General features: G+C 41.2%; 3 protein-coding genes across 4 annotated transcripts; all 3 read left to right on the top strand.

Moving 5' to 3' along the window:
• The first annotated feature begins 36,631 nt into the window (after window positions 1-36,631).
• LOC124716895 lies at window positions 36,632-41,293 on the top strand. The gene is made up of 2 exons (XM_047243451.1): window positions 36,632-36,736; window positions 40,895-41,293. Exons 1-2 carry the CDS (start codon window positions 36,644-36,646, stop codon window positions 41,267-41,269), a joined length of 468 nt encoding a protein of 155 aa, XP_047099407.1. The 5' UTR covers window positions 36,632-36,643; the 3' UTR covers window positions 41,270-41,293.
• Window positions 41,294-62,256: 20,963 nt separating this feature from the next.
• Window positions 62,257-86,585, top strand: LOC124717148. Of its 2 annotated transcripts, none has more exons than XM_047243902.1 (8): window positions 62,257-62,375; window positions 64,687-64,808; window positions 68,357-68,479; window positions 74,913-74,985; window positions 75,068-75,144; window positions 75,811-75,961; window positions 80,206-80,364; window positions 85,494-86,585. In XM_047243902.1, the coding sequence occupies exons 1-7, from the start codon at window positions 62,357-62,359 to the stop codon at window positions 80,277-80,279; spliced, it is 639 nt and encodes a 212-aa protein (XP_047099858.1). In that variant the 5' UTR covers window positions 62,257-62,356; the 3' UTR covers window positions 80,280-80,364; window positions 85,494-86,585. The 2 variants fall into 2 exon arrangements, with proteins under 2 accessions (XP_047099858.1, XP_047099859.1); XM_047243903.1 differs by lacking the exon at window positions 62,257-62,375 and adding an exon at window positions 63,291-63,526.
• A 17,807-nt stretch (window positions 86,586-104,392) lies between these two features.
• Window positions 104,393-135,739, top strand: LOC124716830. The gene is made up of 6 exons (XM_047243384.1): window positions 104,393-104,562; window positions 113,134-113,230; window positions 114,837-114,993; window positions 123,938-124,023; window positions 126,528-126,681; window positions 134,236-135,739. The coding sequence occupies exons 1-6, from the start codon at window positions 104,393-104,395 to the stop codon at window positions 134,322-134,324; spliced, it is 753 nt and encodes a 250-aa protein (XP_047099340.1). The 3' UTR covers window positions 134,325-135,739.
• Window positions 135,740-144,179: the final 8,440 nt, after the last annotated feature.

The raw sequence follows: 144,179 nt of genomic DNA, 5'->3' as shown, positions 1-144,179 counted from the left end.
CCTTTGTAGACTTCGAGAAAACTGTTGACAATATTGATTGATATTCTCTTTGAAATTCTGAGGGTAACAAGTATAAAATACAGGAAGCGTAAGGCTATTTACAATTTGTACAGAAACTAGACGGCCATTGTAAGAGCGGCGTGGAAGGGAACAATGGGTGAGAAGGGAGTGAGCAGGGTAGTAACCTATCCACAACGTTATTAAATCTGTAAACTGAGCAAGCAGTGAAAGAAAGAAAGGCAAAATTTCGAGTAGCAATTAAGGTTTGGAGAGGTGAAACAAGAATTTTAGGTTTGCCAGTAACAATGTAATTCTGCCAGAGAAGGCAAACAATTTGGAAGCACAGTTGAACAGAATTGACAGTGTCTTTAAAGGAGGATGTAAGACGAACATCAACAAAAGCAAAACAAGGATAATGGAATGGAGTTGGATTAAATCAGGTGATGCTGAGGGAATTAGTCTAGAAAATGAGACAATGAAAGTAGAAGATGAATTTTGCTGATTGGACAGTAAAATAACTAATGACTCGGTCACGATTTTTCTTTATTCTACTTTTCGCATGACGCATTTCGGGAAATGATTCCCATTTTCAAGTGCGTTTTTGTGTGTATTAAGGCATTTCTATTGATGTTGTCAGTCTGTGAGAGTCCACTTGACCTATAATGTTACCTCTGTGAACTACCTGTAAGAAGATCTATGTAACTGTTTTCTTTACATATTTTCGATGTGTAAAGTATACAACAAGTTGTGTGTGATGTTTAGTGTGTGTGAGAGACTCTACACAAATGGACCGTTAGAAAACTGCAAGTACAAATTCTTCTAAATTTCGCCACTACCTTCACCAAAAGAATCGATATCCAACTAACAAATCGAGTGCTTCCTATATATTGCAATAAAAGTCAACGAAATGAAGCAGACTCTCACACACTTACAACATCAATAGAAATGGCTTAATACACGCAAAAAACGCACTTGGAAATGGGAATGACTTCCCGAAACGCGTCGTGCGAAAAGTAAAATAAAGAAAAATCGTGACTGGTAGCAGAAGATTTATTTATAAACTAACCTATTGTTGAAACTTCCTGGCAGATTAAAACTGTGTGCCCGACCGAGACTCGACTCGGGACCTTTGCCTTTCGCGGGGAAGTACTCTACCAACTGAGCTACCGAAGCACGACTGATGCCCGGTCCTCACAGCTTTACTTCTGCCAGTGTCTCGTCTCCTATCTTCCAAACTTTACAAAAGCTCTCCTGCGAACCTTGCAGAGTCTCGGTCGGGCACACAGTTTTAATCTGTCAGGAAGTTTCATATCAGCGCACACTCCGCTACAGAGTGAAAATCTCATTCTGGAAACATCCTCCAGGCTGTGGCTAAGCCATGTCTCCGTAGTATTCTTTCTTTCAGGAGTGCTAGTTCTGCAAGGTTCGCAGGAGAGCTTCTGTTAAGTTTGGAAGGTAAGAGACGAGGTACTAGAAGAAGTAAAGCTGTGAGTACGGCGCGTGAGTCGTGCTTCGGTAGCTCAGTTGGTAGAGCACCTGCCCGCGAAAGGCAAAGGTCCCGAGTTCGAGTCTCGGTCGGGCACACAGTTTTAATCTGCCAGGAAGTTTCATATCAGCGCACACTCCGCTGCAGAGTGAACATCTCATTCTGGAAACCTATTGTTTTCACAGTCGCAGACTTTCAAAAACCATTTATAATGGATCAAATCAGATTAACTGATGACTGCCGAAGTAGAGAGGATGTAAAATGTAGACTGGCAATGGCAAGAAAAGCGCTTGTAAATATGAGAAATTTGTTAACATCGAATATAGACTTAGAAGTTAGGAAGCCTTTTCTGCATTGTAGCCAAGTATGGAAGTAAACAAATGTCTGCATTGTAGCCAAGTATGGAAGTAAACAAATGGTTCAAATGGCTCTGAACACTATGGGACTAAACTTCTGAGGTCATCAGTCCCCTAGAACTTAGACTTACTTAAACCTAACTAACCTAAGGACATCACACGCATCCATGCCCGAGGAGGGATTCGAACCTGCGACCGTAGCGGTCACGCGGTTCCAGACTGAAGCGCCTAGAACCGCACGGCCACACAGGCCGGCGTGTTACCAATTGTTTCTTTCATAATTTACGACGCACATTAGATATCCCGCTCGGATCTCTACAGCAGTACCTGCAGAGCTTGGAAACACAAATGAGTTACGAAATGACGTGTAATTCACGATACTGCCGCTACGAGACTAGTAAGCAGCAATGGCTGACAATGCAAGACTGGCGACAGAGCAACGATCGGCAATTGTGTTACTTTTTCATGAAACGAAAAGCCTTGTTGTGACTCAGAGGCGTTTTCGATAACAGTTTAACACACGAAGGGTCCCTTGCAAGAAGACCATCCACAGGTTGTACGATAAATTTGTACAGGAAGGAACAGTATTGGAAGCGAAGCGACCTCGGCCTAAGCCTGTTTGTTCGCCGGAGAATAAGCGTTACGAGTTGCTGTACAGAGAAGTCTCGGGAAATCGTGTAGAAAGGCAGCAGTGCAACTGGGAATATCCAGACGCTCCGTTCAACGCATTGTTAAAGGTGACCTCCATATGTACCTATATAAGATGACCTGTGCACAGAAGCTCACTGAGGAACGTAAAGCAGCAGAGACTACTGTTTGTTCAGTGGGCGGAGGATAGGGAAAAACTCACAACAACGTTTGGTTTTAGGACAAGGGGCATTTTCATTTAGACGGTGTGGTTAACAAACAAAACCACACAAGTGCTTCATGAACGACAACATTATGCTCCGAGGATTACAGCGTGGGCAGCAATTTCAAGTCACGGACTTCTTTGAACAAACTGTGAGCAGCGAGCGTTATTTGAGCATGCTTCGCAATAGCTTCATTCCGCAGCTTCTTGCTACTGCCTTGCCTTTCAACACTCAGTGGTTCATGCAAGATGGAGCAAGGCCACATACTGCAAACACTGTGTTGGAGTTTTTACACGAGCATTTCGACACGCGGATCATTTCACTCAGGTTTCCAGATCGCTTCAATGACGGACAAAATTGCCCCCCCCCCACCCCCAATAGTCCAGACCTCAATCCATGTGACTGTTTTCTTTGGTGGTACCGAAAGGAAAAAATTTTCCCGAAACGTCCACGTGATTTAATGGAGCTCGGAAGACTTATTCTTCAAGCTTGCAGTGAAATTACGAAAGACATGTGCCGTAGGGTAATAACTAACTACAGTGTTCGTTTGAAGGAAATTAGGAAACGAAATGATGGACATATTGAGCACGGCCGGCCGATGTGACCGAGCCATTCTAGGCGCTACAGTCCGGAACCGCGCGACGCTACGGTCGCAGGTTCGAATTCTGCCTCGGGCATGGATGTGTGTGATGTCCTTAGGTTAGTTAGGTTTAAGTAGTTCTTAAGTACTAGGGGACCGATGACCTCAGATGTTAAGTCCCATAGTGCTCAGAGCCATTTGAACCAATATTGAGCATGTGCTGAGTTAGAAAAAATCTCCATGGACGGCTCTTCATTGTAGTATATGTACCTTTCAGATTGTATTGACAATAAAGTTTATATTGAAAAACAAAATGGTAACACATTTCGTGCGCCACCCTGTACCAGCAGGACAATGCGACGTGCCCCACAGCACAGACTGCACGTCGGTCGTTAGAAGAGCAGCAGCACGATTTTACCGTACCCTCCTGGCCACTGAACTCCCTATATTTGAACCCAAGTGAGAATCTGTGGCGCCACCTGGACCGGGTTGTTCGCGCCACCGATCCGCAACCGAGAAACCTAGCACATCTGGCACGACACTGGGGGGTCGTCATGGCTGTTAATCCCTGTCGGTACCTTACGCAACCTCACTGACGCTCTTCCTGCACGTTTCGCAGCGGTAAGCGCTGCAAAATGTTCCTATTCAGGCTTCTGATACGTGGTCATATTACTGTGACTGCACTGTGTGTGAAACAACGTAATGTATCTCACAATACTAGTAAAACACAACGGAAAGTATATAATAGTATATTATATGATAGCACGATACTTTGTCTGCTCATTTTATAATATTACCAGTAACCAAACCCACAATTCTTTAAAAAATCGAACTCCCTTGTATACAACAGAGTGACTCTGTTCAAAGAAAAACCGGTTTTTTCACCCATCTCAAAGTTTATGACGTCTTATCTCCTGAACTATATGGCGTGTTGCTGTTGTGGTCTTCAGTCCAGAGACTGATTAGATGCAGCTCTCCATGCTACTCTATCTTGTGCAAGCTTCTTCATCTCCCAGTACCTACTGCAACCTACATCCTTCTGAATCTGCTTAATGTATTAATCTCTTGGTCACCCTCTACGATTTTTACCCTCCACCCTACCCTCCAAATGGTGATCCCTTGATGCCCCAGAGTATGTCCTACCAAGCAATCCCTTCTCTACCCATCTAATCTTCAGCATTCTTCTGTAGCACCACATTTCGAAAGCTTCTATTCTCTTCTTGTCCAAACTAGTTATCGTCCACTTTCACTTCCATACATGGCTACACTCCATACAAATACTTTCTGAAACGACTTCCTGACACTTAAATCTATACTCGATGTTAACAAATTTCTCTTCTTCAGAAACGCTTTCCTTCCCATTGCCAGTCTGCATTTTATGTCCTCTCTACTTCGACCATCATCAGTTATTTTGCTCCCCAAACAGTAAAACTCATTTACTACTTGAAGCGTCTCATTTCCTAATCTAATTTCCGCAGTATCACCCGATTTAATTCGACTACATTCTATTATCCTCGTTTTGCTTTTGTTGATGTTCATCTTATATCCTCCTTTCAAGACACTGTCCATTCCGTTCAACTGCTCTTCCAAGTCCTTTGCTGTCTCTGACAGAATTACAGTGTCATCGGCGAACCTCAAAATTTTTATTTCTTCTCCATGGATTTTAGTTTCAACTCCGAATCTTTCGTTTCCTTTACTGTTTGCTCAATATATACCAGGTGATCAAAAAGTCAGTATATATTTGAAAACTTAATAAAACACGGAATAATGTAGACAGAGAGGTAAAAATTGACACACATGCTTGGAATGACATGGGATTTTATTAGAACAAAAAAAAGTATTGCTAGGCGCGTGAAAGATCTCTTGCGCGCGTCGTTTGGTGATGATCGTGTGCTCAGTCGCCACTTTCGCCGTGCTTAGCCTCCCAGGTCCCCAGACCTCAGTCCGTGCGATTATTGGCTTTGGGGTTAACTGAAGTCGCAAGTGTATCGGGATCGACCGACATCTCTAGGGATGCTGAAAGACAACATCCGACGCCAATGCCTCACCATAACTCCGGACATGCTTTACAGTGCTTCTCACAACATTATTCCTCGACTACAGTTGCTGTTGAGGAATGATGGTGGACCTATTGAGCATTTCCTGTGAAGAACATCATCTTTGCTTTGTCTTACTTTGTTATGCTAATTATTGCTATTCTGATCAGATGAAGCGCCATCTGTCGGACATTTTTTGAACTTTTGTATTTTTTTTATTTTGGTTCTAATAAAACCCCATGTCATTCCAAACATGTGTGTCAATTTGTACCTCTCTATCTATATTATTCCGTGATCTATTCTGTTTTCAAATTTATACTGACTTTTTGATCACCCGGTAGATTGAATAACATCGGGGATAGGCTACAACCCTGTCTCACTCCGTTCCCAACCACTGCTTCCCTTTCATGCCCCTTGACTCTTATAACTGCCATCTGGTTTCTGTACAAATTGTAAATAGCCTTTTACTCCCTGTATTTGACCCCCGCCACCTTCAGAATTTGAAAGAGAGTATTCCAGTCAACATTGTCAAAAGCTTTCTCTAAGTCTGCAAAATCTATTTTCTAAGATAAGTCGTAGGGTCAGTATTGCCTGACGTGTTCCAACATTTCTACGGAATCCAAACTGATCTTCCCTGAGGTCAGCTTCTACCAGTTTTTCCATTCGTCTGTAAAGAATTCGTATTAGTATTTTGCAGTCGTGGCTTATTAAACTGATAGTTCGGCACTTTTCACATCTGTCAACACCTGCTTTCTTTGAGATTGGAATTATTATGTTTTTCTCGAAGTCTGAGGGTATTTCACCTGTCTCATACATCTTGCTCACTAGATGGTATAGTTAGTCCTGGCTCTCCCAAGGCTGTCAGTAGTTCCAATGTAATGTTGTCTACTCCTGGGGCGTACAGTAGTATAATTTTGCAGGTATTAGGGTCATTCAAAAAGAAATGAGCTGGAGGCTGTAGGATGAAAATCTCTGAGGGCATCCTAATGCCATTGCCTATGCAAGAAGGGCGCTGAGACCCCAGGCTCGATGACAGAGGGACGTGGCCGCCCAATCACGTGACGACAGAGCGAGCATTTTCTTGCATCAACCATCCACTGCACTCAGTAGAGCTGAAAGCAGAGGACTGCAGGTTCCAAAAGAAAAGCAAAAGGGGTAGTGTATTTTCTGACAGCAGGAGTAGTGTAGGGTACAGAAATTCACCAAAGAATGACACAAGCGAACAGAGAGCGCTGAAGATCTGTTGCAGTTCCAGCACTCGCTCTACTCCTGGGGCATTGGTTGCCACCATAACTCGCCGGTCATCAATAACGAGGGCACCTACCTGCTGCACGATGGAGTAGTAATGTGGTGTGGCATTCCAGCTCGTATGTCATCAACCAATGACATCCGTGCTTCCCTGAAGTGTTTGTGCCGTACCTTGGCCCTTGTAAAGGGCAAGCAGTGCTCCTCGTACAAAAACACACTACAACACTTTGATCTTCTTTTTGAGACCCCATGTGTCTGTTTTTAGCACAAATGTCAGTAGATAGTCGACACATGTACGTGCACCCTTTGTTTTCATGTTTGTGTTTACCCATGTCCCTGTAGCAGCAAATTTGGAGCTTCAATGCTCTTATAGAGATCATAAATTCTTCCACAGACAGTGACATTACAGTCGCTTCATTAGTTTTTCATTTTACAGCCTCCAGCTTGTTTCTTTTTGAATTGCCCTAATACATTCAGTGTTATATGTGCATACTGTCTTAAAAACGTATTGGGAATAGATTTAGTAACAAAGAAGCAAAAAAAGTGAAGCTTCATGCAAGGTACTGAAGTGACTGCATCTTTTTTCGTTTCATTATTTTATTGGGGGGGGGGGGGGGCAGAGAAAACGAGTTTTGAAATTACGAGTTAAGTTTGTTGGAAGTGTCTAAGCGCTCTTGTTCTCAAGTACTGGGTGAATACAGTCGGGGTAACTTGCGCGCCTTGAGCTGCGTTGTCGGAACTTATATACACAGTGTTACTAGTCTTGTTCTGTTAAACTTTTAACGTAGGCTTGTACCTCATATCGGTGGATTAAGACAGCATTTAGAATTGTTAAATTGGGTCAATAATTGTATGAATTACTGAAAATCAAATGTATCGTTCCCCTGGAAGCTGTTACATAGGCAGCTGGGTCGGTACACCGTCCTTGTCGTTTAGAATATAGAGTATTCATTTCTTAGCCTTGCTTAATTTGGCTCACCTTGCTTATCGATCGTAAGCTGACTTTGGGTTACGTTCTAAATCGATCACTGTATGAATGAAAATCCTGTGCTTGTCATCTGGATGAATTAAAGAAAAACCAAGCAACCACATCAAAACTCATAAACGTAAACACGGCCCGCAGCAAGCTATAATGCGATGTTTATTTAATTGTGCGATTAACTAATTTGGGCTAAGCGTCATTGTCAAACACATTTGTGACATCTGCATTTCATGCCATTTTCAAATCACTCTTAATTACAAGTAAAAAGTAGCCATATTCCGTCATCTTACGAAATAATCCACACTACGACAACCTTTTAAGATCGTATTCTGAACTTCGCGCTATGTACGACAAATGCTACCGTGTTGTTGTACATAGAGCAAAGTTCAGATTACGGTCTTAAAAGGTTGTCGTAGTGTGGGTCCTTTCGTAAAATGACGGTAAATGGCTACCTTTCTCCTGTAATTAAGAGCGATTTGAAAATGACATGAAATACGGTTGTTATAAATGTGCTTGACAATGACGCTTAGTCGAGATTAGCTAATCGTACAATGAAGTAAACATCGCACTGCAGCCTACCTCGGACCATGTTTACGTTTATTAGGCATCTAGTGGCTGTAGATCCCCACAAATACAAACTTTTACATCAAAACTTCTTCGCAGATTAAATATGAGTGTTGGACCGGACTTATAACACGGAACACCGCCTTTCGCTCAATGACTCTTACCTACTAAGCAGTCCAAGCCCGCCATCACAGCTTACCTTCCGCCAGAATCTCTACCTCCTACCTTCCAAGCTTCAGAGAAACTATCCCTACTTTGCCGAACCGATGGACTCTAGCGTTCCTGGAAAATGAAGAAAGAGGCTGTGAAGACGGGGCGCGGTGCGTGCCTCAGTAGCTAAGTCGGTATGAGTACTGTCCAGGAGGTTCCGGGTTCGAGTCTCGGTCCAGCACACCGTTTCTAGCCGTCAGGTCTTTCCAAAGTAGCGGACACTCCATTGCAGAGCGAAGTAGAAATAATCGTAACGGTGTCGAACCGATGGACTCTAGCGTTCCTGGAAAATGAAGAAAGAGGCTGTGAAGACGGGGCGCGGTGCGTGCCTCAGTAGCTAAGTCGGTATGAGTACTGTCCAGGAGGTTCCGGGTTCGAGTCTCGGTCCAGCACACCGTTTCTAGCCGTCAGGTCTTTCCAAAGTAGCGGACACTCCATTGCAGAGCGAAGTAGAAATAATCGTAACGGTGTCTGTTCCGAAACAACATATCTTTCATATTTTACAGAACATCGTACTCACCCGGTAGAATCGAAACTGGAAAGCTCAGCTGCAGCTCACTTACCTGTAAATAAAAGAAAAGAATGGTTAGCGTGGAACACACAAAGACCAAAGTGTTACATTCATCGAAAGTGCTATTTTGTCAATAGTGGAGCAAGAAAAGGTATGTTTAGTGAGTGCTGTGGTCCAGCTCAGAGAACTCTTTTTCCTTAAGGGTAGATCCCACGAAAATTACCCAGTTGCGGTATCAATTTACAATTAATTAAAAATTACATAATTGACAACGATGCACTCTTTTCTCCTGCCTCGTGCGCGCCGATACGAAACACTGGCAGAATAAAACTGCTCGCCAGCGAGAGACTTGGATCGGCTCTCCATCGCGCAGAGAGAGAGAGAGAGAGAGAGAGAGAGAGAGAGAGCATCTACATGATTACTCTGCAATTCGCATATGATTATTTGGCATTGTGTTCACAGAATTCCACACTCTAAGAGCATGTGGGAAAAATTGACATATGTACCCTACCTTTCCATGCGAGCTTTGATTTCTCTTATTTTATTACAATGATCATTGTTCCGTATGTAGGTGGGAGTCAACAAAGTAATTTCACATTCGGAGGAGAAAGCTGGTGATCAAAATTTCTTGAAAAGATCTCGCCACAATGAAAGACTCTGTTTGAATGACAGCCAACCCGATTCACCGAGCGAGGTGCTACAGTGGTTTCCACACTGGGCTCGTATTCGGGATGACAGCGGTTCAAACCCGTGTCCGGCCATCCTTATTTGGATTTTCCGTTATTTCCCTAAATCGCTTCAGGTAAATGCTGCTATGGTTCCATAGAAAAGGGCACGGACGACTTCCTTCCCCACACTTTCCTAATCCAATTGGACTGATGATCTAGCAGTTTGGTCCCCTCCCGCCAAAACAACCAGCCAACCAACCAACTCGCTTACCATGTCCGTGACACTCGATCCATTTTTTTTGCGATAGTAAAGTGTTGTCTACTTGGTGAATGATTATCTTTAACATTGTATCACGAGCAATCTGGCACTTTGGAGCCATTTTCAGTTACTTTCGCCGCGTGAACTACATTCTTTCGAGGCGTGTCCTACCTTCATACCAACGGAATTACAAGGAAGATCGAAAGAAACTGGTACACGTGCGTAATATCATGTAGGGCCCCCGCGAGCACGCAGAAGTACAGCAACACGACGTGGCATGGACTCGACTAGTGTCTGAAGTAGTGCTGGAGGGAATTGAAACCATGAATCCTGCAGAGCTGTCCATAAATCCGTAGAAGTACAAGAGGGGGGGGGGGTGGAGATCTCTTCTGAACAGCACATTGGAAAGTATCCCAGATGTGCTCAATAATGTTCATTTCTGGGAAGTTTGGTGTCCAGCGGAAGTGTTTAAACTCAGAAGAATGTTCCTGGAGTCACTCTGTAGCACTTCCGGGCGTGTGGGGTGTCGTATTGTCCTGCTGAAATTGCTAAAGTCCCTCGAAAAGCAGAATGGACAGGATGCTTACGTACGTGTTATCTGTTACAGTCGTATCTAAGCGCATCAGGGGTCCAATATTACTAAAATTGCAACGCCCTCACACCATTACAGAGCATCCACCAGCTTGAACAGTCCCCTGCTGACAGGGTCCATGGATTCATGAGGTTGTCTCCATACCGGTACACGTCCGTCCGCACGATACAATTTGAAATGAGGCTCTTTCGACCAGGAAGCATGTTTCCAGTCATCAACAGTCCAATATCGGTGTTGACGAGCCCTGGCGAGGCGTAAAACTTTGAGTCGTGCGGCATCAAGGATACACGAGTAGGTCTTCGGCTCCGAAAGCCCATATCAATGATGTTTCGTTGAATGGTTAGCACGCTGACAATTGTTGATAGCCCAGCACTGAAATCTGCAGCAGTCTGTGCAAGGGTTGCAGTTCTGTCATATTGAACGATTCTCTTCAGTCGCCGTTCGTCCTGTTCTCGCAGGATCTTTTCGGTCGCAACGATGTCGGAGATTTGATGTTTTACCGGATTCCTGATATTCACGGTACACTCGTGAAACGGTCGCACGGGAAAATCCCCACTTCATCGCTACCTCGGAGATGCTGTGTCCAATCACCCGTGCGCTGACTGTAACACCACCTTCAAACTCACTTACATCTTGATAACCTGCCATTGTAGCAGCAGCAACCGATCTAACAACTGCGCCAGACCCTTGTCTTATACAGGTGTTTGCCGACCGCAGTGCAGTATCCTGCCTGTTTACATATCTCAGTTTTTGAATACGCATGCCTATACCAGTTTCTTTGGCGCTTCAGTGTACAACTGAACGTAACTGTAAACAACGTACCTCTACACAGTCGTACCGTCTAATGGTGCCACCTATCGTGTTCAGTGGAACTGCTTGGACGGATGAAGTCAGTTTGTATAAAACTGAGCAATACCAATATGTACCAGTATGAATGTATATGTAAAATAATTATCTGTACAATACTATAAGTGTCATTTGGCTATTAATTGTTATTTGTGCATACTATTCTGTATTCTAACCAATAATTCACTAAGATACCACTCAACTCGCTCCGTTGTAATACGCAGCATGTTGATTGGTTGGTTTGTTGTTTTTGCCGGGGAGGGGGTGGGGGCAATGGGGAGGGGGGGGGGGGAACAAGCAGCGAGGTCATCCGTTCCGGGTTCCGTAGGATTAGGGAAGGATAGGGAATGAAGTCAGACGTGGCCTTGTAAAGGATTCATCCAGGCAGTTGCCTGAAGCGATTTATAGAAATCACGGAAAACCTAAGTCAAGATGGCCGGACACGGGTTTGAACCGTCGTCCTCCAGAATGCCAGTCCAGTGCGCTAACATCTGCGCCATCTCGCTTGGTGCGCAGCATGCGTTTTTTAACTTATGGAGAGCAGTGTGTGTACTACAATTAGTACTGAAAGCGAAACTGAATAAAAGTCTGAGCTTTAAAAGTTGAATCTGGAAGTCAATACAGCTGTAAAAATCAAAGGAGCAGTTTCTAGTAGTTTGCAAGTTCAGTGAGTACACGATGTTGTTGTTGTGGTCTCAGTCCATGGACTGGTTTGATGAGGTCGCCATGCTACTCTATCGTGTGCGAGGCTCTTCATCTCCGAGTAGCTACTGCAACCTACACCCCTCTGACTTTCCTTACTGTATTCATCCCTTGGTCTCCGCCCACAATTTTTGCCCCCCCCCCCCCCCTCCACTCCCAACTTCCCTCAACAACTAAACTGGTGATCCCTTGATGTCTCAGAATGCGTCCTACCAAACGATCCCATCTTCTAGTCAATTTGTGCCACAAAATTCTCTTCTACCCAATTCTATTCAGTACATCCTCATTAGTCGCATGTTGTGCCCATCTAATCTTCAGCAATCTTCTGTAATACCATATTTCGAAAGCTTCTATTCTCTTCTTGTCTAAGCTATTTGTCGTCTATGTTTCACTTCCATACATGACTACAATCCATACAAATACTTTCAGAAACTACTTCCTGACATTTAAATCTATACTCGATGTTAACAAATTTCTCTTCTTCAGAAACGCCTTCCTTCTCATCGCCAGTCTACTTTTTATATCCTTTCTACTTCGACCATCGTAAGTTATTTTTCTGCCCAAATAGCAAAACTCGTCTACTACTTTAAATGTCTCATTTCCTAATCTAATTCCCTCAGCAACACCTGATTTAACTCTATTGCATTCCATTATCCTCGTTTTGCTTTTGTTGATGTTCATCTTAAATCCTCCTTTCAAGACACTGTCCATTTCGTTCAAGTGCTCTTCTGTCCTTTGCTGTCTCTGACAGGGTTACAGTGTCTTCGGGAAACCTCAAAGACACGATACCAGCTGTGTAAATGAATTAGGTGTAAATTCTGGCGGTTCGCAATTTGGAAACGGGCCATCAGCGTCCATTACGGATACCGATTCATCAGCAACAGATTGTTCAAAATGGCTCTGAGCACTATGCGACTCAACTGCTTAGGTCATCAGTCGCCTAGAACTTATAACTAATTAAACCTAACTAACCTAAGGACATCACACACATCCATGCCCGAAGCAGGATTCGAACCTGCGAGCGTAGCGGTCGCTCGGTTCCAGACTGTAGCGCCTTTAACCGCACGGCCACTCCGGCCGGTAACAGATTGTTCCTCTCAAATTTAAGATAATTAGCAAAATCCACCTTTCAGCAATTATAGAGGACTAATCCACGGTTGAGTGACTGGAAAGGCCAAACTTAAGACTAAGACTAGAAGATCGTTTAGCTGCGACTATTATTATGTTGATACTAAAATGATTCAACGATTTTGGCAATGCTGCTCTCCCACTTTAAATGCAGTGTGTTGTGTAGCGTGCCGGTTCTTCAGGGTCAGAGAAAATGCACGACGTGATAGACAAATTAATGAAACCGTCAACAGAAGATTTTATTTTACATTTAAACTGAATTATGGTGTGTGATTATCTTTTATTTTCATATTTGTTTTTAGAAGTTTTATGAGCGTACAAAAGACCGCCAAAATTTATTTTCAGGGCCCCCGAAAATCTTAGTTACCCCACCGGCATGTACCTGCAGTAACTGACGTAATGTACGGATTTCCCAATGACATGCGAGAAACGCGTGAGTTGTATTTCGCGTTACCGCTGTTTTCGTAATCTACGCTGGCTGGCATGGAACAGGTCATTCAGTTCGAGATAACTCATTATGGTTACGTTCAGAATTTTCTCGCTCAGAAACAGACTTTTCCACAGATCTTATCTAATACGAAATAAACAATTGTTTCAAAATCTTCTGAAAGCAGCTCCCAGCGGCCATATAACGAGTTATAGAATTTTTATGTTATTTCCTAGTAAGAGTTTCCGAGAACGGCACGTTCTCCGCAAGTTTCTTTTCTTTTGGTTACACATAAAAGTTTTAGTGGGGCATAGAATTTACAATGAATAGGTTACTCCCAATATTTCAGTATCAAAATAATGTCATGTCACACGTTTGATGTCCGAGGTATTCAACTGCACGGCCGTTAATGACAGTATTGCTTACCTATGGCGATAACAGCTAAATGAACAACGGTGAGAATAATCTCAAGCAGCTAGTTATGTTTCTTTTCAATTGCTGCTGATATGGCACCCACATGAAAGACTCGAATCTCGAAATCCACGCCTAACGAGAGACCTTAAGTTGTTAAAGCGCAGTACAACTCGCGCATAAACCGACCAACCATCGCCAAGTTCCTTCCTTTGCCTGCTACCTTATTCACCAGCTTCAAAATGCACCCACAGGTGATACAACGGAGTTGATATGGCTCCGAAAATACTAAATAGGCGAACATCTTAGAAGTCAGGATGCAACAAGAAATTATCAAACCGACAATTTTTTTCTTGAGCAGATACATCAAACAAAATACTGAAATAAATTGACTGAACAGGTTTACTATGACACGCAGTGTCTCCACGAGATTTAGGTATAGATTTGATAACAAAATTGCTTTAGACATAAAAGTTAATCTTTCTTTCCTACAATATGCATATATGTTATCGCCTCCTGTACCCCGCAACTGAGACTGTTCGCGGATGACACTGTTGTATACAGAGAAGTCACAGCGCTAGAAAACTGTAGCGAAATGCTGGTACCGACAGGGGTGGCGCAGTGGTTAGCACACTGGACTCGCATTCGTGAGGGCGACGGTTCAATCCCGCGTCCGGCCATCCTGATTTAGGTTTGCCGTGATTTCCCTAAATCGTTTCAAGCAAACGCCGGGATGGTTCCTTTGAAAGGGCACGGCCGATTTCCCTCCCCATCCTTCCCTAATCCGAGCTTGTGCTCCGTCTCTAATAAACACTAATCTGCTCATCAAAACTGGTTCAAATGGCTCTGACCACTATGAGACTTAACTTCTGAGGTCATCAGTCCGCTAGAACTTAAAGAACTACTTAAACCTAACTAACCTAAGGGCATCACACACTTCCATGCCCGAGGCAGGATGCGAACCTGCGACCGTAGCGGTCGCGCGGTTCCAGACTGTAGCGCCAAGAACCGCTAGACCACTCCGGCCGGCAATAACCTCCTCGGAAATGCGGGAATGGTGTAGAAGGTCGATGCTCGGTGCAGTTAGTGGTAAGTGATACTCAGCACATACAAATGTAACTTGCTCATAAATCTACGAGAAGGCGGTTGACTACGAGGGGCAATGCTTTTTTTTTTTTTTTTCACGGCCTATTTCCGTTGAATAAATACGGAATTTGTGGCGGAACATCGTGGAATATTCCTGCGTCAACTATTATAGTTTCATGAAGTTCCGATGGGCAGCGGCGATATATTATACACTATGTGGTCAGAAGTATCCGGACACCCCCCAAAACATACGTTTTTCATATTAGGTGCATTGTGATGCCGCCTAATGCCAGGTACTCCATATCAGCGACCTCAGTAGACATTAGACATCGTGACAGAGCAGAATGGGGCGCTCCGCGGAACTCACGGACTTCGGACGAGGTCAGGTGATTGGATGTCACTTGTGTCATACGTCTGTACGCGAGATTTCCACACTCCTAAACATCCCTAGGTCCACTGTTTCCGATGTGATGGCGAAGTGCAAACGTGAAGGGACACGTACAGCACAAAAGCGTACAGGCCGACTTCGTCTGTTGACTGACAGAGAGCGCCTACAGTTGAAGAGGGTCGTAATGTATAATAGGGAGACATCTATCCAGACCATCACACAGGAATTCCAAACTGCACCAGTATCCACTGCAAGTACTAAGACAGTTAGGTGGGAGGTGAGAAAACTTGGATTTCGTGGTTGAGCGGCTGCTCATAAGACAAACATCACGCCGCTAAATGCCAAACGACAAATGGTTCAAGTGGCTCTGAGCACTATGGGACTTCTTTACATCGGAGGCCATCAGTCCCCTAGAATTTAGAACTACTTAAATCTAACTAAACTAAGGACAAGCCGGCCTGTGTGGCCGAGCGGTTCTAGGCGCTTGAGTGGAACCGCGCGAAAGCTACGATCGCAGGTTCGAATCCTGCGGCGGGCATGGAGTTGTGTGATGTCCTTAGGTTAGTTAGGTTTAAGTAGGTCTAAGTTCCAGGGGACTGATGACCTCAGATGTTAAGTCCGATAATGCTCAGAGCTTTTTTTTTTTTTTTTTGTAACCTAAGGACATCACAGAAATCCATGCCCGAGGCAGGATTCGAACCTGCGACCGTAGCGGTCGCGCAGTTCCGGACTGAAGCGCCTAGAACAGCTCGGCCACTGCGGCCGGGCGCCAAACGAAACCTCGCTTGGTGTAAGGAGCATAAACATTGGTCGACTGAACAGAGGAAAAAAGTTTTGTGGGGTGACCAATCACGGTACACAATGTGGCGATCCGATGGCAGGGTGTGGGTATGGCGAATGCCGTGGTCGTGTTTTTCGTGGAAGGGGCTTGCACCTCTTGTTGTTTTGCGCGGCACTATCACAGCAGAGGTCTACATTGCTGTTTTAAGCACCTTCTTGCTTTCGACTGTTGAAGAGCCATTCGGGGATGGTGATTGCATCTTTCAACACGATCGAGCACCTGTTCATAATGCACGAGTTGTGACGGAGTGGTTACACGACAATAACATCCCTGTAATGGACTGGCCTGCACCGACCGACATCGATACCGCTCCTCTGTGGGGCACTCCTCGAAGAACGGGCTGCCATTCCCCAAGAAACCATCCAGCACCTGATTGAACGTATGCCTGCGAGAGTGGAAGCTGCCATCATCGCTAAAGGCGGGTCAACACCATATTGAATTCCAGCATTACCGATGGAGGGCGCCAAGAACAAGTAATTTTTAGCCAGGTCTCCGGATACTTTTGATCACATAGCGTACGTAGCCTTCAAAATGGCGTCTGTAGCGGAGCTGCGTTCCAAGCAGAGAGCTGTCATTGAGTTTCTTTTGGAGGAGAACCGTAGCATCGCACATATTCCTAGGCGTTTGCAGAATGTCTACAAAAGACAGGCAGTGAACAAAACCACGGTGAGTCGTTGAGAGAGGTCTCTGTCATCATCACGACAAGGTCGCGGAAACTAGTCCGATGCCCCACGTGCCGCCCGGCCGCACACAGCTGTGACTGCTGATGTGTTGAAACGTGCGGACACTCTCATTCGACATAATCGATGGATCTCAAACACCTCGCCGCACAGCTGAACGTCTCTGCTGGTAGTGCTGACATACTCGTCCACCAGTTGGGGTACTCAGATGTGTGTGCCTGCTGGCTTTCTCGCCACGTAACAGAAGACCATAAAGAGCAACGAAGGATCACCTGTGCGGCAGTGTTCGCGCGTTACGACGCTGACCGTGACCATTTTTTGTCGAACGTTGTCACAGGCGATGAATAAAGGGTTCATCACTTCAAACCAGAAACAAAATGCCAGTCCATGGAGTGGTTCCACGCCATCTCTCGTCTGAAGAAAGAGTTCAAAGCCGCACCCTCCGTCGGTAGAGTCATGGCAACGACCTCTGGCATTCTGAAGTGGTTATTCTGTTTGATGTCCTGTCTCACGGTGCAACTGTCACCTCTGAAGTGTACTATGATACCCTCAGGAAACTGAAAAAACGACTTTCATCTGCGATGGTGAAACATGGCGGGGGTTCGGTAACGATTTGGGCAGCCATAATTCCAATCCCAAAGAAAGCAGGTGTTAACAGATGTGCGAATTACAGAACAATCAGTATAATAAGTCACAACTGCAAAATACTGACGCAATACTGACGCGAATTCTTTACAGACGAATGGAAAAACTGGTAGAAGTCGACCTCGGGGAAGATCAGTTTGGATTCCGTAGAAATGTTGGAACACGTGAGGCAATACTGACCCTACGACTTATCTTGGAAGAAAGATTAAGGAAAGGCAAACCTACGTTTCTAGCATTTGTAGACTCAGAGAAAGCTTTTGACTATGTTGACTGGAACACTCTCTTTCAAATTCTCAAGGTGGCAGGGGTAAAATACAGGGAGCAAATGGCAGTTATAAGAGTCGAGGGACATGAAAGGGAAGCAGTGGTTGGGAAGGGAGTGAGACAGGGTTGTAGCCTATCACCGATATCATTCAATCTGTATATTGATCAAGCAGTAAAGGAAACAAAAGAAAAATTCGGAGCAGGAACTAAAATCCATGGAGAAGAAATAAAAACTTTGAGGTTTGCCGATGACATTGTAATTCTGTCAGAGACAGCAAATGACTTGGAAGAGCAGTTGGACGGAATGGACAGTGTCTTGAAAGGAGGGTATAAGATGAACATCAACAAAAGCAAAACGAGTATAATGGAATGTAGTCTAATTAAGTCGGGTGATGTTCAGGGAATTAGATTAGGAAATGAGACACTTAAAGTAGTAAAGGAGTTTTGCTATTTGGGGAGCAAAATAACTGATGATGGTCGAAGTAGAGAAGATATAAAATGTAGACTGGCAATGGCAAGGAAAGCGTTTCTAAAGAAGAGAAATTTGTTAACATCGAGTATTGATTTAAGTGTCAGGAAGCCGTTTCTGAAAGTATTTGTATGGAGTGTAGCCATGTATGGAAGTGAAGCATGGACGATAAATAGTTTGGACAAGAAGAGAATAGAAGCTTTCGAAATGTGGTGCTACAGAAGAATGCTGAAGATTAGATGGGTAGATCGCATAACTAATGAGGAGGTATCGAACAGAATTGGGGAGAAGAGGAGGTTGTGGCACAAATTGACTAGAAGAAGGGATCGGTTGGTAGGACATATTCTGAGGCATCAAGGAATCACCAATTTAGTACTGGAGGGCAGCGCGGAGGGTAAAAATCGTAGAGGGAGACCAAGAGATGAGTACACTAAGCAGATTCAGAAGGATGTAGGCTGCAGTAGGTACTGGGAGATGAAGAAGCTTGCACAGGATAGAGTAGCATGGAGAGCTGCATCACACCAGTCTCAGGACTGAAGACCACAACAACAACAACAACAACAACTGTGACGTTCCATCGGTCCCTTGATTACTCTGCAAGGCACATTACTACCAACGATTATGTGATCATTTTGGCTGATTAGGTTCATCCCACTGTGCAAAGTTGGTTCCCCAGTGGTGAAGCTGTGTTCCAAGTCGACAGGGCTGCTGTTCACACACATTGCATCGTCCAGGATTGGTTTTGCGAACACGAGGATGAATTGTCGCGTCTCCCCTGGTCATCAGTCACCAGATCTCCATATTATTTAGCCTTTGTGGTCTACTACAGGGAGACAGGGGTGCGTGGTCACTATCCACCTCTTCTTCGCCTTAACTTGTCACTATTTTGCAGGAAGAATGGTACAAGATTCCAATGAAAGCCTTCTTGTTGTTGTTGTGGTCTTCAGTCCTGAGACTGGTTTGATGCAGCTCTCCATGCTACTCTATCCTGTGCGAGCTTCTTCATCTCCCAGTACCTACTGCAACCTACATCCTTCTGAATCTGCTTAGTGTATTCATCTCTTGGTCTCCCTCTACGATTTTTACCCTCCACGTTGCCCTCCAATACCAAACTGGTGATCCCTTGATGCCTCAGAACATGTCCTAACAACCGATCCCTTCTTCTAGTCAAGTTGTGCCACAAACTCCTCCCAAATTCTATTCAATACCTCCTCATTAGTTATGTGATCTACCCATCTAATCTTCAGCATTCTTCTGTAGCACCACATTTCGAAAGCTTCTATTCTCTTCTTGTCCAAACTATTTATCGTCCATTTTTCTCTTGCATACATGGCTACACTCCATACAAATACTTTCAGAAACTATTTCCTGACACTTAAATCTATACTCGATGTTAACAAATTTCTCGTCTTCGGAAACGCTTTTCTTGCCATTGCCAGTCTACATTTTATATCCTCTCTACTTCGATCATCATCAGTTATTTTGCTCTCCAAATAGCAAAACTCCTTTACTACTTTAAGTGTCTCATTTCCTAATCTAATTCCCTCAGCATCACCCGACTTAATTAGACTACATTCCATTATCCTCGTTTTGCTTTCGTTGATGTTCATCTTATATCCTCCTTTCAGGACACTGTCCATTCCATTCAACTGCTCTTCCAAGTCCTTTGCTGTCTGTGACAGAATTACAATGTCATCGGCGAACCTCAAAGTTTTTATTTCTTCTCCATGGATTTTCATACCTACTCCGAATTTTTCTTTTGTTTCCTTTACTGCTTGCTCAATATACAGATTGAATAACATCGCAGAGAGGCTACACCCCTGTCTCACTCCCTTACCAACCACTGCTTCCCTTTCATGCCCCTCGACTTTATAATAAAGAAATAAATATAAATGTCAGCATATGATGGTCTAACAAACCCTAAATGCTCAGAAAAACACTTTGTAATAAATACTGAAGAAATAAGTAAAATATGCACTCCCCGTCACATGCCAGTCTAAAATCCAGACGTAGTGATTAATTGGTGGTTACAAGTGGAAAGATATATATAGCATCCCCCCCCCCCCCCCAGCCAATACTCCCACTCCGTTGCATCTGCCATAAAATCCTTCTGCATCGCTCTTCTAGCCACTGTTCTCTGCATTAATTATTTCTGCTTTGTCCGTAACGTCTTTTAAGTTTTCCCTCAATCCCTTTTTCTGCTCGGTGTCGAAGGCATGATCAATAGATATTAAGATATTGCGGATCTGAAACAACTACAATTCATTGCAAGCACAAAGTATCCAGTTTCGTCGTATTTTACACTGTTTGCGCTCCAGCAAATAACTGTTACTTTTCGCTGCAATAAATTGAAGTGCTTTAGAATTGCTTGTTTTGACCCTTAAATCACGGTCGTGGCATGACGGAAAGCACGTCTCCTCAGTATTGGACCACAGCTGTTTTCCTTTGTGTACTACGGACACACGAAATAGTTAACCGTACTGGCGATTTATACAATTTTTTTCAACAAAACATTTATACGTAGATCACTCGTTGTCCTATGACAACAGAAGCGAAGATGATTCCGTCGACGATGGAGTACTCAGCTGTGCCAGTTGTTCAGTCTCACATCGCACGCTCAAGGAACGAGAAAAGTGATTGTAGTTACCGGTAGGGTGGGTAACTTAATTTTTTAGCCATAATTCAAACCGTATTACAAGCTTAAACGTTTCACTTCTGTTCCACTTACTGGTGTCTCAGGTCTTAAAGACGTACCTATGTCAAAAAGACGCATGAGTAAATGTAATACGTGATATCATGGCAGAATGACATTGTGAAAAAGATTGACAATGTCCGAAAGTCAGTGTCAGGAAGTCTTTTCTGAAAGTGTTTGTACGGAGTGTAGCCATGTATGGAAGTAAAACATGGACGATAAATAGTTTAGACAAGAAGACAATAGAAAATTTCGAAATGTGGTGCAACAGAAGAATGTTGAAGATTAGAGGGGTAGATCACGTAACTAATCAGGAGGTACTGAATAGAATTGGGGAGGAAAGGAATTTGTGACAAAACTTGATCAGATGAAGAGATCGATTCTGAGGCATCAAGGGATCACCAGTTCAGTATTGGAGGAACGCGTGGAGGGTAAAAATCGCAGAGGGACACCAAGAGATGAATACACTAACCATATTCAAAAGGTCGTGGTTTGCAGTAGTTACTCGGAGATGAAGAAGCTTGCACTGGATAGAGTACCATGGAGAGCTGCATACAACCAGTCTCTGGACTGAAGACAACAACATCAACAACAACAACAACAACAACAACAAGTCCGAAAATGCAGGGGCAAGCAAAGGGTGGGGGGAGACCTTAAGAATCTCTGGCTTTCTTGGGTTTGTATATTTTTGTCCAACCCCAGTATGACTACCACACTAAATTTGTGAGTAGACTTCTTGATAGGTAGGATGGATCATGTTATCTTGGACACACATCGACATAAGTAGAAGTAATTGCAGGCTAAAACTTAGTGTTGGGACCCTTACTGTTTATATTTTATGTTGATGTGTCATAGATGACATTAACATAAATTGAGCGTTTTTGTAGAGGAAGCTGTTATCTATACTGCGAAGTGTCTGGATAAACCTGCACAAATATTGGTAAAATTTCAAAATGGTGTGAAGATTGGTATTTTCTTCAAGTGTTCAAAAATGTAAAATTGTGCCCGTCACAAAATACAGAAACACTGTACCCTGTACCAGAGAATCACAACTGGAATCGATTAGCTTTAGCATATCCATGGCTTTAAGGCTTTTTGGGAAATTGAAATAGAATGATTTTTTAGTCGTATGTACAGAAAACATAATGCGTGGTAATGGCAAGTACTCTCAGCCATGCACTTCACTGTTGTTTGCGGAATATGTATGTAGATGTGAATGGTCATGAAAGACTTTCTGCCTGTCTCTGGCATATATCGATACAAGTCGACAGGGAAAGTTCTGGCACAAAGCGCCGTCGGAATTTGTCAGTCTCGGCCGTATATCGATAAATGTCGCTAGAACAATGTTCTGTACAGCGAGCCAATGAGAATGCAGCTAGTTCGAGAACGCTACAAGCTTGGTAGGTGTGGTCCCCCCACCAGCTCCATTCAGAACTCTATAAAAGGGCGCCCTTCCGCTGTTCCCATCAATCCCTTCGGCAGATCTTCAGGGGTACCGGAGGACGTCTCTTTAGCTCGCAGTCGGATATCTGGTAAGTTAGCTGCACTGCACGCTGCAACCATTTAACCTGTTTCATTTTTCTCAGTGGGTAAAAAAGAAGATCAATTTTAACTTCCTACAGTTCATGACGTCTTATGCCAGTTGCAAGCTTATCCACTTACATTTGTTAGTAGGTATCGTAGCTGATATCCGTGCTTGTAAAGAATGTAATACAGAAATCCAGCGTATGAAAATTGCTGTTAATGTATTTTTCCTTTATCCATTCGTATTTCAGCGTCTGCAATGAAATAATAATTCATTTTACTGTCATACATAAAAAAAGGTAATTATCTTCGTGCCACAGGATGTACACCTCACAGCTTACCATGTCTTTCAACATTCTCTTTAAGGTTGTGAATGCAATTACTTAATTACGTAACGAATTAGATTTAAAAAATATATACTGTCTGCTTCCTTTCACGAATCATTACTGTGACAGAAATAACATATGAGGTGACTTATAAAGTGTTTGAGGGTCGTATTGAAAAACATTACTCGGATCGTAGAAACCTAACAATGTTTGACACCGTATTTAACTCCTTTCTGTGTTTTGCAGCTTGGTAAACAGTGCCGAAAAAAGAAGCAGTCTCGAGAGACACAGAAGCCACAGTGCGGTGGTACGGTAAGTTATGTTTATGTAAAGCATTTACTGAAAGCACAGAAATGTGTACATATGGCCGTCTAAAAAATTAAGCACTAGCGTCTAGCAGAGTACAGAATTTTCGTATCAGTTTGCGATTGTCTTCCGCAAAGGATCTTCCTAGTTCAGTGGGCTTGGTCGCTAGAGTGACGCGTAAGACCAAGTTGCAACAATGAAGCGAGGCGAATATAAACACAGAAAGCGAAATGCCGGTCAGTTTGTGTTGTGAGGTGTCTCAAGATAAAGTGCATAACAAATTTCGCTACGTGTAAATCGAGGTCTAGCACATATAACGGTTCTGCTTCTATCACAGTAGGCCTGCAAAAGTACCTTTCCAGTTTTGTATTTTACTTGTGATTCATTCGAGGAAAAAACGGCTTCTCTGCGCAACAGCGATCACTGTGTTCGAAGTTTTACGATAGGTGACAGTTTTTGCGCTCCATTCGAGTAACATTAACAGCCGTCAGCAATATGAGCGCAGTAAGCGAGACAGTCAAGGATGAGAATGTCAAGCACATTTATTTATTTCGTACTCTGGCGATCAGTGTTGTGAATATATCATACAGGATTTGGAACGAGTTAGTATTTAAAGTTGGGTGTGGTTACATTCGATGTTATTATGTAAGTAGAACCAATATCTAATTTTCTTCATGTATCACAACTGTGATACGCAATTGGATTTTAAAATGGGACTCTCTTCCATATGAAGAATATACATTGTACAGTAGATGTGAGGATTTTAAATGTCTTAAAAATATTTCTGGATGTGGTTGTAGGTTGGACTCTGCACATTATTCGATAATAGTTATGTATTGATGCCCTCCCCCCCCCCCCCCCCCCCCCTCAGATTTTTCAATTTGTTACCAAAACTAGCTTTTCTGCTTTCATATTCATTGGGTTTGGCAATTCACAACCAAATTGTCCCATTCCTACTTAGCATAGATCTTGGGCTGCACTAGAAATAAGTCTATCATAACAATGGGGGGGGGGGGGGGGGGGGGAGTCGGGCACCACACCTTAACCCACGGGCCGTATGACTTATTTCTATGTACAGATGTACAAAACTCTTCTCGCCAGTGGCTGATTTCTCGAAAAGATGATTTGTTATACAATAATGGAAAGAAACATTGTGAAACTTCCTTTATCAGAATAGCAGCAAAGAGACCTTCCAGAAATGGTCAGGTCGTGCAAAATCCTCGCAAACAACACACCTTTTTCCTTTTTACTAAATTTTGTCGTTCTGAACCTGAAAATGAATGGAAAGAGTTACACTGTTTGTTAGTTATTTGTCTGTTACAGGTCTCACCATTTCTATCTCTCACTATAATGTAACATGAGTCACTTAATTTTCAATAATAACATAGTTTCCCAGTGAGAAAGAATCTAATGTCTCTCCAGGTAAGCCTGGAATAAGCAGTTATAAGGGTTGCATTGTTTGGGTCAGGAGACCAGACAGCGAGGTCATCGGTCTCATTGGATTAGGGAAGGAAGTCGGCCATGCCCTTTCGAAGGAACCATCCCAGCATTTGCCTGGAACGATCTAGGGAAATCACAGAAAACTTAAATCAGGATGGCCGGACGTGGAATTGAACCGCCAACCTCCTAAATGAGAGTTCAGTGTGCTAGCCACTGCACCACCTTGCTCGGTAGCAGTTATAAGAATGAATATGAGAAGTAGTTGTTGGGCAACTATTTGCTCTGTCAACGGCAGCCTATTCTGTATTTACCTTCGAACACAGTGTATGATCAGACAGTGTGAATATTGTTGGTACCTAGTCATTGTAATTAGTGTCAAATATGAGCCTATTTGTAAGAGAAATATGAGGGACAATGTTTTTTGGACACTTCTTGTTTCTCCAAGACAGCAGTATTGGCCTTTGTCACTGAAACACATCTTGTGTTTGCTTTGTTGTTATAGTTCTGATGAATGAGTCTTGCTTTAAACTTCTTTTACTGCACTCCCACATTATATAGTGTACATACATTTCTACTTTGTACTTTCCATTATTTTTAATTCTCAGCCAAGTGGTCATTGCATGAATGTAACTGAGTCTATATTATGCAATGATACTCCAACCATAGACTTTCTGGTAAAGGCTTCATAATATTTTGGAAAAGCAAATTGTGCTGATATACCTTACAGAACACTAATGCAAAGCACAAAAGTAATATTTCGTTCCTTCTGTTGCAGATTCTACAATGGCATCATTTGGAACTTGGGCACCACCCAATTTTCCAGAAGTAAGGCTCAATCGATCAATCAATCTCTTTATTCATCTGTTAACAATATACACTGTATGAATGTAGTCAACTTCTTTTTCATTCTGTGCAACTAAAAATACATTTCAAACTGCTACTACTGTTACCAGGGTTGGTTATTCATCTAATGGAAAAAATGGGGGTCAAATCTCAAGTTCCTGTGTTCAGAAAAGTTGATCTGACATAAGTTCTCATTTGTGTGTATGCTGGTTCTTTTCCAGTGATGTTTTCTCACCAAGTAGTAGATTCATATGGTGCCAGGCCACATTAGGATTTGCAAGACTCAAATGTATTATTATTATTATTATTTTTATTATTATTATTATTACTAATTTGTTATCCATTATTATTAATATAACACTATCAGTGGCTGCATGTGTCACTGTCATAGTATTTCATTATTCTGGTGTTTTTCTTTTATATTTTTGTTTGGTCACTCCTGCAGTGTTTGGTTAATAATTTGTGACTTTTTTATCAGACCTTCCTCTTGACATTATAGCCTTAAAATTAATGCGAATATTACTCTTAACCTAGAAGAATCTATTCATTTTCATTAGCTGAGATGATAAACATATCATTTAGTGGAAAAATACTTTCTACCGTGGGAGTCCAGTTGAGATTTTCAGCATGTGTAAATACATCTGGGAGCTTGGGAATCCAAACAGAAAAGGCTGGAACAGTAATAAGTGAAAAGTTTGTAGGTGAAATGCGTTTCTTTTTGTGCAACCAGTAACACACAATTCTGCATATCCTACTCACTAAATCTTAAGTGAGACAAACTGCTTACACTCCCAGTAAAGCTACAAAAACATTTTTGTCTGGGTTTAAGAATTCATATTATTTTTGGGTTGTTCACAGGGATGATGTGGAGTGCGAATATGTTAATGATAAATGCCAGATCTGGAACAGACATGATGATAGGGGAGATGCCTTTAGCACCTCATATACAACAGACAATTCTGCTTCACTAGCTCCATAACTGATTGTTTTAATTGCATTTAGTAAAAGACTTACATGAATGCAAACAGAAACTATATGGGTGTATGATCAGCTGGAATTATCACAATATTTCAGCTTTCCTTTGGTCTTGTTCTGGTAAACAGCTTAACAATCTGAAAGATAACAAATAAGAATGTTTTCTTGTATCCCGTTTTGTTACAATGCTTGGTGGATCAGCAGATAAATGTCAAGACTGTAGATCCACAGTTTTCTGGTTTGATCATTGGTAGCTCCTAAGATTTTTAGCAACCACTTAACATGACTTTCATGTCTGGTAATACTTCATATTAACAAGAAAGACACGTAGCACCTCAGTTTGGATTTAGCCTGATTGAGAGCTCTTTCTATGTTACTAAAATTTATTCCTGGAATTTAACTCAACTGTAATAGGTATAGATGTACTACCTATAGTGACATAGCCCACCCAACTAGCTGCGTGGTTTAACGTGCTGCTTCCCGAGCGGGAAGGTGTGCCGGTCCGCGGCACGAATCCGCTTGGCAGACTTCTGTCGAGGTCCAGTGTGCTGGCCAGCCTGTGGATGATTTTTAAGATGGTTTTCCATCTACCTCGGTGAATGCTGCTTGGTTTCCTTTATTCCACCTCAGTTACACTAAGTTGGTAATTGCTGCGCAAATACTGTCTCCACGTATGCATACACCACAATTTTTCTACCATGCAAACATTTGAGGTTACACACATCTAGTATGAGATGGTCCCGGGGGGGTCCACTGGGGGCTGAAACGCACAGTAAACCTGGGTTCAGTGTGGAGAGGTCGGGAGGAGGGCGGGTGAGAGGGGGGGGGGTGTTTGGACTGCTGTGGCCTGTTGTGGGGTTGGCTGTTAGCATTATGGGACTTAACATCCCCTAGAACTTAGAACTACTTAAACCTAACTAATCCAAGGACATCACTCACTTCCATGCCCGAGGCAGGATTCGAACCTGCGACCGTAGGGGTCGCGCAGTTCCAGACTGAATCACCTAGAACTGCTAGGCCACACCGGCCAGCAAAACATAGTGTACCACATTCAGCTAAACCTGGGCAGGATGGACAATAATTTGTATTCTGAGATTTCTGAAGGATTATGTTGTTATTTTATACAGTAACTGTATTTCAAAAATTATTCAGATTTTTAACATATTAGAATGGCTACATTTCATTTTGCCATAGACGATAAGAAACCAACATTGACAAAATTCTCAAATATGCATTTATACAAGCAGAATAATATTGAGGTACTCCTCGTATCGTTTCATATTTCAGTTTATCTTTTCTTTTTTATGTACTAGGGAGAGAGTTTTGTTTACGCTCGGCCGCATACACCAACAGAACCACCGCCACCAACAGTAGAGTACTTTGCAAGTCCAAAATCTGCTTCATGTCAGCACAAAAAGCATCGCACTGGGTCTGCAAAAAACACTGTGGTTGTTGAGAGTGTTGATATACCAGTCAACGCTGTACAGCCACCTGGCAGCGCACTCTGCTTGAGTGCACTCTGTGCAGTAAGTACATTATTTTCATTGTGATCATCACAATATTTCCTACCATTTTTTGTGTATGGTATGCTTTGCAGGCATGGTGCAGGTTGACTTGTTGAATTGTAGTTTATTAGTCTCATAACATACATAATCAAAATCATTTGATTCAGGTACAAGAGGCATGTCAAAAGTTTGGTAAAATTTACCGTAAACATAGAACTGACTTTTTCAATCTTCATTATTGTCTGTTGGTTTTTGGTCTCTAGGTCCATTTCCCATCGCACAGTTATGAGTAAGAGAGACTAACGTGCATGTGAGAATCTGCCATTCAGCTGTGAATTTGTCATTAACAGGAAAGAAACAGTGTCTTTTTTATTGCTTAAAAATAGTTTGGGAGCACATGTTTTATAGATTTACAGAATATTTAGCCTTTGGTTCTGTTTTATTAATTTCAATGCAAAGTATAGTAATTTGCCGTGTGCAAAATGCAACCAGCTTGAAACATGAAGTGTCATTACTATCGAAGTCTTTTAATATTGCATTCCAGTGACAACAGTTCCAAGATGTTCCTGCAAGTACTTCTTATGTACTTTAGGTTACAGCATGACGACATAGAGTAGTGACTGCCAATGGGTGACAAAGGAATTGCGAGACCTTACAATCCACAGAATTGTTAATGAATTCATAAATCTAGAATCCCCACTAATAAGTGACATGGCAGCTCAAAAAAATTCATTTCCAACTATGACAGGTGTCAAGTACAACACACTCTTACATATAAGAAAAACTGTTTCAGGGAAATTTTGAATTTCAATGTGGTAAAACCTGGAATTCTCAGAAAAATTGTGTGAAGGTACTATGCTGGCATCCTGAAACAGTAGTATAATGAAACATAATTATTAATGCACTTTCCAACAACTGCTTCTCCTTCTTAATATATACCTCAGCTCAGTCCACACACCTGATCGTTCTCCTACATTACCATATTTACAGAAAGGAAGTAAGTATATGGTTTAATGGCTCATGATAAGATTATTGTCAACTGATCACAGACTCTGACTGGACAAGCATAAGCAAGAAATTCAGTTACGTACTTTTTGAAGGAATCATACTGACATTTTACGTGAAGCAGTTTTGGGAGATGTGGAAAACATAGATCAGAACAGCTGCAAGTGGATTTGAAATCACCACTACCCTGAATACAAAGCCAGTGCCTTAAGCCACTTCATTTGGTAAGATTGTGTGAAATGAACAAATGGAGTAAGACACTGGGATCTTCGCACAAGCCAATCTAAAACACTGAAGTTATGACAACGGAATAATTGTAAGTATGGTGCTATGCTAATTAATCTCAGATTCCTAAATAAGTTGCAATAACACACTTTGTGTTGGTTTACTTTTACTTCAATGCATTAGGCAATGTAAATATGTACCATACTAAAAATTATGTCAAGTATTGTCATTCATTGCCTTATCGTCTGATTCTGGTGTTTGTCTTCTTTTCAGATTGCTTTCACTTGTGCACTGGTTTTCCACGGATTCATGTTCTATTATGCACTTGACACTCCCATGTGTAAGTACAAGCATTAAATTATTCTGCCTCTTTATATGTAAATTAATTCAGCAGATTTTGAGTCCAATATCCATATAATGCTCAAAACAGTATTGCAATAAATCAACCTACAATAAAAGTGAATTCTTTTATATGAGATCAATTTTTTGTATTGTTAGATGCAAAAAATTCAGATGCCACTTCACTGAAATCAGGTATGCTTTGAATCTTCTCATTTTCTATGGAGAACATCACTAATGTGCTCAATGTAGTCTTCATCACTTTGCTTCTTAAAAATGTCTTTATGCTCATCAGAGCTGGAAAGTGTTTTAGAATCTCAGTTGTAGCCATAAGTACTGTGTATAAAATATTTCAAAGTATGTATCTTTTTGAAATTGTTATTTGCATGCTATTTTAAAATTGTAGACTTAACAAAGCTGTTAGCATCACTGTGATTCCAAAGTATTGCCATCTGTAGATAACTTCTGGTTGAGTTTGTAGACATTCCATCTCTAAAAATGGATATGCTTCTATTTTCTGTGCAATAAATTGAACAGACAAATGTTCTTTAAATTTTGCAAATCATAAAGGGATACTACAAAACTTGCATTTATGTATGAATATATTTCCTTTATTTGACGTTATTAGGTCATATTCTTCTTTTGCTACAATATTTGTATGTACATAAATGTTTTTCAAAAACACTTGAGTGCCAAAGATATGTATACTAATAACACAACACTTACTTTTTTAACACATCTCACTCACTTGTCAGAGCACAACCGAGATGTGTGACTAGGTCTCGTTACTGCGAGGTTCCACCAACATTTTTTCCAGAACCCGGTCTGTGGAAGTGCATAAGCTTCCAGACCATACATGTGCAGCTAGGCAAGATGTCACCAAGAAGAAAAGAGAAAATAATCAATTTTTTGCTTGCTGCCTGATTTTGTTTTGGCTCTTCTTGCAGCAAGCTACAGTACTGTGGCACAGAAATATCAATGTACCTGTAGACACGTACTTGCAAACAAACAAAATTAATTACAGAACTTTATTTGTTGAGTTGATAATTAAAAGTTTATGACTACCCCTTGTGAATAGTTTTTTAAGTGTTACATTGAATAATATACTTGCAAATTATGGCATGCTAGGATATTAAAATCATTTTATAGAAACTATACTGCTCAAAAATTTGGCACTATGAGAAGAATCAAGTGCAAAAGCACTTTTAAGATAAACTGACCACAAGTGCAAATCAACCAACTCTAACAGTAATTGCTTGAGGACCATGAAGAACAAGTTGACAACCAATGTTCTATAGATACCACGTTATGTGAACATGGAGGCCAGGAAAGCAGTTGTACCCATCATTCTCTAAAGAAGGCTTCATGTACTGAAAGTTCTAAGCTGCCTGCAGTGGGCTGTGCTGGTGTCATTCTTGTCACTGATTCAGTATCTGTTTTTACTGAAGTGGGCACATGAGCACATAGCTTGAGCATGATTTTGCTGCCAACTGGGCAGTGCATAAAGCCTTCAACAACTACAACTTTTCCATGGTAACTTGATGATTTCCTTGCCACATAGTGCTAGGCATTGTCAAGCTGAAATACAAAATGTGGAATTGCCTGATGGTGGACAGTACTTTGGGCTCCAATTGTGTGCTTTACCTACATCCTGCCACTAGTTACATGTAAGCATTAGTGTAAATTAATGTGCAATGACTGACAAATTTTTGTGCCAGACATAGAATAAAACCTAGAGGAGCAATGGGCTTAATTATTATGCTACCTGAGCATGTACCTAGTAGTACACTTCATGATGGGAATGGCCCTTCATGGTAAACAGTCATTGTAAATAAACTTTGAAAGGAACAGAGATTTCTGCATAAATCTTTGTTGTAAAACCATAGGGCTATAAATAGAGAGATGTTAAATGAAAAACATTTGGCTGCCAACTGGACTGTGCATAAAGCCTTCAACAACTACAACTTGTCCATGGTAACTTGATGATTTACTGGTGCTGCGAGAAGTGAAGAGAGTCGGCACTAGTTGAAAGATATTCATTTGTGTGCGAGTGCTGCCAATATTAAGCTGCCCCTAGATGCTATGTCCTACTGTATGCATTATTAAGGGTAATGGAGCCAGAATTGCAGGAAGCAGCTCATTCTGTCTTCCCGTCCCCCACCCCCGCCCCCCACCACCACCACCACTCCTCTCCCATCAGCACTCATAATTTTTGGGTGGGGGGAAGGGGGAGGGAGGGCAAGTTACACCTTCTGCTGTTCCCGACAGCCACCATGCAGACCGACAACTATGTCCAGACACTCATGTACGAGATGGGAATTGAAACTAAGAGCAGCAGTGAAAAGGCAAAAATGCTGACTCTGTTTTCAAATGTTCTTTTACATAGGAAAATCCAAGAGTATTGCACTAATCAAATTCTCATAGTACTTTGAAGAAGATTGAATTTGATATTAGTATCAGTGGTGTTGAGAAACAACTGAAATCATTAAAATTAAACAATACTCCAGAGCCTGTCAGATTTTACACTGAATCATTGGCTGAGTTAGTCCTTCTTTTAATTGTACTATACCATAGATCTCTCAAACAAAAAACTGCACTCATAGGTTGGAAAAAAGTGTAGGTCATAGAATGACCTCCATGGCAACCAGCACAGATCCCAAAAACACTGATCGTATGAAATCCAACTCTTACTTTTCTCATGTGACATCTTGAAAAGCCTTGGATCAAGGCAATGATGTAGATGCAGTATATCTTGACTTCTGCAAAGCATTTGACTCAGTTGCACATGTATGCATATTGTCAAAAGTATGATCATGTAAGGTATACAGATAAGTTTATAAATGGATTGAGGATTTTGGGGCAGTGATGATGCAGCATGTTGTCTTCCAAGGAAAATCACTGGCAAATAAAAAAGCTAGCCTATTACCTAAAGGCTTATGGTTTTCTCCTGCTTGTATACACACTTAAGTTGATATAGCTATCATTGTCATAAGTGTAAGATAATTAACCTTGTCTTCCATGTTCCCAATTTGTTCATCTTCATAAATTTAATTTGGCGTTAGAAGAACAAGAGTGGGTGCTGCTGACACTATGTGGATGCCTTTGGGAATCATTTATATTGTTCAACTCATCCTTTAAGTTTGCACACATTTGGAACATTCTGTCTAGTGTTAATGTGTCCATACACATAGCGCATAGATTAGGATGGCAATCCAAGAACTGATCTCTAGTTTCATTCTTTCCAAGAATCCTAGGAGAGACGTTTACTTACTCATTCAGCTAATCAGTTGAGAATATTGTCTGATACATCTTATATCTAAATTTGTTCTAGAATGTAAGGAACGTATACAGGGCAAAAAGTATTTGAACCGACAAACTCTGGGAGGTTGTAGGGGACATCAAAACAAATATTTTTCCCTAGTGTCTTTTTTTCTTAGAAGGATTATTTAAACCAGTGGAGGCCGTATTACGCTCTTCAGTTGTTAGAGGGCGTATTACGCTCTTCAGTTGTAGGCAACTGCTGTCCACCAGTGTAGTAGTGCATTGTCTCTGTTTACTAATGGAGCGATACACCTGGAGTGAGTACACTGATATGGTTGGTGCGTACTACGTAGCACACCACAATGGACGAGCTGTACAGTGGGTTTATCAACAACAATATCCTAATCACCGTATCCTGCATCATACGACCTTTGCTGCTGTGTACCAACGTCTGCAAGAGACCGGGTCATTAAGCAGATTACCTGGACAGGGATGCTGTCACACGGTAAGAACGCTGCAATTTGAGGAAGCTGTCTTGCAGCATGTGGAGCGGTATCCTTCAATCAGCACTCGTGCAATTGCACGTAACATAGGAACGAATCAGAAGAATGTAAGAACAGTCCTTCCAGAGCAGTTGTTACGTCTATTTCACTTACAGCGTGACGACAACCTGGAACCAGTTTATTATCCACCCAGAGCACAGTTTTTGCAGTAGTACCTGGAACAGTGTGAAATGCATCTTACATTTCCATTCTCTGTGTTGTTTACCGATGAAGCAACGTTCGGCAGTGATGGAGTCTTCAACATGCACAATTTGCATGTTTGGAGTGAGGATAAACCACATGCCACAGTTACTAGCGCTCATCAAGTGCGGTTCTTCGTTAATGTGTGACACGGTGTTGTTGGGGACTGTTTAATGGGGCCGTATCTGTTACCTAGGCCATTAAATGGCAGGCGCTATTACATTTTTCTCACCAGAGCATTACCAGAATTGCTGGAAGACATCCCACTCCCTAAAAGTCAACGCATGTGGTTCCAACATGATGGGGTGCCAGCCCATTTCAGTCGTCATGTGCGTCGATTCCTGGACCGACGGTTGCGAGAAACGTGGATTGGCAGAGGTGGTCCTGTACCATGGCCTGCTCGATCCCCAGGTATGTCCCCTCTGGACTTTCTTGTGTGGGGAGAGATGAGCAACCTTGCTTAGGCAACTCCTGTTGCATCAGAAGAGGATCTGGTTGCCTGGATAGTAGTAGCAGCAGCAGAAACAATTCAGGCTACTCCTGGGGTTTTTGCCCGTGTCAGACAGAACATGATCCGACGGTGCAACCTTTGTTTATGTGTCAATGGAGGCATTTTTGAAAATCTACTGTAATTTAAATTGTGTTGCATTAATGTGTTGTCTTTTGGTCATAAAAAAATGGAAAAGTGTTTGTTGGTTTAATTAGTTTGCCGCCAGAGAAATCTTCCTCTACCGGTTTAAATACTCCTCATAGGAAAAAATGACATTAGGGAAAAATATATGTTTTGATGTCCCCTACAACCTCCCAGAGTTTGTTGGTTTAAATACTTTTCACCCTGTATATGGCGACTTCAATTAATAAACTTTTAATAATGTTTATAGTTCTTTATACATATTTCTTTCTTATCAGTTTTGTTTGTATTAATTGCATGAGATTATTTTCAGGGTTTATGATGAGCTGGCCATTTGTCTTGATCCCACCAATTATTTGCAGCAGTATTTACCTCACAGTCATATCAAGAAGAGTGAGTAATAATCCAGTGTACTTTACTAATTTAAAAAAAAAAAATAACATTAATTTTTGCTTGATAATTAATATATTGTTACTGTCCTACTAGGTATCTGCATTACCAAATATCACCATGGTGTACCTGTATGTAATATTCACAATAACATATATGACATGGGCATCATATATCATTTCTGCAGTAAACAAGGAAGGCAGATGCATTGAGGCATCCCATTATTCACTCGTCGTCTCTGTTTTGGCAAGTGAGTACTATCACTTATGACATCAGCAACAGTGTGTAATACACTAGTTCTCTTAACTCACTTTTTACACACCCTTGTCCATGTGTACATCTAAGACTGTACCAGATGCAGCCATCAGCTGAATACTGTAACATCATTGATAAATGTAAGGCAAAACACTAACTGATCTAAGCACCAAAGACATTATTTTCCAGGAGGTAGGAAACACTGTGTGGTGGTAAGAATTTAAACAATTTTTTTCTTTTTAACTGCTGAGAATGGTGAACATTTTCAGGTACAGGGACAATGTGGAGAAAAACAAACTGCCGCTTTAGATATTATCAAAATCAGCAATGATCTGCGTCCATGTTGCGTCATCCAATGTGATCCAGGTCCAATCGTTAGATAAGCTGTTAGGCACTTAGAATGCTGTTAAAAAATTTCTTGCCTTCTTTATTGAAAAATCAAGCTAAGTCGAATGACCTTCTTTGCTTCATTCATGAGCACAAACAGAAAGCAATGACAAAAATTCTGCTGGTCATTTATGGTGAATGGCAATTCCTCACTTCAAAATAAATTGCTTCTCCCACTGAAGAAAGTCACAATGAATTATCTTCTAATAAACACCACCATGGCATTATTTCATCATGAAGCCTGGCTAATAGCATGCCTGTAAGCTTCTAAGTATGACGTGCTACCTAAAATATCTGAGAATTTCATTGGACTAGTGAAACCAGTAGCACTATGATGTTCCGCCACCAGATATCTCGAGGTGCACACCTTAGATACTGTGGCACAAAATTGCAACTGTGAATTGTAGTATTGTGTGTCAGGATGTGATTGAACACTTCTGCGAATTGTGAAAAGGATAACACGAAGGAGCAATGGATTTGCATTAAATTCTGTTTCAAGCTGAAGAAAACTATAGCTGAAACCTACTGCATTTTGTGACAGTGTACCAAGTCAAGCACGAACATTTGAGTGGTTCAAGTGCTTAGAGGGAGACTGAGAAACAATAGAAGACAACAAACATTCAACTGTTAAAATGATCAACACTACAAATGATCGTGAAAGTGCTTGATGTGATCCATGAGGGAAAAAAAAAAAAAAAAAAAAAAAAAAAAAAAAAAAAAAAAAAAAAAAAAAAAAAAAAAGAGAGAGCTGAATTTATGCCTCTGAACACCCAAAATTTAATGGATTTTGTAAGAATTTCATTGTTACAAATCTCTGCCTGTGAGGATGTAGATAGTGAAAACAAACAGTAATGCCTATGAACTAAGATTTTAGTAGCTAATTGAAGTAGATATATTGCACAAAGTGTGTTCATTGTCATGCACATCCAGGCAGTGAAATTCATTGATTAATTATTAGAGTATGTAGGACCAAATTAAGAACATGAGAACTGCCATCTGGAAAGGAAGTGAATGAAAAACAGATAGAAAAAAAATTACACATTTATTTATTGAAAGTGGATTGGAAGGTAGTGAGACAAAACACAGTAATTTTTGGAAGGGTAATTTTTTACTTAAATAGTACTTTTGGGTGTGTGTAATGTAGTGGGCTTTCACGTACGTTGTGTTCCAGGATTTGTAAATTTGTTAAATAGCAGTTTCTGGTGGGAACGTGTGTTCTGGATTATGTATGCTTTTCACTTATCATTGCAGTAACTTGGATAATCAGGAGCTTGTTGTAATGTGATTCAACGAGTAAGATGATGTAGTGAATCGTTGGCACATTTCTGCTTTTGATACTCCCATGAAAATTTAATATGAGCTGCATCAGCATATTAATTCGAAGAAATGATTTTTCAGTTGAACGTATCACACATATTACATCATATCCGCCAGAAGAAACGATACTGTGTAGCTTTTTGAAATTTTTATTTTTTTTTTTCAGTGACTGTTGTTGCCTGTGCCCTCGAATGGTGGATGACTGGTTGCAAGAGTATGCAGCATGCTGCAACTGACCTGAACTTCACTATGGCTGTATATGAGAAATCTCCAATGAAGAGGAAATTGATCGTCACGCTGAGAAATAATGGGAAGATTGTCAAGCAATCTGCATTTAACTTGGTATGCTATACACAGTTCTTCCAAGTGTTAATTTGTGTTACTGTATCTGGAATGAAATACATAGTTTTATCAAAATTTTTGCACTGGCAATGGCTGTTGGCAGATGGCACTTAGTTTTTGTCTGTGCCCTATTGAGGAATCTCGATTTACTGGATGATCCAAAGCATTCAGTGGGATTCTTTCATCAAACTAAAATTTGAAAAGAGTTAAAAATGTGGCAGTTGAGTGAAACAACTACAGTAACCTGTTTCTATGTAGTATATTAACTGCTGGTGGAATGTCCCCTAAGCCATGCACTTCACAGTGGTTCACAGAGTATAGATCCCATACATAATGATCCTTCTCCTGTTACACCAGTTCTGCTGCTGTTGATAATTCCCTTACCCTTACCAAGAACATATCTGTAGTAAAGACAGACTGACTGACTGACAAGGGATGGGTTGATTTTAATAAAATTCGCCACTGCATGAGGACATTGTTCAAAGTTGGACAATATCACTACTAGCATCAAGTGGCAAATACTTCCACAGTCAGGACATACTGCCACACACAAACACAGTGACTGTCATGTATTTGTTATAACAGCATATTTCGCCATGTGATCACACAAGTGGTAATATTACTCGTTTTACTGATTAGCAGATCATCACCAGGTTCTGTGTTTAAAAACAAAAAAGTGTGTCGTAAAATACTAGGAAATGGAATAAAATTAACTTAATGCCTGTACAGGACCATACGTACTTGAAAATGTTAAATGGTAACCTGTCAACTGAGGAGACACAGAGAGGCACTCACAGTGTAAACCCATCTGATCACTGACACTCAAGCTACAGTTGACTATGTAATAGTATAAAGTTAGTATCCCTCAAATCGCAAATGATTAAGAATATTCACAACATAAAAGTGATTAAGAGAGAAGGCCATCCAAAGCTAAACCAGTAAAAATTACTTGTGTATTAGTTAATGCCTGCTCAAAATGAAACCTGTAAAAAAAAAAAAAAGTTACTTGGCTATTGATTAAGAAGACTTTCTACTTTCTCTCACAATCAGTTGTACATTGAGAGTCTCCTAGGCAGACAAGTTACTGAGTAACAAAAATATTATGAAAAGGATAGACTGCATTCTTCACACATGAATACTATTTCTGATTGAAGCAGCTGGAAATAGAGGTCATGTATGTGTGCTTGCTTGCTTGCTTGCTTGCTTGCTTGCTTGCTTGTGTGTGTGTGTGTGTGTGTGTGTGTGTGTGTGTGTGTGTGTGTGTGTGTGTGTGTGTGTGTGTGTTCTTTTCTGTAGAAGGCTTTGACTGAAAGCTCAGTGTGTAATAGTCTTTCCATTGTGTCTGTCAGCAATTCACTGTGTCATCTACATCATGAGTAGCAATCTGCCCCTTTCATAATATTGTTGATTTTGCAACTTGGACTCTCCATTGTTTGAAGTTACTAAATAATGTATTCAAATACGTATAGTTGTATATAGAAGTTAAGTTGATGTGCAATTTAGTTTCCTAGTATTTTGCCATTCCCTTTTGTTTCTTTTCAAACATATCATCTGATGATGAGTTGCTAACAAATCAAAACTGCTAGTGATACCACTCGTGTCTCCTGAAACTGAAATACACTGCCTGAAAAAAAGTGGCACTCTGAAAGAAAGGAGGAAACAAAATGGAACTTCAAAGGTCGAGAGAGTATACAATTGAAAATTGAGCCAATTAGTGAATAACATGGCAGTATGAGTCTACTGCAACCCTTGTGGCCTGGGTTGCTTGTACTGATTTGGTTTGAAAAGGTGTCATGAAGCCATTGTATCATCTCCTTAGGCAAGCTAGCCCATAACTGTTGCATAACTGTTGCAACTGTGCCTTAATATTCTTTATACTGACACTGGGACAGAATTGACATCTGGGCTGGTCCCATACGTGTTGAATCGGGTCCAGAACTGCAGATTTTGCTGGCCGGAGGAGAACCTCAGTTTCACACAGACAGTTCATACAGGAATGTGCTGTGTGTGGATGAGCATCGTGCTGTTAAAAAATGGCTCCATGATACTGTCACATGAGAGGTAACACGTGAGAACACATGATGTCCATGATGTACAATTCTGCCATCAATCACTGCCACCTGTGACCTGTCCGCAGCTCGTGGTCTCGTGGTTGCGTTCGCACTTCCCTACCATGGGGTCCCGGGTTCGATTTCCGGCAGAGGTCAGGGATGTTCACCTGCCTCGAGATGACTGGGTGTTTTTGTTGTCCTCATCATTTCATCATCATTCATGAAAGCGGCGAGTTTGGACTGAGCAAAGGTTGGGAATTTGTATGGGCAATGATAACCACACAGTTGAGGACTCCACAAACCAAACATCATCTTCAACTATGACCTGAAGTTATAACCGATGACTCACCACACCATGCTGCCAGCTGTAACACCATGGTGCCGCTACAAGACATTGGACTTCTCCCCAGGCTGCTCCCCTATTCACCAACGACTGTCATCTGGGGTAGTGCTGTATCACAATTAACTCCTGAACACAATGTGACACCATTCATCAGCAGTTGATGTTTACCAGTCACGGTACCATTCCTAACACAACCATTTGTGTTGTGGCGTTGATGGCAGCCTACATGTGGAACAGGAATTCTGTGAGCCACTTGCAGGGTCTCCGTTGTCCTTTGCCAATTCCACATCGGCTATACTTAGCTGACTCATGGTCACCCCTTGTCATGAGGACACACTTCAGTGTCACTGTGGTTCCCACTTGACAGTGGTCCACATCTTGTTGTACTGCACAATTTTAGCCACCCTGAGGTGGACTTATAATCTTCCCACCACACTACCTATAGTGTTAAGAGATAATGCCTCAATGACTGATCTAGTGTACACTTTCTTCGGGGGGAGGGGGGGGGGGATTACACTCAATCTAAGGGTGGGTGTCCGTCCTCCTCTCCCAGGCCTTCACCCTTCCCCCATTTTAAAACTTCCTTGCTCTTTCTTTGCTGTTTGTTTGACTTGGTGATTGTCTTTTCACTATCAGTGTTCCTGTGGCCTTATCTTTTTAGGCTGGAGATATTAGTGTGGCTAGCTGATCCTTTTTATTCTTACAGTCAGTCAGCCCAGGACATCTGCTGTATTATTTTAATACCTTCTACTGCTGTTTTTTCCTTTTAGTGGACATTTTCCCCTTTCAGCTTGCTTCTTCCATTTTCTCTTTCAGTGTGGTACCCAGTTAGTTTTCCACCATTTTTACTTTTCCAGACTCTTTTGGGAAATGACTTTAATCAGAGAACAGTTCAATGAGGAAAAAGGGACTGATGACCCTGTGGTTTAGTCCGTTTCTCTCCAAACCAACCAGTCTGTAATGCAGCTGCTGCTAGACTTTGACCAGTGGTGCAGAATGACACAGAATATTGCCAGAAGTCCATTACTTAGTTATGGACTGTAGGTGCAGACAGATGTGAAGGGGTTACAATGTGCTCAGCACACAATACACTGAGTCTCCGTTGTACCAGACAGACGTGGTCGATTGGAACCTTGACGGTGAGTATGCATGCTCTCGTGTTCCCGTGGAGGCCAATATCAGACCACTGTCATATCCGAACGCCACAAAAATCTGTATATTGCACAATTCGAGCACTGGGCCAGTGGAAACCTTTTGAGCTCTGTCAGATGCTGACAATGCTGTCTCAGATGAGTACGCAGCATCTCCGTGCTCTCTGCAGTGGCCACTTAACATCTGACATTGATCATGCCCCTTGAATACCCTACCAGGTCTGGTAACAATATTAAATGTAAACACTAATCCACTCTGGTGGCTGTGTACTTGGCACAGAAAACTACAACACTATTCATTTACAAAGGTACCAATTGTATGTATGTGTATGAAGTTATGTTGACTTCTGACCATGTAGAGAATTGTGGGTGCTTCACTTTTTTGTGACACACAGTGTATATAATATAAAAATAGAAAAGTAGTTTATTAGTGATACAAACACACCTACTTAGTTATGATGAGGTAGCAAATCAGTTCCTCAATTACTTAATACAATTTTGGCATGGGAAAAAACTTTTTTTTCGCGGTGATACCATTAATAAATGTCATGATCCTTGACTTCACTGAATTCTAACAAATTTATGTTAATCTATGCCTCTCACCTTTTTACAGGAGAAATTTATCAAGAATTATGACATGAACTACAGTAGGCAATGCATGCCGGATAACGTACTGCTCTACAACAACCCAGTCCGCTGCTGGAATGAGAAACACAAGCATTGTCCCATGAGATACCCTGGAGAGTGCTCAGCAGGTGGCTCAGAATTCAACAACACTTCTTGCCATTATGAGAACGAGAAGTTCAAACAAGATCGCCCCAAGCAGTACATCGTGCAGTACGTGGCAGATGTACCACTGAGAGATGATGATGATGATGACGATGACCAGTATGAAAACAAGAAAATTCGAGATTACAGTATCGGAGAATGTGAGACTGACGACTCATCATTCAACAACAATATAGGCAAAAATAATACCACTGCCTAAATGGCAAGATGAACAGAAAGCAGTCTGCACCCCGAGGATAACACTGATGAGTCATTGCATTAAGGAACATTTATTATGCAAAAGACAGGAATTTATTACCAAATGTGTTAAAAATGGGTAATTAAGTCATGTAAAATCAAAAGTGGTGACTCATATATCTTGCAGAAAGGGCTTCCTGCCGACGATGTGTGTTCGAAGAGAATATTGCTTCCAGTAAGTTTTGTGCTGTACGTCTTTATGGCTGAGACATTTATTACTGTTATAAATGTGAGTGCAACATCAATGTTGCATAATGAAAGTTTCTACATAACCAATATTCCATATTACTGACATTACCTACAAGCCTGCAGTGTTTTAACAAGATCTGTGAGGAGATATGTGAGAAGTGGAACACTGCTTTCGATAAGTCGTGCACTGCATTTCTTTATAACTGGAAACATTTATTATTGTGATAAGTGTGAGTGCGTCAGTGTTGCATAATAAAAGTTTCAGTCTAATGAATATTCAATATTACTTATATCTAAAAGTGTGGAAATGTGGCAAAAGGTTTGCAAGGAGTCATTTGTGGAGAGGAGTAGTGCTTTGATAAGTTGTGTGCTGCACTTCTTGACAACTGAAAACATTTATTACAGTCATAAGTGTGAGTGTAACATCAATCTTGTGAAATGAAAGTTTCTGTAAAGTGAATATGCTGTATTAGTGGTATTGTTTACAATCCTGGAAATATGGTGAAATAAATGTATACACCATTTGAGTGTAATTCCATATTACTATGGTTACGTAGTACTAAGCATGTAAGATTAGATTCTTTTTGAAATAAAGATTTTTTTCATCTTGCAGTATTACTGAGTCATTATAACAAAATTCTGGATACCAGTGATCAGTTTCCACATTCCATTAACTACATAAGGTTCATACACCATGTTTCTAGTTGTTTTTCTTTCCCGTAACCTAATTATTTTTTCAGCATACATGGATTCCAAATAAAGTTCTAAACAGGAATGAAAGCTTTCTATTAAGGTGTTTATTGACAAAAATGAGCATAAATTACCTGTAAACTATGTAAAAAGTACTTCTGTTATCACATTAGCAGCATGTGTTTATGGCGTGTAGATCAACAGTAGGAGACGGACTGAAGAAGAAAAAATTCTCAGCAATTTAAAATCATGTGCCACAGTGAGACTCGAACCCAGACTGCTGCCATTTGCAATACCCAGTATGTGTCAAAACTGTAACCTCGATATCGATGTACTCTGCAGTAATGTAAAAAAAGACAACGATTAAAATTAGTGGTACCAAAAGCCTTTAAGGAAGAAAGGGAGTTTTCATGTGCAAGGTATTTTTCTTAATAAAAGGCACACTTAAAAATAAAAATGAGAAAATGGTATTGGAATAGACCCGATGAGAAGCTGTTATCTGTCCACATGCCATATTTCTTTCCCAACATCGAATTAAACAAAAAGTACCTAAATGAGTCTGCACAATATGTAGAAGCAGTAGTACTTTTAATTACACTGCAATTTTTCATTACTTGAAATGAATGACAACATAAGAAAAGATTTCAGCAGTAGTATAAAAGCACTCTTTCTGGTTTATGTGCAAAGAAGGTCCAAATGGGATCATCTCCCCTGCATCATAACTGAACAGCTTTCTGATGTTTAATAGAAATTCAAAGCTCATACATAAATGTTGATGTAGTTAACACTCTCAGTGCCAGGCCTATTTTATAGATGTCCATAGAAAGCAGGCTATTTTTCCAGTAGTTACAAAATCACTGCATCAAATCTGCTGACTAGATTGTGGCAAATGTAGCACCATTTTAAGGTTGCACTTGCCTGCTTTAGTAAAGAAACTTCATTGGACTCCATGGCTTTGAGTTACACTTGTAGAAATAAGTTAGGTATTTTTAAGAATTTAGAAAAGTTGTACAAAGAAGAAAACTCAAACTTCGATTTATTTTTAACTAATTTTATGGCATTACATTGTATCTTACTGTCTGTCTAGTCGCAACATATAAATTTCACACAGGATCATACTGTCTTTTAGTGTGGAAAATTTTGGAACTATGTTCTGAGTATAGTAAAAAACCACACTGGTAGTGTGTGTCTTTATGAGAAGACTTGTCACCCCCTTTCTTGCTTCTGAAACTGCACGAGACACAAATGTGTTTACTGGACAGTTACAAGTAGTGATACACTGTCACAAATTAGTGAACACACACCTTCAAACACGCCACTGCATTCAGAATCATCTGCATCATTCTCTACATTATCCAGAATGTTGTTGTTGTTGTGGTCTTCAGTCCTGAGACTGGTTTGATGCAGCTCTCTATGCTACTCTATCCTGTGTAAGCTTCTTCATCTCCCAGTACTTACTGCAACCTACATCCTTCTGAATTTGTTTAGTGTATTCATCTCTTGGTCTCCCTCTACGATTTTTACCCTCCATGCTGCCCTCCAGTACTAAATTGGTGATCCCTTGATGCCTCAACACATGTCCTACCAATCGATCCCTTCTTTTAGTCAAGCTGTGCCACAAACTTCTCTTCTCCCCAATCCTATTCAATACTTCCTCGTTAGTTATGAGATCTACCCATTATCCAAAATATCACAATCTTTAATCAAATCTGCAATTTCTGCATCTGATTACCTTGACAAAGTGTGATTACATATGAAGCAGTGATTTAAGGAATACTCAAGATGCAAAGGTAAGCTTTGGTATAAGTTATTACACAGTAAACAATACTGCCTTGCTATCTATGAATGCATTTTGATACTAAACATCTGTAAAATGTTTAACACTGATAAAACCTGTTAAAGTAATGTTGCAGTGTTCTGCACTAAATTAAACATAGCGGCCCATAAAATTTGTGGGACTGATGATTTTTGTGTGACCCCAAGCTCATAAATCTTACAGAATTGGTGCTTAGAGGGTTTTTAATGTCAAAAATTTTTTCTCCAATACATTTCTGCTACAGAGTAGCAAAATATTATGTCAGACCCCTAGGAAACTTGAAAGAATGGACCAGATTTAGTGACATGTGGAAGTTTAGAGTGAGTCCAGGTTCATAATGCCTTGTTAGACATAGATTTAATCAGTCATAAATGTTACAATGTTTTACTTATTAAGACAGTAATATTTATTAAATGAACTTTCAAAAATGTAATGCTATTGTACATTCCTGCATAGAATCAACCTTTGTGTACTCTGTATCAGTGTGTCTGTTTTGTAGCAGTTGTTTATTTACAAGAATACATGGATAGTTTGCAGAGTACGCAATGTACTTAAAAAAAGAAAAAAATCATAACTGCTAGTTTTCGTTTCAACTTGTTACTAGCAGAATCAGTGGTAGGTGTTTGGTCCCACAATCAATAATATTCTTTTAGAGAAAAAGTTTACTTCATTGACTGCATCTAACACTAGTTGTGGCATTCAGTGCCAGAAGGAAGTCAGTTACATTGCATGAGATGGCGTAGTGTGTCTATCCTCTTCTTGTTGCACATAAATGACCTGTCATCTCATATTGGTAAGGCAGAAGAAGTTATTTTTGCTTTAGAGGTAAACCTAGTAATTGAGGCTGCCAGAGATGCATCAAGAATTTGCATAGTCAAAGAAATATTCCCTGAAACGTTGACTGATTTTCTCAAAATTGACTGCTGCGTAACATAAAAAAGCGAGGACGAAATACTTACAATGCCATTTTTGTCAAAGATGTAATTTCATTAACAATTGTAGAGAATTGAAGAAAGGCAGAATGAAAAAAAGTGTAACCTTCTGTGTGTGCATACTGATAGGGTAAATTTTTCTAATCTTAGATGCTTAGTTCACCTCATGTAGTATGTACAGGACACTGGTTTCACCAGTGAAGAGGTTAGAAAACTGATTACTTTACGTATTTCCATTCTGTATTGTGTAATTACTGAATAACTTTAAACTTGTATGAAACTGAATGAAATACAAATGTAAGTCACCCATGTAGATGGTCAGCATATTCAGTAAGAAAACATTTTTGTAAACTTGATGATGTATTTCTCACTGTTGACAAGATATGCAATCGTGATCAATTTGCAAAAACAGCTAACTAGCTAGAGTTACAGAATGCATAGCAGTCATAATTTATACATTACATTTTTTGTAATTTATGTTTTTGCTTTAATTATGTAACTTTATTTTTCATGATAATTAAAACTTAATGGCCCATCATACAAGCAATAAACTGTACCTCACACACTTTCAACTGCAATTTCTAACGTATTCTTTTTCAGTGTTTTAATAAATGCCAATCTTTTGTTTACCTTCCTTTGTTAATCAGGATTGAACATTTTTCTAAGGGCACCAAATAGCTGAGATTGTAAGCACCCACAGATCATGACTGAAAATGTATGTTTTGTAGGGAAAGCACTCCATGGTTCTTGAGGTTAGTCAACCTAACAGAGTTGAAGTGACATTAGTAGGTGGGTAAAACTAATATGAAAGATGACAGTGATTCTGCAGAGAGCAATAAAAGGCAACCAACAAGGCAGAAAGGTAAAATAAACATTTAAACTGATTGTACTACTTTAAGAAGCCATTCAGTAATAGCTCCTAGGACAACCAATGTCCACAGTTGTAAAGTAAATCATCTTCAGCATGTTACTATGGCAAAAAAAGAATCAAGCATGTTCTACAGCCTATGCTGTATCTGCAAAAACATTGTAAACTCCATGTCAGCCAGTACGGATTGTAGAATGAAATTTTCACTCTGCAGCGGAATGTGCACTGATATGAAACTTCCTGGCAGAGTCCCGAGTTCGAGTCTCAGTCCAGCACACAGTTTCAATGCATATTTTCATAAAATTACCAGAAGGAGAAGCTTTCAGAAGATGAGAAATATAATTAAAATATATGTAGTGGTGGACACAGAAAAAGAAATGACGCAAAGGTAAAGTCAATTAACAACAACACAATTCCATATACGCAGATCATTTCATAATAATGCAGTTGCACTAATATTCTTTTTCCATTGCAAGTGAAAAGACAATTACCAATCAATTTCCTTCATTCTTTCCTTTATTTTTTGTGTTATAATACAGCAGCCCAACTTCACAGCCGTAGCAGTAAGTGTCAGTTAATTACTGATGGTGATGGCACCCTCCTCCAGGTACTGTTGTTGGGTTCTGTGCAGGCCTTCCAACTTTGTGCCCACATCTCTGTACATTCCAGCCCTACACTCTGGTACCTGTCTGGCACATTGTTGTGTGCCCACCATCAGCACTGCCTTCTGCCACTCCAGATCCAATGGATGTGTGTCTCGTCACGGTGCCAGTGCACCCTCTTCACGTAAGTGAGAAGTGTGCTGCATCCTCTTACTAGTGTGTGTGAGTGTGCCGAGTGCACTGTTGCCAGTTGTGTATTCTCGAATCAACTGCCAGCTGTGTCAGTGCAAGCTGGCCACTAGAGGCCGCCTGCAGGAAGTATACACAATGCGCGGTCTCTGCCATGCCATCTACCGGCAACTGGCACCTATATACAGGGTGTTGCAAAAAGGTACAGCCAAACTTTCAGGAAACATTCCTCACACACAAATAAAGAAAAGATGTTATGTGGACATGTGTCTGGAAATGTTTAATTTCCATGTTAGAGCTCATTTTAGCTTCATCAGTATGTACTGTACTTCCTCGATTCACCACCAGTTGGCCCAATTGGAGGAAGGTAATGTTGACTTCGGTGCTTGTGTTGACCTTCGACTCCTTGCTCTACAGTAGGCATTGTTGATGATGTCTTGATTGGGCCCCATGTTCTTCCACCTACACTCAATGGAGCACGTTATCATTATTTCATACGGGATACTCTACCTGTGCTGCTAGAACATGTGCCTTTACAAGTACGACACAACATGTCGTTCATGCACGATGGAGTTCCCGCACATTTCAATCGAAGTGTTCGTACACTTCTCAACAACAGATTCGGTGACCGACAGATTGGTAGAGGCGGACCAATTCCATGGCCTCCATGCTCTCCTGACCTCAACCCTCTTGACTTTCATTTATGGGGGCATTTGAAAGCTCTTATCTATGCAACCCCGGTACCAAATGTAGAGACTCTTTGTGCTCGTATTGTGGACAGCTGTGATACAATACGCCATTCTCCAGTGCTGCATCAGCACATCAGGGATTCCATGCGATGGAGGGTGGATGCGTGTATCCTCGCTAACGGAGGAACATTTCCTGTAACAAAGTGTTTGAAGTCACGCTGGTACATTCTGTTGCTGTGTGTTTCCATTTCATGATTAATGTGATTTGAAGAGAAATGATAAAATGAGCTCTAACATGGAAAGTAAGTGTTTCTGGACACATGTCCACATAACATATTTTCTTTCTTTGTGTGTGAGGAATGTTTCCTGAAAGTTTGGCCGAACCTTTTTGTAACACTCTGTATAAGCAGGGCAGCACTGACTTACGTTCACTATGTTCTTTTTAATTTGTATGGTTCATATCATTGTTCTGTGTAATCCTAAGATCCACCTTCTGTATGATTCTTTTGTCTTGTTATGTGTGGAATCATGAGAAGCTTATTTCCATTATTGCTCACAGGTTTATAAATAAAGCCATATGTATGTTACTTGTATCAATTTCTTGTAGTACTTGGTTACTACACGTGTAATTGTGCTTGTTACCTGCCACACCAAGAAAGTGTATATATAATGCTTTCACATAGCTTTCTCAGGTTACCAGTATCAATGTTCTGAGGAACTGCACCTTGGCTGACTAAATTTTTCATTCTACAGAAGTCTGTAATAATAATTTGTGTAAAGTTGACACCCTGAACATCTAGCAAAAGTCTGTTCACAGACCTACAGATTTTTACATTTATACATATATTCCTTCATGTTATTTGTAGTTATTTAGGGTGATCTCAGCAACTCACAAACACAATAACAGAAGCAGAAATTGTCTACATGTAGACCACGTATCTCTTTCTCGAGGGGTCAGACTGGAATTTTATACTCTGGTTCAAAAGTCCATAATAGGGTGCCACTGAACATCAGGCAGGAAGTTGAAATTTTTTTTTAAGGTAGGAATACGTCACTAGCTATTACTTTTAAATTTATCACAATACTTGTGTTCAAGAATTTAAATGATGTGTTACTCTAACATTTTTACTAGACACATCATGATTTTGTCAGTATGTAGACAGCTGCTAGTGGTCTGTGTAAAGTTTCAGAAAAGCTTTATTTGCAGTATTAGAACAAAAAGTTTAATTTCTGGTAAGTATCAAAATGAAACCTAAAAACTGAAATACAAATCGATGATGTACTTTTATTGATAAAAGAGGATAAGCCTAAGAGTTAGTTGAGACTGAAGGAACATTGGAAATGCTAAATGGAGGCTGTAGTTGCACCTCTTGAGATTTATGTTCAATAATACTTCACAAATTTATGGAAATTAACAAATGTGAAAGAAAGAAAAGTGGATGTGATGATGTACTGATCTGTAGCATAGGCCAAGGTCTATGTTAGGTTGGAATGTTACAGTCCGGTTGTGAATTGGCATAACCAATGATCATGAATGGAAGAAAACTGTTTGTAGTGCTGGGCTGATCTGTAGTGTAGCCTGAGATCTAGGTCGGTTAGAACGTGACAATTTGGTCATTCACTCACATAGTATTTTCATAATAGGGCTGCAACCTTTGTCTTACCAAAAGTTGAGACACTGGTACCTTTTGCAAGTTGGACATTGGGGCTCTATAAACAAAAGGTAGCATTTCATATATTGTACTGAATGTGCAATTCTTACATTTGACAGTTTTTATCCTCACACCAAAACTAACCTAAAAAAATCAAACATGAAACTTAAAATATTTCAGCGTCAGCAATGTTTACCAGTACCTTATACATGGTTGAAAATTAATTGTGCTGGGGCTGGAACGTGTAGATGTTCCAGCATTTGTTGTTGATTTAATGACATTTAGAAGTTTCTTCTCAAGTAGAACATGCTAGTATAACTCTGAGCAGCTTATAGCACACTAGTAGTTTATTTTATCGAGACCTTCACTTTCCACAGATTAAAATTTTAATTTGTTTTGCTCATCAGTCCACAATTTTTTGTCGGGCAAAACACGTGTTTTGCTTACAGGAATATTGCTCTCTTTTTTTTATAAGTCTGGAGCTGCAGTTTTACAAAAGAAATGAAACCTTTTTGGTTTGTTGGTAAATCTGAGTTTTAAAGGTTTCTGTGACACAGCTTAAAGCTGTGAATCTGTAGTATAATTCATCTCCATTTACTTTTATAATATGTTCATTTATAATATTTATAAGGGTATCAAGGGTCATTTCATGTTACATGATCAAGACAGTAAATTTCCTAAAAGGTGAGGCCTTGAAATAAATTAGATGACTTATTTATAAAAACAAAGATGAGGTGACTTACCGAACGAAAGTGCTGGCAGGTCGATAGACACACAAACAAACACAAACATACACACAAAATTCAAGCTTTCGCAACAAACTGTTGCCTCATCAGGAAAGAGGGAAGGAGAGGGGAAGACGAAAGGAAGTGGGTTTTAAGGGAGAGGGTAAGGAGTCATTCCAATCCCGGGAGCGGAAAGACTTACCTTAGGGGGAAAAAAGGACAGGTATACACTCGCACACACACACATATCCATCCACACATACAGACACAAGCAGACATATGTAAACTGTAAAATGAAAAATAACTGTATGTTGTGATTTCTGATTTTAAAGGTGTAAAATTGTTGATGTACTATATAATATGTAGAAAAATGTATGTGCTCCACATAAAAAAGGGAAGTAACAACTCATAATTTTTGTCAACTCCTTTTGTGAAAGTCCATATTGAAGAGATGGCCTCATCTTCCCCTTTGAGAGAGAAAGTACTTTTGAACAGCTCTCCACTATCTTAGTGAACGCACAAGAGCTGGCAGCAAGGAGAACCACCACACAGAATTTAACCATTTTGCATGCATTTTTGGCCATATTTTGTATAACATGTCAGTTACATTTAGCTTCAATCACATTACTATGTAAAGATTTAAAAATTTGAAAAACTGAGTGTTGTTTTTCCATAGTTGACTGCTGCATTGTCTGCATCAAAAAATGATATACTGCATCACATCACAAAATTGTGAACTGTGTTCTGAAAATAGCATCAGCTGTTTCATTACTATCATCATTTTTTATTAGCTTTCAAGGAGACACCTGCTGAAACAGAGAAAACTATGCTATCTTTCATTTTCAACAAATTCTACTGAAAGTGGTGCCCACACATTCCATATCAGCATCTCACATTTTGTACACCCACAATAAAGCTTTGAATTTAACTTTAAGTCTTATAAAATTGTATCAATAATTCCAAGTTTAATACCAAAATCAGTAGAAACGTAACTATGGTCATGCATAAATGCATTTGTGAAGCATTTCTAATGACAGTCAGTATGATATTTTGTGGTTTTACTATTATGGAGATGAATTTGATAATTATTTGTGCCTCGCAGCTGCATATTTAACACACCTCCTATCATGTAACCACTGTTAGTCATTGACCCTTCTGAAGAGATGTTTTTAACAATGCCGAAACCTAGGTCAAGGAGTTTTCAACAAACCTTGTATTATTTCGACTGATTTGCCTGTTTTTCACCTTTTCCTATACAAAGAGTTTCTCCATAAACTCTTTGCCATGTTAATCATATTTGAACACCATTTGCAAAACAAGAGGGAACACAATCATCAAAACAGGCTCTACCGTCCACATGATCAGTAATATTTCCAGGATCAACATCTACGGCAGTGTAAACATCAACAGCAGATCTTCTGGCAGGTGCTGGAGCAGCACTTGGACCCATGAAAAGAGGCACAGGGAACAGGAAGCCCACACAAAAGAAGAAAAATTTTTGGTACACAGAGGATTGTTGGTGGGAAGCAGTTAACACAGTGACCCAAGAATCAGAAGAGGGGGTATGTGACTATCAGAACACATACTGTCACAGTGCACTAGAATTAAAGACATTAACTGAGCCCACAGCTTCAAGTATATACACAAATAGCTAGCAGAGGAATACAGATAGAGGCAAACTATTCACTTTTCTACAGATTAACATATTTTTGGATTAGAACTAAGCTTTTAGAATTAGAACATTTGTGTAACATCCACTGGTTAATCCAAAATCAAGCAAATATTAAATATATTTCCAGAATGAGATTTTCACTCTGCAGTGGAATGTGCGTTGATATTAAACTGGAAGAAAGGAGTGCTAGTTCTGCAAGGTTTGCAGGAGAGCTTCTGTGAAGTTTGGAAAGTAGGAGACGAGGTACTGGTGGAAGTAAAGCTGTGAGGATGGGGCATGAGTCGTGCTTGGGTAGCTCAGTTGGTAGAGCACTCCCCCATGAAAGGCAAAGGTCCCGAGTTCGAGTCTCGGTCTGGCACACTGTTTTGATCTGCCAGGAAGTTTCACAAAATATATTTATTCCCAAGGGTATGTTGTTGCAGACATAATTCATAGAAAACAGAGAAAGAATGGTGGGGCTGGAATTTTTGTCAAAGAAGAAGAAAAATTTATCAGAATTGATTCATCTACACAGTGTTCAGAACTGGATGGGGAGTTTGGTTGTGCAAAACTAGAGAATGGAAATATAGTTGTAGTTAGTCCATATATGTATCCAGATGGAGATGTAAATCTGTTTATCAAAAAATGTGAGGTAATAGTTTAAAAAATCTTGAAGAATAAACCAAGAATTGCTATATGTGGTGATTTTAACACAGAAATGGCAAACACAGAGGGTCAAGTCACAAGGACACTTCTGAATATGCTAAGATCATTGGACTTATATTGTAGAAATAACTGTACTACATATAAGAATGGCTGCATAGACAATATTTTAGTGAATTTTAATAAGTCAGATGATACAGTCTTGCAGAAGGAGGTCTGGTTGATCATGAGCCTTTACTTCTCACACTTCATAAGAGGCAACCAATTAAAATTGAAGAACCTAAAGAAGTACTGGTAACTGGACGAAAGGAAGAGTACATCAGAATGTTTATTGAGAGACCAGGTAGTTCAAACTGGGACTTTGTATATGATTGCCAATCAGGAAAAAGAGGAACTGTAACGGCCTTTGCTAATTTTTAAAAGAAACATGCAGATTTATGGTACTCTTGTGCTCCAGAAAAAAATTAGGTCTCCAAGTGGACAAAAAGATAAAAGGCTGAACTGGCTTTCTGAAGAGCTTGCAGAAATCAGAGAAAACATGTTCATACTGTACCAGATGTATAAGCATGCCGGCACCCAAAGGACAGAACAGACAGGGAACATTTTACAGGTTATGTCTTAAATGCAAAAAAAAGTCTACAGCGATAAGCACCTCATGGCAAAATACTAGCACTGGGAAACTATATAGAAAAGGGTCCCAATACATGCAAGGCAGCATAACAAATAATAAAACTAGGGGACACATCAAAATGCACACAAGCAGTTCCACTAGATATTGAGGAATTTAATCACTACCTTTTAAACTTGGTTAAAGAAATATGAGACAATATCAAAGCAACAAGTTCATCAACAATGGACCTGAGTTTCCAGGTGACACATATTTCAATGCAGTACTATCACATCTGATGATAGTATAAAAACTGTTTCTAAATTTTCAAATTCTGAAAGTATGGGTTGCTATTGGTTGCTGAATCCCGACATTAAAAGGACAATACACTCAGTCTTTACACTATAATCTTTTATTTTTAATAAATATGTAGAATTTGGAGTATTTCTAGGATAGCTCAAGGTGTCAAACGTTATCCCAGTTTTAGGGGTCAAACAACTTCCCCAAAGCTACAGAGCTGTCTCAATTGTGCCAATATTTTCAAAGATACACTCCTGGAAATTGAAATAAGAACACCGTGAATTCATCGTCCCAGGAAGGGGAAACTTTATTGACACATTCCTGGGGTCAGATACATCACATGATCACACTGACAGAACCACAGGCACATAGACACAGGCAACAGAGCATGCACAATGTCGGCACTAGTACAGTGTATATCCACCTTTCGCAGCAATGCAGGCTGCTATTCTCCCATGGAGACGATCGTAGAGATGCTGGATGTAGTCCTGTGGAACGGCTTGCCATGCCATTTCCACCTGGCGCCTCAGTTGGACCAGCGTTCGTGCTGGACGTGCAGACCGCGTGAGACGACGCTTCATCCAGTCCCAAACATGCTCAATGGGGGACAGATCCGGAGATCTTGCTGGCCAGGGTAGTTGACTTACACCTTCTAGAGCACGTTGGGTGGCACGGGATACATGCGGACGTGCATTGTCCTGTTGGAACAGCAAGTTCCTTTGCCGGTCTAGGAATGGTAGAACGATGGGTTCGATGACGGTTTGGATGTACCGTGCACTATTCAGTGTCCCCTCGACGATCACCAGTGGTGTACGGCCAGTGTAGGAGATCACTCCCCACACCATGATGCCGGGTGTTGGCCCTATGTGCCTCGGTCGTATGCAGTCCTGATTGTGGCGCTCACCTGCACGGCGCCAAACACGCATACGACCATCATTGGCACCAAGGCAGAAGCGACTCTCATCGCTGAAGACGACACATCTCCATTCGTCCCTCCATTCACGCCTGTCGTGACACCACTGGAGGCGGGCTGCACGATGTTGGGGCGTGAGCGGAAGACGGCCTAACGGTGTGCGGGACCGTAGCCCAGCTTCATGGAGACGGTTGCGAATGGTCCTCGCCGATACCCCAGGAGCAACAGTGTCCCTAATTTGCTGGAAAGTGGTGGTGCGGTCCCCTACGGCACTGCGTAGGATCCTACGGTCTTGGCGTGCATCCGTGCGTCGCTGCGGTCCGGTCCCAGGTCGACGGGCACATGCACCTTCCGCCGACCACTGGCGACAACATCGATGTACTGTGGAGACCTCATGCCCCACGTGTTGAGCAATTCGGCGGTACGTCCACCTGGCCTCCCGCATGCCCACTATACGCCCTCGCTCAAAGTCCGTCAACTGCACATACGGTTCACGTCCACGCTGTCGCGGCATGCTACCAGTGTTAAAGACTGCGATGGAGCTCCGTATGCCACGGCAGACTGGCTGACACTGACGGCGGCGGTGCACAAATGCTGCACAGCTAGCGCCATTCGACGGCCAACACCGCGGTTCCTGGTGTGTCCGCTGTGCCGTGCGTGTGATCATTGCTTGTACAGCCCTCTCGCAGTGTCCGGAGCAAGTATGGTGGGTCTGACACACCGGTGTCAATGTGTTCTTTTTTCCATTTCCAGGAGTGTATTTGAGGAACTGGAACACACACAAATAAGCAGCTACATTGAAAAACACAATCCCCTATGTAACAATCAGTTTGGCTTTCACAAGGGGAGGAACACATCAGTAGCCATTTTGGAAATGGTGGATCAAACTTTAACAGCTCTTTAAGACAGCTATTATGTGACCTAAGCAAAGCATTTGACTGCATTTATGTTGTTATACTAATAAGGCAATGCATCATGGTCTAGGGGTAGTGTCTGATTAGCAATCAAAACGTCCTCAGTCCCAGGTTCGAATCCCACCACTGCTTAAATTTTGATTAATAATCAGCATCGGCTGATTCCGGCACAATAAGTCACCCCCACTCTGCCAATGGCCTTGTCAAAAAGGGTGGAGGAGCGGACAGAGGTTCAGGGCACACTCTTGTCCTTGGGGTGGGAAACTACCCCCAAAGGCGGTAGAATCAGCAGTGATCAACAGCATGGGGATACAGAAGGCAATGGAAACCACTGCATTAAAACCACGTAACTTGTATCCACAGGACGTGTTGCCTGTAATTGAAAAGTGTCATGATGATCTCAGCCTTGGTGAAAGATTCCGAAATAGTCCCCCATTCGGATCTCCAGGAGGAGACTGCCAAGGGGGAGGTTACCATGAGAAAAAGACTGAATACTCAACAAAAGGATAATGTTCTATGAATCGGGGCATGGAATTTCAGAAGCTTGTATGCAGCAGGGAAACTAGAAAATCTGAAAAGGGAAATGCAAAGGCTCAATCTAGATATAGTAGGGGTCAGTGAAGTGAAGTGGAAGGAAGACAAGGATTTCTGGTCAGATGAGTATAGGGTAATATCAACAACAGCAGAAAATGGTGTAACGGAAGTAGGATTCTTCATGAATAGAAAAGTACAGCAGAGGGAGTATTACTGTGAACATTTCAGACATAGTGTTGTTCTTGTCAGAATCAACAGCAAACCAACTCCGACAATGACAGTTCAGGTATATATGCCAATGTCGCAAGCTGAAGATGAAGAGATAGAGAAAGTATATGAGGATATTGAAAGGGTAATACAGTACATAAAGGGAGACAAAAATCTAATAGTCATGGGAGACTGGAATACAGTTGTCGGGGAAGGAGTCACAGAAAGGGTTACAGGAGAATATGGGCTTGGGATAAGGAATGAGAGAGGAGAAAGACCAACTGAGTTCTGTAAAATTTCAGCTAGTAATAGCCAACACTCTGTTTATGAATCGTAGGAGGAGGAGATACATTTGGGAAAGGCCGGGTGATGTGGGAAGATTTCAGTTAGAGTACATCACAGTCAGACAAAGATTCCAAAATCAGATACTGGATTGTAAGGAGTACCCAGGAGCAGATATAGACTCAGATAACAATATAGTGATGAAGAGTAGGCTGAAGTTTAAGACATTAGGAAAAATCAATACACAAAGAAATGGGATACAGAAGTACTATGGAATGACGAGATACAATTGAAGTTCTCTAAGGCTATAGATACAGCAATAAGGAATAGCTCAATAAGCAGTACAGTTGAAGAGGAATGGACATATCTAAAAAGGGCCATCACAGAAGTTGGGAAGGAAAACATAGGTACAAAGAAGGTAAATGCAGAGAAACCTTGGGTAATAGAAGAAATACTTCATTTGATCAATGAAAGGAGGAAGTGCAAAAATGTTCTGGGAAACTCAGGAATACAGAAATACAAGTCATTGAGGAATGAACTGAATAGGAAGTGCCGGGAAGCTAAGATGAAATGGCTGCATGAAAAATGTGAGGAAGTCAAAAAAGAAATGATTGTTACAAGGACAGACACAGCATACACAAAATTCAAAACAATATGTGGTGATATTAAAAGCATGTGTGCTAACATTGAGAGGGCAATGGGAATTCCACTGCTAAATGCACAGGAGAGAGTGGAAGATTTGTGTGATGTGATAGAAAACAGGAGTCGATTTAGAAAAAAGAGGGGACCCAGTATCAGAACCATAATGTAAATGAGCTTTGCAAGACTTGAGATCAAATGAGGCAGAAGGGATAGACAACATTCCATTAGAATTTCTAAAATCATTGGGGGAAGAGGCAACAAAATGACTATTCACGTTGGTGTGTACAAGGCAATATACAGTACGTACAAGAGCCAAGAGGGAATAATAAGAGTGGATGACCAAAAACGAAGTGCTCAGATTAAAAAGGGTATAAACGTAGTCTAGCCCCGATTACTGTTCACTCCGTACATCGAAGAAGCAATGATGGAAATTGGAAGGAAAATCAGCATTTGCTGTATTTTGTTGTTTTATTGTCAGCAAAATCGATTTTCGGTCACTTAGTAACCATCCTCAGTGCTGTAATATACAATTAAAATTGGTAGGCACTGGTATCAAGCTATAACCACAAGCTTAGAGTGATCACATAAACTCTTAAACTATGTGATCGCTCTAAACTTGTGGTTATAGCTTGATACCAGTGCCTACCAATTTTAATTGTATATTACAGCACTCAGGATGGTTACTAAGTGACCGAAAATCGATTTTGCTGACAATAAAACAACAAAATACGGCCAATGCTGAGTTTTCTTTCAATTGTATCCACTATTTGGTCGTGGTGCACACAACACGCCATGGAGTCGCCAATCAATGATGGAAATATAAGAAAGGTCCAGGAGTCGAATTAAAAGTCAAGGTGAAAGAATATCAATGATACGATTTGCTGATGACGTTGCTATCCTGAGTGAAGGTGAAGAACAATAACATGATCTTCTGAGCACAATGAACAATCTAATGAGTACAGAATATGGATTGAGAGTAAATCGAAGAAAGAGGAAAGTAATAAGAAGTAGCAGAAATGAGAACAGCGAGAAACTTATCAGGACCGAAGGTCACAAAGTAGATGAAATCAGGGAATTTTAGTACCTAGGCAGCAAAATAACCAATGACGGACAGAGCAAGGAGGACATCAAAAGCAGACTAGCAATGGCAAAAAGAGCATTCCTGGCCAAGAGAAGTCTACTAGTATCAAACATAGAACTTAATTTGAGGAAGAAATTTCTGAGGATGTACGTCTGGAGTACAGCACTGTACAGTAGTGAAACATGGACTGGGAAAACTGGAACAGAAGAGAACCGAAGCATCTGAGATGTGGTGGTACAGACGAATGTTGAAAATTGGGTGGACTGATAAGGTAAGGAATGAGGAGGTTCTACGCAGAATCGGAGAGGAAAGGAAAATGTGGAAAACACTGATAAGGAGAAGGGACAGGAAGATAGGACATCTGTTAAGACACAGAATGGAATATATACCGCAAGGATAGGATAAACGCCAATGGTGGAGGAGTATTTATAGCAGTAAAGAATTCAATAATATCCAGTGAAGTTATTAGCGAATGCGAATGTGAAATAATCTGGGTTAAGTTAAGTATCAAAGGTGGGTCAGATATGATAGTCGGATGCTTCTATAGACCACCTGCATCAGCAACCGAAGTAGTTGAGCGCCTCAGAGAGAACCTGCAGAACGTCGTGAAGAAGTTTCATGATCATACTATTGTAATAGGGGGAGACTTCAATCTACCAGGTATAGAATGGGATAGTCACACAATCAGAACTGGAGCCAGGGACAGAGACTCTTGTGACATTATCCTGACTGCCTTGTCCGAGAATTACTTCGAGCAGATAGTTAGAGAACCAACTCGTGAAGCTAACGTTTTAGACCTCATAGCAACAAATAGACCGGAACTTTTCGACTCCGTGAATGCAGAAGAGGGTATCAGTGATCATAAGTCAGTGGTTGCATCAATGACTACAAGTGTAATAAGAAATGCCAAGAAAGGAAGGAAAATATATTTGCTTAACAAGAGTGATAGGGCACAAATCGCAGAATATCTGAGTGACCACCATCAAACGTTCATTTCTGAGGAAGAGGATGTGGAACAAAAATGGAAAAAATTCAGAAACATCGTCCAGTACGCATTAGATAAGTTCGTACCGACTAAGGTCCAAAGCGAGGGGAAAGATCCACCGTGGTATAACAATCATGTACGAAAGGTACTACGGAAACAAAGAAAGCTTCATCATAGGTTTAAGAGTAGTCGAATCATAGCTGATAAGGAAAAACTGAACGAAGCGAAAAAGAGCGTAAAGAGAGCAATGAGAGAAGCATTCAACGAATTCGAACATAAAACATTGGCAAACAATCTAAACAAGAACCCTAAAAAGTTTTGGTCATATGTAAAATCGGTAAGCGGATCTAAATCCCCTATTCAGTCACTCGTTGACCACGATGGCACCGAAACAGAGGACGACCGAAGAAAGGCAGAAATACTGAATTCAGTGTTCCGAAACTGTTTCACTGCGGAAAATCGTAACACGGTCCCTGGCTTCAGCCGTCGCACGGACGCCAAAATGGAAAATATTGAAATAAACGATATCGGAATTGAAAAACAACTGCTATCACTTAGTAGCGGAAAAGCATCCGGACCAGACGAGATACCCTTAAGATTCTACAGTGATTATGCTAAAGAACTTGCCCCCTTTCTATCAGCAATTTATCGTAGATCGCTGGAAGAACGTAAAGTACCTAGCGACTGGAAGAAAGCGCAGGTCGTTCCCATTTTCAAGAAGGGTCATAAGTCAGATGCGAATAATTATAGGCCTATTTCGCTTACGTCAGTCTGTTGTAGAATAATGGAACATGTTTTGTGTTCTCGTATTATGACGTTCTTAGATAATACAAATCTCCTTCATCATAACCAACATGGATTCCGCAAACAGAGATCATGTGAAACTCAGCTCGCCCTATTTGCCCAAGAAATTCACAGTGCCGTAGACACTGGCGAGCAGATTGATGCCGTATTCCTGGACTTCAGGAAGGCATTTGATACGGTTCCGCACTTACGTTTAGTGAAAAAAATACGAGCTTACGGAATATCGGATCAGGTTTGTGATTGGATTCAGGATTTCCTAGAAGAAAGAACACAACATGTCATTCTTAACGGTTCAAAATCTGCAGATGTAGAGGTAATTTCGGGAGTACCGCAGGGAAGCGTGATAGGACCTTTATTGTTTACAATATACATAAATGACTTAGTTGACAACATCGGTAGCTCCGTGAGGCTATTTGCAGATGACACGGTTGTCTACAAGAAAGTAGCAACATCAGAAGACTCGTACGTACTCCAGGAGGACCTGCAGAGGATTAATGCATGGTGCGACAGCTGGCAGCTTTCCCTAAACGTAGATAAATGTAATATAATGCGCATACATAGGGGCAGAAATCCATTCCAGTACGATTATGCCATAGGTGGTAAATCATTGGAAGCGGTAACGACCGTAAAATACTTAGGAGTTACTATCCGGAGCGATCTGAAGTGGAATGATCACATAAAACAAATAGTGGGAAAAGCAGGCGCCAGGTTGAGATTCATAGGAAGAATTCTAAGAAAATGTGACTCATCGACGAAAGAAGTAGCTTACAAAACGCTTGTTCGTCCGATTCTTGAGTATTGCTCATCAGTATGGGACCCTTACCAGGTTGGATTAATAGAAGAGATAGACATGATCCAGCGAAAAGCAGCGCGATTCGTCATGGGGACATTTAGTCAGCGCGAGAGCGTTACGGAGATGCTGAACAAGCTCCTGTGGCGGACACTTCAAGAAAGGCGTTACGCAATACGGAGAGGTTTATTATCAAAATTACGAGAGAGCACATTCCGGGAAGAGATGGGCAACATATTACTACCGCCCACATATATCTCGCGTAATGATCACAACGAAAAGATCCGAGAAATTAGAGCAAATACGGAGACTTACAAGCAGTCGTTCTTCCCACGCACAATTCGTGAATGGAACAGGAAAGGGGGGATCAGATAGTGGTACAATAAGTACCCTCCGCCACACACCGTAAGGTGGCTCGCGGAGTATAGATGTAGATGTAGATCAGGGAATGACTTCCATGGTACTAGAGGGAACTGTAGAGGGCAGAAACTGTAGAGGAAGACAGAGATTGGAATACAACCAGCAAATAATTGAGGATGTGGGTTGCAAGCACTTCTCTGAAATGAAGAGGTTGGTACAGAAGTGAATACAAATCGTACCAAACCAGTCAGAAGACTATTGGGGAAAAAAAATTTAAAAAAAGGAAGCTGGAGTTTTATGGCGTGCATGGGAGCATGTTAGCTGTGATGCATTCTTATTTAGGCAACAGAAAACAGTTTGTCTCAGTCACAAACAAATTTCTCCTTAATAGAAATGCAAATGGGTGTTCCACAAAGATCTATTCTCGGGCCCTTATTCTACGATGTACCAGCCAATGATCTGCCCAAATGACATAGCTCACTCTGCCGTATATTATGCAAGTGACGTAATGCTACTTATCACACATTTGAGCATCTCAGATCTGAATAAGATAACAAAAGAAGCTCTTGATACAGCCTTGGACTGGTTTGCAACTAATAAACTCTGGTGTAATCATGTAAAACCCAACAGCTCCTATTGGGAATGTCCAATGAAATAAAAAATAAGTCAACAAAACTTTTAGCTATTTACATTGACTCCAAATTCCGCTGAGAGGTACAGATCAATTGCGTACGTGAAAAAATATTTCAGATGTCATATCTCATTTTGAAGCTAAGAGATTTAGTGAGCTTGGATTAACCCACGGTGACATATAGTTTGGGCTTTTCCAGTCATATATGTGAGATTGCATGGGGGCATTCTCCTCACGTCAAAAATATTTTAAAAACACAAAAAAATTCCTACGTAAAATGTTGAAAACATGACTTGTGGAGCACTTCGTCCTCTTTTTTTTCTATGTTCAAAATACAAACATAAATTTATTCTGATGAGTGTGTTCTCTATGTTAAAAGTAATATTTTAGAAATTCTATGCGATATATCAGTTTCTGTGAATCTGTTTATATGTTTTAATAATAAAAGCAACATAATTTCTTAAAACGGTAGATTTACAACTTTAAAGGCAAGAACAAAGTTCTACAAAGAATATCCGCCCACACTATTTTTCGTTGCGTCACGTTGGGGGCATTTGTTAAAATGTAAACCACTTGATATTATCTTTAGTTTTTAGAAAAATGCGTGTACCTCTGCAGCGAATTGGTCTGCGGTTGATTTTTTTTTCAGCATTTTCTTTACAGGTATATTACGAAATATAGCGAAATAGGGTAGAAAATTGATCCTACAAAACAGAATTAAACTAGCTATCGGATTACACTTAAGGCCAACGAGAATGTAAACGTTGGTTTACTCAGTTTTAAGCAAGTAGAAAAGCATTTTATTTATCCTTTTCACAATGAGAACGCTAAAGTGTAGTGATATATATTTCGAAAAGTGGTTCGACGCCAATATTAAAGTGGTTCAAAGGTCGAAGAAAGGTGAGAGCTTACGAAACACAACAGGACCACGCCCAGTTCAACACGTTTTTCAAATCAAGCTTTGGGTTGAAGTTAGCTTTACTAATTGTTATATTTTTCGTTTGTTCATTTACAATAAATTAATCCGAAAGCTTTTTTAAATATAAAATACTGAGTATTTTGATATAATCCGCGCACCAAGCTCATTTTCTGACACTATCAGATTGTCATCGATATAAGTTTCTCATTGGCTGGCAAGTAACAAAGCGCTTTTGATAGCCAATGGGATTATAGCCACATCGAAACTCCACCCAAGGTGCTTTGCGGCGCATTCGGTTCACTCCGCATTCGTGACGGACACGTAGTGGGTGACTAGGTCGCTTGAGGTGTAGAAGGTATTATCTCAGCTGCAGAGTACTCGTCTCTGTGTCTAAGAAGAGGAAAATTAAGTCGTATGTCTTCCGCAGCACCAGGTAAGTAAAGCAAAGACATGATAATGTCTTTTTAAACGCAGTTAAAGAAAAGGCTGTACCGCTACTGTTAGAAATTTCAGAATCTGTTTTAGTTAAGGATTCACGTTACTGTTAGAAATTTCAGAATCTGTTTTAATTAAGGATTCACGTTACCGGGCGGAGATCGGATTGCTACTGATAAGAAATATTCTAAGTTTTAGCCGCCGTACTAGAAACATGAGCGGTAGTTATGCATCGTACATTACCTACCGCGAACCGCAGTTTCAAACAGCTTTTGGCATTTTGTAATCACTGACTACCAATTCTTTTTTGTCTCTGCTTTTCCGATTATTTTTCGTCCGAATCACAGTGCACAAAGTTCTTAAAAAGTTGCGCTGGACATTACAAGTAAAATTACTGTGCCTTAGCACTCGTTAAGAGCGCGTACATCTGTGTTTGTTTCTCTGCGTTTCTTAACCTTTCTCTGATACTGAAACCTGCGCGGATGTCTTCAAACCGCAAGGTTGTAAATTTTATTGTTGAATAATCAGTGGTATCTGCAATCGAGCTTATTGCACCGTTTGCGCGCTTCCCATTAACCCAACCATTTTGTTCTTGCGCGCATTGCATCACTGGGAAGACCGAGAGTGAATGGCATTACATTAAAGAAAGTGCCTTATTGCCCATTCGGGTATAGCAGCCACATTCCTTGGAATGTTCGTTGTAATAAGTCAATACTCCAAATACACCGTCAGCTACTAGACGCAAGTGAATTTTTTTTTTTTTTAAGGGATCCGCCTTGTTCGCCGGATGAATTTTTGAATTTTTATTCCAGTAAAAACGAGAGAGACTATTTATTTGCTGCCAGACCAACAGAAACTGTGCTGTTTTCCAGATTTACTCACTGGAAACGTCACGTAGCGGTTATAAATCAGTTTCATTGCCCCTCTATCATTCTGCCCAAGACACATTCCACACAGCAGTTATCAATTTTTGGTTCGTGTTTTAAATCAAAGCTTGAAGAATTTACGTCTTATCATTCTCCAGAGGAAAATTTCATTTTTCAGTACCAACAGGGGACATGAAGTGAAGTTTTACCTTGCTCCTGTACACGACCATTTCATTGGCCGTGTGTGCCAACAAAGACTTGGAAGGAAACTGTTTACAATATGGTGTGTTCTTCAGCAGATGTAACACTTAAAATGTTTGTGTAGCTAACTGATAGCCAGTTATAGGGCTGTATTTTATGTATATGTATTTAGTATTCTGGAAACTAATTGAATTATCACTAGGCCCTTTTCGCTTGCAGACTGAAAGTTCCTTTCCTTCAGTACTGAAACAGTTAATATATTTCAATGTAAGAATTGTGGCTAATCAAAGAACATTTTACCCATAAAGTACATTGAGAAAAGAAAGGTGGTTGTATCCTTAACTGATGAGACCCAAGATAATTTCGTTACTTGAAAGTGAAAATATGAATGACTTCAGTCATACTTTTGTTCGTGCATGCAATGCAATTGAAGAAAAATTGTGAACTGAGTAAGTCATCACATTAACTAATGAAGAGCATTGCAACTACTATGAAACTTATGGTAGAGCTCAGTCATCTAATCATAATATGGGGTTGTATCTGCATCTACACTTTGCAAACCACTGTGAAGATAATGGCAGAGGATATGTTCTATTGGACCAATTATTAGGATATCTTCCTGCTCCATTCATATATGGATTGCAGGAAGAACGATTACGTAAACGATTCTGTACATGCTGTCTGCTCTCGTCTTCGCAATTCCTATGGGAGCGATACGTGGAGGTTGTAATACAAGGGGCGATCAAAAAATTCCCATTTGAATGTCACACAGTTCAGAACTGGTATGCGAATAAGGCAAAATCATCATTAGTATTGAGACAGTGATCCCGCTGATACATCATGTTGACGATATCCATTTGGTGAAGCACCGTGTGCTGCTGCATGAAGATGTCCATAGCTACCTGCTGCACATTCTCATCTGACGGGAATCTTCAACTCTTCGAGGCTTTTTTTACGGGACCAAAGAGGTGATAGTCACATGGGGAAATCAGGACCATTTTAATTACCAATATCAACAGCATTACTCAGGCCAAAAGTTGCTGAACAAAGACAGCTGGAAAGATCCTCAATGATTCCATCTGAAATGCAGATCTGTTCCCCAAAGTTTTGTTACAGCTTACGTTCAGTTTATGGACAGTAATTCTGTTTTCTACAAAGTAGTTACTAAATTTTGTATGAGTGTTAAATAATTTGTGGTAGTAACACTAACTTAATTTAGTGATGCCATCTGTTTCCTTCTAGTTCCAGTGCACGGTATGAACCTCCAGGGGAATAATGATATGAACTTGGATCCATCTAAGGAGTATATTTGCGAGGATACTGCACCACTTAAAGACAATATTTGTATAGACGTGGAAGCACAGGTATTTATATATATTACACAATGTTTTACAGTATATACTGCAGTCAAAACTTCATGCCTCTTTATCTACCCAAGTATATGCAGCCAGCTGTCTTTCCTGCATTGCTTCTGCTGTTTACACATTCCAGTCCTTTGTATGCCTACCTCTTTTCCACTTCCTGAGTCTCCATGCCCACACTTTCTGAACTATTCTGTCACCATTAATACATCTCATACAGTCATACTACTCTAATTGCTTCCTTTCCATCCATTATGGATGGGAATTATCAATGAAACAATCAGTTTTTGATTATATCAGTTTTCTTCCATACCAGTTTAGCCTGACTGTTAAAACTGCTCAAAACAACCAGTTTCTAAAATAAACCAGCTTTCAGTATTTTTTATTTCTTTTACTTTCTGTAACAAAACATAGAAATGGAACAAATATCAAAAACTTTTGACTCAGTTTTAAGATACATAGACTCAAAATATTAAATGAAATACACAAATAAAAGAAAATTTAGTCTGTCCACTGTTTGCCACTTTTTTGAAAAGTGGCAAGCAGTTGAATACTACAGAAAATCACCATTGTTTTCCTACTGATGCAAATTTTTTGTAACTGTGTTCATAAACCATGTTGTAATTGGGGATCATACGACTATTTGGGCATTATGATCAGTCATTGCAAAATGATGAAAACTGGCGCTGAACTATTTCTTGAGTTATCTTGTCTGTTTTCAGGGGCTACAAGTGGATAAAGGTATATAAGTGGATACAGGCAGCAGATTAGTTACTTTATATTTTTATTGTTTACTATGAATGAACTGTTGTCAAGTTTTTATTTATTACTGTTACCATATTTCCTTCCTCTTATTATTTCATAGAAGTGGCAGACAAATCGCCATTCAATCTTTTAAAGGAAGTTAAGGATTGTACTTCATTGCTACGTCACTTCATAAATTTCCAGACTAGGGTTGGTGCCAATCTGCAATACAGCAGATGTCCTGTGACCACAGCGAGAAACTGCTGTATAGACCAGGCAGGCGCAACTCTTGCACACTGCATGTACGTGTGTAACTTAAGCCACGACACATGGCAACAGCAACATTATTGTCTCAGTAATGCTCTAACAGTTTTTATGCCATATGTCTGTTGCTTGTTTCTGTCAGCATTGTTATTAAAATAGCACTGATCACTTTTCCCATTTTCTATAACAACACAATGTTTCAAACCAATGCAAATTCCATGAATAAAAATTAATCCTTAAAAAACAGTTTTTTTAAATAAAAAGTTTTAACACTGCTGCTGTGGCTAATTGATTTTTTTTTCTTTGCTCTTATAACCAGGACCAACCAAATACAAAAAAACTGTTGTGAATAACTAAAATGCTGATATCTGTTGTAAATAGTCAGTTTTTCCCATTCCTATTATCCATTGAATTTATTTTCCTCATTAATTTTCTGGCTTCATTCCTTACCCTGTTTGAGACCTTTTTTTTTTTTTTTTTTTGTATAACACTTCATTTACATTGCAGGGCATCTGTGGTATCTACAGTGAGCAAAATATGATGCAATTGTGATCAAATGTGGATAACTTATCACTGGAGTCAGACGAGAACTTTTAATGTGACCACAGGGGCTCAACACAGACCTTTCATTGTCTTAGCCATTGCTCCTAGTGACAGAGCCAACAATGCATATCTCCTGTCCAACATGAAAGCTTCTTCCTCCCTGCATTTACCACTAGATTCTGTAATAAGTTGTGATTAAGACAAAATGTTAGCCATGAATCACTTAATTATATTATTCTACTTATACAGGATGGTTATAATTAAACTTTCATTACTTGAAATGTCTCCATGACAAACAAGTGGTCGCAGGGCAGTGAAACTTACTGGAAACATTTTTAAGGACATGGAGAAGAGAAATAATGAATAAACCATGGAAAGAAACACATTTTAGTTTCCACACGAGAGGGGTAAAATCTGTTAACTGCGTACCATGTTTACATTCCAGGTTGCAATTGTTGTTTAGTGTGATGACCACCAGCATCCACAACAGCCTGGAACTGCACTTGAGACACTGTTTCACAATTGTTCACAGCACTTTTTGAATGGTGGACCATAGAATGTTCAGCTATTGCCATGCAGCTCATGCACTGTCTGAAGATCACACGTTGTGTCCAGATTCTTAGCCATGGCAACAGTAACTTCCTTAACAATGTGTGGCGCAGTTGCCCAGAGGCCTCTCCCAAGAGGAGCAATTCCCAAACTGCCAGTTAATTTGAACTTCTGTATCATTCTTGAACCCTGGTGTGGAAAGAGGACCTCTGCACATTCCTTTAATGCATCATTATTCATGAAGACCAGCAGCACTATTGCTGTTGTTTTAATAAAACAGCTTTATGGGCAAAGCACTACTATTCGTGTCCAGACAAAAGTTTACAGTCTTCAACTGTAATGCACACTGATGTTTGTGTGTGAGGCCTGCATCATCATACCATTACCAGCACCTAACATCAAATCATGACATGAACACTACTAACATTGCAAATCCTGCAACACACAGTCTGAACACCATTCCTTTAAGGTTGCCTGCCCATACAGTAAATAGTTCTCAGTCTAAACTGAATCAAGCAGTGAAAGTTTAATTATAGCCACCCTGTAGCATAACAATTTGCTACTTATTTCCCTGTCTTTCATTTACATCTCTTTGTCCTGTCAGAATCATCACACATTACACAAAATGAAAGTACATATGTGAAAGATCTGTTGATAAATTCAAAGTTCATAAAAATAGTGAATCCAAAATGCTGGAAAATTTGTGATGTGACTGCACATGCAGCTTTCAGAATTTGTTTTTAATCAGGACGAATCGCTGGCAACTACAGAGAATTTTCCTATCTTGACTCTGGAGTTTTTTTTGCTCATAGGATGATAGTTTGTAAACAACAGCTGTGACACAGTTACTGTCCACAGCACCTTCTGCGTGGGTAATATTTTCCAAACAGATTCCTTTAACATATGTATTATTTTTCATCTACCTCAGAGCAAAGCTTTTTCTAGAATCATTCTTAGAAATAATTGACAATCTATGCAGACAGTCTGAAAGCATAGTGAAAACAACTGTGTATCTTTAAATACTGTAATGAAGTTCTCAAGTCATGAATGACAACAATGTTTGGATTTTGAATACAAGAAAACTTTTCTTTCTTTCCCAAATTTGTTAACTATTTGTACTATGAATGTAGAAGAGAAGAGCTGGCTGAGCTCATCGACAGAGACAATAAAATCAGCTTTTGGACGAATCCTTTAATGAGCTGAAGTGTGTGTGTGTGTGTGTGTGTGTGTGTGTGTGTGTGTGTGTGTGTGTGTGTGTTTCCATATGTATTCAAAATCTAGCTCATTGGCAGGATTTGCCCAAAGCAAAAGTAAGTTGTCTCCTTTATTCATAAATTAACAATATTTTGTCAGAACGGTACTTGCCATATTTAATGAAGAGATAAGCATACATTAATTACCTGTTCTTTGCTGTACTGCTGGTAGATGTAAAGGTGTTTCTTTTTTTACAGTCATACAACAGAACTTTGAAGAAGAAAATGGAAGATCCTGCTGCTCTTATGCGACAAAGAATATGGGAATTAATACATTGCTTCACTGATGCTTCACCGTGGGCATATGCATTAAGCTTTGCTGTAAGTAACTTATCTTTTATTCTTGGTTCAACAACCAAAACACATGTTCATTCTATCAAATGTGCTAATTCTTTCAAAAAATGAAATAACAGCAAGTAGGCCCTGTTAATATGTAAAGTGAAGAAAAAAATGCCACAGTTAGCAGTTGACATGTGATTCCTCGCCAAAATTCAAGACAAAATATGTCTTGTAAGACCTAATCCCACCAATAAGTTTAGTAGAAAGACAATTTAAAAAAAAATGAGGCTCTGGCAATGCAGTAACTGCGAGCAGCATGGCCAACAACAGGTAGCATGAACTCTGCTTTCTACCAGAGATGTCTCATGAGCTGAATGAGATGAGGCAGTGCTGTGGGGAACAGGTATGCAGACTTGTCAATCCTAAGAATTGCGTTTGCACCATTTTTTTCCTCCTTCTTCGGTTAAAGCATCAAATTGTATCTCATTTACACCGTCACAATGTGGCATATTGTATATTTCCTTCTGTTATTGTTACCTTTATTTAAACATTAAGACATAAAATGAACTTCTTACAGGCATAAACAAGCACTTTGTTTTCATCTGTAACAAAAATAAAACCAATAGAAAATAATAGTGGATACAGTAACATCTTTAGTATCCCGTGAAGTACAAAAAACACAATAGGTAGACTATAATGGAGTGCACATTACACTACTTGCAATAATTCCTTTCACTATGTTTGACATCCAGGCTTATCTACACAGAGCTGGTACATACATGTACAAACAACGTTAACTTTAGAGAACATGTTCAAAATGGTCACCTTCTATTTAAAAACACTGTCACTTGCTGGATCATACTTTGCCAGATCCTACACAACACACACGCATCCACCACTGTTGAAGTGGCATGCACTCGAGCTATTAGGTCGTGTACATCAATGGGTGGAGCACTATACATTTGTTCCTTGAAGTGTCCCCGTGAATAAAAACCTAGTGGATTAAGATCAGGGGAACATGGAGACCAGAACCTTGGACCTCTGTGACCAATAAATTTCCCTGGAAACCCATAATTTAAATAGTTATGCATATTAATTCCAAAGTGTGGTGATACATTATCATGCTTAAACCATTGGTGTCACCAAACAATAAGTGGAATGTCTGCTAATGCATCAGGCAAAGAAGTGCACAATACAGGGGTGCATTCAACTTGTCTGACAATAAATATTGGCCCAAGAGCACTTCTCCCATGATTCCAGCCCAAAGGTTTTTGCCAAAGCATGCCTAAAAGCCATGTTCATGTGCAAAATGTGGATTGTTTTCTGACCAATAATGGCTGTTGTGGAGGTTGAAAATACCTTTGCAAGTGAAGCTAGATTTGCCAGTCCGTATCATGTTATTTGTAAAATGTTTATCTCCCTTTCGGTGCAAAAGCCATTCACAAAACTGTACTCATCAAAGGCAATCGTCTCGCTGTTGGTGTTGAGTTTATGTGTGATGATATGGATGCAGTCCTTCATTGTGCAACACTTTAACGAACAGTCAGTGAGATATTTGGAATTGCCTTCCAATATCATGGGTACTTCAGGAAGGTGATAAGTGACTGGTTTCAAGAATCATGTACTCTCTTTGTGGAGTATGTCTGGTTCTTGGACAACCTCTGTCCATTACTAGTGTACAAAGATTACCGGTTTCCCAAAGGAAGACATTGCTCCAAGTGATGAAAAGGATTCTTATTGGGATGGCATCTTTAAGGATACTGTGCAGTATACACATGAGCAGCAGCAACAGCTTGGTTATTGACTGCACTCATTGTCAAAAATGTATCAAGATATTCATTGTCTGTGGACTCCATTGGGAAGCCACCCTACATGACCATGACAGGACCCCCAGTTGTATAAGAGTCAATAAATTTAAATACCATGGTTAGGTAATACAAAAGAATGGGCATGACAGTGAGGTTACTAAATTCAGGCCAAGAAAGATGGAAATGGCCTTTTAATTCACTAAAGATGTGAACAGTAAGAGATCTATCTCCTCCCAAGCAAAGTTGCGTCACTATATTACTTTAATAAAACCACAATGCTTATACACAATCAAATATCTTGATATCTGTAAGGCAGGAGAAATGTGGAAAAAAAGAGAGAAAAATCCTATGAAAACTTACTGAAGCCAGTGAAACAAATTGGTGAACACAGGTACAGTACAATAAAGACCTGTATAAGAAAATTGAACAAAGAAATGCAATGATAAGAAAATGCAGAACGATGTTTTACAGCCATCTGGTTCATCTGAATGAAAACAGGATATGCAAGAGAATTTATGAACATGTCAACAGGAAAAAGTCTCCCTGGTGCAAGAGGTGCCAATAAATCAAAGGTGAAACTCCTTGGCAGATTAAAAGATGTGAATGAAGAATGCAAAAAGTGGCCAGATGTTCGGAAATGAGAGCACACTTCTCAAATGAAAAATTATTGCAAAAACTGGAATTAAATAAGAAAAAGTTACTTATAAGGCTCAGATCAATCGAAAGAAAGAGCCATCATCTCTTTCAAACTGGTGGCTTGGACCAGATGACTGTTCTTGTCCATAATATAAATAAAATTATACACAAAACAACTGTCTGATGATAAATGTGTGGATTCAGAACCAGCAACGGCACTATCTGCTTTGAAGAAATAGTGCTGTTGCAGTAGACAGTTTTTTTTGTAAAATCGAGCTGGGTGTCTCTACGCAGACAAGGTCTCATCATATCTTTTTGACAAAACAGCATCAACTATTCATAATTATGTTTCCTGAAACCACTTCAGACGATAGTTGGGGACAATTGTTTCATAAACTCAGGCAAACTTTCATCCTATCTCATCAGTGAGCTGACATTGCCCCAAATGTAATGATGACACTTTTGGTAGTATTTCAAATGAAAAATAAAATAAAGTCCAAGTATCAGAATATTAAATTCCATGTACTGAAATTAACTTCTTCACAGGACTCTGAACTTCTTAAAGGTCTGGATATGAGCAAAACTCAGAATGCAGTATAAGGTAGCATGTGAAACACAAAGGTTTTGTCATTAATTCTCATGTTAAGCAGACATATTCTTAATGTTTTTGTAATGTATGTCTTGTGTGGGGTACAGTAAATGTGTGCCCCCACTTTACACGTATGCATCTTACTGCCAGTCTTGTAATCATCTATCATCATTAATTAGAAAATTCTATTCATACTGCTTGTTCTAATTTATCTTTTTGCATGGGAATTTCTACCTATAGTATTCTTTATCCACAGCTTGAAAGTATCTTAGATTGTTTCACTCTTAATAGATTTGTGTTTCTGCATTTTTAAGTCAATATTGGCAAATAATGACTGCCGTTTCATCATTTTATTTTCCTGCTGAGTAAATTATGCGGTCCATGTTTGATTAACTAGGCTGATTCCATTATTTGAAGCCTCTGTTTTACCCTAACAACACTGAAATTGTTAGGTGTTTTATGCAGTGATTATTATCTGTCCTTTCATTTTAATGTGACATAATTGTACTTCAGAATAAACCTATAATTTTGCAGATTTGAAGACAGCTTAATCCTCAGACTATTATATGTTTTTCCAAGAAGAAATTCAGAGCCATGATGCTAGGTTTGTTACTGGTAGGTTTCATCAACACATGTTACAGCGATGCTTCGTGAAGCCAAATGGAAATTCTTGGAGGGGAAACAGTGTTCTTTTCTTCAAACATTGTTGAGGAAATTTAGATAACTTGCATTTACAAGTGACTGTAGAGTGACTCTGTTGCTGCCAACATACATTTTGCATAAGGACTGTGTAGATGAGAGAAATTAGGGTCTACACAGACGTACATAGACAGTTTTTCTGCTCTTGCTCTATTTGTGAGTGGAATAGGAAAGGGAATGACTAACGGTAGTAGAAGGTACCCTCTGCCGTACACTGTATGGTGGCCTGCAGATTACATATATACTCGTAGATGTAATGAAGTAAAGAAGCCGAATACTTGTACCGGCATTAGTACAATGTAAGCTACCTTTTGGTATATGACAGAGGTTGCCCTGTGTGCCAGTATGATTAGCCTTCAAGGAACTGGGTTATTCTAACCGATGGAGGGCGCCACAAACGTTTAAGTCATTTTCAGCTAGGTGTCCAGATAATGTTGATCACATAGTGTATATACTTAATACATGACTCATAACAGAAAGTTCATAATTTTGTTTGGCGGTGGGGGGGTAGGGAGAGAAGAACGAAACCACGATTATTGCAATGTTCTCTGTGTTGCACACCTTGAGGTTGGACCATTTACTGTTTCCATTTTACTTCTTTTTTCCACATTTTAGAACACCTTCTTCCTGTTTTCATACTTGAACTGTATTCAGTTTTTGATGAGCTATCCACTGGTCCATTTTACCACTAAATCTGAGGGGACTGCAGTGGGGAGTTTCCGCCATGAGAAGCAGTGGTTAGAATACCCAGTTCCTTGAACAGGTTTCTGCATGATGTTCCCGAATTTACGGCACAAATGAGTCTTATCTTTTGCACTCTAAAAACTTTTACTTAGTTTGACGAGTTACTTCATGCATGTTCCATATGACTTAATACAATGAAAGTAAGCAATGTTTGCAAGTGTTTCTTTTATTTTTATACCTCCTATATCTGACATCATTTGCACTGTTCTGTAATGTCCAGTGCCCACTTCCATTCAATAATTGTCTCAATCTTTGCTTACTTCTTGGAATCCAGCAATGAAGTTCCTTGGACTGTATACTGAGATGAGAGTCATTGTATCAAAGGAAAATTCATTCGAGAAAAATAATAAATACGATGTAGAGTTGTTGACCAGAACTTTACCTTCAGGAGGCAAAATATGTAGCACTGCTGACAGATGCACATAAACATACAAGTGATGACATTTCCCTTCTTGTGGGGGAGGAGAGACTAGATTGGGGAAAGCTAAAAAGAAATTCAGATCATTCAGACCCTAGGATGTGAGGGAGCCACCTGAAGAGAGGATGAGGTGCAACGTACCCACTTGTGATTTCTTGTGGCACTTGGTGTCTCGTCAGTGGAAGATCATAGAATTTCTGCAAACTAGTTGTATGGTTATTCCTCAATAATGCACACAGTACAGCATTGAATTGTGTTGACTTGTTTCCACATTTATCATTGCTGATGGCAATATCATGACCACTTTTAGATTTCACATGAAATGTTGTTCACAGGCAGGCACTTTGAACATCCCATCTATCAGTATGGTAGTGGCAGAGTATCTGCAGTACATTTCCACAATTGAGTCCTCACAAAATACGACGACATTGGTTTCAGTTTACACAGTTAGTTAACAGGCCAGATTTCCAGATACATGACATACTGATGTCCACGGCGTTGACAGAAAGACACGACTGGAATAAAAGTCACTCACAGACTTCCTCAAAGAAGTTAATTGAAGATTAATACAAGTTGCTACCTGAGTGACACATACATGTTGGCTACACTTATGCTGGGCCAGAGTCTAATAGAGATGTTACTCGTGTTTTAGCTCACATGTAAATGAAGATTTTTGGGTCAGAGGGGTATTAATTAAACTGGCGTAGTGATATTTTATGATCTTGAGAATTATATTGCAGTTTGTAAAACTTTAGGGTGAAAATTTGACAATGTAAATAACCTCTTGGTTCGGGTAACAATTTGGTTTAACTAAGAGATAGAAAATTATGAAAGTTTTCATTTCTACTTCATTAGCACACCATAATCCTTTGTGGTGGATTACTTATTTACAAGTAAAGTTGCCATATTTGAAATTAATTTAGTCAGTTCTTTAATTAAGGACTTCACTGAATAGTGGGGGGTGGGAGTATGTCGTTAAAAAAAATGGGACAAAAGATATACACATCCTGGAATCCAATAAATGGTAAAGATAATTGAGATGTGTGCTAACTTTAATTACAGACAGCTTGTAAGTTGATTAGTTTTTGGAAAACTGAAAAGAATGGAATGAGCTTTTTCTAATGAATTGTGTCAATATTCATAATAAATTTATGAGAAACATCAGTTGTCTAGTGTTTTGGCAAAAACACAGTATGTTTGGTTATACACAGTTGAAATATAAATGAAAAGAAAAAGGTTAATTACTTGGTATGGGTAGAATATTAGTAAGAGGCACAAGTCACAGCTTGCTGTGTTTCAGAGAGAAGACCTTTTAAAGAGCTGAACTCCCACCTTTATCACTCTTAGAGTGTAAATAATATATTTCATATCTTAACAGTTGTGAGTGTGATGTTGGCAGAAAAAAAAAAACAAAAAAAAAAAAAATCCTAATTTATAGCCTGACGTATCAGAAGCATAATTCTGCTTTTTCAGTTTCCATGTATTACTTTTGGTTGACTTAGTTTAACCTTTTGTGAAACTCGACACTGATTAAATCTGCTAGTTGAACACTAGTTATGAGTAAAATATCATTTGTTTCAGACACTCTTTACAGTTCCCTTGATGCATTGTGTTGATCTACAGTGTATGGAACGCTGTTTGCCAGTGAGTGTTTGTGAGTATAAAAGCATCTCCTTGATAACTTTCTCGCTCAGTTTCATAAACTATAAACTGAAGCAATATTTCTTCTGTTTCAGGCAACCTATGGTATACAAAAGTTGTGGTCATTATCTCATTGATTATTACAAATTTGCTGTTGGCTGTACTTTTGAGTGTAAGTGTAATATTTTTCTCTTTCTTTTGACAGAGTGTAGTGTATTTTACTATGAACTCTGCTGATGACTACTTCATGTATTAGTATAGAAGTAATTGTAAAAATGCAGTGTTTTAAGAGTGAGAGACAAACCAATTTCAATGCATAGGATGTCATTAAATGAACAATAAATACTTGTGAATGTAAGGAAACTCTTGAGCGAAACATTAGTATAATCATGAGGTCCAGTTTCCAGTACAGAGTATCAGCTATCAGTGATCAATACAAAATAAGTCTGTTGAGTATGGAAGTAACTTTACTGATATATTTGTGGATTCAGAAATATTAAATAATATTAAGTTTAAATAAAATTTTCCATATAAACCAATGGAAAGTTATTCTAATTCTTGGGATCATGTGGGTTCTAACCTATATTTTGATGGAAACTGCTTCCTAGCACAAAAACGGAGAGAATAAGAAAGAGTGATTGTAGGAGCTTCAGGATGACAGCAACAGAATTTCTATCTGGCGGGATGAATGGCAGCTTGCTTTAAAAGTCTAATTTGACTGAAGGTGGATTACTAGGAGAAAATCCACATCATATTTGAAATTCAAATAATTCTTTTTCAGGAAATCAAGGCAATAACATCGTATACTGATTTTTTTTCTCCTTTCCTTCTCTGACAGGTTAAAAGTGAGTTGGTGAAGCTCTTCAGCGTATTGAATTATACGCTGCTAGCAGTTTATTATGTGCTGGCGTTTCTGTTGTATGTGGCCATAGAGCCTTACGACACCCACTTGGCACTGCACATGATTTGTGTTACCTTGGCTCTAGCATGTGAGTATTTTCGTAAGTTAATGACATGTCATAAAGTTCTAGACACTACTTGACTCTCGAAGTGAAATTAAACTATGTGTCTAATGGTGAAGGTTGCATTATGTTCTTGGGTTACATCCCCTATTTCAGCTGAAGCATGTTTTTCAATGTTTTTGTTTATCTGATAGTAAAAACATTTACATTAGTAGGTATTTGAGAGCGGTGCTTTTACTTATTTTTTGTCGTATTTTAAAGAATTGTTTATAAATATGAGACAGACCCTCTAGTTGCCTTCAGTGTGCAAAAGCTTAATACTGGCAGTAGACACACATGAAAGTAAAGTGATGTGTTGTTATTTTCCAACAGTTTTTGGGTCACAATCCACAATCAGAAGTATGTAACTCCACACTTTAGTAACCAACTGAAGTGATTCCTCCTTCCACCCTTCTGAATAGTATTTTGTGCTCTCACAAACTCATAAGGTACTGCAACTCTCTTCTCTCTCCTTCTGCTGGACAAGGAAGGAATACAAATGAAGTTATGAGGATTTCTTCCTGTACCAACTGCATGTAAATCACGGGAAAATGGTATGCTTAGAATCATGTGTATGTGCTGTCATTAGTCTAACATTATAAACAGGTGGCTGAAGAATAAGCAGGTTATCCTTTATTATGGGATCTGTAGAATAGGATGAATGAGTGTTTTATGCCTATTCTTTATGGGTCTTAGTCTCATTTTACCTGCCACGTTTCCCTCTATCTTGAAATAGTAAATAGTGGCATGATGATTTGTTTGAGAGGGCTGAAAATTAAAACAGAGATCAGCAGATCTTTAAAGTTTCATTTATTTTGTCTCAGGACAAAAAGTATAATTTCCACACAAAAAAATAGCAGTGATCAATGAAATGAAAATATTTAAAGTTCTGATAAAATAATTTAATCATTAAATAATAGCAAAAGAAAATGCATAGAAAAACAAATTTGCTAGTTTTCAGAACTAAGGGCATAGTTTTAGGTCACAGTGTTCTTTCTGACAGGTGTCAGGAAGATACTGTACGAAAAGAGGCATGATTTACTGGGACAGGAAAATCCCCCAAGTACCACAGTAAGGGAGGCTTACTGGGATAGTATGTGAAGGAAAAATGGATTTATTTATTTGTGTAAGAGTCTTGTAAATCTAGTATAGACACTGAATGAGCCTGTAAGTGTTACAGACATTTCTTTCATTGAAAAAAATTCAGCAAGAAATAATATCACATAATTATTGATGACATTTTACATATATTCCATCAGAGGATGGTACAATACTGTTTTCCTTGAGGTTCTCTCTCAGGATAAAAACAGTCCTCAACTTAGCACTGTTTTACTGATGAACTGAATTTATCCTTGTTTGATGTTATTTTTTATCTCCATAAAGCATTATGCACTTTGATGTACAACGCCTTTTTTAGAATAATACTATATTCCATTTATTATTCCAGAAGAATGAGTCTTTGGTTCTGAAAACTAGCAAATTTTTGCCTTTGTATTTGTATTCCGCTTCTGCCACTTAGTGATACATTTTCTCTATGCACACTGCAAATAACACACACAAAATGGATGGATACATAGTCATTCCTTGTAAGAGTAGGCTTCCTTGCCTGCGGCGATACAGTAAATCTAATGATGACCTTAAAGTAATGGGATAGAAATTGACCATTGTGCATGATCATCCTTACTTCAAGTGGTGCAGCAACTCTATATACTGTAGCTTTGTCTTGGTAACAATGAAAGATGTTTCAGCGAATAACAAACCACACCTTATCAATAGTTATCTATCCATCCGTAGGACTTGCATATTGGGGGTCCTATCTGGGAATATACAACACTGTTCATTACTACCCACATATCCTTCATTCAGTTCTCATTGGCCCAAAGTAATGAGCAAGTTCCCCTTCATATTCTGGGTGCTGGATTTTTGTTACTCCATGATCTGGAACACTTCCTGCAAAATGTGTCAGCATGTCAAAAGCACATGAACAGGAGGAAGGGATGAAAAAGTCCAGCTTGTAGGCACAGGGAACACAGATCTGTACATTTATGTGAAATGTGTGAGGAATGGTCAGCTATTATTACATTAGAGAATGAAGATATTGCTAGAATATTGCTCAGGTGGGTGGAACCTGTACCAAATGGACTAACAAAGAATATTGAATGCCTACAAAGATGGTACATGAATGGTCACAGGTTTGTTTAACCAAAGGGAGAGTGTCATGGAAATGGTGAAAAACCTGAAGCAAATTACCCCATAGAAATCTGCTTAGAAAGATTCAAGAATCAAGATATGACTCTCTGGCCTACTGCCTGAACACGTTTTGTTAATTGCACAATATTTCCTTAAAACAACAGCCTTGGCTGCTAGTTATTGCTGGCAAAAAGAATCTCATTGTATCTATTCTTTTGGAATTCCTGGAAAACATGAAATTCTCAGGAAATTACATCTTACCTGGAAAAATTAGGGAATTTCAGGAATCTTGTAAAATCTAAGGAAATTCTGTATTTTTAGCCTAGCATTGGAATTTAATTCTATTGAGTTTTACTAGTCACAAATTTTAAAATACTTAATATTTCAAAGTGTGTTACTCATGCGAATATTATTCTACATAAATTATTGATGTTTAAAAACTGCAATCAAACTAATGCTTGTGGCCACTATATCCCAGCTGAGAGGAAACAAAAGTAGTAGTTGTGAGATATCTTTTAGACACCCCAGAGCCAAAATTCACACTGGTTCAGATCAGATGATCATGCAGGACATGCATCTGGAACATCTCTGGAGATAACAGATTCATGAAAGGGCTCTGTGTGTCAAATGTGCTTTGTCACATATTTTTCACTGGGTGAGTGACGCAAGGTGAATGATAACGATGGTTTCCTCACAGTTGCGCTCTTCGAAAGTGAGAATGACATGTTGTATGAGATGGTCTTGAAAATGTGCAGATGTTGTGGTACACTTGATAGGTCATCCAGGTGTATTGTGGCTCTTTGTGCACAACAAGTGGCTAAACAGTACCCATAATTTGGCAGTTGTGTGTATTCACTGCATCCTGTAGTGTAAAATGTGGCTTGTCACTCCACAGAATATTGCCCAACTACATGTCACCAACTTCAATCTGTGCCAGAATCTGAAGAGGGGATCCAGAATGTTGCTGTGGATCATGAGGTTTCAGTTGCTCCACCATCTGGATCTTGTATGCATACCAGTGTAATGTAGACCACAAATCTTTCTGTACTGTTGGCCATGGATGGATAATTCTCATGACACTTTATGAGCACCAGCAGTACCCATGGCACATGTTGAATGGTCAGTTACAGCAACGGCAACCTCATCAATAATGTCCATCAAGATAGGAATCTTTCCTCTTCCAGGTGCCACTCCAAGCTCACCTGGGTTTTCCAATGATATTAATTTCTTCTTTAAACCATTCAGTGACATAAGGCTTCTCCTCAGAGCTTTCAGTTAGCAATATTTTCTCAATGTAGCACTGTAAATGCTGTCATTCCCATAAAAAAGTTTCACTGACAGCACAAGGTCTAACTTCTTGGTAGCCATATTGATAACTCATTTTATGGCTTGTCAAATGACAGTGTAGGTGTCATATCATTATACAGTGTAAAGTGCCAGATTTGAACCTGGTGATCAAAATTGGAACTAATTCATTTTCCAGCATAAATTGGTTCCACATTAATGGGTTAATGTGTCTACCAAGTTTCGCTATGCTATAATTACAGCCCATACTGGACCTCCATGAATAGATGCACTTCAATTATAATCACTGTGTACTAAAACTTACTGCTTGCTGCTCCTGTAGCTATCATGATGACAACATTAGACTAGTTACAGCAAGCAGAGAAGCATTCAAGCACTCATTCTTCCCATACTGCATACTAAAATTGGACAGGAAGGAGCAATGAAATGGTACAATGAGAAATACCCTCTGCCATGTTCTTCACAGTGCTTCCAAATTTGTCTCCACACCAAACTTCCCTCACTTCATCTTTATTATCTTCGTCCCTTCACTGAACTGTCACAAGCCCATAGCAGCAATGAAATTAACAGAGAGCAGGAACAACATTTGTGAAACAGAAAACAGGGTGAATGCACCATTATGAGTAACACAGCTAAAATTGTGGCAATATTTCTAGTACTAACTTTTGTAAAATCCAACTGTTATGTGTGCTGTTGCTATGTAAATAGTCCTATGTATTATTGTTTTTGTGTTGCAGATCCTAGTTGGGTTCTGAGCCGTTCAATGACAAAGAAACCAAAAGTAAGAATTGTGTACGTAACACGTGCATAGTTCTTCACAAATGTCAGTAAAAGTTGCACCACTAGAGTGAATTTTGCAAATGGTGCATAAGTATTGCCAAAAGACCAGGCATAAGGTATTAGTATCATTTTCATCTCTGATACGTGTAACTGGTAGTTTTTCACTTTAGTTAGCATAATAAATAGGGTATTTCAATACATAAAATGGTCGATGAAGTCAGCAAAAAAGTCCAGTTATTAAACACCAAAAATTGTTAAAATAACGCTGTTCATTAAAAATCAAAGATGGCTCTTATGTTCCACTGCTTTCTTAAGTAGATAAAAGAAACAAAATCTATTTACTGCACAAGTGTCACAGTGTCAGTTTAGTTTGGAAATCTGATTTTTGTGCTTGTCTATCACTCAAAACATCAACTATAATGAGAATGGTTACCTTTACCCCTTCCATTATTAATCTGACAATGGTAGCTTACAGTGTTGATGATTTCTTCAGTCCAAAGACAGATTTGATGCATCTCTGCTAGTTAAATCTGTCCTGTTTTAAGTTTCTCAATTTTTGCATAACTACTACAGTGTCAACCATATGAGAAAAGTATCTGGACACCGCTACATAGTGCATAATTGACTAAAGCAGACCCATCAGTATAAAAGCAGGTGGGAGGGGGGGGGGGGGGTGTATTGTGTTGTCAGTACAGAAGTAGTAACAGCACAGGGTTAGTCAAGAGTAATTGACTTCAAATATGGCCGAGTCATTGGATGTCAACTGATGGATTTCAACCCTCCTAAAGCTGCTCAAGCTGAATGTTGGTGGTGAGATTGTAAAGTGGAAACATGAAGAACCAACAACAGCTGACCCAAGACCAGGAAGATGACATATAGTGACGGGCGGGGACCGTCCAGCTTTATGGAGGACGGTTGTGAAAATACACGAAATTGGTGGAAGGAATCACTCTTGAGTTCCCAATTACTACCTGCGGGCCATCTAGCACACAACTGTGCATAGGGAGTGTGCATTCCTGTAGCATCAACTGCACATCGGCCAGTCCATTGCCATGAAATGGCATCAAGAAGGTGCTGATCTGCATGTCAGTGGAAAGAGTGGATAGTACCACACCTCTGGTAAGACAGACTTCAGTGCTCCTTGTCAACACTGATTTAACCAGCTGCCCATTGCTGGTAGGCACAGTTCGGTTGCAGTTTTCGAAAGCATCAGTACGTAGTAGTAAGAAGACAATACTTGACCTTCATTTTGCAAATAGTAATACAGAGTACAGTACTTGTATGTAGGAGGCACAAGGCGCACAGGAATCAAGAGATGTTAAGTTAACTTTGTTTTCATCCTAGAAAGAGAAAGTTCTTCCAGTATTTTGTACAGACAGATTCCTGCCACTGGGCATCGCAACTTAGCTCCTCCATTGTGTGTTTCAGCACAGACTCCTGGAGTAACTGACACAAGAGGGGGTGGTTGAGCAGTGACATATTTTTGTAGTCATTGCTAAGCGATGATTGAAGTGGTGACACCACTGAACAGTGGATGACTGGAAGTGAGTGATCGGGAGTGATGAATTACAATATACATTGCGGCAACCTGATGGAAGGGTTTGGGTTTGGCAAATGCCTGGAGAACATTAACTGCTGTCATGTCTAGAACCAACAGTGAAGTGTGGAGGAGGTATTATTACAGTATGGATGTGTTTCTTCTGGTTAAGGATGCTGCCCATTATTGTGCTCTAGAAAACACAAAATACGGAAGGATATGAACATATTTTACAGCAGTGTGTACTACATTCAGCAGAGGAAGAGTTCAGCGATGAAGACGACAGTGCATCTTGTCACAAAGCAGGAGCTTTGATGCAGTGGTTTGTGGACAATAACATTTCTGAAATGGGTTGGTGTGCCCGAGGTCCTGACATGAACCCTACGGAACACCTTCATTCTAGATCCCAATGTCCAACATTATTACCTTTGGTTTCAGGTCTTGAGGAAAAATGGGCTGCCATTCCTTCCACAGACACCTAATTCAGTGTGTCCCAGCAGAGTTCAAGCCATCATAAAGGTGAAGAATAGACATGTCCCTTATTAATGTCAACTAATAGGTGTTCGGTCCACTTGGCTAGCTGCACAGTCTAATGTGCCGCTTCCCGAGTGAGAAGGTGTACCGGTCCCTGGCATGAATCTGCCTGATGGATTGGTGTCGAGGTCTGGTGCACTGGTCAGCCTGTTTACAATGTGAAATCTGACATTTAATTGTTTGCCGCTTCTCGCACGTATCATATACATATATAAACCTTATGGTTTAAAGGTGGTTTTCCATCTAACTTGGCGAGTGTGGGCTGATTCCCATTATTCCGGTTCAGTTATACTGTGTCGGCAATTGTTGCACAAACACCATTTCCATGTATGCATACACCATAATTATTCTACCACACAAACATTTGGGGTCACACTTGCCTGTTATGCGGACCGGACTGCACAGTAACCCTGGGTTCAGTATGGGTTGGCAGTGGAGTGGGTGGACTGCTGGGGCCTGTTGTGGGGTTGAGAACCACTGAGGGCTATGGCAGGACAAAGCCCCTCTGTTGTTTATAGGTCCCCAGTTCAATGCATCCGTACATGCATGCATAAAATAGGTGTTTGGATTGTTTTGCTCAGATAGTGTCTTTCTGCTTGGAGATGTTGCTATAGACAAGCCTTTGTCTCACTTTAAAAGTTTTATCCTCCTAACTTTCCTTTAGTGCTATTAACTATCTCAACGAAGATAAAAAGTCAGTCGGTAGCTGCACAAGAAAACCTTAATTGGGTTCATTTTACCGGTTTCCACAGTTTAAAATTACATCGTCAGTAGTGGAATAGGGTCAAATCGCTGGGAAGCCAATGTCAAAATAAGAATCAGCCGGTAGTTTCCTTTGCTGTAGAGTCAATAAAACACAGTGAAATCTCTAAAAATATATGATACGTGCGAGAAGCGGCAAACAATTAAATGTCAGATTTCACATTGTAAATAGTATGCACGAGAAAAGTCAGCCATCAGTTTGGGTTTGGCAAATACCTGGAGAACGTTACCTGATCTATTGTGTAGGACCAACAATGAAGTGCGCAGTTTGGTGGTTGACTTTTCTCATGCATACTATGTATGACGTGAAATATGAGATTCAATTGTTTGCCTTTCATCGCACGTATGTATATTTTTAGAGATGTCACTCTGTTTTTTAATGAGTCTGTAACACAGGCCACTACTGTGCAGTGTTTATTTTGACGTTGGTTTACCAATTATTTCAGCGTATTTCACCTCTAAAGATGACAGTTTCAACTACTGAACCTGGTAAAGTGAACCAAACAAAGGTTTTCTTGTGCAGTTGACGACTGACTTTTTATGTTTGTTGAAATATTCTGCAGGTGTTGAACAACAGCCATGAACAAAATCATGAACTATTAACTATTCTGTGCTATCTTGGGATGTGTCTTATCAACATTTTCCTTCTAGCAGTTAAGTTGAACCATATATTACTTCTCTCTCTCCTATTTTATCCTGTTCTTGGGATGTGTCCTATCAGCATTTTCCTTCTAGCAGTTAAGTTGAACCATGTATTACTTCTCTCCTATTTTATCCCGTTCCTCTTCATTACATATCCAGTCTACCCACTTAATCTTTAACATTTTTCTTTGGTATCACATCTCAAAATTTCCTATTTTTATAGGTACTGTTAATCTCACATGTTTCACTTCCATATGTGGCTACGCTTCAGGGAAATACTTTCAGAATAGACTTACTAACACTTAATTTTGCTGCAGATTTTAAGGTATTTTTATCTTTATATATTGACAACATTTTACAAAGAATGAAAAATCCAGGATGGAATGTAAAAATATTATGAAAAGGCAACATAGTGTCACAAATAAAGCTTTTAACCAGTAACGCCTTCGTCAAAAGTAGACGACCCCCCCCCCCCCACTCACACACACACACTCTCTCTCTCTCTCTCTCTCTCTCTCTCTCTCTCTCTCTCTCTCTCTCTCACACACACACACACACACACACACACACACACACACACACGTGACTGCAGTTTCAGACAACTGTGGCAGTGTGGCTCCAGCTGCCTGAGACTGCACAGAGAGAGAGAGAAAGGATATGGGTTTTAAGGGAGAGGGTAAGGAGTCATTCCAATCCCGGGAGCGGAAAGACTTACCTTAGGGGGAAAAAAGGACAGGTATACACTCGCACACGCACACATATCCATCCACACATACACAGACACAAGCAGACATTAGTAAAGGCCTTTACAAATGTCTGCTTGTGTCTGTGTATGTGTGGATGGATATGTGTGCGTGTGCGAGTGTATACCTGTCCTTTTTTCCCCCTAAGGTAAGTCTTTCCGCTCCCGGGATTGGAATGACTCCTTACCCTCTCCCTTAAAACCCATATCCTTTTGTCTTTCCTTCTCCTTCCCTCTTTCCTGACGAGGCAACCATTGGTTGCGAAAGCTAGAATTTTGTGTGTATGTTTGTGTTTGCTTGTGTGTCTATCGACCTGCCAGCGCTTTTGTTTGGTAAGTTTCATCATCTTTCTTTTAGATATATATATATTTTTTTTTTGACGAATACCTTACAGGCCAAAAGCTTTATTTGTGACAGTCTTTTTGTTGTGCCTATCTGTGACTCAGCATCTCTGCTACATGGTGAGTGGCAACTTTTTACAAACATATCTTTTAGTTTTTATGGCTTTTTAGTCACCCATCATGCACAGCTTGCTGAGTTGCTGCAGTGGCACATACTTCATAAATTTCCTGTTGGCTCATAGTTTATAAATTTCTCATTGTTTTCATTAGAAGTGGAGATTACAAACAAAAAATGTACTACAGTACAGAAAACTGGATGCATAGATTATTAATAAAAAAAACTTTCATGTCTTAGCTATAAGGAATAAAAGAATTCCAAGACATAAATGAGCAACTGCCAAGGTGATGTTTAGTATCTCAGGTTTAGTCTTGCTGAGGTTGTGTTAAGAGCATTACAGTTGTTGAATTTCATAACATATGTATTAAGTCATTTACATTATACTGTAACATATACTTCTCCAAAATGTCTCATATATGTGTAAGAAATTACCATTCCAGGTGATATAGTTTGTACTGATGTCAGTTATTTTTGGTACCTGACAAAGTTTATTATAAATAGCATCTGCTTAAAATCCATAGTTTTGTTGTTTCTTATCAGAATTTTCATCTATTTGTTTATTTTTCAGAAAATACCACTGCTCCAAGTTGCTGCCACTACTAACAAATCCCACTTCAGAATCAAGATCAAACATTGCAGATGTAAAATAATGTCAAAGGGGAGAACCTCAGTTATACGGATGGACATACACATTTTGAAACTGGAAATCAACTAACAGAGCTGTGCCAACAACCACAATATCGCTCCTCATATCTTCATCCTAGGCATAGAGAAAAACTGTGAAAGTAGAAGATAATGACATCATTTATACCTCTCTTAATTCAGTCAAGAAATCCAGAGCAATCATGAAGGGCCTCTAACATGTGACAAAAATTAGAACCTTAGACTCAAGAAATTTTAATTTATAGGTCAGCTTCATCCAAAGAATTAGCCAGCCATTAGGCCATTAAACAAAAACACTGACTTGAGGAAATAACCAAGGATTAAGAATGTAAATACCAGAGGTATAACACTTATGGAAAGAGGGTGGTGGATTGATTGATGACTTCACTATTTACTTGTGTCTGAGAGTGCAGTATGTTGTCAGCACTTTCTCTTTTTCTTAGAATGTTTTCTTTAATCTGTTTTGCCTCTCTCATTTTTCTAACTGATAAATAGGCAATCACTTATTAATAGCACATGACGTAAGATACTACCTGGTGGCCTCAGTGCAATGTGTGTCATCCAGAATAAGCTCTATGAATATTTCAAAATTGTATCGAATATTTCATAGATCATGAATTTCTGAACAATTTGTAAGATACTAATTTCCACTTCTGTACTTATTATTCTCTGTTACCCACAGCGACAAGTAGTTTTTCACATTTAAGGGATCAAATGTCATCAATTTGTGCTTTATAATTCACATTGTTTCACCCTGACCAGTTTGTCATCGTACTGAAATGGTGCAAGTGCGGAAAAAATTATCATCTTGACATTCCAATTTTGGAATCCAAAGAAGAAAGTAAACAATATGAAAACAATACCTCACAGGTTCACAGTAGAGTTAGACATTTTTATCAGCCAGGACTTTCCTCATTCCCAAATGCCCACTGTATTGAAGTCTGCACAATGTCAAAGACTGCTGTACCATATCAAACTTTCCATTTTTTTTTTTTTTTTTTTTGAGGATAATTGACAGTCAGTTTGACTTAAATTATTAACTCCCGGATGGTAGCAAAAGTGACATACAGAATTTACTGCATCAAAGACGTGTTTCTCATATGTCTTCCATTTTTTATGTTGTGTGGTTGAAGCTGGACCCCTTGATTTTTAGAAACTGTTACTCCTAGTCAGTGGCATCACTTTCATGTGTACAAGTTATTAATCTTTGTAACTCATGGCATAGACTGTTTTACATTTTCCAGACTGTTTTACATTTTCCAGTGATCAGATGAGGTGTCCAAGTGCATATTGAATCTGTTCACCTGTTCAACAGTTCATTGTGTTCAGCCCTCCTCCTCTGTACATTGTAATTACATTGCTATTTAAAAAGCAAAAGTAATCAATCATTTTAACCTCTGCCTTTTCTGGTCTCGATTATTTGCTTTTATGTGGGTTTGCCTAAGTGCAACAATTCCTTGCCCAATACCTTTTTTATAGGACTATTATTTAATGTTGATATAAGATGTTATCACTTTGTTGAGTCATTCTTCACTACAACCTTCACATATTATTTTCACTTAGAACAGGTAACGTGGTGTGATCAGGAAATTTTCTCCAAAACTTAAAAATTAACATGAAATTCCATCAAAGGTATATTCCAGTTATACACTGGATCTTGTTTTAATAGTGAACAGAAAAAACCCTCAAACAGTTTGGAATTTACATGTGTTTTTCCAGAGATCAAAAGTGTTCTCCTTAATATAAACTTTTCTTCTTTTTGTAAGTTTCATTTGTTAACCATACTCTCTTCACTTAAACAGAATGAGTTAAAATTTATTCACATAGAGGACACATACTATTGTGGTACGTGTGAGTGCAGTGAATACTATAAAATAGTGTACAAATTCCCCAGCAGGAGCAGTGAACTTGTTTATAATGCATGTGTAGCAACTGGACACTTACTAGTGTTGTGAGTGTGAGCACAATTATTATGTGGAGGTGGCAAATGTTCTCCCAACAAGGCTAAGCAGTTTGTACACTTGTGGATTAAGTATGGCAACTGGACACTTACTACAGTTGTAAGTGTGAGTGTGAGTGTGATACATGCTGTTTGATAGTGCAGATGCAGAAGTTCTCCTAACAGAGGGAAGCAGTATGCTTATGCACAAAGGACTCCTGTTGTTGCTAAAGAATATGTTTCAACCAGATGACAACTGGACACTTACTACAGTTGTAAGTGTGAGTGTGATACATACTGTTTGATAGTGTGGATGCAGAAGTTCTCCTAACAAAGCGAAGCAGTATGCTTATGCATGAAGGATTCTTGCTGTTGCTAGAGAATATGTTTCAACCAGATGTATTTGTTCCTTGTGTTTAAATTCATAATATGTATGATTATTATCAATAAATGAATAAATGCACAATTCATTTTATTTTGGAATAATTATATAAGACATAAGAATCCTGTGAGAACCGATTTCCTTTCTTCCCTCTTCCAGTCCTTGACCACTGATTTCCTCTTCATGACAGTTAACAAATTATTGTGCTGCTGTGATGTATCTGTATTATGTTTTTTCACTATAAAAGGTGAGCTCCCTGTAGATTCTCAAATCCACAACTCCCATGGCTAGATTTATACATGTATTGTAGTTGTCAGTTTCTTCAATGTTACAGGCCCAGTTTCATATTATGTTTGGGATGATTTTTAAATGGTTACTATCACGTTCCTCTTCATCGTTGAGCACAAAACAGAGAAATATTGATCCACTCTGGCACTCTGTAGTCAGTGCCACCACCACACTATTAAAAAAATTGAAGTGTCTGACAGTGTAGCTCTTATCACTGCTAGTAACTGTACTAAGTCACTGAAAAGTCCAGAACTACCCAATTTAAGCTGAGAGTTTTTTATATATATATATATAAATAATAGAGGGAAACATTCCACGTGGGAAAAATATATCTAAAAAGAAAGATGATGAAACTTACCAAACAAAAGCGCTGGCAGGTCGATAGACACACAAACAAACACAAACATACACACAAAATTCTAGCTTTCGCAACCAATGGTTGCCTCGTCAGGAAAGAGGGAAGGAGAAAGAAAGACAAAAGGATATGGGTTTTAAGGGAGAGGGTAAGGAGTCATTCCAATCCCGGGAGCGGAAAGACTTACCTTAGGGGGAAAAAAGGACAGGTATACACTCGCACACACACACATATCCATCCACACATACACACACACCCTTAAAACCCATATCCTTTTGTCTTTCCTTCTCCTTCCCTCTTTCCTGACGAGGCAACCATTGGTTGCGAAAGCTAGAATTTTGTGTGTATGTTTGTGTTTGTTTGTGTGTCTATCGACCTGCCAGCGCTTTTGTTTGGTAAGTTTCATCATCTTTCTTTTTAGATATATTTTTCCCACGTGGAATGTTTCCCTCTATATATATATATATATATATATATATATATATATATATATATATATATATATATATATATATAAAAAACAAAGATGAGGTGACTTACCGAACAAAAGCGCTGGCAGGTCGATAGACACACAAACATACACACAAAATTCAAGCTTTCGCAACAAACTGTTGCCTCATCAGGAAAGAGGGAAGGAGAGGGGAAGACGAAAGGAAGTGGGTTTTAAGGGAGAGGGTAAGGAGTCATTCCAATCCCGGGAGCGGAAAGACTTACCTTAGGGGGAAAAAAGGACAGGTATACACTCGCACACACGCACATATCCATCCACACATACAGACACAAGCAGACATATTTATATATATATATATATATATATATATATATATATATATATATATATAGTGGCTTGTGACATCAGTCTTATGACATCAATTTCTTATATCTCATCTATGTAAGAACATGTCATCTATGTCAATAATGAAGTGATTTGTTCCATTACCAATGACACGGAATTGGCAGAATAATGAAGTGATTTGCACCATTACCAATGACACAGGATTTTATTTCTCTTTTAGAATTTATCCCATGGTTCCTAACATTTATTGAAAATCAAAATCATCTATCACTGAAAGAGACAGCAAGGGAGATAAGTAGGGGCTTAAGAAATTAAGTTACATGTGTTGTGCAACGCTAAGACCTTTACACAACAAAAGTGGTACATCATCAGAAGAGAGTACATATTCTGGGTTTCCTATAGAGGCAGTTCTGCTGCAGTACGGACAACAGGTGCATCAAAGTGTGGGAGTAAAATGGCACAGAAACTGAAAATATACTCCAGAACTGAAGTACATGGGACAGTTTCATATAGGCAAAACATCTAAATTGCCCACAAGTTCACCATGAAATTCTAGAAACATGTGGACCAAATGCAATGTCCTGTCCAGCCATAATAAAATGATACCTACAGTTTGACCAAGGTCCCACAGACAAGGGGTACATTAATTGGGAAGCAAGGTAATCAACAGTGACCACTAATGACAATGTCCGAGCAATCTTTTCAGGAACCTGAAAGAAAATCTGGGGAAGAAAGATGACCAATCCTGAGAATGTTCACACAGCACTTCTCAAGTGGCTTCATGACCAAGGAGTGGAAGTTTTTCTTTGAGGAAGTGAATGATTTGTACAATGTTCTGATCACTGTTTAGACGGACTTGGTAAATATGTGGAAAAAAAGTGTCTTGCATCAGTTTTACCTTGAAATGTAATTCAGCATTACTTTGACTGCTATGATAATGTGTAATGTATGAGGGATTTTCGATAAGAAATGTAACACTTTTTTTTCTAGGACAATTTTAGTTGGAATAAATGCAGAATTTATTGTGGGACATCATGGAATATTTCCGCTTCAGCCCATGTAGTTTCTCAAAGTTCTGATACGTGCCATTGCAATAAGTAGCCTTCGAAATTGTGTCTGTTCCAACCAGAGAGCTGTTGTTGAGTTTCTTTTGGTATCAAAATATTCATAGGCGCTTTCAGAATGTTACAGAGACCTTGCGCTGAACAAAAGCTTAATGTGTTGAGTGAAGCATGTGTCATCACAGCAACAAAGTAAAGCAAACCTGCCCGACACTGGCTGGCTGCACAATGCTGTGACTGTTATAGTGCTGAAAAGTGACCACGAAAATTCCAACAAACTTCTCCATGAGAAAGCAAGGCCTGACCCAAGTCTGCCCACCCCAGAAAAGCTCACAGGAGTTAATTGGACTGCTCCTTCTCATCCTCCTGGCAGCCCAGATCTCACACCACCTGACTTCCATCTGTTTGGCCCAATGAAGGATGCTCTATATAGGAAACAGTACATGGATGGTTGTGAGGTTATTGATGCAGCAAGACATTGGTTCTGATGTCGACCAGTAAAATGGTACTACGTGGGCATACAGACCCTCCCCACAGGATAGAATAATGTCATGGCATTGAACAGAGATTGTGGTAAAGAATAGGGTTTTGTAGCCAAAAGAATGGTGAATAATATGATTTATTATAATCCTGAATAAAATAAACCTGCTTCCAGAAAAAAAAATTTGCATCACCTACTGAACATCCCTTGTACTTTCAAAAGTCTTCCGTTCAGGGACTCTCACAGATCATTGATGCTGTTTGCATGCAAATATTTATATAGGTTTAACAGGGGGATGAAAGGGTTAAAAATGTACAAAACAAAAATCACTACAGAAATACCTGGGTATACTTTCTAAAAGAGGCAAAAATATGAAAATTTGAATAGCACAAAGAAAACCAAAAAAGTAAATAAAAGTAAAAAAATTGATATGGAAAGATGCAATTAATTTCAAGAAATTTCATATAATAGCCAAAATAAGTGGAGAATTCAACAGAACTATATTACACTATTGAAGACAAGTTTCTTTTTATCTGAACTTTTTTTTCCATTGTACTGCATGTGTCCATTTCTCAGACTTCTACTTACACCTCACTTCTTCCTACTTCTAACCCACCTCTTATTTTTCCTGTGTTTTACTGTCCCTCTTTGTTACTCCAAACACCAGTTTTATTCATCTGAGCCTCTCTTTTACATTTTTGCTTTTGCATTCCCTTTCTCCCTTTAATCACTCTGTTTATGTATAGGAGAAATGAGAAATCTAAGGTGGGCCACACAGAACATGTCTAAACCTTAATAAAATATTCTTAGGTTTCAATTGGTGTGAAGTGGTTTACTGCCCACTTATGGGTTTGAAATCCAAGTATATTTTAGTAATGGATATTGCTGTGATAGCATGCATTTATATCTAAAAGACGTTTTTTGCCATTAAATATCTTTGTGGGCATGCCTGGAGATCTTCATGCCACCAATCTAAAAAGGCAGAGAATTTTATTCTTTTTGTACAAAAGTTAGTTATGTATTAGTCCACTCATGATCTAAACTGGCTAACAGTCGAAAGAATTCAATAGTAGTCTTCATATGTAATGTTTTATAACTTTTAACTACATAGCTGTGAAGTTGTTACTATTATAGCACGTATTTTGTAAGCTGCCATGTATTTATCTAGGGACATTATTTTAAAGATTGTACACTAATTAATTAAACTCAAACTGCTGTGTCTGAACACTAAAAAACTAGTTCCTTTCTAGTCACCTGTTCTTTACTGGTGACAATTTGCAGTGTGTTCAGTTTTGTAAAGTACCCTTCCATTCTTGGACGTGACCTACTGTTATGGTGCTTGCCAACATCAATATTAAAAAGTTCACCATTGTGCAACATAAATGCGGTTTCACATATGCAGAAAACTAGTTGAAACATGTATTTGTGGAAACATTAATGACTTGTGGGAAACATTGCAGTGACTTCTAGTTTAGACAGCATATAAAATTATTTGAGATGGATATCTAGTCATGTGAGTTTATGCTAGAGAGTCTACCGCATTATGCTGTTTAAACTGGAAGCTGTCAGCAAGTTTTCTGGATGTAATCTGCTGCGGTTTCTAACTTCACTGATGGAATGTCAATTTGTATTACATCAGTGTTGAAGTGCACTATTGCAGCAAGTGGTGCCTATGATAGAACTGCAATATTCTAAAATCAATTACACTGAAAATAAACAGACACCAATGAAATGTAGCCAGGTGTAATGAAACCTGTTGATGCATGGAACAATTCGCAATTGTGATCCAAGCTATTCTAACCATTGCTGATGGACACTGGAAAGTTAATTTAATGAAGAAAAAGTGTTGTGCTTTCCAAAGATCCTTAGTATGAAGTTATATTAGAGATGACTCACCTGAAAATAAATGAAAAATATGTAATACATATCATGAGGATCTTTAAGATCTATTATATATGTGATATAAAGTGACGACATGCAAGGAGGAGGGGGGGGGGGGGGGGGGGGGAAGAAACAGCAAAACTTTTGCAAGGAATGTCCCTATCACTTTTCATACAACTGCACAGGTACATTTAAGGACTATTAATAATGCCTTTGTGTTGCTCAACGATATTCTTTTCTTAACCATATACTGAGTTTTTGTGGTAACTTCACCACTGAAACTAATGTGAAATGTGTAATATATGGTGACTAACTAATAAAGAATTGTGATGATAAAGGCAAAAAGGTTACCTAGAATGCTGTATAATGGTTGCAGATCTCTCAAGAGTATGTTGTCATTGTCAATAATTTATTAATTAGGCATTAAACATACCAATGGGAGTAAATATTAAAAACATGTTGATCACCTGCTAAAACAAACATATAGTCTCAGCTGCCTATAAAGTATAAAAGAAAATTTACTAGCTAATTATTTTAGGAGACTTCTTTTCAAAACAAAAACTTTAGTTAGAATGTTTAGTATCAGCCATTCACACACACACACACACACACACACACACACACACACACACAATTGTACATTAATTATGTATGTGTGACTGCAGGCTTTCTACTGACAAAATCTTTTTGGGTGACCAGCTGAGTGATGGTGTCTTCTTGTCGCAACACTTCAGTTTTGTAATCATAATTTTCACATGAAGAAGATGGGTATCACACTTACTGAAACAGTGCAACAAGATAACACCAATTCTTGGCCGATCACCTGAGAAGATTTTATCAAACTTGCATACATTTACATATTAATTACCAACATTTACTGTTACTTACGGTTACTTGAAGCAATGACACTACTATAGTTGAAGTGTATAAATGAATAATTATAATTCTATGATCATTAGATATGACGTTACTGAAAAGTAAAGTTACTCAAAGCACAGTTCTTGAAAACCACTCCAAGAATTCATCAACTGTAAAATTCTCACTCTTTAAATGAAGTTTCTAAAACTTTTTTAAACTTGTGCAAGGGGGTGAAGTGAGCTGCTTTTGGCAATTAGAGAGAGAGAGAGAGAGAGAGAGAGAGAGAGAGAGAGAGAGAGAGAGAGTGTCAGTTTTGAATACAGCAAATCTATCTAGTGGCTATTTATTACATTTTGCAAATGAAAATTATTTCTTAATTTTTCTAAAATTTTATTTAGATAACTTGGATAGCAACAGATGTAAAACGTGGGGACTGTCATAAAGCCACTTGGGGCACATATCTAGAATATATACAGGGTGTACATGAAGCCCGGGAACACTTTCAACAATTTATTGCACAAGAACCAAACATCGTACAGTTATCATACATACGTCATTTTGAAGAGAAACCCTGAAAGTCTTTTGTCATGTATATCGCCACAGCATAGTATGGTAATTTGCTGATAGTCAGTGCTCGCTGTGTGTTGGAGTTCTCAAAAACAAGTGTGCTACAGCTGTTCAACGGATGTTTAGAACCAAGTACAGTAAGAAGCCACCAACAAGGAAGGCCATTTACCACTGGAACAACAAATTTGTTATGATGGGTTGCTTGTGCCTGGCAAAGAGAAGCGGATGTCCCAGTGCGAGTGGAGTGAATGTGGAGTGCGTACGAGAGACATTCATAAAGGAGTCCAAAGAAATCAGTGCGTCTTGCATCCCGTGAACTCAAAATGGCTCCAGTGACAGTGTGGAAAGTCCTGCGACACAAACTGTCTATAAAACCATTCAAATTGGAGATAGTGCAGAAGCTCAATGACTACAGCAAAAGACAAATTTTTTGAGTTTTGTTCGCAGTTGCAACAATTGAACTAGGATGGGGATGGTATTCTTGATCACATAATTTTTAGTGACAAAACCACTTTTCACACTAATGGGAAGATGAACAGCCATAATTGTCGAATCTGGGGTAAAAAGCATCCACACAAAAACATTGAATTTGAGAGCGATTCCCCAAAGGTAAATGTTGTTTGTGTCCTGTCACTTTGGAAACTGTATGGGTCATTCTTCTTTGCCGAGGGCACTGTCACTGGATATTCCTATGTGGACATGTTGCAGCAATGGCTGATGCCTCAAATGTAATTGGGCTTTCCATTCATCTTTCAGCAGGATGGGGCTCCACCACATTTTCATCGTGGAGTTCGTGGGTACCTGAACACAAAGCTGCCACATCGATGGATCAGCCGTGCTACAGAAGGGGACAGCTGTTTCATGAAATGGCCTCCCCCATCACCAGATCTCACTCTTTTTTTCTGTGTGGACACATTAAAGATCTGGTGTATGTACCACCTCTACCACGTGATGTTGCAGAGTTCTGGGACAGAATACGGGAAGCAACTGCCACAGTTGATGATGCCATGCTGGTACAGGTATGGCAAGAATTCGAATACCGTATTGCCGTCTGCCAGGTCACTCACGGTTTGCATATTGAATGCCTGTAAAAAAACTTTCAAAGTTTCTCTTCAAAATGCAATATGTATAACATATGTACAATGTTTAGTTCTTGTGCAATAAATAATTGAAAGTGCTTTCGGACTTTATATACACCCTACATAACGCTGTACTTCTGCCATTGGAACAGCTCTGCTGCATTTCCTCATAGCAGTATTCCATACTGCAGGAGTGAGTGGAAGAATGCATAATAAAGAGTACAGTAGCAGATTTGTACTGACATTTTTCCTTAATTCATGTAACAAAAATAATACTCTTGCCAGCTTGCTGCTTTAGTAATTATGTGCCCAACCCGTAACAGTCTTTTATCAGTCAAATCTAAGTAATTTCACATTCTCACTCTCAGACTTCATTGTACTGACACTCAGATAAAATAATCCTCCTTTAGTTTTATTAATAGAAAGCTGACTGGCTAGACATCAGTAATCAGTCATCTTGATGTTTTCTCTGTTGTAATTTTGAACAGTTTATAAGTTTTCACCTGTTGTTATCGGTTCGATGTCATCAGCATACAGCACATTCTTACCTGGTGTAGGACTTGAGAAGTCATTCATGCAAACGACGAAGAATAAGGATCCAAGAACTGATCCCTACTGTATTCCATGTTTTATTTCCAACAACTGTAATGCCTGATTATTTGCATGTACTTTTCATAGCCTGTTGGGTAGTTTCTGAATATACCTAATGATTTATTTCTAATGCCATAGTGACCTAGTCTCTAAGCATAGCACATGCAGCTTGTCTCTATTCAGTGCCACCATATATAATATCTAACAGATTTTCTACTGGTTTTACTGTTGACATATTTGATCTAAAGCCAAACAGGCCTTCGTTCAGTAACCTGTTACTTTTAAAATAGTTGTGTATTTGTTTATGTACACAGCTTTCTGTTATTTTGATAAAATGAAGCAATTGAGATTGGTCTAAAGTTAGTAGAGAGGCACCTTTCTCCGTTCTTAAACACCAGCAGTGTAACAAAGATGTTAAGTTCTTCATGGAAAATTCCATCTACCGCTATTCTGTTAGCTAGATAAAGCAATTTCATTTGTTATGCTCTTTATGAGCAAGTTACTCATAGATTTTAAAATTTCCAAGCTTGTTAACCACTTAGCTAATATTGTGGGGAGTAATCTTAGACTGTGGGAATGTAGATACATTTTTTGCTTTGGTTGAATTGTCTCAGCAACTGAGCTGCTGTTGCAGCTTGAATGATGACTGCCTGTACAGTTCACAAACTATTTGTTTAATATATTAGAGTCCATGAGAATGGTATTGTCTTTTTTGCATTGCTTTGTTTCACTTTTAAAGTCATTCCATGCTGCTTTATGACCATTTTTAGATTTCAAAATGTAGGTATAATTTTCTTTGTACTTGGATATTTTAATTTCAGTTTCATATACTTATTTGAGTCTTGTGTATATTTCCTTAGTTTCAACATTTTAATAAACAGTATTCTTATTTTATTCAGTCACAGAGTATACCATATTCTAGTACATTTAATATCATCAGTGTTTGTCGTATGATGATTGAACAGTTGCAATTCAGTATATATTGAACAGTGTCTACAAATGAACTAGTGCAGTCACAAACATTTCTCTCAGTGGTAAATCTATAGGTCCAATTTACTGATTCTTAGTTTCCTTATCAAATTCTCAATGCCATTTTTATTTAGTATTTTGTGCCTTACAAAACTTTTGGTACATTCATTTACACATAATCCTTCAATCCTGATTTATCAACTCTACATCATACATAATCTTTAAGCTCCATAGTTGTCATGTTGTCTAAACATGCCCATGGCCTTGTGGGCTGTCCACTAATGCAGTATAGATTGAGTTTATGGTACTTATTAAATGAGATACACAGTGCTGTCTAGTGATCACTTGCTAATGTACTACAGCACTCTGCAAATATCACACTAAAATTATGCCCTCTCCTAGAACGAAAGCCGGAAATCTCACTAAAATTAAGCCATTTCTCTTTGAATGTGTGTTGGCATAAAAAAAAAGGACAAAGACATGTTTTCTGGTCAGCTGCACTATGATCAACCCAGAAGAGAGAGACACTGTGCATGCTCTGATGTGATATTATCCCTGCTGGCACAGAGGGTACTACATTACTCTCAGCACCAGGTCAAAATCTTTCTTTGAAAGTGTATGTAAAGCACTGTACAGCCAACCTGGTGAATTCTGTTGATCTGCTAAAGAGACCCTTTTCCAGTAGAGCTTTGGAGGAAAAAGTTAGAGTTAAAGAGTTAGTAAGATTTGTAAAATTAAATCTGAGAAGAAGAGGGTATGGTGTGTGTGTGTGTGTGTGTGTGTGTGTGTGTGTGTGTGTGTGTGTGTGTGTGTGTGTGTGTGTAAAGGGGGTGGGGGTGGCCGGGGGGTCATTAATTTGGCTCAGACTATGAGAGTAGAAGCAGGTAGATGCCCCTTTGAAGTTCCTAGGATATTTTGCCTGACTGACCTAAGATTTTTTAAAAAAATTTTTATCATCCTATGAACTTATAGTTAATTCAACATTGTAAATGGGAAATGGTCTGGCTCTTAGTAAAGTTCATTGTGGCTAGGTATTATTGGGAGGCTGAATGTGCATAGATGGACACCTTTTTCACCTGGCTACTGCTGCATCTTTATGTTGACAGGAGCCTGCCAGTTTGTTGTTCTTAAAGAGTTTGTTGATCAGCCAAGTTGCCAACATACAGTACTCGAGTCATAACGAAGTAGTGGTCAAAGGCACCAACAGCCATTTGTTGGTTTGGATTTGTTTCCCACTGCTATCTTTTTTCCCATGTTATTTCATTTATAACAGTGTTAAACTATTTATTATAAAATTGGAATATATCTAAACAGTTCAATTTATATTGTTAAATTAATATAGTCAGTTTAGTTATGATTACTACCCATGTTGAAGTCAAGAGGCCATAGCAGGTGGTGAAAAAAGCGAGTATATGAGGAAACTTAGAGTGAAAGTGTGTGATAAAGAGTTGGACATGTAAGTGTGATGTTTGAAATCCACATTTTTGCTTTCCATATTTGTTACTCAGGACCAGTGACGTGTGGATACAGGAGAAGTGAAAGATCTAGGACATATTAAAGCATTAACAAAAAATGTAGTGGAAATCATAAACTTACAAACAACACACTTGATCTTAGTGCATTAGCTAAAGCAACAATATTTAATTGACATAATGGAACAGAGACTATTTATTTTTGTAAGCTTGCAGGGAAATACGGAAGCGTCCGATCCCGCCCGTCTGCTTTGACCCATGACGTCACAAATATGGCGGAAACAAAAACAAACACACACTTTCCACAAGAAGCCTAATGACACTAACGGGACAAGCGCGGGAAATGGGGTGTTTTGGGTGGGGGGCAAACTAAATATAAACAAATTTAGACGCCTTGCATAGCTACAACGTGTAAGTGAAGACAGCCATGCATGAATACCCACCCACCTCCCCATGGGTCGTAACCCCTGCAACCCATAGAAGATAAAGATGCTTCAGTAGCTGATTAGTGTTTTTTGTCTTTTTAAAAAAAATCTCACGAGATAGAACGAACAGATCAGAAAAGTAAATAAAATAAGATAAAACAGAACTGGAGACAGCCACACTCAAACCAAACTCTGCGTCGTCATGACGTCACACACGACAACACCCTTACGTCACGGGTCAAAGCCGACGCGTGGGATCGGACGCTTCTGTCGACCCGCTTGCAGCACATAGGTAAAAGTTTGCACAGAGCGCCACTGGAGAGACATTCTTTTTCCCCTTATGTCTGTAATGATTTCACCAGCTACGGAAAGTTTGTATACGTATCTTAAAACTAATGGTGTTAGTGTACCAAGTTTACCTACAAAAACTTTTTCATCAGTTCCTGGTGTACAATAGTGTGATACTATTACGATTTTGATTTGTTGGTAGTACCACTACTGATTCTCCAAATAAACCTTCTAGACACAGACTACTAACATCTATTTTTTTTTCTTTATTCTTTATTGTGATTGTGAAACCTATTTACAGGCAGGCCTGCAGCAGCATACTACGCTGCTCTTTGGCCACAGAGAAACACAAAGTTACAAATGAAGACAATTAGAGAAAAAAAGATGGTGGACATATAAACGGAGACAAACACTTTTTTAAAATACAAGGCGCCGTTCACGGGCATAGAGTCCAAGATAAAACTGTTCAGACACTTGGACACAGACAGAGACGAAAATTGTCACATGTGAACAGAGGTGCACAAAACGAATAACACTTAACCACTAAAGTACAAAACGACGGCACACAAAGAACACGAGGAGTTGATCTCCGGCACGCGAATGTTCACTAACCGTGTACGAGTCCGGGGACCTGCCAAGAGAGGAGGAGGGGGGTGGGAGACGGAGAGGGGAGAGCAGATGCCATGGGCAGGGGAGATAGGAGGAAGGGGGAGGGGAAGCCCGGGGGAAGAGGGGTGGAGGGAGGGGACGGGGGAAAAGGAAAGAGAAGGAGGGAGGGTGCCTAAGGGAAAGGACACAGGAAGTGGGGGCAGGGAGGATCAAAGTTGATAGGAGGGGTAGATGGAGGGGAGGAGGACATCATCAAGGAGGGGGAGCTGGCGGAAGCCACCTTGGGAGAGGGTAAGGAGGGTGGAGAGATGGAGACCGGGTGGGACGTGCGAATACAGGCGCGGCAGCGGGCGGGGGTGGGAGAGGATGGGGGAGTAACAACTATAACTGAGTACCTTATATAAGGGTAGTCTCTAACACAGATTGATATCCTACCACGCGCAATATTTACTCTGCAATAGTGTGTAGTCAGGGACTATCCACCTGACACATCTCTATAAGTGGTCTGCACAGTGACTGCACAGTAATGTGAACTAGAACTGTCATTTTTCGCACACTGAGCTACATTCACTTTGTTGTATTTTCTAGTTTTAGCACATATGCAAATGAAATGTATTCTGGTATTGGTACACGAATTTATCTGCTGCCCTTTGTTCTCGTTGTTTCAGTTACTTTCGAGTGCAGAAGGAATAAGCTTACTTTTCTCGCAGTGAATTCTAATTTTGGGCATAAATCAGAACATACTTCACACAGCCAGCATACTTGTCGATAAACACTTTGCGAAATACGTTTGTAAGTAACGAAGTAAATAATGAAGTTGGAGGGTTCTCACTTTCAAAGAAAGAGACGGCACCAATAGTTTCCCAGTAGCTTCCAAAACTGCGATGAAGGTACCAGCTGTCGATATGATGAGCTGCTGTTGCTTTCATTCGCGTGATAAATCTACACTTACAGACCAACTCTTGAAACTAATTTCCAGCGTTTCCAAAAACAAACGCATCTTGTTGAGACATCTATTGAGCGCTGTTGAATATATACGTTATTGTGTTCAGTACTGGCTAGCTATTAGCACAACGTACCGATCTTGAGGAGTGTTTGCTTTCATGGTTGTACCTTAGAATGAATGTTGCAAACACTGTTCAGCGCTAAACTCAGCACATTTGTTGCCTGCGCAGTCAAAACAAGAGTTCTCACAGACAAGTCCCTTAAGCGCCATCTGATTGCCGATGGCCGTGACATGTGAATCACAAACACTACAACCCCTCAGCATGCGCATATTATATCCTGGTTCCACTAAACACAGTCCGAGAGGGAGTTCCAATTTTATCCGGCAGTGTATAATAATAAAATCTGAATGCAATGCAATATCCACGGTTCACAGTAGCCCAGTCGTGATCGTATGGGTGTCATTCAAAATCCTTTAAGAATAGAAATAAATTGTTACCTGATCTCTTTAAGTTCAAAAGGAACTGTACACTTGACTGGCTGTTGCGTGCTTTCTGCCGATTGTAGTTTGTTTCGCGAGTTTCCTTACAGATTTCTGACTAATTTTAATACATTTAAAACCCGGTACGATTTATACATTCATAGACATAGCTGCTATTTATTCTCGTAAAAATACTTTTTGGCTTTGTCCTTGCTTCTGTGCCTTGCTTGTACCTATTATGTTTTTCTGGCATCGCATCAAAATGGGTATCTCTCTTAAATTTTTTCCCCCCACTGTGCGGTAACATTCAGCCCAGCAGAATGTCCACCCTACAGGTTGCAAATGTTCAATTACATTTATTACAAAACGCAATCGCTGTTCACTTTCGGCTACTATTCCTGCATCATCGATGACTCATACTGTGCTAGTTTTCTGTCCTTGACAAAAACAACGGTCATTTTCCCTTATTCCATTTCCAGTCAATAAACAAAACATTAGTTGTAACAATGAACGTCCTTACCTTATACCTTTTCTAGTTTTAACATATACAAATATGTCAGTACAGACTATTCCAATTCGCTTCGAAGAAGGCAAGTGGGTTTCCATATCCCTCTTATCTATACCACACTGCCTGAAACATTTCATCTCACATTACAAGACGCCTTCCCGTGTTTACAGCGCCACAATAACTTCCGAAATACGACCTCATTTGCGTTCTGAATGTGCTTCTGCACTACATATGCAAATTATGAATCGTTTCGCAGAGTGTTTATACATGCAAGCTGCTTTGGCGGCGCTGCAGTCGCGAAGTTGCAGAAAACCAAAGGAGAGTTTCGCGGTTCATTAGTCCGGTTGTATGAGGGGGTGTTCAATAAGTAATGAAACACAAATTTTTTTGGAAGCAGTTTGCTTATATTCCGCATTTCAATGCACCATATCATTTCTGACTCCTTTGGCTAAGAAACCCTATTTTTCAATATAATCCCCATACAATGTGACGGCCTTAGGTCATCTTACTGGGAGAGCCTATAAGTCCGCAAGGTACCATTCTACTGGTCGACGATGGAGCCAACATACTGATGCTTCAATGACCTCCCCATCATCCACATAATGCTTTCCGCAGACTGCGTCCTTCATTGAGCCGAACGGAAAGAAGCCGGAGGGTGGCCGAGGAAGAACAGTCCAGTGAAGTCCTCCCGGGTGCGCAGGTTTATGTGAGGCCTTGCGTTGTCACGGAGAAGGAGAAGTTCGATTTCATTTTTGTTGCGACCATCATCTCGAGTAAGAGTGTCCGCACGTTCCAACTTTGCAGGAGTCACAGCTGCGTGTGGCTTGCCGAGACGCGGGAGATCGGAGACGTTTGCGTGACCTAGTTGCGACGATGACACACGCCTCGCCCAACGACCCACCGTACTTTTGTTCAGAGCCAGGTCTCCGTAGACATTCTGCAGATGCCTACGAATATCTGCGATGCTCTTGTTTCCCACCAAATGAAAGTCAATCACTGCACTCCACTCGGACCGCACCTCTGTTACAGAAGGCTACGTATTGTGCCGCAACCTATCGAAACTTTATGAAACTATAGGGGCTGAAGCGGGAATATTCCACGTTGTCCCACAACAAATTAGTCGAGAAAAAAAAGTTATGGAAATGGAAGAGGATGTGCATGAAGAGGATGCAGATCAAGATGAAATGGGAGATATGATAGTGCGTGAAGAGTTTGACAGAGAAGAAGTCGACCTCGGAGAAGATCAGTTTGGATTCCGTAGAAATGTTGGAACACGTGAGGCAATACTGACCCTACGACCTATCTTAGAAAATAGATTAAAGAAAGGCAAACCTACGTCTCTAGCATTTGTAAAATTAGAGAAGACTGTTGACAATGTTGACTGGAATACTCTCTTTCAAATTCTGAAGGTGGCAGGGGTAAAATACAGGGAGCGAAAGGCTATTTACAATTTGTACAGAAACCAGATGGCAGTTATAAGAGTCGAGGGGCATGAAAGGGAAGCAGTGGTTGGGAAGGGAGTGAGACAGGGTTGTAGCCTATCCCTGATGTTATTCAATCTGTATGTTGAGCAAGCAGTAAAGGAAACAAAAGAAAAATTCAGAACAGGAATTAAAATCCATGGAGAAGAAATAAAAACTTTGAGGTTCACTGATGACATTGTAATTCTGTCAGTGACAGCAAAGGACCTGGAAGAGCAGCTGAACGGAATGGACAGTGTCTTGATAGGAGGATATAAGATGAACATCAACAAAAGCAAAACGAGGATAATGGAATGTAATCGAATTAAGTCGGGTTATGCTGAGGGTATTAGATTAGGCAATGACATGCTTAAAGTAGTAAATGAGTTTTGCTATTTGGGGAGCAAAATAACTGATGATTGTCGAAGTAGAGAGGATATAAAATGTAGACTGGCAATGGCAAGGAAATCGTTTCTGAAGAAAAGAAATTTGTTAACATCGAGTATAGATTTAAATGTCACGGAGTCGTTTCTGAAAGTATTTGTATGGAGTGTAGCCATGTATGAAAGTGAAACGTGGACGATAAATAGTTTAGACAAGAAGAGAATAGAAGCTTTTGAAATGTGGTGCTACAGAAGAATGCTGAAGATTAGATGGGTAGATCACGTAACTAATGAGGAGGTACTGAATAGAATTGGGGAGAAGAGGAGCTTGTGGCACAACTTGACTAGGAGGAGGGATCGGTTGGTAGGACATGTTCTGAGACATCGAGGGATCACCAATTTAGTATTGGAGGGCAGCGTGGAGGGTAAAAATCGAAGAGGGAGACCAAGAGATGAATACACCAAGCAGATCCAGAAGGATGTAGGCTGCAGTATGTACTGGGAGATGAAGAAGCTTGCACAGGATAGAGTAGCATGGAGAGCTGCATCAAACCAGTCTCAGGACTGAAGACAACAACAACAACAATTCTGAGCCTGTAACTAATCTAGCTCCATATCTACTGTCATGATAGCTGCGTTGTCAAGTCCGGTGATGATGTACTACCCTCCCACCAACCCCCCCCCCCCCCCCAACCTAGTCCTAAAACATGGCGGGTTCCAACCGTGAGGCGGCTGGCCAGGTCCATGTCCTGGCGGAACACGGAGGGTGTACGGAGTCTGAGTCTGGTGTTTACTCATTAATTGTTTGTCAGGTATTCTTTGAGGACTTTGCTTGAGATCGCATCTGCTAGTTTATACAGGACATTAAATGTGTTCTCTTGCGTCAGCAGGTGGTGCGTGTCGTTGTTTGGTAGTTGTTCCCTAAATTGTTTTGCTCTTTTGGGCGATTTTAGCCGGTTCTCTCTCCCGCAGCCACCTATTTCGATATGCCCTGTTCGGACGACGCTTCCGCGCTCGGCGTCCGCAGTGTTTGCGTGACCCTAGACCCTGGAGATAGCACCGGCCCACTTGTGGACGCCGCTGCTCCACACACTGGACCCAAACAGTCGCCTCGCCGCTGGCCGAGTGTCCGCACATTACGACTCGTGCTCTTCAGGTGAGTCAGGTGCGCTCGCGGGGAATCGCAGCAAACAATGCCCGAGCTCTTTACACACTGCACTCCTGCACGCACATGCCAATCCAAGTCCTAATAAAGTTAATCATAACCATATGAAGTATCAGCACCAGGGCAATGTGATAGAACCGCTCTTGTTCTGTGTACACATCGGTCTGGCGGAGAGCGCGAGCAACGGTTTGCTGCTGCGTATAGATGGCGTTGTAGTGTAAAGTTTCCTCGCTGAGTGATTAGGAGGATAACCTGGATACAATTTCTGTTTGGTGTGATGAATTTCAGCTTCTAGATCTACGTCCACAACTACATACATACTCCGTAAGCCATCGTGCGGTGAATGGTGTGGGTACCCTATATACCACTAACAGTCATTCCCTTTTCTATTCTACTCACAGATAGAGTGAGGGAAAAACGACTGTCTACATGCCTTAATTTCTCTTACGTGGTCTTCACGCGAAATGTATGTAGGCGGTATTAGAATCGTTTTGCAGTCAGCTGTAAATGCCAGTTCTCTAAATTTTCTCAACAGTGTTCTTCGAAAGAAACGTCACCTTCCCTCCACAGACAACCAAGGGTTTGGAAGAGCAACTGAACAGAATGGACAGTGTCTTGAAAGGAGACTATAAGACGAACATCAACTAAAGCCAAACGATGTGGGATTGACGGAGGACATCGAAAGGGTGTAAAAAAGGGCAGCTCGTTCTGTATTATCACGTAACAGGGGAGAGAGTGTGGCAGATATGATACGCGAGTTGGGATGGAAGTCATTAAAGCAAAGACGTTTTTCGTCGCGGCGAGATCTATTTACGAAATTTCAGTCACCAACTTTCTCTTCCGAATGCGAAAATATTTTGTTGAGCCCAACCTACATAGGTAGGAATAATCATCAAAATAAAATAAGAGAAATCAGAGCTCGAACAGAAAGGTTTAGGTGTTCGTTTTTCCCGCCCGCTGTTCGGGAGTGGAATGGTATAGAGATAGTAGGATTGTGGTTCGATGAACCCTCTGCCAAGCACTTAAATGCGAATTGCAGAGTAATCATGTAGATGTAGATGCAGCTCTTTCCACACTACACTCCTGCACTCACATGCCGATCCAAAACCTGATAAAGTTGATCATAAGCATATGAAGTATCAGCACCAGGGCAATGTGATAGAAACGCTCTTGTTCTGTGTACACATGGGTCTGACGGAGACAGCGAGCAACGCTTTGCTGCTGCGTATAGATGTTGTAGTGTAAAGTTTCCTCGCTGAGTGATTAGGAAGGTAACTTCGATACAACCTCTGTTTGGTGTGATGAATTGCAGCTTCTAGATCTACGTCCACAACTACATACATAATCCGCAAGCGACCTACGGAGGGTGTTGTGGGCACCCTATAGACCACTAACAGTCATTCCCTTTTCTATTCTACTCACATATAGAGTGAGGGAAAAACGACTGTCTACATGCCTTAATTTCTCTTACGTGGTCTTCACGCGAAATGTATGTAGGCGGTATTAGAATCGTTCTGCAGTCAGCTGTAAATGCCACTTCTCTAAATTTTCTCAACAGTGTTCTTCGAAAGAGACGTCACCTTCCCTCCATGGATTATGGAGGCTCGTTTCTTTCGCTCGCTGTTCGAGAGTGGAATAATAGAGAATTACTTTGAAAGTAATTCGATGAACCCTGTGCAAGGCACTTCGCAGAGAATCCATGTAGATGTAGATTTAGATGTAGAGTCCCCGTAGCTTCTAAGTAATACTTGCATCTACATCTACATCCATACTCCGCAAACCACCTGACGGTGTGTGGCGGAGGGTACCTTGAGTACCTCTATCGGTTCTCCCTTCTATTCCAATCTCGTATTGTTCGTAGAAAGAAAGATTGTCGGTATGCCTCTGTGTGGGCTCTAATCTCTCTGATTTTATCGTCATCGTCTCTTCGCGAGATATACGTAGGAGGGAGCAATATACTGCTTCACTCCTCGGTGTTGTTCGAAACTATCGATAACAAATCTAGCAGCCTGTCTCGGAACTGCTTAGATGTCTTCCTTTAATCCATCCTGGTGCGGATCCCAAACACTCGAGCAGTACTCAAGAATGAGCCGCACTAGTGTCGTATATATGGTGTCCTTTACAGATGAACGACACTTTCCTAAAATGCCCCAATAAACAGATACAGACCATTCGCCTTCCTTACTGTAAGCCTTAAATGTTCGTTCCATTTCATATCACTTTTCAGCGTTACGCCCAGATATTTAATCCACGTAACTGTGTCAAGCAGGACGCTACTAATACTGTATTCGAACATTACGGGTTTGTTTATCCTATTCTTCTGCATTAACTTGCATTTTTCTACATTTAGAGGTACCTGCCATTCATCAGAAAATCTAGTTATTTGTTCTAAGTCATCTCTCCGTGCGCCACAGAATCATCAGCAAACAACCGCAGACTGCTGTCCGCCGTCCATAGCTCGCGGTCTGGTGGCTAGCGTTGCTACCTCTAGATCACGGGGTCCTGGGTTCGATTCCTGGGCGGGTTGGGGGTTTTCTCTGCCCAGGGACTGGGTGTTTGTGTTGTTCTCATCATTTCATCATCATCTTGTTCTTCATCATTCCTAACAGTGAATAGATTGGACTGTGTACGAAATTGGACTGTGAAAAAATTTGGACTTTGTACAGGCGCTGATGACCACGCATTTGAGCACCCCACAAACGAAACATCATCATCACCCTGTCCGCCGAGTAATTTATGTACATACAAATTAACAGCCTCCCTATCACACTTCCCTGGGGCACTCCTGACGATGCCTTTGTCTCTGGTGAATACTCGCCGTCGAGGACAACTCACTAGTTCTATTACGTAACAAGTCTTCGAGACAGTCACGTATCTGGAACCTATTCAAAATGCTCGTAAGTTCGTTAACAGTCTGCAGATCACTGTGCTAAATGATTTTCGGAAATCTGGGAATGTGGAACCTGCCTATTGCCCTTCATACACAGTTCGCAGGATATTATGTGAGGTAGGGACAAGCTGAGTTTCGTACGAGCGAAGCTTTCTAAAACCGTGCTGATTTGTGGATAAAAGCTTTTGCGCCTCAAGGAAATTTATTATATTATAACTGGGAATATGTTCAAGAGCTCTGCAGCAAAGCAATGTTAACGATATTGGTCTGTAATTTTGCGGGTCCGTTCTTTTACACTTCTTATACACAGGGTGTAAATTTTAAGTTGACAAACCAGAATAAGTCGAAAAATAAGCTTCACACGAAAAAATGTGTAGAATCCAAAGTTGATTATTTTCGAGGGGGACATCTGCTCGTGCTAAAATTAGCCCGCCACCCCAGCCCTCTGGGGGTGGGGCAGGAGGCAACTTTAAAATTTCAAAAGGGAACTCCCAGTTTTTATTGCAGAATCAGATTCTACATAAAAAACTACGTACATTTTCTCTTAAACATTTGTTTTGATTCTTGGTAGTTGGCGTTGTAATTCAAGAAAATCCATGTTCTCATTTTTACGTGGAAAATGGTTACGGATAAATAAAAAATACTTATTTACTTCGTAAATTCTGATTCGCTAAAAGTAAAACTCTCCCTCTCTCCCCATAGGGTGGGGTTTGAGTGAGAGGAATTAGAGTTTTGCAAATGTTGACCCAAATATTAATTTTTTCCGCCGATTCGGATAAGTTTTGTTTGTTTCGTGGTCATGAGGCCACACAACTTTTAATTATCAAACAAATTACCTGACTAGCGAACTAACTAACCAAACATCCTACTTACTAACGAGTGAACTTATTTTTCGAGTTATTCTGGTTTGTCAACTTAAAATTTACACCATGGATAGGAGTCGCCTGCCCTTTTTTCCAGTCGATTGGGGGCCTTAGCGCTGGGAGAGAGATAAGCGATAAATCCAAGCTAAGTAAGAGGTCAACGCCGTAGAGGACTCTAGAACCGAACTAGGTTGCCATCCGAACCTGACGACTTATTTGTTTCTAACTCTATCGGTTGTTTCTCTATCCCAGGTATGGCTGTTGCTATGTCCTCCTGATGGTAGACCATACAATGGTCAAACAACGGTATGTTTGTACGGTTCTTCTGCGTGAACGATTTCTTAAACGCGAAATTTAAATCTTCGGCTTTCCTTTTTGCTACCTTCTACTGCCACGCCAGACAGCTCAACGGTTGAGAGCATAGAAACCTTAGACCTGCTTAGCGATTTTACATAGGGCCCGAATTTTCTCTGTTGTCGGCAAAATCTTTTGATAAGGTATGACGGTGGCAGTTCTATGCTGCGTGCATCGTTGTTTTACAGACGCACGAATCCTTACTAAAATTTGCCTGTTGTCATTTGCACTATCTCTATGCCATCCATCAGTCGTGGAAGAAGAAACATGAAGAACTGGTTCAATACTTTGGTCACCTTTTTGTGGGGTCACTGCTTGCGAAATGATACATCTGGAAATTGTTCCTAGTCACTGAGTTAGTTACTAACATGTTTCATAGATAATTCTAATAACCTTTTATCGAAATAATGTGGAACGGGTTGGTTTATAGGACATGTATATGTGATCAGTTTGAATGGATGGTAACATGATTGCCATTTACAAGCACCTGAATGTCACCCTAGCCTAAATTTAACATTAATGAGCGTCTTATTTTCCAGTCCTGTTCTTGCAGCTACATTTAAAACTAGTGTTTTCTTACATGCTCTCAGTTTTTAAATAAAAATTCGAGTAGACAATAGATGGAGCTCTTCAGAACAAATGATTTTGGGACAGATTTAAAATTTGTTTGCCTGACAGGCATAATATTATGCTACTGGACAAATTCTCAAAACTTTTTTTTTAACTGCATGGTGAACTCCTTTCTGAGCAACATAATGAGTAGTAATTGTCGTTTTCTCCTTCTAGTGTTGTAGGTGTGTAGTTTATGACGATGATTCAGCTGCCGCTGTCGATAGGTTTGATACAGCTTGCAACTCCTTCACAGACTTTCATATTCTCTCGCTCGTTACACACAAATTATTAGACCTACATAAAAATGGGCAGGACTGTTTTGTAGGAAATTTAAATTTAATGTAGTTAATTTTTATACTGAGATCCGTTTTCACTAGAGGCCACATTACATTTTCTACAAAAAGGTTCTGCTAAGTTTGTCTGTGATCAATAGTTTGCGCGCAATGAGTGAGAGAATATGAAAATCATGCGTGTAGTATCTGAAAGAGTTGCGGGTGGCGTAAAATCCATGAACAGGGGCAGCTGACTAACTCTGTACACACACACACACACACACGCACACACACACACACACACACACACACACACACACGCAGACAGAGAGAGAGTGTAGTCAGAAACCGCCTGAAAAACTTGTAACTCTTCTGAGAAATGATTGTTAAGAAAATCAATACCTTACGCCGTTACCGAGTTACTTAGCAAAGAAGTTAGCCAACCAGGCCGTTGCACGCGCAAATTCAAGGGCCCGCCAGATACAATTAGTGCCAGTTGCTCTCATAGCGTAGATGATAGAGCACGAGACTGCTGGGTGAGGTTCGATCCTTACACCTCTTCAAGATCATTGTTGATCCATTCACTCATTTATTTTACTATAAAGGGCAGCTAACCCTCTGACCATAAACGTTGAGCGATCGTGTCAGCAACCTTCGAATTCCTACTCGTCTGGTTTATATGCTAACCACTACTCTATGTTAGCACCCTGCAAAACGGTGTTGATTAGATCAGATTAGATTAGATTAGATTAATACTTGTTCCATAGATCATGAATACGACACTTCGCAATGATGTGGAACGTGTCAGGTTAATAAAAGATGTCTGTACAAGATATTACATTACACAAAATATTGCATGTCATTAATGTTTAAGTTCCCCCCCCCCCCTTAATTTATATCTAAAAATTCAGCCAATGAGTAGAAGGAGTTGTCATCTAGATATTCTTTTAATTTATTTTTAAATGTGAGTTGGCTATCTGTCAGGCTTTTGATGCTGTTTGGTAGGTGACCAAAGACTTTTGTGGCAGCATAATTTACCCCTTTCTGTGCCAAAGTCAGATTTAACCCTGCATAGTGAAGATCATCCTTTCTCCTGGTGTTATAGCTATGCACACTGCTATTACTTTTGAACTGGGTTGGATTATTAACAACAAATTTCATAAGTGAACATATATACTGTGAGGTTACTGTGAGGATCCCTAGATCCTTAAATAGATGTCTGCAGGATGACCGTGCGTGGGCTCCAGCAATTATTCTGATTACACGTTTTTGAGCAATGAATACTTTTCTACTCAACGATGAATTACCCCAGAATATGATGCCATACGAAAGCAGTGAATGAAAGTAGGCATAGTAAGCTATTTTACTGAGATTCTTATCACCAAAATTTGCAATAACCCTAATAACATACGTAGCTGAACTCAGACGTTTCAGCAGACCATCAATGTGTTGCTTCCAGTTTAACCTCTCATCAATGGACACATCTAAAAATTTTGAAAATTCTACCTTAGCTACAGACTTCTGTTCAAAGTCTATATTCATTACTGGAGTTGTGCCATTTACTGTACGGAACTGTATATACTGCGTTTTATCAAAATTTAAAGAGAGTCCATTTGCTGACAACCACTTAATAATTTTGTGAAAAACATCATTTACAATTACATCACTTACTTCTTGGTTTTTGGATGTTATTAGTATACTTGTACCATCAGCAAAAAGAACTAACTTTGCATCTTCATCAGTGTGGAATGGTAAGTCATTAACATATATCAAGAACAGTAAAGGACCTAAGACCGAACCCTGTGGGACCCGATACTTGATAGCCCCCCCAGTTTGAGGAATCAGCTGTTGTTTTAACATTACATGAACCACTTATTTCAACTTTCTGCATTCTTCCAGTTAGGTATAAGTTAAACCATTTGTGCACTGACCCACTCAAACCATAATGATTTAGCTTATCTAAAAGAATTCCATGATTTACACAATCAAAGGCCTTTGAGAGATCACAAAAAATACCAATGGGTGATGTCTGGTTATTCAGAGCATTTAATATTTGATCAGTGAAAGCGTATATAGCATTTTCTGTTGAAAAGCCTTTCTGAAAACCAAACTGACATTTTATTAGTACTTTATTTTTACAAATGTGGGAGGCTACTCTTGAATACATTACTTTCTCAAAAATTTTTGATAGGGCTGTCAGAAGAGAGATTGGGCGGTAGTTGTTGACATCAGACGTATCCCCCTTTTTATGCAATGGTTTTACAATGGCATATTTCAGTCTATCAGGGAAAACACCCTGCTTGAAAGAGCTATTACATACGTGGCTGAGAATCCTACTTATCTGTGGGGAACAAGCTTTAAGTACCTTGCTGGAAATGCCATCAATTCCGTAAGAGCTTTTACTTTTCAGTGAGTTTATTATTTTACTGATTTCAGAGGGAGAGGTTGGTGGAATTACAGTAGTTTCAAACTGCACAGGTATGGCCTCTTCTATTAGTAGCCTTGCCTCTTCTAGTGATGATCTAGATCCTATTTTCTCCACAACATTTAAAAAATGATTATTGAAAATATTTTCAATTTCTGATTGTTTGTTAGTACACTTGACATTCAGTTTTATGGCACTAATGTCTTCCTGTGCTCTTGGTTGCCCTGTTTACCTTTCAATAATATTCCAAATTGCTTTAATTTTATTATCAGAGTTACTGATCTCAGACATGATACACATGCTTCTGGACTTTTTAATAACTTTTCTTAGTACCGCACAATAGTTTTCATAATATTGAACAATTTCGGGGTCAGTACTCCCTCTTGCTGTTAGATACAGTTCTCTTTTACGGTTGCAAGATACTGTTATTCCTTTAGTTAGCCAAGGTTTTTATATGTTTTCTTGGAATTATGTTTAACTATTTTCTTGGGAAAACAATTTTCAAATACCCTTAAAAATGTATCGTGAAATAGTCATATTTCATGTTTGCATCGGCTTCCTTATACACTTCATCCCAGTCTAGCTGCTGTAGGCTTTCCCTAAAGTTTGCAATATTTATATTGTTAATTGGACGCACTGCTTTGAAAGTCTGATTTGATATACTGCATGTATTTTGAATCCAGGTGCCAGTCTCAACGAGTAATTGACACACTTCAAAAATTCGCACAATGTCATGCGAAGCTTATCTAATGATCTCCGTGATTAGAATAACTGTATAAACGACGCTGAATCGCGTCTTGTGCGAAAGGATCCAGTAACATTTGGTTAGTGCTATGTATGAAACGTGTGTATTTCGTTAGTGTGTGTGTGTGTGTGTGTGTGTGTGTGTGTGTGTGTGTGTGTTTATCATGTGTGATGAAATACGAAATAAAAGGTCCAGGCCCAAGATTCGGGAAGAAAGTCAGACAAGAAACTGAAAATGAACTAACTGCCGTGGCAGTTTGGCAATGGCGAACAGTTCGAACGTGACGTTGAGAGCTCTGGTTGGAGGAAACCAGCTACAGCGCATGAAGTGTCAAGTAATTTTAATCGGACTATAGACGCATTTGCACTGCAAGTTCTGAGACAGTGTTTACGTTTTTGCAGGCAAGACGCACCCCTTGGTAGCGCCATGGTACGCAAGATGGCCTCAGTGTGCAGTGAAGCGGCATTCCCGGCCCGCAGCATCGCCACATACTTCCTGGTGAGTGCGACAAATCCTAGCCCTGCCACGTACTAGAGTGCTCCTAAAGTTTTAATTACCACTGCGAAGAAACAAAGTGACGCAATTAATTTTCTGTTTGCATGCAGGCAGAAGTCTGCAGTCGTATACCCTGAAATCCCCGTACTATAGCAGGCCACTAGAGGAGCCGAGCTAAATGCCGCAAACCATTGATGAAGTAGAGATGCGTTCGCCGTTTTGTTTTAGCGGCGTCCTATAGCAGTGTAGAGCGTGGATTTCAGAATGTATGACGGCCGCAGACGTGTACCTCCAAACAAAAGTAGTTACGTAACTTTATACTTTCCGAGGTGAAAATTAAATAGTCACCCTACGTCTTATCTCACAAAAATACCTACCCAAGCGATACACTTAGATTTTATTCAGCTTTGAATATATTGTAGTGCAGATCAAAACAAGACACACATATTTCATTTATAAATGCCCAATCGGTCGTTAAACGGGGTGAAACACTCCGCTGGAAATAACTGAGTTTAATACTTCTGAATAAATATCACTGAAACGGTAACAGATATAAAGCATCTTCAAATAAAAATATGTATGTTACAACGGTGCAATCAGATTTGTCCAAAAAGTCATCTTTTCCTTAAGTCTCTCCCCCTAACTATTTTTTTCATTTCAAGAAATCACTAACAGCAAAATGTATAGCCTCGTTATTACCAAATTCAGTCATATATAGGATGAAGTGGCATTCCAAAGATGCATTCGTCAAAAATAAGTTAGAAATATCTCTATGTCGGCCCCCTCCCAATCACCGCCACCGCTACAGGCGTAATCTTTTCACATTTAATTATATTTGGAATTGTTTGCATTTGATTATATTTGCAACTGCTTGCAAATTATTGTTGTAACATTGTTGTAAATCTGTACAGTAATGAAGTGTAGATTTGTTTGGGTCAAGAAATTGCTGAATGCACTTTCATTTCGGCCGTCAAGCACAAACACATGCGTCTTTGGAATACCACTTCATCGTATGTGACTGAATTCGGTGTTAATGAAGATATACGTTTTGCTACTAGTCAACTATCAAAGTGAAAAACAAGATAGAGAAGAGGAGCGGATTTCGAAAAAAATGTCCTTTTCGACAGCTTTCCTGAGTTTAAACACTTCCGCTGGCCGCGAAACTCCCCAGACAGCATATCTGGGATGCCTTGCAAGGAGCTATTCAGAAGAGATCTCCAACCCCTCGTACTCTTACGGATTTATGAACAGTCCTGCAGGACTCATGGTGTCACTTCCCTACAGCACTACTTCAGCTATTAGTCGAATCCATGCCACATCGGGCTGTGGCGCTTCTGCGATCTCGCGGGGGCCTACACGATATTAGGACGGTGTACCAGTTTCTTTGGTTCTTCAGAGTGCTTCACATTCTGATATGTTAATTTACTATGATGAATCAATTTATGCCTTTTCGTATGGTTTTTTTGTATGTATTGGTGTTGTTTGGTTTGTTTGTTTCATCTTTTATGTTATAATTTTTCTTTTACGTTTTGGCCACACAAATGAAGAATTTGTGTTCGTTGCCTTTTTATTTTTCTGGCTTACTGTCATTCCTGCTTTTGCGTCTTAGGTGACGACGGGCCTGGAGTTGGTGGCGCTACCTCTGCTGTGCTACGAATTCGCGTTCCGGGAGCGCGTGCTGGAGGGACAGCTGGAGAACTTCCGCGGTGACCCACAGCCTGGAGCGCTGGCCGCCGCTCTGCCCGGCAAGATACGGCACATGCACGGTCAGTAAGGCACCGCCCCTCTGCAATCACTCCATATCCAGGCTGTAGGCCACATGTCGTCGGTGTATATCGATAGTCCACCGATCCGTTTTTTTTTTTAAATTAATTTCATGCGGCCTGCCACGTCTTCGTATCCTCTCCCAACCAATTCATCTCGAAAGAGCACTTATGCCCCCAAAGTCATCAATTACTAGCTGGACGTATTCCAGTCCATGTCTTCTAAAGTTTATACCGTCTATAGCTCCGTCAACTACCATGAGAGTTATTTCTTGATGTCTAACCTCCTGCCCAGTCAACCTGTACCTCCTGTGTTCTTATCTTATCACTCCACCTAATTTTCAACCTACTTCTGCAGCACCGGATTCCAAAACCCTGGCCGGCCGCTGTGGACGAGCGGTTCTAGGCATTTCAGTCCGGAACCGCCCTGCTGCTACGGTCGCAGGTTCGAATCCTGCCTCAGGCATGGATGTGTGTGATGTCCTTAGGTTAGTTAGGTTTAAGTAGTTCTAAGTCTAGGGGACTGATGACCTAAGATGTTAAGTCCCATAATGCTTAGAGCCATTGGAACAATTTTGAACCAAAACCTTCGATTGCCGTCTTCTCTGGTAACCCCATAGTCAGTGATAACTTTCGCAAAATGCTGTATTCCAGACGTACATTCTTAAAAAATTCTTTCACTGTTTCACGCCAATATTTGATACTAGTACACTGCTTTTGACCCTAAATACCCTCTTTACCTGCGACAGTCTGCTTTTTACGTCCATCTTGTTTCGTTCTCATCTGTTAATTTGTTTCCAGGATGGCATAACGCTTTCACTTCGTCTGCTTCGTAGTCCCCAATTCTCATGTCAGGCTTATTACTACTCCTCTTTACTTTCAAGTTTCTTTCATTTACTCATTAGGCTGTTCATTCAATCTCAATCCTGCCTTTCTACTTCATTTTCACTGGGGATAGCAACGTCATCAACGAAGCTTATGACTGACATCCTTTCACTCTCAACTTTACGAGGGTGAGTCAATTGAAAACCATAAATTTTTTTAAATATTATTTATTGTGCAGAAGTGGTACAATCTTCCCCACGCTCAATGCAAGTCCTCCAGCGCTTGCAAGGTCCATAAATTCATTTAGAAAAAAATTCTATTGGTAGTCCGAGCAACCACTCATGCACCGCTTGGCGTACCTCTTCATCAGAACGGAACTTCTTTCCACCCATTGCGTCTTTGAGTGGTCCAAAGATATGGAAATCACTTGAGGGAAGGTCTGGTGAGTATGGTGGATGAGAAAGACACTCAAAATGCAGGTCTGTGATTGTTGCAACTGTTGTACGGACAGGCCGGCCGCGGTGGTCTAGCGGTTCTAGGCGCGCAGTCCGGAACCGCGCGACTGCTACGGTCGCAGGTTCGAATCCTGCCTCGGGCATGGATATGTAGGATGTCCTTAGGTTAGTTAGGTTTAAGTAGTTCTAAGTTCTAGGGTACTGATGACCACAGTAGTTAAGTCCCATAGTGCTCAGAGCCATTTGAACCGTTTTTTTTTTGTTGTACGGACAGTGTGGGGCCTCGTTTGTCATGTTGCAAAAGGACACCTGCTGACAGCAATCCCAATCGCTTTGATTTGATCGCAGGCCGCTCATGAATTTTTTGGAGATGTGTGTATAATGCACTGGTGACAGTGTCCCTCTAGGCATGTAATGGTCCAAAATGACGCCTTTCTCGTCCCAAAAGAGAGTCAGCATAACCTTCCCTGCTGATGGTTCTGTTCGAAACTTCTTTGGTTTTGGTGATGAGGAATGGCGCCATTCCTTGCTCGCTCTCTTCGTTTCCGGTTGGTGGAAGTGAACCCAGGTTTGGTCCGCAGTAACAATTCTTGCAAGGAAGCCATCACCTTCTCGTTCAAAGTACCGAAGAAGTTCTTCACAACATCAACACCTCGTTCTCTCATTTCAGGAGTCAGCTGCCGTGCCACCCATCTTAGAGACACTTTGTAAAACTGGATCACATCATGCACAATGTGATGTGTTGGCCTATGACTAATCTGTAAACATGCTGCAATGTCATTTAGTGTCACTCGGCGGTTTTCCTTTACTATGGCTTCAACTGCTGCAATGTTCTGTGGAGTCACAACTCGTTGTGCCTGACCTGGACGAGGAGCATCTTCCACTGAAGTCACACCATTTGCGAACTTCCAACTCCATTCGTAGACTTGCTGCTGTGACATACATGCATCACCGTACTGAACCTTCATTCGTCGATGAATTTCAATAGGTTTCACACCTCCACTACGCAAAAACCGAATAACAGAACGCTGTTCTTCCCTAGTGCAAGTGGGGTGGCCATCTTTATACTGATACAGCGACGGTATGTGTGCATCTGCACTATGCTGCCACCAACAGGCCATTCTGCATGCTGTTTGTAGCACGCTTACCAACTTACAGGATAACGGCGCGAAATTTCGATTTGTTATTACAAATTTAAGGTTTTCATTTGACTCGCCCTCGTAATTCCCTTCCTGAATCTTACTTTTATTTCAGTCATTGCTTCTTCGATGTACAGACTAAACAATAGAGCCGAAAGATTATGTCACTGTCTTACACCACTTTTAACCTGAGGACTTCGTTCTTGATCTTCACATTAGTGCGACCACCTGTATAACCACGTTCTGCAAAAAAATGTTCAAATGTGTGTGAAATCTTATGGGACGTAACTGCTAAGGTCATCAGTCCCTAAGCTTACACACTACTTAACCTAAATTACCCTAAGGACAAATAATCACACCCATGCCCGAGGGAGGCCTCGAACCTCCGCCGGTATCAGCCGCACAGTCCATGACTGCAGCGGCTAGACCGCTCGGCTAATCCCGCGCGGCCACGTTCTGCAGCATGGACCACTGCGCGACGTGCGGAAAAAAGAGTCAATCGGGATCTGGGAGGCACTGACAGGGATGTGCAGCCAAGGCGACTATAGGGCCTTGACCACTGCGCTAGGTTTCTCAGTTGAGGATCCATGACGCGTACAGCCCCATCGAGGTGGACCCACAGATTCTCCTTTAGCTTTAAATGCGGAGAGTTTGGTGGCCATGGGAGTACGGTAAACTGATCTTGGTGCTCTTCGAACCACGCACAGAGACTATGAGCTGTGTGACACACTGCATTGTCCTACTGGTCGATACCGTGGTGCCGAGTAAAAACAAACTGCATGTAGGGGTTGATCTGGTCCCCACGGATAGACTGCTTCCAGGATGACGAGACCACCCAGGGATGCCTCCGACCTGGACGCTTCCAACGATTGTTACAGGGTGTTTGCTGTCAGATGTTTCACGCAGGACACGCCTACAGTTATCTTTCCAATGGAGCATAAAACGTGATTCATCTGAAAATGTCACCTGTTGCCATTCAGTGGACGCGCAATGGCGGTGACAAAGTGGTTATTGCTCATTGACACCGAATATAGGGAATGGTCACATTAAAGTGACTGGACCGTGTATCAGTCGCCTCCTTAAAAGAGCGCACTGGTCCCTACAAGGAATGGTCCACCAGTTGCAGCCATGTAATATGGCCGAAGAACAGTGGTTGGCCGGCCGATGTGGCCAAGCGGTTCTTGGCGCTTCAGTCCGAAACCGCGCTGCTGCTACGGTCGCAGGTTCGAATCCTGCCTCGGGCATGGATGTGCGTGATGTCCTTAGGTTAGGTTTAAGTAGTTCTAAGTCTAGGGGACTGATGACCTCAGATGTTCTACATCTACATCTACATCTACATCTACATTTATACTCCGCAAGCCACCCAACGGTGTGTGGCGGAGGGCACTTTACGTGCCACTGTCATTACCTCCCTTTCCTGTTCCAGTCGCGTATGGTTCGCGGGAAGAACGACTGTCTGAAAGCCTCCGTGCGCGCTCTAATCTCTCTAATTTTACATTCGTGATCTCCTCGGGAGGTATAAGTAGGGGGAAGCAATATATTCGATACCTCATCCAGAAACGCACCCTCTCGAAACCTGGCGAGCAATCTACACCGCGATGCAGAGCGCCTCTCTTGCAGAGTCTGCCACTTGAGTTTGTTAAACATCTCCGTAACGCTATTACGGTTACCAAATAACCCTGTGACGAAACGCGCCGCTCTTCTTTGGATCTTCTCTATCTCCTCCGTCAGACCGACCTGGTACGGATCACACACTGATGAGCAATACTCAAGTATAGGTCGAACGAGTGTTTTGTAAGCCACCTCCTTTGTTGATGGACTACATTTTCTAAGCACTCTCCCAATGAATCTCAACCTGGTACCCGCCTTACCAACAATTAATTTTATATGATCATTCCACTTCAAATCGTTCCGCACGCATACTCCCACATATTTTACAGAAGTATACGCTACCAGTGTTTGTTCCGCTATCATATAATCATACAATAAAGGATCCTTCTTTCTATGTATTCGCAATACATTACATTTGTCTATGTTAAGGGACAGTTGCCACTCCCTGCACCAAGTGCCTATCCGCTGCAGATCTTCCTGCATTTCGCTACAATTTTCTAATGCTGCAACTTCTCTGTATACTACAGCATCATCCGCGAAAAGCCGCATGGAACTTCCGACACTGTTGTGTTGGGTTGTTTGGGGAAGGAGACCAGACAGCGAGGTCATCGGTCTCATCGGATTAGGGAAGGACGGGGAAGGAAGTCGGCCGTGCCCTTTGAAAGGAACCATCCCGGCATTCGCCTGGAGCGATTTAGGGAAATCACGGAAAACCTAAATCTGGATGGCCGGATGCGGGATTGAACTGTCGTCCTCCCGAATGCGAGTCCAGTGTCTAACCACTGCGCCACCTCGCTCGGTCAGATGTTAAGTCCCACAGTGCTTAGAGCCATTTGAACCGTTTTGAACAGTGGTCGTATAAAGATCGTAACTGACAGAAACCGGATACGAGTGTCAAGCCTTGGCAATGGCAATCGGTTTCAAACCCGTCAGAAATTGCTGCTGTCGGCGATGGAGGTGCATCCAAGTAGTTTCCGAGCGAAGATTGTGAAGGTAACTGTATGCAATGGACATCTGCAGTCGGATACCTCGCAAAAGCTCGTTCCTTACAGCTGCACATAAAACCGAATGGATGATAAATAATGCAAAAATTTTAAAAATACTCCTATTTTCGTTTAAGAACTGATAGCAAATTTCTGACAAAACATATAAATGTAAGATGCACTGACGTGCATATGACAGTTATCAGGCTATTGGGGCTACGCATCATCCAACAGGCCATAATTCTGGAACAATTACACTGGTGTCCAGAAGTAAAGCAACAAACCGATTTCCCCGTCCTGTGTCTAATTCACTATGTAATCACACGAACTGTCAATAGATGTCCGTACGACCGCGTTCTGTACGGAAGATGACGTTCCGGTCAACGGACAGCCACGCCATCAATGACTTCACAGCACCTATCAAACTGGGTAGTAGAATGAAATTTTCACTCTGCAGCGGAGTGTGCGCTAATATGAAACTTCCTGGCAGATTAAAACTGTGTGGGGGACCGAGACTCGAACTCGGGACCTTTGCCTTTCGCGGGAAGTGCTCTACCAACTGAGCTACCCAAGCACGACTCACGCCCCGTCCTCAAAGCTTCAGTTCCGCCAGTACCTCGTCTCCTACTTTCCAGCACACAGTTTTAATCTGCCGGTAAGTTTCATATCAGCTCACACTCCGCTGCAGAGTGAAAATCTCATTCTGGAAACATCCCCCAGGCTGTGGCTAAGCCATGTCTCCACAATATCCTTTCTTCCAGGAGTGCTAGTTCTGCAAGTTCGCAGAAGAGCTTCTGTGAAGTTTGGATAGTAGGAGACGAGGTACTGGCAGAATTGAAGCTGTGAGGACGGGTCGTGAGTCGTGCTTGGGTAGCTCAGATGGTAGAGCACTTCCTCGCGAAAGGCAAAGCCTCGAATTCGAGTCTCGGTCCGGCACACAGTTTTAATCTGCCAGTAAGTTTCATATCAGCCCACACTCCGCTGCAGAGTGAAAATCTCATTCTGGAAACATCCCCCAGGTTGTGGCTAAGCCATGTCTCCACAATATCCTTTCTTCCAGGGGTGCTAGTTCTTCAAGTTCGCAGGAGAGCTTCTGTGAAGTTTCGATAGTAGGAGACAAAGTACTGGCGGAACTGAAGCTGTGAGGACGGGTCGTGAGTCGTGCTTGGGTAGCTCAGATGGTAGAGCATTTCCTCGCGAAAGGCAAAGCCTCGAATTCGAGTCTCGGTCCAGCACACAGTTTTAATCTGCCAGTAAGTTTCATATCAGCTCACACTCCGCTGCAGAGTGAAAATCTCATTCTGGAAACATCCCCCAGGCTGTGGCTAAGCCATGTCTCCACAATATCCTTTCTTCCAGGAGTGCTAGTTCTGCAAGTTCGCAGGAGAGCTTCTGTGAAGTTTGGAAAGTAGGTGACGAGGTACCGGCAGAATTGAAGCTGTGAGGACTGGTCATGAGTCGTGTTTGGGTAGCTCGGATGGTAGAGCACTTGCCCGCGAAAGGCAAAGGTCCCGAGTTCGAGTCTCGATCCGGCACACAGTTTGAATCTGCCAAAAAGTTTCAAACTGTTTAGTGTTTGCCATGTATTCCCACATCCACAATCGCTGTGTACAGAGGCACAGGCGGTGCAGTATGACACAGAGACCTACCAGGATCCCTCCGGCGTATTGCCATAGGAAGAATGGAAGCAGGACAGTCGCAGATTGATGTGGACCGACGGCTTAATGTGAATCGTTCTGATGTTTCTCGGATGTGGCGACAGTTTGTAGAGACCGAAAATGTATTCCGAAAACCAGGGCAGGGACGACCACGCGAGACATCGGAAAGAGAGGACCGTTATTTGGCTGTAAGGGCACGATGGGACCATCTCAGTACGGCACGGCATCTGGCATCTGACCTCCCAGCATCCCCTGGATGTGTTGTATGGAGGTAAATGGTGTACAGAAGACCTCCGAAGAGTGGCCTTTATTGTTGGAGACCTGCTGTATGTGTATCTCTGATGCGTCTTTACTGAAGGGAACGTCTAGAGCTGAGTCGTTTACATGCCATCTGGGCGGTCGGACAGTGGGCCAATGTTCTCTTCAGAGATGAGTCCCGATTTAGTGTGGAGAATGATTCTTGACGGATTAGCTTCTGGAGGGGGCGTGGAACACGATTTCGGGAGCCAAACTTTGTGTAAAGAGATCGATATCGAGAAACATCGCTGATTATGTTGACCGCTCGAACACATCGTCATGAAACTGTACGGGTGAATCGGCAAGTTTTAATTGCTGTCAGATATCGCAAGGAGGTCTTCGGACTTCATGTACGGTTCCTGCAAGGTGCTGCGAGCTCCAACTTTGTATTAAAGAACGAGAACGCTCCACCACATAGAGCACGGGTCGTTGATGTTTTCTTGGAAACGAAAGCGTGACCCGCTCGCTCTCCCAGTTTGAATCCCATACAGCACGTCTGGGGAGGGCTTGGGATATGGATTGCACGACGTCACCATCCACCAACCACTCTCCAACATTTGCGAGCAGCTCTGCATGAAGAGTGGGCATTACTGCCTCAACTTGAGATTGATGACGTCATTCACAGCATGCCCTATCGTTGTCAGGTCTACACTGCTCCCACAGGTGGTCACTCCTCGCACTGTGCACATTAACCAGTTGTCGGAATGTGTGTGCAAATCCATTAAGTTGGAGAAAAACGAAGAACATTTTTGTCCTTCGTTATTTATGTTGCAGTTATTCACGGTCTGTATTCTTTACATTGTTTCTACTTTACTATCACCTGATTATACTGTTTTGTTGCAAAATAAACGCAACCTTGCAGAATTCCGCTTTGTTGCTTTAATTTTGGTTCAATGGTTCTGAGCACTATGGGACTTAACAGTTGAGGTCATCAGTCCCCTAGAACTTAGAACTACTTAAACCTAACTAATCTAAGGACAGCACACACATTCATGCCCGAAGCAGGATTCGAACCTGCGACCGTAGCGGTCGCGCGGTTCCTGACTGAAGCACCTAGAACCGCTCGGCCACACCGGCCGGCCTTTAATTTTGGATCTCAGTGTATTTGCGTTGATGCCACTACTGCACTGAAGATGTGCGGATGTCATATTATACCCAATACTCACGGTACTTGGTATTATTAATAATTTATAACATATCAATCGATTCTGCTAAGGAATTCGTCAGTGGAGTAAAAGGAATTGGCCACCAATAAACCCTTAAGGCCCCTCGTAAGCAATAGTAGCTAACTTCTCATGGCTTTTGGCAAGTTATTGTGAATGTATAGTTCCTGAATAATGGACACCACTGTGGTCCGAAGTAAGTGATTTTAAATCTCCATGTAGTTTGTTCTTAATTCTAGTATCGATTCCGGAACAGAACTGTTGGTCTGAAAATGTCATTGTGGAGTAAGCACCTCCAGTTCCAGTGTAGGAATTTCACTCCACATTAATTCTTGTTACACGCTTTTGGACTCATAAAACGTTAGCTTGCCTTCATGAGTTACCCCAAAAAATGGTCCCGTATGATACTAGGTGATGAAAGTAAGCGAATGTACTAGCTTTTCTACTATCTTATCAGCTGCATCTGAAAACACCCCACACTGAAAATAATGATATGTTTAGGTGCTTTAGTAGTTTTGTGGCGTGTAATTCCTAGTTGACTCTATTATCATATTATTATCCGAAGAATTTATCACTTCAGTTTCTTCTATCCGTTTGGCATCACATTTTAGGCATGTATTGGAAAGAGACCTTTTACAGGAAATGAACTGCATGTATTATGTATTTTCAAACTTTAGTGTCAAAGAACTGGCTACAAAACATTTATCAACGTCTTTGGAAACTTCGTTAATATGTATTTATAAGACTACAAACTAAGCTGTCCGTTGCAAACGATTCTGAATTTTCCTTTTAATAGTTGCTGTTTGACTTTTGTAGAGAGAATGTTGTCGTGCTTCTTGTACACGGGCTTCACCATCATCAAACAGATCTTCAACATCGTCCTGCTCATTGGACAAAGAAAGGTAAGAAACATTTTGAACTCGTCTTAGGCAAAATGATGAAATCTCTGCTATCAACTTTTGTTGTTGTTTGGTTGTGTTATCTTTTTAGTTAAATGTGATGGCCAAGACATCGACGTGACTTCACTATCGTACCCCTCGAACCTTTCTACCACAGTTCTGGCTTAGTGCCACCGACAGTTACTCTGATGGAAAATCCCATCACCGCCGGAGAAGAAACTAAGCATAAGGGATGCTTACGGTTCCCAATGAAGTTCACGTTCTTCCTTGTTGTGATGGTTCCTTCGATTACTACCACTAGAACTCATGAAAATCAAGGTGAATACTCCATGTAGCACAGTACCACCCCGACTGGCCTGTGTCCATCGCACGCTGCATTTTTCGAGCAACCATTTGTCTGGGTGACAGCATATGCAGGTACGACCATCGATCTTTCGTAACAAGGAACATGATAAATTCGACCAGGCAATACGCTTCAATTTATACACGGGCCAATTTCGGTGTTCTCGTGCCCACTATAATCGTAGCTGATGATGCCATTGGGTCAACATGGGAACACGCAAGGGCTGTCTGCTCCGGAGCCCATGTTCAACAATGAGCTCTGGGCGGCATGTTCCGAAACATTTATCTTCACCAGCATTGCGCTCTGCCGTTATATCACCCACAGATCACCATCTATCCTGCTTTACAAAGTGGACAAGACTCCAACCTCCACGTATTGTGATGAAGTTTGGAGTCCAACATCTTGTCACGTACTCTTGGCTTCACCATCCAGCAACCGCTTCCCACAGATGCTTACGACAGTACCAGACGAACAGCCGATTGGCTTCGCCGTTTCTGTGATGCTAGTCCCAAGGAGCTGTGCCTTGAAAATCTGCCCCTTGCAGATGTCGCTTGTGAATTTTCCGATTTGTAGACCATCAAGTCGCTCAAATGAGAACCCATCCGTCTCTGCTCCCTGTACATAAAGAGCCTGACACTGAAAGTAAGTGTAGATGTCGTGTGGCTAGGGCTTCCGTCGGGTAGACCACTCGCTGGGTGCAAGTCTTTCGATCTGACGGCACTTCGGCGACTTGCGCGTCGATAGGGATGAACTTATGATGATTAGGACAACACAGCACCCAGTCCCTGTTCGGAGAAAATCTCCGACCCAGCCGGAAATCGAACCCGGACCCTTAGGATTGACATTCTGTCGCGCTGACCACTCAGCTACCGGGGGCGGACACACACAAAGTGAAGCAGCCAGAAGTGAAGGAGGAGATGAAATAAAACTTGATGGGTTGAGAAGCTATGTGGTTTTTTTCTGCGGTTACAGAGGACTTGGCAATACGAGCCCACTTCTGAGTATATGTTACACCCTCTCTGGCCTGGATGCATCCACTGATTCCGTTGTGAAGGATGTGATAAAGCCGTCGTATACTTTCTGAGGCAAACTGGAACTGTCGTAACTCGTCCTTAATGTCCTGAATACTCCGCTGGGAAGGAGTTGACGTCCGAGCTGTTCCTACACTTTTCGTATTTGGGACAGATCTGGGGATCTTGCTGGCCATGGGAGTACCTCAACACCATGCAAACACATCATAGACATACCTGTCATGTGTAGACGAGCGTTGTCATCTTGAAAAATGGCACAAAGATACTACTGTATGAGAAGTAACACATAAAGACACAGGATGTTCATGACATACCACTGTGCTCTCTGAGTACCTTTATCACTACCATCCACGACCTGAACTCAAAGCTGATGGCTTCCCACACCATGAGGCCAGGAATAACAATGCTCTGCCACTCCAAAATATTGGAAGAATGGAACCTCTCCTGAAGTCGTCAGCATGGTCACCCAGAAGAAGTGCACAAGCATGATTCATTGTGAACATAACGTCATTCATCATCAGTCCACACATCCTGGTCATGGCACTACTCCAAATGCAGTCATCTGTTGATAGACTCTACGCATAGGGCAGTATTCCAAAGTGTGGCAGCAGGTAGTGTCTGACCAGTGGTGTGGGATGTCACACTATGTTGCTGTTACTTGTTTCCAGAGGCAGACACAGGTGTGAAGGGGTTATGATGTGCTTGGTGCACAGTAAGACGACGTCCACTATGGGGGTCAGACACAGTAGACCAGAAGCTTGATGACGTGTACACCTGTCCTCATGTTCCCATGTGGCCCAGCATCGAGCCACGGTCATAACTGAATGCCCCAAAACTCTGGACATTGCCAAATAGTGACTCACAAAGAGGCATCTTTCAAAGTCTGTTAATTCCTGATAACGCTGTCTTACACGACTGTGCAACAACATCTTCACAGTGGTTACTCAATGCCATATGCTGTTTTCGCCTCTTATATACCATGCCAGGCCTGCTAACGACGTTAAACACCAGGAACACTAACGCACTACCTACCCACCGATGATGTGTATGTGTATGAAGTTCACTGACATCCGACCATGTCTTCTGGATGCTTTAGCTGTTTTGACAGGGAGCTTTTCGCTGGCTGTTCCCAGAGTGATCCGCGGCTAGTGATGGCGTGGGTGTGGGGCTTCTCGGCCATGCATATCGCCACCACAGCAGTGGCGCTGTGGTTTGGGGTTCGCACCTACTTCGACCTGGACATTGTCGCTATGCTGGTGCTGCTCTACCTCTTCCTCATATCTGGGGGTAAGTCGAAACACAAAACCACTGCGCTTCAGCCATGTGTTACACTGCTAGCCATTTAATTGTCACCACCACGAACTACAGCGAAATTCGACTTATTGTGCTTATACAGAAAAGTAGTTATTATTGTTGTGGTCTTCAGGCTGAACGCTGATTTGATGAAGCTTTCCATAGTACACTGTCCTGCACAAGTTTCTTCTTCTCCTCCTCCTTTCTTCTTCTTCTTCTTCTTCTTCTTCTTCTTCTTCTCCGATAACTCCTATAAATTACACCAGTTTGAATCTGCTTACTGTATTCCTCTCCTGGTCTCTACGACCTTGACTCCCTACATTTCCCTCCAATTCTAAACTGCCGACCCCTTGAAGTTTCAGAATGTGTCTTAAACTAGGAAGATTACATGATTTGGAGGTATCAAAGAGACAAATTTAGTAGACCTCTGGCAGCAGGAATGGCTCTAACACAACCTGGCATCAAGTCACCGAGCGAGGTGGCGCAGTGGTTAGCACACTGGACTCGCATTCGGGAGGACGATGGTTCAATCCCGTCTCCAGCCATCCTGATTTAGGTTTTCCATGATTTCCCTAAATCGTTTCAGGCAAATGCCGGGATGGTTCCTTTGAAAGGGCACGGCCGATTTCCTTCCCCATCCTTCCCTAACCCGAGCTTGCGCTCCGTCCCTAATGACCTCGTTGTCGACGGGACGTTAAAAAAAAACCACTAACCACACTAACCACTGGCATCAAGTCGAAATAAACTTGGATGACGGAGCCTGCTAAGTCATTACATCGCGCTTCAACTTTACACTAGAGTCCATCAATCGTAAAGAGGGCGAGTGTGGTGTGCCACAACCTTGGAAGGGTGGGTTAATCATCAGGACGATGTGCTGACGAGGGCAACAATCGAGCTTTTCTGCATCGAGGCGTGTCAGCAAGAAAAAGATCCGGTCTTGTGTTATCTTGCTGAACGATGCCATCGATACTTCGAAGATAGGACACGGACATCGGCTTTAATATGTCAGAAACTCAACGCCTGCTGTCCAGCTTACCCACTATGCGACCCAGAGGTAACCATGTTGTGTGTCCAGTATCATGATACACTACCTGGTCAAAAGTATCCGGACAAATCTTTGTAACGCTCAACTGACAACTAGATGTCACGACAGGTGGACCCGCCAGTGTAAAACAAGGAGGGGATGTTGTGTTGTGAGTGGAGAAGCGGTAACAGCAGGATGGGTTGGTCAGCAGAGCTTAGTGACTTCGAACGTGGACTAGTCATTGGGTGTCATCCCAGTAAAAAACCCATCAGGTACAGTTCAGCCTTTCTAAATCTGCTCAAGTCCACTGTTGGTGGAACTGTCGTAAAGTGGAAACGATAAGGAACAAACAGAGCTAAACCAAGACCAGGGAAGCTTCATGTGATGACAGGCAAGGACTATCGAGCACTGCACAGTGACGTTGTTAAAATAATCGTATGAAATCAGTGGGAGTAATCAATCGTGAGCTCTAAAGGGCTACCAGCATCCAGCTAGCACAATGATTGTACGTAGGGAGTTAAAAAGAAATAGTGGCCCCTCTTAGGACACACATTTCTGTGGTCAGTGATGAGCATCGCTTGAGAACTACACCTACATCTGTACTCTGCTAACCATTGAAGTGTATGGCAGAGGGGGTGGCTCAAATGGCTCTGAGCACTATGGGATTTAACATCTCAGGTCATCAGTTCCCTAGACATAGAACTACTTAAACATAATTAACCTAAGGACATCCAGAGCGGGAAGGAGCGCCTGGTCTGCGGCACGAATCCGCCCGGCGGGCTTGTGTCGAGGTCCGGTGAGCCGGCCAGTCTGTGGATGGTTTTAGGCTGTTTTCCATCTGCCTCGGCGAATGCAGACTGGTTCCCCTTACTCCGCGCAGTTACACTATGTCGGCGGTTGCTGCTCAAACAAGTTCTCCACGTACGCGTACACCACCACGCAAACATAGGGGTTACACTGGTCTGGTGTGAGACGTTCCCTGGGGGGTCCACCGGGGGCCAAACCGCACAATAACTCTGGGTTCGGTGTGGGGCGGCGAGGGGTGAAGTGGACTGCGGTAGTCGTCGTGGGGTTGTGGACCACTGTGGCTGTCGCGGGGACGGAGCCTCTCCGTCGTTTCTAGGTCCCAAGTTAAAATACAACATACAACCTAAGGCCATCACACACATCCATCCTCGAGGCAGGATTCGAACATGCGACCGTAACAGCAGCGCGGTTCCGGACTGTAGCGCCTAGAACCGCTGAGCCACAGCGCTCGGCTGAAGCGAAAGAGTGTACCTCCTAACGAGTAGATCATGAAATTTGGCCACCTTCTTGCAGTGGTGTACCGTAGGTCTCTAGAAGAGCGTAGCGTTCCAAAAGATTGGAAAAGGGCACAGGTCATCCCCGTTTTCAAGAAGGGACGTCTAAGAGATGTGCAGAACTATAGACCTATATCTCTAACGTCGATCAGTTGTAGAATTTTGGAACATGTATTATGTTCGAGCATAATGACTTTTCTGGAGACTAGAAATCTACTCTGTAGGAATCAGCACGGTTTCTAAAAAGACGATGGTGTGAAATCCAGCTCGCGCTATTCGCCACGAGACTCAGAGGGCCATAGACACGGGTTCCCAGGTGTTTCTTGACTTCCGCAAGACGTCTGATACAGTTTCTCACGGTCGTTTAATGAACAAAGTAAGAGCATATGGACTATCAGACCAACTGTATGACTGGATTGAAGAGTTCCTAGATAACACAACGCAGCATGTCATTCTCGATGGAGAGAAGTCTTCCGAAGTAAGAGCGATTTCAGGTGTGCCGCAGGGGAGTGTCGTAGGACCTTGTGGATAACATGGGAAGTTCACCGAGGCTTTTTGCGGATGATGTTGTAGTATATCGAGAGGCTGTAACAATGGAAAATTGTACTGAAATGCAGGAGGATCTGCAACGAATTGACCAATGGTGCAGGGAATGGCAATTGAATATCAATGTAGACAAGTGTAATGTGCTGCGAATACATAGAAAGAAAGATCCCTTTTCATTTAGCTACAATATAGCAGGTCAGCAACTGGAAGCAGTTAATTCCATAAATTATCTGGGAGTACGGATTAGGAGTGATTTAAAATGGAATGACCATATAAAGTTGATCGTCGGTAAAGCAGATGCCAGACTGAGATTCATTGGAAGAATCGTAAGGAAATGCATTCCGAAAACAAAGGAAGGAGGTTACAGTACACTTGTTCGCCCACTGCTTGAACACTGCCCACCGGTGTGGGATCCGTACAAGATAGGGTTGATAGAAGAGAGAAAGAAGATCCAACGGGGAGCAGCGCGCTTCGTTACAGGATCATTTAGTAACCGCGAAAGCGTTACGGAGATGATAGATAAACGCCAGTGGAAGACTACAGGAGAGACGCCCAGTAGCTCGGTACGGGCTTTTGTTGAACTTTCGAGAACATACATTCACCGAGCAGTCCAGCAGTATATTGCTCCCTCCTACGTATATATCGCGAGGAGACCATGAGGATAAAATCAGAGAGAGTAGAGCCCACACAGAGGCATACCGACAATCCTTCTTTCCACGAACAACACGAGACTGGAATAGAAGGGAGAACCGATAGAGGTACTCAAGGTACCCTCCACCACACACCGTCAGGTGGTTTGCGGAGCATGGATGTATATGTAGAAAGCATTTCAAATGTTTAAAGTTGGTCAATAATTGTGTGAAGTAACGTGAATCAAATTTTTGTTGCACTTGAAATCCGTTATATAGGCACTTCTACCGGATGATCGGCTTAGCCAAAGATACAGAAGACATAAAGAAGTAACACCGCGTCCTAAGTAGAGCAAACTGAACAACTCATGTTTCTGGAAGTCAAATCAAATGGACATGGTACATGATACAGCATAAGGAAATTACGAAGCCTTTGGTAGTGCAATAAATTCACATATTCACATGGATTTAAATAATTGAAAGTTCTTGCTTGTACTGGTTCTAGTACTACTGTTCTCTATGCCAATTTGAAACTCATTGTTACGAAATTTGATGATAATTAATTGCATTTTTCTACCTAGTCACACAGCTATGTAAATGCGTAGCTATATAGTACGAGAAACAGTAATACAAAACAGTTCTAAATTGGATGATGTAATGAGCAAAAGACTTAATTCTCATCTTATTTCGTGTCAGTACTTATAGCTCCAGACTACTTCTTGTCAAAGGGATGATGTAAAGGTACATGTGTGGTGACATTCGTGAAGATACTTTTTCATCGCATTTTCTTTCATGGGCAAGGGAAAACAATGAAATTTGTGCATCAGTACTCTGCACATAACTAAAGAGGGCTTTCTTTAGAGCATACACAGACTTCACACTGATCACTGTCCTCAATCAACAAAATCCTAGAACACACCGAATGCATTTTCAATGTAAATTACAGTTACCGAAGTAAAAATCTCGCTTGACACACATTCTGTCCACGGCACGAAGACTACCTTACAACTTCAAGTTCAAACAAAGATTGTATTCCTCGACCCCGAGACAAAGACTAACTACTTTTGGCGCACTTGAAAAGCGATATATTACAGAATCAACATCTAGGGTGCTCTAGAACGGGCAATTGGTCAAATTACCATTTGCTCATAGTTTTCTACAAACATGAGTGATCAGTTACAAAGAAAACACGCCTCTTGAGATCAGTAAAATTTATAAGAATAACAGTAATTGTATATTATTGTAAATAATTGTGAAACACAGTTCTGTAAAGATTATGGTGTACGTCACATCTCCAAAATAATTTTTCATAGAAGTACAGTCATAGGGAAAGACAATATAAAATTTTAATCTTTCATATGACTGTAATTTTATAAATGAATTTCCTTACGGAAAACTAGAAGAGTTCTTCATTTAACAGGTAATAAAATGTTCAATGCTACCGAAGAATGCTAAACATTACATGGATGGACTGCATAACTAATGAGGAAGTACTGAACAGAACTGAGGAGCCAAGAAATTCGTGGTAAACGTAACTAAAAGAGGGGATCGATTTCTAGCACACATTCTTAGACAGCAACTTATCACCATTTTAGTGCTGGAGAGAAGCGTGGATGGTAAAAATCTTAGGCGAAGACCAAGAGATGAATACATGTAAATAGGTCGAGCGAGGTGGCGCAGTGGTTAGCACTCTGGATTCGCATTCAGGAGGATGGTGGTTCAAACCCGCGTCCGGCCATCCCGATTTACGTTTACCGTGATTTCGCTAAATCACTTCAGGAAAATGCCGGAATGGTTTCTTTGAAAGGGCACGACCGATTTCCTTCCGCATAATTCCCTAATCCGTTGGGGCAGATGGCCTCGCAGTTTGGTGTCCTCTGCCAACTAAATCAACCAACCAACCATGTAAACAGATCCAGGAAATAGGCTGCAATATTTATTCGGAGATAAAGAGGCTGCACAGAATAGAGCTGCTTCAAACCAGTCTTCTGACTGAAAACCACAACAAAACAACAACCTGTTAAGTGCGTGATATACACAATTTACGGTCAAATAAAACAAATAGAACTTATATGATAATTAAATTCTGTTAAAATAAAAAATAAAAATAATGTTGCAAAGTGTTAGTGAAAAACTTGGAAAAGGACGAAAATTAAATAAATGTTTCCATAGAATACACCGATCCCACAGGCTCGTTTCTTTTACTTCAGATTTGCAAATTCAGGTAAGACATAGATAAAAAAATAACGGAATCGCAAATTTCGTCAAACAGTATCGTGATCTACTGTTGATCAAAGTTACCCGTAATTCTGATTGCAAGGCGTATAACGCTAAATAATAAAACCGCTGACAGAAAACATTTTTAAATAATTCTCATTTTAAATAAGATACGCTACTGGCCATTAAAATTGCTACACCAAGAAGAAATGCAGATGATAAACGGGTATTCATTGGAAAAATATATTATACTAGAACTGACATGTGATTACATTTTCAGGCAGTTTGGGTGCATAGATCCTGAGAAATCAGTACCCAGAACAACCATCTCTGGCCGTAAGAACGACCTTGATACACGTGGGCATTGAGTCAAATATAGCTTGGATGGCGTGTACAGGTACAGCTGCCCATGCAGCTTCAACACGATACCACAGTTCATCGAGAGTAGTGACTGGCGTATTGTGACGAGCCAGTCGCTCTGCCACCATTGACCAGACGTTTTCAATTGGTGAGAGATCTGGAGAATGTGCTGGGCAGGGCAGCAGTCGAACATTTTGTGTATCCAGAAAGGCCCGTACAGGACCTGCAACATGACGTCGAACATTATCCTGCTGAAATGTGGGGTTTCGCCTGGATCGAATGAAGGGTAGAGCCACGGGTCGTAACACATCTAAAATGTAACGTCCATTGTTCAAAGTGCCGTCAATGCGAACAAGAGGTGACCGAGATGTGTAACCAATGGCACCCCATACCAATACGCGGGGTGATACGCCAGTATGGCGATGACGAATACACGCTTCGAATGTGCGTGCACTGCGATGTCGCCAAACACGGATGCCCCATCCTGATGCTGTAAACAGAACCTGGACTCATCGGAAAAAAGGACGTTTCGCGATTCGTGCACCCAGGCTCGTCGTTGAGTACACCATCGCAGGCACTTCTGTCTGTGATGCAGCGTCAAGGGTAACTGCAGCCATGGTCTCCCAGCTGTTAGTCCATGTTGCTGCAAACGTCGTCGAACTGTTCGTGCAGACGGTTGTTGTCTTGCAAACGTCCCCATCTGTTGACTCAGGGATCGAGACGTGGCTGCACGATCTGTTACAGCCATTCGGATAAGATGCCTGTTATCTCGACTGCTAGTGATACGAGGCCATTGGGATCCAGCACAGCGTTCCGTATTACCCTCCTGAGCCCACAGATTCCGTATTCTGCTAACAGTCATTGGATCTCGACCAACGCGAGCAGCAATGTCGCGATACGATAAACCGCAATCGCGATAGGCTACAATCCGACCTTTATCAATGTCATAAACGTGATGATACGCATTTCTCCTCCTTACACGAGGCATCACAACGACGTTTCACCAGGCAACGCTGGTCAACTGCTGTTTATGTACGAGAAATCGGTTGGAAACTTTCCTGATGTCAGCACGTTGTAGGTGTCGCCACCGGCGCCAACCTTGTGTGAATGCTCTGAAAAGCTAATCATTTGCATTTCACAGCGTCTTCTTTCTGTCGGTTAAATTTCGCGTCTGTAGTACGTCATCTTCGTGGTGTAGCAATTTTAATGGCCAGTAGTGTATATTCGTAGTTTTACTGCTTTTGTGCTCGCAGACGCAAACGCCAGGCATGATTTTGAAAAGAAATTCACCAACAGGTTATCTCACAGGTTCATGCACGTAATGTTTCGCCTTCGAAACTACCACAGAATGACTCTCCATGTACACTCTATCTCTCTAGTTTTAACTGTTTGATAATATGGACGGTTCGTGACGTAACATCTCGTGTAGTCGTAGCGCGTGGCTTAAGTTCGCCGTGTTTTCGTGTTGCAGTGGTGCTGGCGCGGAGTGTCGTGGTGCTGGTGAGAACAGCTCGCCAGCAACTACAGGCGGTGAAAGCCGCCGGCGCTGCCGATTGCTGAGGAAAACCGCCGAAGCACCCGCTGCCGGAACTCTACCGACAACTCTCGTGAGCACGGCCTCCGTTCCGTGGTTTTCAGCGGATGGCTGAAGGGCCACACGTAATGCTGCAGCGAGAGTTGTGTTATTGGTCCAGACTGTTGATTCCTGAAGCTGTGCGGTGGCCCTTCGATGCAATTAGCAACAAGCGAGCCTTTGATGAGAGTCCAGAATACGGCATTCTTCATTGGGTATTGCGGATGTTCAGTTTCTCGATCATACAAATCTTTAACCTTGTATCTCTCAATGAGCAGGATTAACGGATTAACAGGACGTAAATTTTTCTATTTGTCTTCGACTGTTATTTCCAGCAATAAAGACTGCCATTTCGACCGCAGGATCATTTTCGAGCAGGAAACTTTCATTCCCAAGGACATGCCAGAAATTATAAAAATTATAATGATCTCCTAGCACATATCATTTTTATCCACGTGCCACGAAACGTTTATATACGCCCGAGGTTGAAATTCGTCTGACTAGTGCTTGCTGAGAAAATTTTGTACTTAAAAATGACGGTCGAAACTGTAACGGTGATGCTTGAACATAAAGCTAACAGTCGAAGGCGAAAAAAGGCTGGTAAAAAAGTCGAATTTTCTTACAGGATAATACGATGTAATCATTTGGTTTGTCTTGAGGCTGGTATAAAATTATTTGGCGAAAATGAACACGGCTGTTTAGAAAAGGGATATATTTTCGACCGTGAATAGGAGAAAATATTGAACGGATCACGAAATTTTGTACGGTTTCCATTACAGACACATTCGACATCGTCAGAGGTCTGGAATGATACGAATTTTGTTTAGAGGAAGTCATACTGTCTCTAATGTCTTCCTTCCTTTGTACTCTATCCAGTAAGCAATTAGAAGGAAAAAATTACTTTCTTGCAAATGAAATTTGTGACTATTTTAAAAATGGTTGCAACTGTAATTCACTTTCAGTGAGCTGCCGTACTCTAAGCATGGTCTCAAGAAAAAGACATGTTGTTAGTTGCATCGAAATGTATTGTGTAGAATGAAACAGCGATATGCCCGAAAACTTGTCCTGTCGTTTACTGAATACTTAACTAATATCTTTTCGGAAGTCTGCTCAATCGTGTCATTACAAATCAAACAGATTTTCTGGCTGATATCTTCAGCGTTTTCTGTAAGCATTGCAGAAAATCAATGTGTGTGGCGAAAATGATCTGCATTTTTACTCTCTGCTGCCTCCTAAGAAACATTCATATGACAAGAAGTGCCCTACGTCATACATAGAAAGAAAAGTCAAAAATCAGTTTGTAACATTCAGCGTTCGATTTGTGAAGCAAATCACGTAGAAACTGGACGAAGTTTACTTTTTTAGATGCTGTGTTTATTAATAAAGAAGTACTATGACTGTGTTTACTATGTGCTGTCAGTTTCTTTTTTATGAACTAATTTTTAATATTATTCTGCTGACAATGTTTGTATGGAGCATAGCATTACGTGTAAATGAAAAGAAGAGCGGCGAACAGTTCAAACACGTGAAACACGTGAAACGTGGTACTACACGAGAATACTAAAGAGTAGATGCGCAGATCCAGCAATTAATGAAAAGGTAAGGAATATAGCTGTGAAGAACAGAGTCTTACGTCACAACCTGAAAGGTAGGTGTGCGTTTAAAAAACAGTGACTGCTCACGGAAGTGGTGATAGTCAAGCTCTTATACTTTCAACAAACGCAAAATGTATACACTCCTGGAAATTGAAATAAGAACACCGTGAATTCATTGTCCCAGGAAGGGGAAACTTTATTGATACATTCCTGGGGTCAGATACAACACATGATCACACTGACAGAACCACAGGCACATAGACACAGGCAACAGAGCATGCACAATGTCGGCACTAGTACAGTGTATATCCACCTTTCGCAGCAATGCAGGCTGCTATTCTCCCATGGAGACGATCGTAGAGATGCTGGATGTAGTCCTGTGGAACGGCTTTCCATGCCATTTCCACCTGGCGCCTCAGTTGTACCAGCGTTCGTGCTGGACGTGCAGACCGCGTGAGACGACGCTTCATCCAGTCCCAAACATGCTCAATGGGGGACAGATCCGGAGATCTTGCTGGCCAGGGTAGTTGACTTACACCTTCTAGAGCACGTTGGGTGGCACGGGATACATGCGGACGTGCATTGTCCTGTTGGAACGGCAAGTTCCCCTGCCGGTCTAGGAATGGTAGAACGATGGGTTCGATGACGGTTTGGATGTACCGTGCACTATTCAGTGTCCCCTCGACGATCACCAGTGGTGTACGGCCAGTGTAGGAGATCGCTCCCCACACCATGATGCCGGGTGTTGGCCCTGTGTGCCTCGGTCGTATGCAGTCCTGATTGTGGCGCTCACCTGCACGGCGCCAAACACGCATACGACCATCTTTGGCACCAAGGCAGAAGCGACTCTCATCGCTGAAGACGACACGTCTCCATTCGTCCCTCCATTCACGCCTGTCGCGACACCACTGGAGGCGGGCTGCACGATGTTGGGGCGTGAGCGGAAGACGGCCTAACGGTGTGCGGGACCGTAGCCCAGCTTCATGGAGACGGTTGCGAATGGTCCTCGCCGATACCCCAGGAGCAATAGTGTCCCTAATTTGCTGGGAAGTGGCGGTGCGGTCCCCTACGGCACTGCGTAGGATCCTACGGTCTTGGCGTGCATCCGTGCGTCGCTGCGGTCCGGTCCCAGGTCGACGGGCACGTGCACCTTCCGCCGACCACTGGCGACAACATCGGTGTACTGTGGAGACCTCACGCCCCACGTGTTGAGCAATTCGGCGGTACGTCCACCCGGCCTCCCGCATGCCCACTATACGCCCTCGCTCAAAGTCCGTCAACTGCACATACGGTTCACGTCCACGCTGTCGCGGCATGCTACCAGTGTTAAAGACTGCGATGGAGCTCCGTATGCCACGGCAAACTGGCTGACACTGACGGCGGCGGTGCACAAATGCTGCGCAGCTAGCGCCATTCGACGGCCAACACCGCGGTTCCTGGTGTGTCCGCTGTGCCGTGCGTGTGATCATTGCTTGTACAGCCCTCTCGCAGTGGCCGGGACAAGTATGGTGGGTCTGACACACCGGTGTCAATGTGTTCTTTTTTCCATTTCCAGGAGTGTAATTCTAATGCCACAGAAGGACAATTCGAGGACGGTATCTAACTTGTAAATTTGAGTAGAAATAATCTCTCTCTCTCTCTCTCTCTCTCTTTCACACAAACACACACACACACACACACACACATACCCACCCACCCATCCACTCACACCCACCTACACACTCACAATATAGGCACACTTTCAAAAACTCAACGAAACCGAAGAAACGGGGCCAGCATACACAAGCGACCAAAAGATTTCAAACACCCCCCAAAACATACATTTTTCATATTAGGTGCATTGTGCTGGCACCTACTGCCAGACAGTCCATATCAGCGACCTCAGTAGTCACTGGACATAGTGAGAGGGCAGAATGGGGCGCTCCGCGGAACTCAATGACTTCTAACGTGGACATGTGATTGTGTGTCACTTGTGTCATACATATACACGTGAGATTTCCACACTCCTAAACATCCCTTGGTCCACTGTTTCCGATGTGATAGTGAAGTGGAAACGTGAAGGGACACGTACAGCACAAAAGCGTACAAGCCGACCTCGTCTGTTGACTGACAGAGACCGCCGACAGTTGAAGAGGGTCGTAATGTGTAATAGGCAGACATCTATCCAGACCATGACACAGGAATTCCAAACTGCATCAGGATCCACTGCAAGTACTATGACAGTTAGGCGGGAGGTGAGAAAACTTGGATTTCATGGTCGAATCAATCAAATCAAATGTGTGAAATCTTATGGGACTTAACTGCTAAGGTCATCAGTCCCTAAGCCTACACACTGCTTAACCTAAATTATCCTAACGACAAACACACACACCCATGCCCGAGGGAGGACTCGAAGCTCCGTCGGGACTAGCCGCACAGTCCATGACTGTAGCTAAAGACGATTTCATGGTCGAGCGGCTGCTCGTAAGCCACACATCGCGCCCTTAAATGCCATACGATGCCTCACTTGGTGTAAGGAGCGTAAACATTGGACGATTGAACAGTGGAAAAACGTTGTGTGGAGTGACGAATCACGGTACACAATGTGGCCATCTGATGGAAGGGTGTAGGTATGGCGAATGCCCGGTAAACGTCATCTGCCGGCGTGTGTAATGCCAACAGTAAAATTCGGAGGCGGTGGTGTTATGATGTGATCGTGTTTTTCATGCAGGGGGCTTGCAGCCCTTGTTGTTTTGCGTGGCACTATCACAACATAGGCCTACATTGATGTTTTCAGCACCTTCTTGTTTCACACCGTTGAAGAGCAATTCGGGGATTGCGATTGCATCTTTCAACACAATCGAGCACCAGTTCGTAATGCATGGCCTGTGCGGAGTGGTTACACGACAATAACATCCCTGTAATGGACTGGCCTGCCCAGAGTCCTGACCGGAATTCTACAGAACACCTTTGGGATGTTTTGGAACGCCGACTTGGTTGCAGTCCTCACTGACCGAATCGATACCCCTCTCAGCGCAGCACACCGTGAACAACAGGCTGCCATTCCCAAAGACACCTTCCAGCACGTCCTGATTGAACGTATGCGTGCGAGAGTGGAATCTGTCATCAAGGCTAAGGGTGGGCCAACACCATATTGTATTCCAGCATTACCGATGGAGGGCGCCATACGAACTTGTAAATCATTTTTAGGCAGGTGTCCGGATACTTTTGATCACATAATGTTTCTAATACTTGTACACGGTCCAGTCACATTAATGTGACCACCGCGTATGGTCGACGTCAACGTGCAATAAAAACTAACAGTGGAGGGCATATAAAGCGCGTCACGGGACGCGGAAAACAGTGGAGTCGTCGTCGCAATGCCGAAACGGAGCGATTTATCTGAAACCCAAAAAGACATGATCATTGGCTTTACTACCGAAGGTACATGCCTTTCAGAAACGACTAAGTCTGTAAACACTTCGCGTGCCGCAGTCGTTAAGGTTCACCGCACATGGCAAAATAGCGCTTTCCAAAACCGTCGCGTAGTCAACAGTGGTGAACCATGGGCCGGAGATGACAGGGGTGACGACGGCTGCGGAGATGTTTACGGGCGAATATAAGAGCAACTGCTGAGCAATGGCGACCAAAATGAACCAAGGGCCAACTGACAGTATCTCCAGAGCGATGGTTCAGCGAAAGTTGCTGCGTATGGGCCTCTGCAGCAGGCGCCGGGTTCATACACCATTAAAATTGCTACACCAAGAAGAAATACAGATGATAAACGGGTATTCATTGGAAAAATATATTATACTAGAACTGACATGTGATTACATTTTCACGCAATTTGAGTGCATAGATCCTGGGAAATCAGTACCCAGAACAACCACCTCTGGGCGTAATAACGGCCTTGATACGCCTGGGCATTGAGTCAAACAGAGCTCGGATGGCGTGTTCAGGTACAGCTGTCCATGCAGCTTCAACACGATACCACAGTTCATCACGAGTAGCGACTGGCGTATTGTGACGAGCCAGTTGCTCGGTCACCATTGGCCAGAAGTTTTCAATTGGTGAGATATCTGGAGAACGTGCTGGCCAGGACAGCAGTCGAACATTTTCTGTATCCAGAAAGGCCCGTACAGGACATGCAACATGCGGTCGTGCATTATCCTGCTGAAATGTAGGGTGTCGCAGGGATCGAATGAAGGGTAGAGCCACGGGTCGTGAGAACTGAAATGTAACGTCCACTGTTCAAAGTGCCGTCAATGCGGACAAGCGGTGACCGAGATATGTAACCAATGCACCCCATACCATCACGCCGGGTGATACTCCAGTATGGCGATGATGAATACACGCTTCCGATGTGCGTTCACCGCGATGTCGCCGAACCCGGATGCGACCATGATGATGCTGTAAACAGAACCTGGATTCATCCGAAAAAGTGACCTTTTGCCATTCGTGCACCCAGGTTAGTCGTTGAGTACACCGTCGCAGGTGCTCCTGTCTGTGATGCAGCGCCGGCCGGAATGGCCGAGTGGTTCTAGGCGCTTCAGTCTGGAGCCGTGCGACCGCTACGGACGCAGGTTCGAATCCTGCTTCGGGCATGGATGTGTGTGATGTCCTTAGGTTAGTTAGGTTTAAGTAGTTGTAAGTTCCAGGGGACTTATGACCTCAGAAGTTAAGTCCCATAGTGCTCGGAGCCATTTTTTTGTGATGCAGCGTCAAGGATAACCGCAGCCATGGTCTCCGAGCTGATAGTCAATGCTGCTGCAAACGTCGTCGAACTGTTCGTGGAGATGGTTTGTCTTGCAAACGTCCCCATCTGTTGACTCATGGATCGAGACGTGGCCGCACGATCCGTTACAGCCATACGGATAAGATGCCTGTCATCTCGACTGCTAGTGTACGAGGCCGTTGGGATCCAGCACGGCGTTCCGTCTTACCCTCCTGAACCCACCGATTCCATATTCTGCTAACAGTCATTGGATCTCGACCAACGCGAGCAGCAATGTCACGATACGATAAACCGCAATCGCGATAGGCTACAATCCGTCCTTTATCAAAGTCGGAAACGTGATGGTACGCATTTCTCCTCCTTACACGAGGCATCACAACAACGTTTCACCAGGCAACGCCTGGTCAACTGCTGTTTGTGTATGAGAAATCGGTTGGAAACTTTCCTGATGTCAGTATGTTGTAGGTGTCGCCACCGCCGGCAGCCTTGTGTGAATGCTCTGAAACGCTAATCATTTGCATATCACATCATCTTCTTCCTGTCGGTTAAATTTCGCGTCTCCAGCACGCCATCTTCGTGGTGTATCAGTTTTAATGGCCAATAGTGTGTATCCACGCTGACTGCCTTTCATCGGCGACGATGACTGGAATTTGCACGCCAGTACCACAACCAGACGTCCAGTGATTGGCGACAGGTGGTGTTTTCATATGAGTCACGCTTAATACTTTATGGGACAATGGCAGTTCGCGTGCATGGCGTGAAACGTCTGGAAGTAAACACCCTGTAACAGTTCTCGAAAACGTCCAGATGGGAGGGCATTCCCTGGATGATCTCGTCATTCTGGAATGCATAGTGGATCAACAAAAGTATGCATCTATTTCTGGCCATGTCCACTCCCCTACATTTAATTTGCTTTTCCTCGGTACTATGGCATCTACCATCTGAACAGTGGAACGTGTCACAAAACTCGCAGTGTAACGTGCATGTTTCGAAGAGCTTCAACTACATCTACGTCTACGTGATTACTCTGCTTGGCAGAGGGTTCAATGTACCACCTTCATGCTGTCTCTCTACCGGTCCACTGTCGAAAGGCGCGCGGGAAAAACGAGCACTTAAATTTTTCTGTGCGAGCCCTGATTTCTCTTATTTTATCGCGATGATCATTTCTCCCTTTGTAGGTGGGTGCCAACAGAATGTTTTCGCAATCGGGGGAGAAAAATGGTGATTGACATCTCATGAGAAAATCCCGTCGCAACGAAAAACGCCTTTGTTTTAATGATTGCCACTCCAATCCATGTATCATGCCTGTGACCCTATCTCCCCTATTTCGCGATAATACAAAACGAGCTGCCCTTCTTTGTACTTTTTCAATGTCATCCGTCAGTCCCACCTGATACGGATCCCACACGGCGCAGCAGTACTCCAGAATAGGGCGGACAAGCGTGGTGTAAGCGGTCTCTTTCGTAGAATTGTTGCACCTTCTAAGTGTTCTGCCAATGAATCGCAGTCTTTGCTTTGCTCTACCCACAATATTATCTGTGTGATCGTTCCAATTTAGGTTATTTGTAATTGTAATCCCTAAGTGTTTAGCTGAATTTACAGCCTTCAGATTTGCGTGACTTATCGCGTAATCGAAATTTAGCTGATTTCTTTTAGTTCAAATGGCTCCGAGCACTATGGGACATAACATCTGAGGTCATCAGTCCCCTAGAGGTTAGAACTACTTAAACCTAACTAACCTAAGGACACACATCCATGCCCGAGGCAGGATTCGAACCTGCGACCGTAGCGGTCGCGCGGTTCCAGACTGAAGCGCCTAGAACCGCTCGGCCACACCGGCCGGCTTTCTTTTAGTACTATGTGAATAACTTCACACTTTTCCTTATTGCCACCTTTCGCACCATACAGATATCTTATGTAAATAATTTTGCAAGTCGTTTTGATCAACTGATGACTTTACAAGACGGTAAATGGCAGCATAATCTGCAAACAATCTAACACGGCTACTCAGATTGTCTCCTATGTCGTTAATATAGATCAGGAACAATAGAGGGCCTATGACACTTCCTTGGGGAACGCCGGATATTACTTCTGTTTTATTCGATGACTTTCCGTCTATTAGTACGAACTGTGACCTTTCTGACAGGAAATCACGAATCTAGTCGCACAACTGAGGCGATACTTCGTAGGCACGCAGTTTGGTTAGAAGACGCTTGTGAGGAACGGTGTCGAAAGCCTTCTGGAAATCTAAAAATATGGAATCAATTTGAAATCCCCAGTCGATAGCACTTATTACTTCATGAATATAAAGAGCTAGTTGTGTTTCACAAGAACGATATTTTCTGAAACCGTGCTGACTATGTGTCAATAAATCGTTTTCTTCGAGGTACTTCATAACGTTCGAATGCAGTATATATGTTCCAAAACCCTACTGCAAATCGACGTTAGTGATATAAGCCTGTAATTTAGCGGATTACTCGTACTTCCCTTTTTGGGTATTGGTGTGATTTGAGGAATTTTCCAGTCTTTAGGTACGAGCTTTCTGTGAGCTAGTGGTTGTATATAGCTGCTAATACTCTGAGAGGAACCTGACTGGTATACAATCTGGACCGGAGGCCTTGCCTTTATTAAGTGTTTTAAGCTGCTTTGTTACACCGAGGATATCTACTTCTATGTTTCTCATCTTGGCAGTTGTTCTTGATTGGAATTAGGAATATTTATTTCGTCTTCTTTGGTGGAGGAGTTTCGGGAAACCGTGTTTAATAACTCTGCTTTAGTGGCACTGTCATCAGTGACTTCAGCGTTGTTATCGCGCTGTGGTGTGCTTTATGTATGACCAGAATCTCTTCGGGTTTTCTGACAGATTTCGAGACAGAATTTCGTTGTGGAAATTATTAAAAGCATCTCGCATTGAAGTGTTACCACACTCCTTTGGACATTAACCTCCCCTGATTTAACCTCAATCGAAAATCTATGGGACCACCTCGACCGGGCTGTTCCCGCCATGGATCCTCCTCCAGCCGAAACACTGGAGTCGACATGGCTCCATAAGCCTGACAGTACCTTCCAGAATGTCACTGATTCTCTTGCTGCGCGTCTGCGGTGCAAAAGGTGATTGTTCAGGTTTTTTGCAGGTGCTCACAGTAATGTGACTGGAGAGGGTGCATTGCACAGAGGTACTGTTTCGTAAAGGCACTGGACTACATGGAACATGCGTTAGCTTTCTGCTTATAGCGTCTAGCTCTGCAAGGAATATGTCTCTTCAGTCCTGCTGAAACATGTACGTTTGATATAAAAGAAGCTTCAAGTATTATTAAAATTACGTAACTGACTGTAATCTGAAATACAACTGTTAGAATAGGCATGGCATGTGGCTCAAATGGCTCTGAGCACTATTTGACTTAACTGCTGAGGTCATCAGTCCCCTAGAACTTAGAACTACTTAAACCTAACTAACTTAAGGACATCACACACATCTATGCGCGAGGCAGGATTCGAACCTGCGACCGTAGGGGTAGGTTTGGTACCGACAG

Source organism: Schistocerca piceifrons, chromosome 9, assembly GCF_021461385.2.
Source record: "Schistocerca piceifrons isolate TAMUIC-IGC-003096 chromosome 9, iqSchPice1.1, whole genome shotgun sequence".
NCBI lineage: Eukaryota > Metazoa > Arthropoda > Insecta > Orthoptera > Acrididae > Schistocerca > Schistocerca piceifrons.
Note: the sequence above shows the minus strand (reverse complement) of the source record. Positions and strands in the feature narration are given on the sequence as shown.

What these genes read in the sequence shown, in the direction of transcription:
- LOC124716895 (XM_047243451.1), top strand. Translation starts at nt 36,644, where the DNA reads ATGGCTGTATATGAGAAATCTCCAATGAAGAGGAAATTGATCGTCACG. An exon ending in AGCAATCTGCATTTAACTTG is followed by an intron (nt 36,737 to 40,894) that starts GTATGCTATACA and finishes ACCTTTTTACAG; the next exon opens with GAGAAATTTATCAAGAATTA.
- LOC124717148 (XM_047243902.1), top strand. An exon ending in CATATGCATTAAGCTTTGCT is followed by an intron (nt 68,480 to 74,912) that starts GTAAGTAACTTA and finishes CATTTGTTTCAG; the next exon opens with ACACTCTTTACAGTTCCCTT. An exon ending in TGTTACCTTGGCTCTAGCAT is followed by an intron (nt 75,962 to 80,205) that starts GTGAGTATTTTC and finishes TTTGTGTTGCAG; the next exon opens with ATCCTAGTTGGGTTCTGAGC.
- LOC124716830 (XM_047243384.1), top strand. Translation starts at nt 104,393, where the DNA reads ATGCCCTGTTCGGACGACGCTTCCGCGCTCGGCGTCCGCAGTGTTTGC. An exon ending in CAAGATACGGCACATGCACG is followed by an intron (nt 114,994 to 123,937) that starts GTCAGTAAGGCA and finishes TGACTTTTGTAG; the next exon opens with AGAGAATGTTGTCGTGCTTC. An exon ending in TGCTCATTGGACAAAGAAAG is followed by an intron (nt 124,024 to 126,527) that starts GTAAGAAACATT and finishes GGCTGTTCCCAG; the next exon opens with AGTGATCCGCGGCTAGTGAT.